The sequence below is a fragment of the Salmo trutta genome, chromosome 31, assembly GCF_901001165.1.
Source record: "Salmo trutta chromosome 31, fSalTru1.1, whole genome shotgun sequence".
Classification (NCBI taxonomy): Eukaryota; Metazoa; Chordata; class Actinopteri; order Salmoniformes; family Salmonidae; genus Salmo; species Salmo trutta.
Window position 1 is genome coordinate 3,293,987 of NC_042987.1, and position 122,749 is coordinate 3,416,735.

The 122,749-nt window shown below is 43.3% G+C and overlaps 9 protein-coding genes across 17 annotated transcripts; 4 read left to right on the plus strand and 5 right to left on the minus strand.

Annotated features, from left to right (window-relative positions):
- Nucleotides 1-4,859: 4,859 nt before the first annotated feature.
- Nucleotides 4,860-7,760, minus strand: LOC115169344 (calcium/calmodulin-dependent protein kinase II inhibitor 2). Its single transcript, XM_029724870.1, has 2 exons — nucleotides 7,239-7,760; nucleotides 4,860-6,648 (listed from the first exon to the last, which is right to left on the minus strand). Exons 1-2 carry the CDS (start codon nucleotides 7,402-7,404, stop codon nucleotides 6,578-6,580), a joined length of 237 nt encoding a protein of 78 aa, XP_029580730.1. The 5' UTR covers nucleotides 7,405-7,760; the 3' UTR covers nucleotides 4,860-6,577.
- Nucleotides 7,761-11,404: 3,644 nt separating this feature from the next.
- mul2 (mitochondrial E3 ubiquitin protein ligase 2) lies at nucleotides 11,405-22,438 on the minus strand. Of its 3 annotated transcripts, none has more exons than XM_029724871.1 (6): nucleotides 22,318-22,438; nucleotides 14,156-14,323; nucleotides 13,756-13,843; nucleotides 13,485-13,605; nucleotides 12,666-12,897; nucleotides 11,405-12,466 (listed from the first exon to the last, which is right to left on the minus strand). In XM_029724871.1, the coding sequence occupies exons 2-6, from the start codon at nucleotides 14,270-14,272 to the stop codon at nucleotides 11,963-11,965; spliced, it is 1,062 nt and encodes a 353-aa protein (XP_029580731.1). In that variant the 5' UTR covers nucleotides 14,273-14,323; nucleotides 22,318-22,438; the 3' UTR covers nucleotides 11,405-11,962. The 3 variants fall into 3 exon arrangements, with proteins under 3 accessions (XP_029580731.1, XP_029580732.1, XP_029580733.1); XM_029724872.1 differs by having other exon boundaries at nucleotides 14,156-15,079; XM_029724873.1 differs by lacking the exon at nucleotides 22,318-22,438 and adding an exon at nucleotides 15,487-15,501 and having other exon boundaries at nucleotides 14,156-15,079.
- Nucleotides 22,439-23,152: 714 nt separating this feature from the next.
- On the plus strand, nucleotides 23,153-33,036 carry LOC115169348 (dol-P-Man:Man(5)GlcNAc(2)-PP-Dol alpha-1,3-mannosyltransferase). 3 transcript variants are annotated; one of them, XM_029724875.1, is made up of 10 exons: nucleotides 23,153-23,393; nucleotides 26,505-26,543; nucleotides 26,642-26,741; nucleotides 27,322-27,469; nucleotides 27,657-27,817; nucleotides 28,046-28,166; nucleotides 28,342-28,547; nucleotides 28,763-28,839; nucleotides 31,016-31,160; nucleotides 31,384-33,036. In XM_029724875.1, the coding sequence occupies exons 1-10, from the start codon at nucleotides 23,210-23,212 to the stop codon at nucleotides 31,538-31,540; spliced, it is 1,338 nt and encodes a 445-aa protein (XP_029580735.1). In that variant the 5' UTR covers nucleotides 23,153-23,209; the 3' UTR covers nucleotides 31,541-33,036. The 3 variants fall into 3 exon arrangements, with proteins under 3 accessions (XP_029580735.1, XP_029580736.1, XP_029580737.1); XM_029724877.1 differs by lacking the exon at nucleotides 23,153-23,393 and adding an exon at nucleotides 26,333-26,372; XM_029724876.1 differs by lacking the exon at nucleotides 26,505-26,543 and having other exon boundaries at nucleotides 23,154-23,393.
- Nucleotides 32,952-51,631, minus strand: vwa5b2 (von Willebrand factor A domain containing 5B2). Its single transcript, XM_029724874.1, has 19 exons — nucleotides 51,572-51,631; nucleotides 47,479-47,704; nucleotides 47,161-47,318; nucleotides 46,065-46,196; nucleotides 45,812-45,936; nucleotides 45,418-45,594; nucleotides 43,742-43,852; nucleotides 42,024-42,226; nucleotides 41,061-41,175; nucleotides 40,657-40,842; nucleotides 40,319-40,535; nucleotides 39,846-40,165; nucleotides 39,360-39,597; nucleotides 38,897-39,238; nucleotides 37,663-37,800; nucleotides 37,192-37,320; nucleotides 36,836-36,886; nucleotides 36,442-36,677; nucleotides 32,952-34,285 (listed from the first exon to the last, which is right to left on the minus strand). The coding sequence occupies exons 1-19, from the start codon at nucleotides 51,585-51,587 to the stop codon at nucleotides 33,485-33,487; spliced, it is 3,921 nt and encodes a 1,306-aa protein (XP_029580734.1). The 5' UTR covers nucleotides 51,588-51,631; the 3' UTR covers nucleotides 32,952-33,484.
- On the minus strand, nucleotides 51,588-71,425 carry LOC115169154 (von Willebrand factor A domain-containing protein 5B2; the record flags this gene model as incomplete). The annotated part of the gene is made up of 3 exons (XM_029724657.1): nucleotides 71,396-71,425; nucleotides 51,977-52,120; nucleotides 51,588-51,781 (listed from the first exon to the last, which is right to left on the minus strand). Coding segments are annotated over exons 2-3 (333 nt in total), but the record flags the coding sequence as incomplete, so codon positions are not given.
- On the minus strand, nucleotides 63,961-70,328 carry LOC115169349 (uncharacterized). Of its 2 annotated transcripts, none has more exons than XM_029724879.1 (2): nucleotides 70,211-70,328; nucleotides 63,961-65,215 (listed from the first exon to the last, which is right to left on the minus strand). In XM_029724879.1, exon 2 carries the CDS (start codon nucleotides 65,210-65,212, stop codon nucleotides 64,232-64,234), a length of 981 nt encoding a protein of 326 aa, XP_029580739.1. In that variant the 5' UTR covers nucleotides 65,213-65,215; nucleotides 70,211-70,328; the 3' UTR covers nucleotides 63,961-64,231. The 2 variants fall into 2 exon arrangements, with proteins under 2 accessions (XP_029580739.1, XP_029580738.1); XM_029724878.1 differs by having other exon boundaries at nucleotides 63,961-65,233.
- Nucleotides 71,426-84,204: 12,779 nt separating the features above from the next.
- On the plus strand, nucleotides 84,205-88,982 carry LOC115169350 (COP9 signalosome complex subunit 7b). Of its 4 annotated transcripts, none has more exons than XM_029724881.1 (7): nucleotides 84,205-84,301; nucleotides 84,464-84,633; nucleotides 84,821-84,896; nucleotides 86,886-86,974; nucleotides 87,175-87,377; nucleotides 87,615-87,720; nucleotides 88,442-88,982. In XM_029724881.1, exons 2-7 carry the CDS (start codon nucleotides 84,475-84,477, stop codon nucleotides 88,613-88,615), a joined length of 807 nt encoding a protein of 268 aa, XP_029580741.1. In that variant the 5' UTR covers nucleotides 84,205-84,301; nucleotides 84,464-84,474; the 3' UTR covers nucleotides 88,616-88,982. The 4 variants fall into 4 exon arrangements, with proteins under 4 accessions (XP_029580741.1, XP_029580740.1, XP_029580743.1 ...); XM_029724880.1 differs by having other exon boundaries at nucleotides 84,206-84,301; nucleotides 84,444-84,633; XM_029724883.1 differs by having other exon boundaries at nucleotides 84,217-84,301; nucleotides 84,454-84,633.
- Nucleotides 88,983-95,727: 6,745 nt separating this feature from the next.
- prss56 (serine protease 56) lies at nucleotides 95,728-109,933 on the plus strand. Its single transcript, XM_029724884.1, has 14 exons — nucleotides 95,728-95,898; nucleotides 97,615-97,773; nucleotides 98,010-98,264; nucleotides 98,529-98,718; nucleotides 98,934-99,042; nucleotides 99,254-99,410; nucleotides 99,734-99,876; nucleotides 100,604-100,763; nucleotides 100,943-101,131; nucleotides 105,579-105,755; nucleotides 106,138-106,325; nucleotides 106,580-107,120; nucleotides 107,425-107,531; nucleotides 107,771-109,933. The coding sequence occupies exons 1-14, from the start codon at nucleotides 95,802-95,804 to the stop codon at nucleotides 107,942-107,944; spliced, it is 2,646 nt and encodes an 881-aa protein (XP_029580744.1). The 5' UTR covers nucleotides 95,728-95,801; the 3' UTR covers nucleotides 107,945-109,933.
- A 742-nt stretch (nucleotides 109,934-110,675) lies between these two features.
- On the plus strand, nucleotides 110,676-121,013 carry LOC115169155 (acetylcholine receptor subunit gamma). The gene is given in 12 exon segments (XM_075074265.1): nucleotides 110,676-110,683; nucleotides 111,079-111,141; nucleotides 111,802-111,948; nucleotides 111,950-112,057; nucleotides 112,180-112,228; nucleotides 112,881-112,919; nucleotides 113,080-113,118; nucleotides 113,162-113,208; nucleotides 113,210-113,349; nucleotides 120,602-120,667; nucleotides 120,670-120,734; nucleotides 120,795-121,013. Coding segments are annotated over 12 exon segments (990 nt in total).
- The last annotated feature ends 1,736 nt before the right edge of the window (nucleotides 121,014-122,749 follow it).

The window sequence follows — 122,749 nt, forward strand, 5'->3', positions numbered from 1 at the left end:
GGCTCCAGGATGGCAAAACTATTCGTTGTTTGTATCCTCTACAGTCCTCTCATTGGGAGTGTAGACTGCTATACTCCGCTATCAGATGGAGGAGCTCCGGGCAACACCGACCAGTCAGATAACGACAAGGCAGTGATGCATCCAACAAGCGCGAATGTCGTCAAGCCTTTTAATTGTTCTTTTTTTATTTACCCCTTTTTCATGGTATCCAATTGGTAATTACAGTCTTGTCCCATTGCTGCAACTCCCGTACAGACTCGGGAGAGGCGAAGGTCGAGAGCCGTGCATCCTCCGAAACAGAACCCAGCCAACCTCACTGCTGCTTGACACAATGCCCGCTTAACCCGGAAGCCAGCCGCACCAAGGTGTTGGAGGAAACACCGTACACCTGGCGACGTTGTCAGCGTGCACTATGCCCGGCCTGCCACAGGAGTCGCTAGTGCGCGATGGGACAAGAACATCCCTGCCAGCCAAACCCTCCTCTAACCCGGACCAATTGTGCGCCGCTCCAAGGGTCTCCCAGTCGCGGCCGGCTGCAACATAGCCTGGACTCGAACCAGGATCTCTACTGGCACAGCCTTAGACCACTGCGCCACTCGGGAGGCCACTCTGCGTTTTACCAAGTTTCTTATGTAGACAGGCAACTTGCGTGATCAAGGAAGTCACCTTAAGCCTCTAATCCTTGGCCAGCCAACAAGTGCCGTATTGGAACTCTGAGTAATCCGCTTTGTCCTGAATTAAAGTGTAGTAGATACAGATCTTACAGAGCTGGAACCGTTAACTTATCTCGGCTAGAGGTTTACCTCTGAACTATTCGTCCGTAACGGTGACCTCCACGGGAAGTCTGCATGTGTCTAAGTGGCAGGCGTCAGAGCTTTGGTGCCAAAATAAAGGAATTGTCCCCCAGAGCACTCTGAAAATGAATATTTTAACTTTGAGAACGACTATAGGTTTCTAAACCTATTGCGCCCACTTGGGATTTAGCTTTGGTTTTGGATGCTCTGAGTGACGCCCCCTTTAGAACCACTGAAGTCTGTGGCTCTGAAGATAATTTCGTCCCTGGCGACTCTATGGTGACTTTGTTCCCTAATGCGGCCATTACCCCAAAGGTCATGACTATGCCCTAGAGGTCTCTAGCTTTTAGCTACTTCCCTTTTCGCCTCCTTCATTTGCTTCTGAGAAGCAATGGAGGTTACATGCCCTGTGTCCAGTACGAGCTTTACGCGTGTACCTTGAGTGAACCCGGGATATCCGGTTATGTGATCAGCTTTTTGTCTGTTTTGCTATTCCAGCTCATGACAGGGCACTCTCTAAGCATCATCTCTCCCACTGGATTTGTGGAGGTTACAGCCTTATTCTAAAATTGATGAGGACAAACATTTATTTAATCAATCTACACACAATACCAAATTATGACAAAGCAAAAACAGGTTTTTAGAAATGTTTGCAAAAAAAAAAGTATTCATGCCCTTTGCTGTGAAACTCAAAACTGTGCTCAGGTGCATCCTGTTTCCATTGATTATCCTTGAGATTTTTCTACAACTTGATCGGAGTCCACCTGTGGTAAATTCAATTGATTGGACATGATTTGGAAAGGCACACACCTGTCTATATAAGGTCCCACAGTTGACAGTGCATGTTAGAGCAAAAACCAAGCCAAGAGGTCGAAGGAATTGTCCATAGAGCTCTGAGACAGGATTGTGTAAAATAATAGATCTGGGGAAGGGAGCCAAAACATTTCTGCAGCATTGAAGGACTCCAAGAAAACAGTGGCCTCCATCATTCTTAAATGTAAGAAGTTTGGAACCACCAAGACTCTTCCTAGAGCTGGCCGCCCGGCCAAATTGAGCAATAGGGGGAGAAGGGTCTTGGTCAGGGAGGGGACCATGAACCCGATGGTCACTCTGACAGAGCTCCAGAGTTCCTCTGGAGATGGTTGTCCTTCTGGAAGTTCTCCCATCTCTGCAGCACTCCACCAATCAGGCCTTTATGGTAGAATGACCAGACGGAAGCCATTCCTCAGTAAAAGGAAAATGACAGCTCACTTGGAGTTTGCCAAAAGGCACCTAATGGACTCTCAGACCATTGAGAAACAAGATGATCTGACCTGATGAAACCAAAATTGAACTCTTTGGCCTGAATGTCAATAGTTAAGTCTGGAAGAAACCTGGCACCATCCCTACGGTGAAGCATGGTGGTGGCAGCATCATGCTGTGGGGATGTTTTTCAGTGACTGGGACTGGGAGACTAGTCAGGATTAAGGGAAAGAGGAACAGAGCAAAGTACACAGAGATCCTTGATGAAAACCTGCTCCACAGCGCTCAGGACCTCAGACTGGGGAGAAGGTTCACCTTCCAACAGGACAACGACCCTAAGCACACAGCCAAGACAACATAGTAGTGACTTCGGGACAAGTCTCTGAATGTCCATGAGTGGCCCAGCCAGTGCCCAGACTTGAACCTGATTGAACACCTCTGGAGAGACCTGAAAATAGCTGCGCAGCGAGACTCCCCATCCAACCTGACAGAGCTTGTGAGGATCTGCAGAGAAGAATGGGAGAAACTCCCCAAATACATGTGTGCCAACTTGTAGCGTCATACCCAAGAAGACTCGAGGCTGTAATCACTGCCAAAGTACTGAGCAAAGGGTCTGAATATTTACGTAAATGTGATATTTCAGTTTTTTATTTTAATACATTTGAAAACATTTCTAAAAACCTGTTTTTGCTTTGTCATTATTGGGTATTGTGTGTAGATTGATGAGGATTTTTTGTTTGTTTATCAATTTTAGACTAAGGCTGTAACGTAACAAAATGTGGGAAAAGTCAAGGGGTCTGAATACTTTCCCAATGCTCTGTAGCAGCAAGTGGCAAGGGTTACCTAGTGGTGTATGCGCCCACTCCACCAGGGGTCTGGCAGCGTTTTGGCCGTTATATAAAAGGGGTTGACTGTAGGGGATATTTGTGCTGTGGCAAGTTGGGCATCACCACACAATTTTGTGAGGTTTTATTGCTTGGTTGTCACTGCTCCCAATGTAGCCCACAGTGTGATTTACAGCTGGTACAGGAGAGGGTTACTAAGCAGCGTGCAGTGTGCCCAATAACCAGACAACCGCATCTTGTGAGGTGGAGGACTGTGTGGTCTACCATGGGCCGTTTCATTTGATATCCATTGGGGTCGACTTGGGGCGTGATTTCCCCATAGTTGTGTTATACCGAGAGTACTGACTGAAAGGGAACGTAACGTTATGACTATAACTACTGTTCCTTGAAGGAGGGAAACAAGGTTCAACACCTCTTTGGCCCCACGCCGATCGGTTCTGGGCACGGTGAAGAGCGGTACTGGGTTGAAGGAATGAATCCGAGCCTGAGGCTTATCACCTGTGTAAGAAGGGGCTTCCAGTGAGGCGTGGATTTCATTGGCTCTTGTCAGGCGTGATTTTAGTTATTCAGTCAAAGTTTTGTGTGTGACTCTCCATAGTTGTGTTGTACCTTGTTTCCCATCCTTCAGAGAACAGTAGTTATAGTCATAACGTTACGTTTTCCCATGCATGCCAATAGTTTCAGTGGTAAAAAATCTATAGAAACAATGTGACAGAGTTCAAACACACACACACACTCACACACTCACAAAGTGGTCAGCGGTGATTGGTGGTCATGCCCATCCAACTTAGTACTGAACATCAAAGTTGAAAATGTATCTGGCTATGAACACACACACATTGCCCACAACACAACAAAGGTTGATGGTAATGTGTGTTCATTCAGTCCAGTGGAGACTGCAACAGAAGAGTCAATAACCAGTAGTGCGTGAGTACTGAGAGTGGAGAGGCTTGTTTTGTTATTGTCTGCAGCATTACAGAGTGATACTACACTGGGGTATACTACAAGCAGATTCAAATTCAAACCCATATCAAAGTTTAGCTTTCTTAATGAACCAGAAAATACAGAGTTATTTCTGTTCTTTTATCAAAGTTAGCTGACTAACTAAATGCACCTGGGGTGTATACTACATAGCAGGATCAATGAGTTAGCCAGCTAACTTTGATAAACAACCAGAAACAACTATTGATGTTCTGCTTAATTAACAAACCTAAACTTAGATATATGGTTTTGGTTTTTCAGTCAATTAGACCATGCCCATATCAAGCCTATGTTTCTAAAAAATGAAAAGATATCTTAGAATATTTGGTCAAGTTAGCTGGATAACTCATTGATCCTGCTTTGTAGTATACCCCTATGGTAAACAACAATTTGGGATTACGCCTTACTTGGCCCCTCCATTAGGATACTGTTAGGCAGATCTGATATGAATGGCTAGGTGTCAGCTATGTTGTGGAATCCTTGCTTTTACCTGTCCGACAGTGTTAGATGATGTTAGACTTAAAGGAAGGATTATTCAAGTATTCCCTCTGGGCCACTGTGTGTGGGGCACCATGTTAGTATGAATGGCCTGGGGCCTAGAACCATGTTCACATTCATACACCTTGTATCTCAGGTTATGATAGGGACTTTGATAGCTGATAGATTGGTGTTATATTCCAGAGGGCCCTTGTTCCAACAGAATCCCCAGCGTACTATTGTAGGAAAATCTCCACTTGCACTGTGTTGCCCACCATGTTGCGGTGCACTACATTTGACCAGAACCATCAGGTCATCAGGTATACAGTAACCTATAGTTGTGTCATCAAAGACTATGAGCTATAGCTTGGAGATCTACTGTAATCCATTTTATGTCCAACAATGTGGTTGTAATCCAAAGCCAAACCAGCTGTCATTATGTATTAACTGCCATGTGTTAATGTTTGTACTCTGTGATGACGGAGAGATCTTGGGAAATGAATACCATAGGACCACATTGGACATGTTCTTTCACCATTTATTTGTTCACCAAATACAGTGAAAATGGCATCGTAATGTACAATGACTCATTCTTAGAATGTCATGACACTGTTGCTTTTTTTGCTTCGTAAAACAATGTTTCATTAATGGAAATATTAAGGTTTCATGCACAACAAACCATATTGAGTTTCCTTAGAAGAATGGTACAAGATAAACGAAATAAAAAAAACAACTTTAATGTCCAAAATCTGTCCAAATTCAACGTGTTATTTGAGGATCCTCGTAAACAGTGCAATATACAAAGAAAATGGCTATTTTCTAACAAATTCATCAATGAAGCTCAAGTCACAGGATACAATTTCTCAATAATAGTTTAACATTGATGTGTGCAAAACCCCAAACACATTCAGTTAGTCTTTAAAAAATGATATAGAATGAGAAAAGTCAAATCCCAAATCTTGGATTCTCCGTTAGACTTATATGGTCTCAATCTGCATATCCTCTCTACAGTACACACATTTGTGTTGATGAATTGTAAGATGGTAGACGAGCACATAATTTCTCAATAACAATTGTTTAGATATAAAAATACAAATATGAATTTTGTTAAAAAGAAGCGTGCCAGGGTAAGAGTGGTGGCACCCGTGTTGGCACCAGAGCGAAAGTTCATGCAAATAGATGGAGAAAATAGTATGACTTTTTAATTATAGTAGACAAAAAAACACGAATAATTGCAAAATCGAAATAAATAAAACATTTCCCCATCAATTTCATGACTATTTTTCCAAACATAATTTGCCGATCTCGCCTCCTTCGATATTTCGAGTGTGTAAAAAGTGAAACAGCTATGTATAGGTGTCGGTAGGCTTCATGAAGGTGCCGACCTGCATCGTTAACCATGGGGGGTAATGTAACACCATGTATCATTTTAATTCAATTCAACCTGGGGACTATGCATTACTAGCTTATTCTTTACAGATGGAGCCAAAATGAATATAGGCCTACGAAAGGAAATATTAACATTGCACCATCCTGTGTGTGTGTGTGTGTGTGTGTGTGTGTGTGTGTGTGTGTGTGTGTGTGTGTGTGTGTGTGTGTGTGTGTGTGAGTATATTGATATATATATTATTATCTTTTTTTTTTTACATACAATGGGTCTCTACTAGTTACTGGACAGTGTTTGTTTGGTCAGTATTAAAAAGCTTTAGCAGCAATCGGAATGCATTCTCTACGTTCGACCAGTGCTGAAAAGGACAGCTCCCTTGAATGCGATGTCGCCGATTGTTATCAACAATGCAAAGCGTGTAAGGGGAATACGGTCTTTGAGCTTAGGAAGGCTATTGTATACAACTATAGAAATAGAGCTTGAAATGAGATTCAGACACCACTTGTAGTTTTGTGTTGCTTACGGCGCTTTTGGAAGATGGTTGTGAAGTAATGGCAAGTTCATCCATCAGAGCCAGGGTCCGCCATCTCAACATCACGCTGCGCAGCACAAGTTAAAATGGGTTTTCGTTTGGAGAATTGCCAGCAACCCCATGATAAATCTCTGTCTTTTCTGGAGTCTTGCTCTTCCTCTGCTTTCTCATCCAATCTTCACATATTTCTTTCCATTCCTTTCCTTCCCCTTGTCTTCGCTTCGTGCCATCGTTTCTCCTACAATCCTCGAACATGCACAACCGACAAGTGCTTTAAACCGTTGATCAAAATAAAAAGTCTGCAAGGCGTCGTTCATCTTTAAACACCAGGTGACGACTTGTCTGCCATCCCCTTTAGGACATCGTCTATTCGGTCATCTTCGATGACCACTGCGGAGGGAAGAAGAAATCATTTTGTTCATTACTGACATCATATAACTGTTTCATAAAGATGTTTTACAGACAACAAATCAAGTCGTTGCAAAGGCTTTGAGTGAATAGGATGGGGACTGGTGCAAGACAAAGGAATACAGTATGTTGTTGTGTCAAACCCCTGACCTTGGTCCTGAAATACTGCAAACAATGCCTTGTCCATAATGGCACATAGCCACGCATGCAATGAGGACACATTTGTTATTTAAAAAAGACAGAACATATCTAATGAATAAATATAGTAGCCTATAGCTACTGAAATACATTTTGATAGCACATCAGTAGTCTATTATTCTCATGCATCACTTTCAACTGGGCTCATTGTGATTGTGGTCAGCTGCTGACCTTTGTTATATCAACAAATGTTTGCCTCATAATTTAGAGGTCAGATGCATATCTGTGTTTTATCTTTTTGTTTAATAACAAGTAGGCTAGGTAACTGTAGCCTAGGTTAGAGTTAAAGTTCACACAAGCATGGCCAAGCCTTTGTTTTTGATGACCAAAACAAAACCTCTATTCAACCATCCATTCCAATAACCAGCTCTTACCTCTCTTGGCTCTGCCGATCTGTCCCAGCTTTGGGGGTCTTTTCGCTTGCGACGCCCCGAAGAACGAATTGGTGTCCTGTAGCCCGCAGCTAAAGGATATCTGACTGGCCTCGGTGTCCCCATAGCCGCTCATTTTCCCCTCGCTGTAAGGCAGTACCTCGGACATTATGGCACGGATGAGACGGACGGATCAACAGCGGTGAAAAAACTTTTGAAGTCGGCGGCTATAGTCGATATAGCCCAGAAATCCTTGTCTTGGTAATTGCACTTGTCAAGCTTTCCGGTGGAAATCCGTTTGGAAAATCACTCGATGACTTCGTCGTGCGTAGCCAGTCTGCGAAGGATGAAGGTGAAGAGTCCTGGTTGAGGTGTCGTGGTGCGGGGTGGTAGCAGGCTGCTGTGTCGATGGTAGAAAGGAGAGCAGAGGAGCGGTCTGTTCGCATGTGTTGCTAGATGAAGTCTGATGAGGAAAGTGGGAGATCCCGGGATCATAAAGGAAACCCAGGAGGAACGGCGAAGTTATCCATCTGCGTGTGTGTGTGTGTGCTGGGGGACTCCGAATGCTGGAGGAGTAGGCTAAGGGTGACATCAACAGGCGAAAGATATAATATGTACTGTGGAGGTAACAGAAATGGAGGCTATCAATTCATGACCACAGAGCTAGAGCTACTGGAGCGACGGTGAGGTAAACCTTTTATTTGGGGAGTAATCTTTTCTATGGTGAACAAATTTGTAGTCTAGATACGTTATTACAATGTGATGATATTTACGCATAGTCTATGCCTAAGTAGGCTAGTTATATTTAATCTGAGAATTATGAATATAACCTACTCGCGCTTTTGCGCGTATTGCTAGTTATTGGGAAAGCCTCATTTTTTGGTTTGCCTATTACGCTTGACATTGTAATGTGTTTCTCTCCTCGTATGCAGTATATTTCTTCCTGTAAACAAGCCTCCTTGGTGGCTCTTGCTTGACATTGGCTCTGGTGACACGAAGTTATCACAGGAAACCATTACCTGCTCATTTGAGAGTCTGTATGCGCACAGAAGTCGGAAGTGCCTTCCTCACGCACGTCTTTTCCCGTAGCTACAAAGCAAAATCACACAGCAGCAGCGGGTGAACGAGGTTCACAAATGCCACTTTTAAGCAAATGGGATAGTTACACTGTAGGCTTCATGGATAATTTACAAATTCATCGCTGACATGTTATTTTAGAAGGCAGGGAGTAGGCCTACCTCTTTTAGCAATTTTAAAAGCAGTTTACACACACCATCATACAATTGTATGCCTTTAACCAAGCCTGTTTCTATACAGTGATGAAGTATCCACTAATAATATCATGGCCTAGTTATTTCATATAGGGGTGTTTGAAAACATGCAGTTCAATATCGATGTAGGCATATGGTTTTTGCAGGATGCTCTCTTGTTAGGCGAGGTAGGGCGGTCTCTAAACGCACAAGATAAATCAACTTCAGCACGATGGACAGTACCCGCGTACATTTGCGTCTTTCGCGATTTCTGCTATGTTTTGTTTTGAACATAGAAATATAACCGAGGTAAAGTTGGTTTTATATTCAACAGACATTCGCCAAATAATATAACATGCATTTAATTCCCTTATCCACAATAACTTATTCCTGGATTGTCTTAGAAACATTAAATGAAATGCAAGTTATTCTAAAATGGCCTTCTCTTACAACCTTTTGATTTGCATAACAACTTGAAATACATCAAATCATTAACATTATATTTAACCCTTACTCTGTTTTTCCGCGCAATTGCATAGCCTATAGAAATGTTGTGCAACATGAGCTTATGGGTTCTCATGAAGTGTTTGATTAGATTTTCAATTACATTTGCATTTGCAGCTGTATAACTTTTTGAGGATCTGGGGACCCATGCCAAATATTTTCAGTTTACATCTTGGGCACTGTTCAAAAGCATCTTTCTCTTTACAAGATATTTGCGATGCGGCATGTTGGGCTACTTCTCATACGTTTTACTGACTGGATATTACTGCACCTTCGTTGGCGCAGACTGTCCTGTGTTGGAGCCTCTGAGGGATGAAACTGTTGGGACTGCCCTGGCTTCGGAGAGCATGGCTGCGTTATGGGAGTTGGCCACATCCCATTGTGAGACATCGAAACGAATATTTGAAAAAAACTCAAGGTTATTTTCATAACCCCAGTTCTGATACTATTAATGAGATGTCTCACCACGTGTGCCTGCTTGCAGAGCGCAAGGAAGAGAGACATGCTTTGGATTGACCAGAGGCCAGGACAAACGTTGTGCAATTGGTCCTTCCTCTAGTGATCTGCCTTCCAGCAAATCCCATTGTGAGAAATGTCACTCATATTATCAGAGCTTAGTGTTGATAGTGCACATACGTCGATTTGTGTCAATTATATATATTTTTCTGTATATTTTGTTTATTGTGGCAGCACAATTTCACCGAGTCAAATTCCTCTACTTGCAAATATATTTGGCAAATAAAGGTGTTTAGTTCTCCAAATGTCCCATAACTCATATCAGGAGCTCTGACCTGATGTTCCCTGCAGGTTAAACTTGTCATAGTTCAATAATTGTCATAGTTCAGGGGAAAATGTAATTATTATTATTATATTATATGAACAGCAATACAAATAATGAACAGCAATATCATAAACTCACAGCGGGTAACTTGTCATTGTTAGTATAATGAAACAGATGCAAGTAGGCCCCCTGGTGGCCACTTTACAAATCACATTTATCCTGGTAGAATGTGCATTGGTTTGAAACTGGTTTGGTGAGGGATCACTCTTGTAAGTTCAGCATGTACTGCAAACCTGAAGAAATTCCTGTCTTTAGTGTCATGAGATGTTGAGGCTTAAGTTACCCCGCAAGAGCCACAGCTGTTTTTCTGCCAGGGGAGCTCATGAAGGATTCTCTCAGACTGCCCTCCCCCCAGGAAGATTTACGACACCTAATCCCCCACCTGCTCCTCACTCACTCACCCACCCCTCACCCAACCCACGCATGCCAGTTAGTTTCTCAACTTTTCCATTTCCTTAGTGCCCCAAAACTCTGTAGGTGGCTTTCCATCTATTCCTTTCTGCTTGTTAGAGATGACAGAAATAGCAGGATAGTTGGCTCACGACAGCAAACTTTTCAGAGTACATTGGTGTTCCTGGAAAAAGAGCAGTGTTTCACTGGGGCGGGGGGAGGGATTTACTGACGGTTTAAGCATGTTAACCTTTGTTTTATGCAATTATACATTTTAGTTTGACAATATTCAACATTGGGTTATCACAAATTCAATGTGATCCGATGATTCATACAGTCAATGAGAAATTAGTGCCTTTTGCATCCCTTTTCTATATTTGTACTTAAAATACCACTTTTAAAGCCTGTTATGATAAATGAAGTGCCCTTTTAATATAGACCACATGGAGAATTCAATACGGAACATTTAGTAGTAATTTCATGGTGTAAAACCAGGTGAGCTGGTACTACTCTTTTTTAACCTTTTCTGGTGGAAAACTGAGCAGGTCGAGCATAAAACGTCAACCCTGTTACCCATAGGCTAGAAATGTTCTCAAGCTTGCATTCAATTGCCCCCCTCCCTGTTGGAAACAAGCTTCCATTCAATTGCCCCCCTCCCTGTTGGAAACAAGCTTCCATTCCCTGTCAAAGCATTTTGACAGGATTCTTTACTTTTACAACAAAAATATAATTGGTGGAACGACCCCCCCTCCTTACACCAGGAGTGAAAATAAGGCACAAAGCAAGCGATAGTACTACAAAAGTAAACACCTCTCTATCCATATGCACACTTATTTATGAGAGAACTGCATTCCCAGTATCTATACTGAACAAAAATATAAACTTAACATGGTAAGTGTTGCTCCCATGTTTCATGAGCTGAAATAAAAGATCCCAGAAATGTTCCATATGTACAAAAAACTTGTTTCTCAAATGCATACATCTGCTTTACATCCCTGTTAGAGAGAATTTCTCCTTTGCCAAGATAATCCATTACCCCTGCCCAGTCATGTGAAATCCATAGATTGGGGCCTAATGAATTTATTTCAATTGACTGATTTCCATATGAACTGTAACTCAGTAAAAAAAAAATATATATATATATATATATATATAAAATAAAATAAAAAATCGGTGTATTTATATTTTTGTTCAGTATATAAACATGTATTTACTATTCAAAACCAAACTCAACAGCTGTTAGCTTCATAATACATATGCATTTAAGTGCTTCAAAATGTTCACAAACCTCAGATTCACATTTTGTTGATACAGTAGCTGCACCTAGCCTATTTGTGTTGAGAATGCCAAGGACCATTCAGGTGATTATTACAGTGTAATAAGTACAGCGATGGTTTGCCTGGTCTATCAAGAGTTGGTCTCTCTCTGACATTGTGAGGGGTTTAAGGACTAGTGTGTGCACGTCCTGCTGTGTCTTGCTAGCTTAGGCCTCTCCTCGGCTCTCCAAAGCTGTATTTCCAGGGTGACATCATCACAGTAGAGTTCGGTCCTTCTGGTGCTCTTTCCTTCTGCCTCTATGTAGAGACTTATCTTCAAGGTTTTACAGCAAGTCAAAATGTCAATTATAAATTGTCTCCATTCCATCACCTTGTCTTTCTAGGAGTACAGGTAAAAACACCCCAGGGGATACATGCATATACCAACCATGAGAACACATATCTGTTCTACTCCAAGGCTGGGCATCAGGCCTGGTAGAGGGGCACCACCCTTTTGATGGCCTGCCGGCATATGGGGCAGGTGGGCTGGGGCAAGGCCTGGTAGCAGCTGTAGCAGCAGCACACGTGTCCACACTCCAGCAGCACACAGCTACGCGGCTGTGTCAGGCAGATCACACAGGCGTTTTCCAAGGGTGTCTCCTGCTCCCCAGACCCCTCTTGTGTAGACCCTTCCCCCGTCCCACCAGCAGCCAACCTCTCAAACTCCCTCCTCAGCCGTTCCTGGTCCCAGCGGACCCTCAGGCTGCGGTAGTAGCGGCAGCCCACCCAGAGGAGGATGGCGGACCCGGCAAGGGCGAACACAGAGGCCAGGACCTGCCAGACCACCGCTTGACCCTCCTGCTCCAGCCGCAGGGTCTCAAAGTCTGCCGTGGTGAGGAAGTACTCTGAGCCGTCAGTGGGCGGGCGGAGCTTCAGCACCCGGTCCGTGTCCAGGATGAGCTCGCCTACACCCGTCAGAGTAGCGCCAACCTAGAAATACAGAAAGACAAACTGGTCAGGATTATGGAGCAACACACTCACTATTTAGGGGCAATAGTAACCTCCCTCACCCTACACACAATAGAACATTTTGGGATCTTATTGTGGAATTTTGGGATTGAATATACTGTTTTTAACATAAGTAATCTATCAGTGATATTGCTACATAAAAAATGTACTCAAACCTCACCTTGAGCATCTCCTCAGTCTCCAGCTGGCCTTTGGGCTTCTCTCCACTGAGGTACTGCCCGATGATGTCGGTGAAACCATAGGTGGCCTGGTGGAACTTCTCATGGATGATCTCCATCTCCAGCCCCGAGGCCTCCAGGGGACACAGCACCCTCACGTTGGCCTGGTCCGACCCGACCAGGCTGAAGGGCACCGCGTTCACCCTCTGGTGCAGCACACGCTCACTGTCCGTCCTACACAGGAAAGGGAGGGGGGTGGGGGGGAACAAAGATTATTCATGATTATCCATAATCATGGTAGCATCCACATTAATGTAGAAGACTTCAGAAACATCTTATTTACAATAAAAGGGACTCCAAAATTACAAAATACATTGTTCCTATTGGGCAAAACAATCTTTTACACAATCAAAGCAAACTGCAAATGCATCCAACAAGTTTGTAGCCATTGCGTGCTAGGAATATGGGACCAATTACTAACCTTTTGACTATTTTAATACACTGTGAATTTGTCCAAATACTTATGGAACAAAAACTTATTCAAATGGGGGGGATATATACATCAAGTGGTTTCATTTCTAAATGGTAAAACAGATATGTATGAAAATACCTTCAAATACCGTTGCATCATATGAAACATTTAAACTCAAATCCAAAATACTGGAGTATAGAGCCAAACTTACAAATGTTAGCTTCACTGAGGAGTGTATATTTGATGTCAGACGGTCCTAGTCATATTAAAGTTTATCATTGAAAGTGGTAATACAGATGATACTAGTCTTTCACATTACATTTGGAGCGTCAATCAGGAGTGTTTCTACCAGGTGCGAGACAGGCTATTCCACACCAGCTTGTGTTCCCTCAGCATGAGTTTCTGCACCACCCCCATACTGCCATCCTGGAACTGACTCCTCAAAGGCTCCCCCAGAGGCTGCACTGCCCCTACACACACGCACCATGGAGAGACATTGATTATACTAAGAACTGCCCCATCACACCAATAAGTGAGAGAACAGGGTCTAGTCAATATCATAATAAAATGATCATAGTGACACTCAAATGTTTCCCATTGACACATAACTATATGCCTACCTTCAATGACAACATACTGCAGACACTTTCCCGGTGTCACGTTCAAAAGGTCTGCCAGTTTCCCATCCAAAGTCAACCGTGGTGCATCCTGAAACAACAAGCAAATCGAATGTCAGTAATTTCTATGAAAAAATCCCCATGTCTCAAAATTAGTCTTGTACTTTATCTACAACGTGTAAAGACTACGGCCTAGACTCAATTCGTGTAGCGGAAAACCCGCATTACAGCGCAATTTAAATTTAAAAGGTCATTTCATTTGAGACGACATATGGAGCATGCAGTCACTGAATGTGGGAACATTGCCTTAAATTTCAATCGCGCTATAATGTGGATCTTCAGCGATACGGATTGAATCTAGGCCGTAGCCTGAAGGAATAGATACAGGACAGGGCAGACTAACATTGAGCTTGTCCACTGTTTTCCTCTTTTTCCTGTAGACGTAGTAGAAGAAACCAGATATAGCCAAGCTGGTGCCTAGACAGAGCCCTTCCACCGTCCTCACTGGAAACTCCTCCATCCCCCCAACACACACTCCACACCGTCTCTTCTCACCTCCCTGGTAACAGGCCTACAGTACAGAGACAGACATACATACAGCCAAACATGTTATATGAAAGATGTTCTTCAGCATGAAAGCAAGGGGGCCATGCGTCACTCAGACAAGCTGCAATTAAATCTGCAGCTGCCCGATTCTCTTTGAAATGTCAGTGAAATGCTTGAAAATGTCTATCATTAGATTTTGACAGCAGTGTCAGAACGCTGGTTGCTATTTATTTTCAGCACTTTGACAAACTGGATTAGGCTATTCAGAATGCAAAGATGCACAAAAATATGTTGGGTATTCACATTTGATTGGGTTAGGCTATATAACGTTATAATCTAGGAAAATACATCATAATCCTATACTATAGTATTACACAGATAATGACTATTTACATATTCAGTGCCTTCACTCACAAGCACAACAAAGTTGGAAATGTGTTTCATTTCATTGATGACTTACAATCTGTGTTGGTGGCATTATAGCTACCTTTTTGAAATGGGGTACCTACATCAGTCTTTCTAGATGTCATATGATGACAGCGTTTGGGTTCAAATACCGTTTCTTGACTTTCAGGTGATTGACACGGTCTTTACATTCCTTGGCTAAATAGAACTGGTTTAGCTAGATAATACCAAATTAACGCCTATTGATGAAGCTATTTTCTTCCCATGGGACTTTCGTTAACATCAATACAGCCATATCTCTATATTACTGCGGAAGACAGACGGAAAACAGTGGCAACCACCTCTGCTAATTAGCCATCTAGCACGCTCCAAACACCTGTGTATAACAGAAGAAGGCCGACAGAAATGTGTTGTAACTAGGGTGGCACATTTTGGGGAATATTCAGAGGTGGAAACATTCCGTGGGGATTAACGGGAATATATACAAATTAATATTAATACCATTTAAATGTAGATGTTTTTTGCATTGGATATATTAACCATATCGTATGGAGACAAAAACAAACATTTTACCTTATAAGTAGACATAATTGCAAATGATTTAAATCCTTCCAAATGAAAAAATATATATAATTTTGGTATGAATTGAACTTTAATTAAATGAGTTGACTCTTCACATGGGATGATTTCACTGAACAACAAAAGGGAATATTGAATGATCCATCGCATCTCCCAAAAACGTTTTCAACATACATATGTAAAATTATAGTCTAGAAAATAAACCTTTGATTGTCTTCCTCTCAGGCTTCCATGTCTTCTCCCTGGACCTCCTCAATGTCCACCTCTTGAACATCAGACTGAGGCCTCATCTTCACTGTCACTTTCCAACCTTGTTGAGGATGGCTCGTTGTCAGGCTCAAAAAGCCTCAAATTTGCTCGGATGGCCACCAATTTTTCAACCCTTGTATTGGTCAGCCTGTTGCGTGCTTTGGTGCGTGTGTTCTCAAACAAGGACCAGTTGCACTCTGAGGCAGCTGATGTTGGTGGGATTTGGAGGATGATGGAGGCAACAGGGGAAAGAGCCTCAGATCCACAAAGTCCCTTCCACCAGGTGGCTGATTAGATATGTTGGCACGACTGCCATATTGCATCTCCATCCCAAAGCCCTTGCTTAGAAGTGTACTTCGTGAGGTAGATTGTTGCTATAACTTGATGACCCTTCAAATACCTAACCATTTCCTTGGCTTTCTTGTAGAGTGTATCCATTGTTTTCAGTGCCATTATGTCCTTGAGGAGCAGATTCAATGCATGAGCAGCACAGCCAATGGGTGTGATGTAAGGGTAGGACTCCTCCACTTCAGACCAAGCAGCCATCATGTTCACAGCATTGTCTGTCACCAGTGCAAATACCTTCTGTGGTCCAAGGTCATTGATTTCCTTCAGCTCATCGGCAATGTAGAGACCGGTGTGTCTGTTGTCCCTTGTGTCTGTGCTCTTGAAGAATACAGGTTGAGGTGTGGAGATGATGTAGTTAATTATTCCTTGCCCACGAACATTTGACCACCCATCAGAGATGATTGCAATACAGTCTGCTTTCTCTATGATTTGCTTGACCTTCACTTGAACTCTGCTGAACTCTGCATCCAGCAAATGAGTAGATAAAGCATGTCTGGTTGGAGGGGTGTATGCTGGGCGAAATCTCTTCCAATAAATCAAATGTTATTTGTCACATGCGCCGAATACAACAGGTGTAGACCTTACAGTGAAATGCTTACTTACAAGCCCTTAACCAACGATGCAGTTAAGAAAATACCTAAAAATGATGACAAAGTATGCGATAAGAAAAACTAATAATTAAAGAGCAGCAGTAAATAACAATAGCGGGGCTATATACAGGGGGTACCAGTACAATGTGTCAATGTGCGGGGGCAACGGTTTTGAGGTAATTGAGATAATTATGTACATGTAGGTAGGGTTGTTAGTGGCTATGCATAGATAATAACAGAGTAGTAGAAGCATGGGGGGGGGGTGCAAATAGTCTGGGTAGCCATTTGATTAGCTGTTCAGGAGTCTTATGGCTTGGGGGGGTAGAAGCTGTTTAGAAGCCTCTTGGACCTGGACTTGGCACTCCGGTACCGCTTGCCGTGCGGTAGCAGAGAGAACAATCTATGACTAGGGTGTCTGGAGTCTTTGACAATTTTTCGGCCCTTCCTCTGACACCGCCTGGTATAGAGGTCCTGGATGGCAGGGAGCTTGGCCTCAGTGATGTACTGGGCCGTATGCACTACCCTATGTAGTGCCTTGCGGTTGGAGGCCAAGCAGTTGCCATACCAGGCAGTGATGCAACCTGTCAGGATGGTGCAGCTGTAGAACCTTTTGAGGATCTGAGAACCCATGCCAAATCTTTTCAGTCTCCTGAGGGGGAATAGGTTTTGTCGTGCCCTCTTCACGACTGTCTTGGTGTGCTTGGACCATGTTAGTTTATTGTTGATGTACACATTGCCTGTGAGCATCAGAGGTGAACCAGTTGCTTCACTCATCAGCATTTCTCTGACTACGTTCCTCCATTGAGTCAAAAAACTTCTGATTCCAGGAAGACCATGAGCTGTTGCTATCGATAAGGTGTCTGATTCCTCATTTTCACCTTGAATAGAAGTAGAGGGACTTTTGTCAGAGGTTGCTTGTTGTGGGCGCTGAGGGAACTTTATGCACTTGGCCAGATGATTCTGCACTGCATTTGCAAATGTACACAGGTTTTCCTTTCAATATTAGCTGCAGTGAAATGTCTCCACACATCAGACAGTGCCCGTGGCATTTTCCTGTAAAGATTAGATTTTTTTTTAAAACAAAATACAATTCCATGTACAGAAATAGTTAAGCAGTTAGATTAAACAACTCCGTTGTAAGATAAATGTTTTAAAGTGAAACATGTATGGAAACAGGTGAATTAACACTCAGTTAGCAGGCTCAAGCAAGCTAAACTCCACATGGTACCAAAAACTAACTAGCAGAAATTGTTAACAAGTTAGAAATGATTTAAACACACTTTGCTGTAGGCTACTATTTACTAGTTAACAAAAAAATAAATGTATGTCATAAAATATTTTCATCCCACCCAGTATTGTAATCAAAACTTACCAGAAAGCATGTAGTCCTTGGCTCAAACAGTGTAGTAGTGTGGGCTCAATAGCATCTCATTAGTGTGCAAGATCTTGAGAATCAGCTGTACATGTGATGGAAGAGTGCACTGCACATGTCATGGAAGAATGCATTGTGCATGCAGAGGGTTGCAATTCCATTGACTTGGGAATAGTTTAAACAAAATATGCGACAACACCTAGAATTGCCTTGTGTATCCCACAAAACAGTACCAAGTCAATGTGCAGGGGTACGAGGTAATTGAGGTAGATATGTACATAGGTAGGGCTAAAGGAACTAGACAAACAGTAGCAGCAGCGTATGTGATGAGTCAAAAGAGTTCAATGCAGATAAATAGTTAGTCTGGGTAGCTATTTGGTTAACAGTCTTATGGCTTGGGGGTAAAAGCTGTTCAGGGTCCTGTTGGTTCCAGACTTGGTGCATCAGTACAGCTTGCCGTGAGGTAGCAGAGAGAACAGTCTATGACTTGGTGGCTGGAGTCTGAGCATTTCTAGGGCCTTACTCTGACACTGCCTGGTATAGAGGCCCTGGACGGCAGGGAGCTCAGCCCCAGTGACGTACCAGGCCTACGCACTACCCTCTGTAGTGACCTGCGGTCAGATGCCAAGCAGCTGCCACACAGCCAGTCAAGATGCTCTCAATGGTGCAGCTGTAGAACTGAGGATCTGAGGGCCCATGCCAAATGCACTATGGTATATTGAACACTGAGCTATAGTCAATTAACAGCATTCTCACGTAGGTGTTCCTCTTGTCCAGGTGGATCTTGTCCATAGTCAATTAACAGCATTCTCACATAGGTGTTCCTCTTGTCCAGGTGGAGGGCAGTGTGGAGCGCAATCTGTGGATCTGTTGGGGCGTATGCGAATTGGAGTGTGTCCAGGGTGTCTGGGATGATGGTGTTGATGTGAGCCATGCCTTTCAAAGCATTCCATGGCAACAGATGTGAGTGCTATGGGGCAATAGTCATAGACAGGTTACCTTTGTGTTCTTGGGCACAGGGACTATGGTGGTCTGCTTGAAACATGTAGGTATTGCAGCCTGGGTCAGGGAGTGGTTGAAAATGTCAGTGAAGACACTTGCCAGCTGGTCAGCGCATGCTCTGAGTACGCGTCATGGTAATCCGTCTGGCCCCGCGGCCTTGTGAATGTTAACCTGTTTAAAAGGTCTTACTCACATCGGCTACGGAGAGCGAGATTACACTGTTGCCTGGAACAGCTAGTGCTCTCATGCATGGTCCAGTGCTGTCTGTCTCGAAGGCAGCATAGAAGGAATTTGGCTCGTCTGGTAGGCTCGCATCACTGGGCAGCTCCCGGCTGGGTTTCCCCTTTAAAATCAGTGATAGTTTGCAAGCCTTGCCACGAGCATCAGAGCCGGCCTAATAGGATTCGATCTTAGTCCTGTATTGACATTTTGACTGTTTGATGGGTTGTCGGAGGTCATAGCTGGATTTCTTATAAGCGCCCGAATTAGTGTCCCGCTCCTTGAAAGCGGCAGCTCTTGCCTTAAACTCAGTGTGGATGTTGCCTGTAATCCATGGCTTCTGGTTGGAATATGTACGCATGGTCACTGTGGGGTCGACATTGTCAATGCACTTATTAATGAAGCCGGTGACTGATGTGGTAATTTTCTCACTGTTAAATCGGATGAATCCCAGAACATATTCCAGTCTGTGCTAGCGAAACAGTCCTGTAGCTTAGCATCCGCTTCATGGGACCACTTCCATATTGAGCGTGTCACTGGTACTTCCTGTTTGAGTTTTTGCTTGTAAGCAGGAATCAGAAGGATAGAGTTATGGTCACATTTGACAAATGGAGAGCAAGGGAGAGCTTTGTATGCGTCTCTGTGTGTGGAGTAAAGGTGATAGTTTTTTCACATCTAGTTGCACATGTGACATGCTGGTAAAAATTACGAGACGGATTTCAGTTTCCCTGCATTAAAATCACTGGCCACTATAAGCCTCTGGATGTGCATTTTCTTGTTTGCTTACGGCCCTATACAGTTCGTTGAGTGCAGTTTCAGTGGCAGCATCGGTTTGTGGCGGTAAATGGACAACTACGAAAAGTATAGATTAAAACTCTTTGTAAATAGTATGGTATACTAACTCAGGCGAGCAAAACCTTGAGACTTCCTTAACATTAGAGATCAGGCACCACCAGTTGTTAATAAAGACACACACACCTCCCCCCTTAACTTTACCCAAAGCTGCCGTTCGGTCTTGACGATGCATAGAAAAAAACAGCTAGATGTACAGTACCAGTCAAAAGTTTGGACACACCTACTCATTCAGGGTTTTTTCTTTATTTTACTATTTCTACATTATTGAATAATAGTGAAGACATTCCATATTTCATAGTTTTGATCATCTAGTAACCAAAAAAAGTGTTAAACAAATCAAAATATATTTCATATGAGATTCTTCAAAGTAGCCACCCTTAGCCTTGATGACAGCTTTGCTCAACCAGCTTCATGATGTAGTCACCTGGAATGTATTCCAATTAACAGGTGTGCCTTGGTAAAAGTTAAATTGTGGAATTTCTTTCCTTCTTAATGCGTTTGAGCCAATCAGTTGTGTTGTGACAAGGTTGGGGTGGTATACAGAAGATAGCCCTATTAGGTAAGACCATGTCCATATTATGCAAGAACAGCTCAAATAAGCAAAGAGAAACGACAGTCCACCATTACTTTAACACATGAAGGTCAGTCAATGCGGAACATTAAGAACATTGAACATTTCTTCAAGTGCAGTAGCAAAAACCATCAAGCGCTATGATGAAACTGGCCCTCATGAAGACCGCCACAAAGGAAGACCCAGAGCTACCTCTGCTGCAGAGGATAAGTTCATTAGAGTTAACTGCACCTCAGATTGCAGCCCAAATAAATGCTTCAGAGTTCAAGTAACAGATAGATACATCTCAACATCAACTGTTCAGAAGAGACTGCGTGAAATCAGGCCTTCATGCTCGAATTGCTGCAAAGAAACCACTACTAAAGGGCACCAATAAGAAGAAGAGACTTGCTTGGGCCAAGAAACACGAGCAATGGACATCTGTCCTTCGGTCTAATGAGTCCAAATTTGTCCAACCGCAGTGTCTTCCTGAGACGCAGAGTAGGTGAACGGATTATCTCTGCATATGTAGTTCCCACTGTGAAGCATGGATGTGTGATGGTGTGGGGGGTGCTTTGCTGGTGACACAATCAGTGATTTATTTAGAATTCAAGGTATACTTAACCAGCATGGCTACCACAGCATTCTGCAGCGATACGCCATCCCATCTGATTTGCGCTTAGTGGGACTATAATTTGTTTTTCAACAGGACAATGACCCAAAACACACCTCCAGTCTGTGTAAGGACTATTTTACCAAGGAGAGTGATGAAGTGCTGCATCAGATGACCTGGCCTCCACAATCACCCGACCTCAATCCAATTGAGATGGTTTGGGATGAGTTGGACCGCAGAGTGAGGGAAAAGCAGCCAACAAGTGCTCAGCATATGTGGGAACTCCTTCAAGACTGTTAGGAAAGCATTCCTCATGAAGCTGGTTGAGAGAATGTCAAGTGTGTGTAAAACTCATCTAGCCAAAGGTTGGCTACTTTGAAGAACTTCATAAAATATATTTGGATTTGATTAACACTGTTGTTTACTACATGATTCCAAATGTGTTATTTCATAGTTTTGATGTCTTCTATTATTCTACAATGTAGAAAACAATCAAAATAAAGAAAAACCCTTGAAGGTGTGTCCAAACTTTTGACTGGTGCTGTACATTATCCAATTCTTCCAGTTGATAGGATAGACTCCAATGGAGCTTGTCTAGTTTGTTCTCCAGTGATTGTAAGCTCGTTTGCCTCTCTTGTGCCGTCCCTTCCTTTTCGAGTCCGGGTGATTCGAGCCTGGTCCGGACTCTGATGAATAAATATTCATCTAAATCGAGGTTAGTGATTGCTGTTCCCGATCTCCAGAAGCGGTTTCAGTCATTGGTAACAATGCAGAAATATTATGTACAAAAAAAGTAGCATAATCGGTCAGGAGCCTGTAAAATGGCAGCTAGCCACTGCAGCGCCATCTCCCCCCATTGCACAACCATACATAACCAGTAAAGCCAGTTCTAAGATGTAGCCGGCCCAGAACACCATTTAACAAAATATCACGTTCAACATTGACATTATGCTATCTCAGATACCTACTTCGATAAAGTTGCTGGCCCACTGAGTGGATATAAACAATAACTACAGTTGGTTTGCTAGCAAGCAAATGTTTTGTTAGCTAGCTAATTTAAATATTTTGCTAGCTGGAAGACCTGCCATTGACCTCTAAAATATCGTCTTTGTTTAGTCTTAAATGTGGCCTATGTCCGCAAAGGTTAGACCATAACATCACAACAGTATTTGTGCACTCTTTTGCAACAGCCGAAGGGTCAAATCTGACTTAATCAATCAGTATTGTACATTTTTACCTTTCAAAAACTAGTTGTCTTCGCCGGAAGAACGGGCTTTTTGTTTTGATCACATGACACGTTCCCCTTCCTTGACGCTACGCATCTTCGGGTGAAGCCAATGGCCCGGTTCCCTGGGTATTTTGAGAATGTCACTTAAAGATGCACTATAAAGAAATTGCTCCGCCTTCCTGGACACAAAAATTCGAATCGTTTGTCTAATTTCAGTTTGTGACCAAACAAGCAAGTATATTTTCCATAACAAAATATTGCATTTTCAGCTGTATGAAGCTGGTGTACAAAACCAATAGTAAAATACGCAAAAACGAAATTTAAGGGAAGTTTAGAAATAGCGCACAGAGAACACATCTGCCGCGTCTTCGGCTTGCTTTCAGTGAGAATTGAAAGATCAATAACAAACATTTTTGTCGGTGGCATCTTTAATGACCAATGGAATGCACTAGCGGTTCGGGGGGGGGGGCAGTGCCCCTGTGACAACAATTTTGGACCCCCTTGTGGCCCCCCTAAATGTGGAGTATGAAATAATTTTTACATAACCTATTTTTGCTATCGTTCTTTTTTTACATCCGTTATTAGACAGTGGCAACGCGGAACATGGTTTTTTGACTGCTAATGCCTGCAATGCAGTGCAGAAAACGATATGACAACAATAACGTCTAATGTAACTGGCCCCTCTAACAGTACAACTGGCCCCTGTTTGCCCCCCCGTTGAAATGGTCTAGAACCGCCACTGATGGAATGGTGTAAAATGTACAAACTATTCCTCACCCGGGCCACCGGGTCATGCAAAACGAACTCCCCAAACGACAGGGTGACGCTATACTGAATCATGTGACGGGATACTAATCTGTACTGTTGCCGCCGCCGCGCCACGTAGCTAGCGTAAGCCGAAATGGCAGGAGGTGTGAAGAAAAAGTCATCACCTGGTCCACCGTCTCGAGTGAGGGCGACACTTGGAAAACTATGGCAGGAGAAACATTTGGTATTATTCAAGGCGGAGTACACAATACTGGTCGCCTCTGTTCTGTGGTTCCTGGAGATCGGAATTAACATATGGGTCATACAAAAAGTAGCATGTAAGTAGCTAGCGGTTTAGCTTGAGCATGCGGCTAGCCTTAAAAGGATACTTCGGGATTTTGGCAATGAGGTCCTTAATATTGAGGCCCTTTATCTACTTCCCCAGAGTCAGATGAACTCGTGGATACCATTTGTATGTCTATGTCCAGTTTGAAGGAAGGTAGTTTCAGAAGCCAAGGTTAACTGACGTTAGCACAACGACTGCAAGTCTATGGTATCTACTAGCATGCCTAATATTCAACTCTTGAAAACCCTTATTATTCGTATGGTTTTCAGTAGTTAGCTTCGCCCACGTTTGGCTGCACTTGAACTACAATTCCGAAGCTGTGTTGTAACGTTTAGAAACGTCAACAATCACTTGCGAACCCGTTTTTGAAATCTATGCCCCTTTCGTATCGGCAATAAACTCGTAAAAAATATACTTAGTGCAGCAGTTCTACGCTGATCCATAAACTGTGTGTGTCCCCAGTTGAACCACAGTACACTTTCTCCCTACCCCGTTACGGTTACACTGGTGTTCAGAGCATGCTAATTAGGACGGGTGGATTTCTATTTGTCTTGCTTAAACGAGCGATGTAACATGGAAATATAGCTGTGTGAGAACACTAACCCAAACTCTGTCGTGTAATAATTTAAAGGTTTGTTTTAAAAAATGTATATTTGTTGCTGATATGAAGATAGCAAACGTTCCTTGTTTCCAAAACCGTACCGCAAGCGATGCGTGTTAACCTTCAGAACGCGCATACAGGCCATTAATGCTCCCCCGACCAGAATATACCTTACTACACATGCTTCTGCTGGCAACAACACTTTAAACCTGTTTGGGATAGGGGGCGGTATTTTCACGTCCGGATGAAAAGTGTGCCCAAAGTAAACTGCCTGCTACTCAGGCCTAGAAGCTAGGATATGCATATCATTTGTAGATTTGGATAGAAAACACTCTAAAGTTTCTAAAACTGTTAAAATTATGTCTGTGAGTATAACATAACTTATTTGGCAGGCAAAACCCCGAGGACAAACCATCCAGGGATTTTTGTTGTTGTTGAGGTGACAGTGTTTTCAATGGGTTTTCTATGTGGATCAAGATTTCTAAGGCACTTGCTTGCAGTTCCTATCGCTTCCACTGGATGTCAACAGTCTTTAGAAATTGGTTGATGTTTTTCTTTTGAGTAATGAAGAAGTATTGCTGTTCAGAACGAGGGTCTAGTGTACTGTTGTGGTTGGGGCGCGCGACCTGAAAGCTCGCTCCACTTTGTTTTCGTCCTGTATTGAACACAGTTTATCCCTTCTTAAATTTTATAGATTATTTACGTAAAAAAATACCTAAAGTTGTATTAGGAAAGTTTTTGAAATGTTTGGATCAAGATTACAGGTAACTTATTAGATATTTTGTAGTCATGTTGCGTGAGTTGGAACCGGTGGTTTTTCTGAATAAAACGCGCCAAATAAATTGACATTTTGGAGATATAACGACGGAATTTATTGAACAAAAGGACCATTTATGATGTTTATGGGACATACTGGAGTGCCAACAGAAGAAGATCTTCAAAGTTAAGGCATGAATTATATCGTTATTTCTGAGTTTTGTGTCGCGCCTGGCGGGTTGAATTATGATTGTCATGTGTTTGTTTGATGGGGTGCTGTCCTCAGATAATAGCATGGTTTGCTTTTGCCGTAAAGCCTTTTCGAAATCTGACATGGTGGCTAGATGAACAAAAAGATAGGCTTTAATTTGGTGTATTGCACTTGTGAATGTATGAAAGTAAAATATTTCAAATAATTTAATTTGAATTTCGCGCTCTGCAGTTTCACCAGATGTTGTGGAAACGTTCCGCTAGTGGAACCCCTATCCCAAACAAGTTTTAAACTTGCCACAACTATTGAGCGGTAAATATTTCGTCCATACTAGGCAGCATCAGAAGGGACCGTGACTACGTCTGTAAATTCACTTTGACAGGTGGCACTAGAGAGGCTAACCCATTCATAGACACGCCTAACTGCTATTGACTAGTATCTTCTGCTGGGGGACTTTTGTTAAGATCCCAGACGCTCGTTCTGACGTTAAAATGCATCGCTTGTGGTATGGTTTTGGGAACATATCTGTTAAATTACTGCACACCTTAGCTTTATAGAGTTATGGTTTGTTTTCCCACATGTACATATCTCCATGTTACAGCGCTTATTACAGACCACCACCTGTGCTAATTAGCTATCTAGCGTGCTCAACACCTGTGTAAGTGTAACTGTGGAGGAAGTGTAGTTCGTTGGCTCGAGGTAAACAGCGGTATGGAACTGTGCAAACCTGCTACAGTAAGTGAATCTCATTTTATTCAAAATATTCTTTATTGCTGAAATGAAAGATAAGTTCCATATGTTTGGAAAACCGTATCAAAAGCAATTATTTATTATTAAGGTTTCAAAATGTTCAAACAGAGCGTCAGGATTGTAGTTCACATGGTCCCACCGGTGCTTATAGCTGAGAATCCTTGGTATAAAAATACCTTGGGTTCTTGAGAGCAAGAAGAAAGGGTCAGAAGCAATTGAATTAACTTGTTCTTGCAGATGCTTCGTTCTCTCGATTTGGAAGAAAAGTCTATCTTATGTGTCTGTGTTCAGCTGCAGGTGGTTCTCCACAAAAGAGAATATTCATTAAGATAGTAAAATCCACGTTTTTCACAGTGAGGCGTTCCATCGCCATTTTAGCTGCCAGACATCTTGCATTTCCCAACATCTTTGCAGGAACTAGTCATTTCTATGCGCCATCGCCACTTGTTGAAGCAGATGATAGTGCATCACACAGTGCGACCAAAACAAAGATCTACACCCAGTCAAGAGGCATTTCTCACTCGATACAAAATGTTGATTTTACTACCTTTCAAAATGTTCTCTGGTTTTTGGTGAACCACCTGTAACTCAACAGACATTTATAAGACACTTTTCTTCCGACTTGAGAATGAAGGAAGTATCTGCAAGAACGGGTAAGTTAAAAATTGCTTCCAACCCTTTCTACTAGCCAAGGTATAACCAAATATGGGAAAATTCGCATATTGCCGTTTTTAATGTATAGCTACAGTTTCCCTTTCTTGTTTGATTTTTGTTTTCTTTGGTAGTTGCTGCTGACCTGTTCTTACTGTCACCTGATTCTTTAGGTACCTTCATCCACATATTTGACCCCATTTGTTGAATGTATATGACAAGTTATTGCCAATGCAACTGGTCATTCATTGGTGAATGTCTTCTCCTGCAGACACAGAGATCGACTGGAAGGCGTATATGGATGAGGTAGAGGGAGTCATCAACGGCACCTACGACTACACCCAGCTCAAAGGAGACACAGGCCCTCTGGTGTAAGTTCCACTACCCTATACGTGGCACTCTACAAGTTAAGGAACCAGGTTCCAATATCAGTATTGGCAACACCAGGGATGTATTCATTAGTCGGATTCCATTGCAAAACGTGTCTGTTGCAAAACGTTTTGCAACAGAAGCCGTTTCACGTTTTCTCTAGGAAGCAAACGAAACGGAGGGACCTACCTGAATTTGTCCTATAGAAATGCTTGTTTTCGTTGTAAAACTTTTTCCTTTTGGAGTAAACGGTTTCTGTTGCAAAACATTATGCCACAGACCAAACATTTTGCATTGGAATCCGACTAATGAATACACCCTGGTTCCTCTCTAGGTTTCTTCCAAGTTACCGTGCTTCTACACCTGCATTGCTTGCTGTTTGGGGTTTTAGGCTGGGTGTCAGTATAACACTTTGTGACATCGGCTGACGTAAGAAGGGCTTTATAAATACATTTGAATCTTCACCAGACCCATCACATAGCATTGCACTTTTCCCTGTGTGTCTGTGCGTGCCTGCAGTCTGACATGTCTTGACGTGAACAAGATCAGTCTTGAAACTGATTTCTGAACCTACCTTTCCAGATACCCAGCAGGGTTTGTGTACATCTTCACAGCGTTGTATTACGTCACCAACCATGGGGTGAATATTCGCCTGGCCCAGTACCTGTTCGCTGTCTTCTACCTGCTCACTCTGCTACTCGTCTTCAGGATATACCACCGCACCAAGAAGGTCAGATGCAACACTTATTCCTTTCTAGGCTGTTTTCCAAGGTGACGTTATTCCTTTGGTACTTAGCTAGTTGTCATTACCCAACAAATATTTCATTTTTATTGCAACTTGGAATTTGTCATTTTATAATACTGTAATCTTTTCCATGATTTAAAAAAAGGGCAATTTTGACTCTCCTCCTCTCCAGGTTCCTCCCTATGTGTTCTTCTTTGTGTGCTGTGCCTCCTACCGGATCCACTCCATCTTTGTCCTGCGTCTTTTCAACGACCCCGTGGCCATGATGATGCTGTTTGGGGCCGTCAATTTTTTCCTGGACGGCCGCTGGACTTTGGGCTGCGGGCTCTACAGGCAAGTGTAAACCCTGGTTCTGCACAGCTGGAGCCTAGCTCAGTTAAACTGAAATGATCAAAGCTAAGTTGAACTTGATTCAGTGTGCGGGCCAATATGGGACACCTTTCATGATAATAACGCTCTAATTTAGATTGGCAGAACTGAGTTGCTGAACTCAACATCTGACTGTGGTAGCCCCTGTCACATGGTCTGAATGACAACTTCCTCTACCTCTGCTGTGGACAGTTTAGCAGTGTCCGTGAAGATGAACGTGCTCCTGTTTGCCCCGGGCCTCCTCTTCTTGCTGCTGTCTGAATTTGGCCTGATGAGAACCATATCCAAGCTTTCTCTCTGTGCTGCTATCCAGGTTTGGACCTCCTTCATCTGCTTTAACTGTTACATTTAGATTTTACTCACAGATGCTTCTTGTCCCCAGCGTTCCATCCAATTTCCACACTTTGTGTACAATTAGGATTTGCCTACTCTATTTCCATTCTGTTGATTGTCCATCTTTACTCCACCTCACCTCTCTCTCATCACAGTTGTTGCTGGGCCTACCCTTCCTGATGGAGAATCCTATTGGTTATATGACCCGGGCCTTTGACCTGGGTCGTCAGTTCATGTTCACGTGGACAGTGAACTGGCGCTTCCTGCCAGAGTGGCTGTTCCTGAGTCGCTACTTCCACCTGGTGCTCCTGGCCACCCACCTGCTAGCCCTGCTACTGTTTGCCCTGCGCCGCTGGAAGAGGTGAGAGAGGTGGCTTCCCAGGTCACTCCTGGGGTTACCTCTAGGACCAGCGTTTTTCATGGTCAGGCCAAAACTCTTGGCCCTAGTGAAGCCTAAAATTTGATACAGACTCAATTATATTTGTACACCAAAACTTGGGTGTGGCCATCTCTGCTTTTTTTTTGTTAACCAGATGTGCTGTCTGTTGAATTAAACCAACACATGTTACCTCTCAGGCCTGAAGAGAGCATCATCGAACTGCTGAAGGAGCCAGGCAAGAGAGTCCTCCTTGCACAGAAACTCACCTCAGATCATATCCTTTCCTCAGTCAGTCTCTGGAGCCATGACTAGAAACAGTACCATTGTGTTGTTCTGTATCTCTTAACACACACTGTTATCTTGTTTAAAAAAAAAATGTATTTAACCTTTATTTAATTAGGTCTGTCTCTATGTCCATGAAGTACCAGTGTCTAGTGTATATCTTAAGAGCTGTAACTAAAGAGTGCTATTAGTGGATATGGGTTAGAAAACCCAATTACTTTGTTTGTTTTTTCCATGTTTTTTTCACACCAAATACGAACATACAAACAACAACTGTGCCTGTTATATAGTTATTAGAAAGTTTTCACACCCCTTGACTTCTTCAAGATTTTGTTCTAAAGTGGGATTAAAATGTATTTAATTGTAAAAAAAAATTGTCAGTGATCTCTACGCGATACTCTAATGTCAAAGTGGAAGAAAAAGGTATTATGGAAAATAAGACGTTAATATATCTTCATTAGATAAGTATTCAACCCCTGAATCACCTTTGGCAGTGATTACAGCTGTGTCTTTCTGGGTAAGTCTTTTTAAGAGTTTTGCACACCTGGATTGTACAATATTTGCCTTTTTTAATTATTATTCAAGCTCTGTCAAGTTGGTTGTTGCTAGACAGCAATTTTGAAGTCTTGCCATAGATTTTCAAGCCAATTTTATTTTTTACATTTTTTTACATTATTTTTTTACATTTTTATTGAGTGGCGCGGCGATCTAAGGCACTGCATTGCAGTGCTTGAGGCTTCACTACAGCCCCGGGTTCGATCCCAGGCTGTTTCACAGCTGGCCGTGACCGGGAGACCCATGAGGCGGCGCACAATTGGCCCAGCGTCGTCCGGGTTAGGGAAAGGTTTGGCCGGCCGTGATTTCCTTGTCCCATCGCGCTCGAGAGACTCATTGTGGCGGGCCGGGCACCTGCAAGCTGACTTCAGTCGCCAGTTGGACGGTGTTTCCTCTGACACATTGGTGCGGCTGGCTTCCGGGTTAAGAGGGCAGTGTATCAAGAAGTAGTGCGGCTTGGCAGGGTCGTGTTTCAGAGGACGCATGGCTCTTGACTTTCGCCTCTCCCGAGTCCATAGGGGAGTTGCAGTGATGGGACAAGACTGTAATTGGATATCACGAAATTGGGGAGAAAAAGGGGTAGAAGGTCAAGAGCCATGCGTCCTCCGAAACACGACCCTGCTTCTTATTTAAAAAATATATATATATAAAGTTAATTCCTTTGCCACATTTTTTGCAGTATTACTTTCGTGCCTTAGTGCAATAAGTGTTTAACATGATTGTTGAATGACTACCCCATCTCGGTACACCACACATACAATTATCTCTGAGGTCCCTTAGTCGAGCAGTGAATTTCAAGCACAGATTCAACCAGAAAGACCAGGGAGGTTTTCCAATGACTCGCAAGAAAGGGCACCTATTGGTAGATGGGTAAAAATAAAAAACAGACACGTTCTTCCTAACTCAGTTGCCGGAGGGGAAGGAAACCGCTCAGGGATATCACCATGAGGCCAATGGTAATTTTAAAACAGACTTTAATGGCTCTGGAGACAATTGAGGATGAATCAACAACATTGTAGTTTCTCCGCAGTACTGTGAAAAGGAAGCCTGTACAGAATATTCCAAAACATGCACCCTGTTTGCACACAGAGTGAGTCCACGCAACTTATTTTGTGACTTGTTAAGCACATTTTTACTCCTGAACTTATTTAGGCTTTCCATAACCAAGGGGTTGAATACTTACTGACTCAAGACATTTCTGCTTTTCATTTTTTTATTAATTTGCAAAAAATTTAATAATCCACTTTGACAATATGGGGAAGATCAGTGACCCAAAATCTCAACTTAATCCATTTTAAATTTAGGCAGTAACACAACAAAATGTGGAAAAAGTCAAAGGGTGTGAATACTTTAGGAAGGCACTGTATATATATATATATATATATATTTTAATTTGACCTTTTATTTAACTAGGCAAGTCAGTTAAGAACAAATTCTTATTTTCAATGACAGCCTAGGAACAGTGGGTTATCTGCCTGTTCAGGGGCAGAACGACAGATTTGTACCTTGTCAGCTCGGGGATTTGAACTTGCAACCTTTCGGTTACTAGTCCAACGCTCTAACCACTAGGCTACCCTGCTGCCCCACAATATTAGACCTTAACAGCCGATCACAGATGGTGCTGATCCTTTTCACATCTAACTTCATCGGCATGTGCTTCAGCCGCTCGCTGCACTACCAGTTTTATGTCTGGTACTTCCACACCCTACCCTTCCTGCTCTGGAGTGGAGGGGTCAAGAAGCTGGCTCACCTACTCCGGTAAGGGGGGGGGACCTGTGTAGAAATGGAAAGGGTCCTAACTTCCGACGTACATTTTCACAAATCTTAATTGACATCCATGTAGAATTCAGGCATATGCAGAATTGGGAACATTTGCTAATTTTAGTCTACTATAAATTCAGAGCCTAGAGGTGTCAAAAGGCCTGTTATTGTCACTCATTGTGCTCTCACGTTATGTCTTACCTGGTCTTTCTGTGGACAGGGTTTTGATCCTTGGTCTGGTGGAGCTGTCATGGAACACCTACCCGTCTACCATATACAGCTCAGCAGCCCTCCACCTGTGTCACCTCATCATGCTGCTCTCCTTATGGATCGCCCAGCCCCCAGCCCGCCAGGGAGAGAAGGCCAAGAGCCAGTAAAGCTTAGCCCCTAGAGGACCCTCCCGTCCTTGGGGTCTGGTCGACCATCTCCATCCTGCTCTCACCCTAGGCTGGTTCTCACCCCTCGCCTCACCGTGTCGTGCCTATTTCCTCATGACGCACAGGGGGTTATTGAGGTGGAGGGGGGTCTGTCTTAAACGCATCGGTTTGTTGCTACCCACCTCGCTGTAGCTCTGCTAACGTATAGAGGTACATACAGGTGAGAGAAGGGACTGAGTGAGACTGCATGTGGGGTGTATTATGATTTGGCAGTCGCGCAGGTTTGTGGCGTGGGAGGAAGCTGAAAACAATTAGGATTCTCAGGTTAAAGAATGAAATAATATAAATCTAAGAGTGGGAGGCTAGTGGTGTGGAGAAACGCTGAATGTTTTGCTGCGTCGTCTAGAACATCTTAAGGAAGGATCTCTTGCTTACAGTATGTGTTTTATGTCAACTGCCTTTAGCCCATGATTTTTCTTAAGTATTATCTGGTCTTGGCGACAATCGAGAATAGTGAGAAACTCTTAGGTCCCCATCCTGGCAATCAGCCGTTCTGGACTTCTGATACCGGACCATTTGTTGTTGTAAAGATGGTTTCTATGTGCGTTTGTCTTAACTCCGTATCAGGGAATTTTTACTTTGCTACTACTTATTTGACGAAGCTTTGAATTGAACTGTCCTCTGCAATAGATTCCAGTCCTCTAACTCAGTTGGTAGAGCATGGCGCTTGCAACACCAGGATAGTGAGTTCGATTCCAGGGACCACCCATACGTTAAAAAAATTATGCACGCTTGACTGTAAGTTGTTCTGGTTAAAAGCTTCTGGTAAATGGCATGTATTATTATATTAAAGATGATTTCTGCTTGTCCTTAACTCCATACCTGGGAATTTTTACTTTACTACATATTAATGAAAGCTTTAAATTGAACTGTTCTCTGTGATAAGCTTTTGGCGCCGCCCATTTGGGCACAATAGGAATGACATTGCCTAGCTAGCACAAGGCTTATCATAGGCAAATACGTCATTTCATATAATAATATCCCCATGCAGAACTAAGCTGTTGACTGTCATGAATATCTGTCTATTGTTTTTTATTTTCTAATAGTTTCTTTCAGAGAATGTGGATCAGTGTGTGCACTAGACTAAATAGATGAGCCCCATTTCCCACACCCAGATTGAGCCTACCCCTGGACGAAACACTAACTAAAGTTATTTTAGTCCAAGAATAGGCTTAAATGGATAGTTCCGCGTGATAACATTTTCACGTAATTTTGCAGAACTTTCCTTTTAATCGGAGTAGGGAACCGTCCCTGTTTATTTTCTTTAATGAGCTGCCATAGGTGATATTTAGTGCTCATATTTGTTTGCTGATGTTTGTGTGTTTGTTTGATTTGCATAAGTGTTTGTGTTACACATGAAGACAGAGATTGATTCCAAAGGTGTTTTAATCTGTTGATAAAGATGAAAATAAAAGGCATATCTCTGTGTAAAGAAATTTGAATTAAATGTCATTCATTCACAAACATAAATTTGAGTAATTTAATTCTACACTAATGCAAGTTAGACATACTACCCAGTTAATAGGCCATTCAGCTAAGACAAAATATACTAAATCAAAGTAATGTAAGCTTTACATGATCAAGTCATTATTGTAGTTTCATATGGTATACTTAAAGGCCACTTGGGTTAGTCAAGTCTCAATTTACCTAAGTCAATGGCTTTTAAATGATCTTTGCACTGGGCAAAATGGAATCTGTTTCTTATGTAGACGGGGCACAGAAGCATTAGTATTAGCAACCAGAGGTGCAAATGCCATTTTTCAACTAATCCTGATTTTAAAAACAAATTATTTAAGGTAGGAGGCAACTGCACCAAAGTTCTAGTAGGACAAAACACTGGTAACCATCACATGTTGTGGTGGTTTTAACATGGTGGCTATGTGGTCACATGTTGTTGGGATTGTAGCAGAGCATGTTGAGCTGGATGTTCTCGTCCCAGTGGCGGAGCAGCAGAAACAGTTGCCTGGCAGCCCCCTTCAGCCCGGCCAGGTCCACCCCCTCCGGCAGCTCCTGGCTCCGCAGCCAGAAATCTGCCTTGGCTGCCACCAGCTCCCACTCCATGAAAAACCCTGCACAGCGGTGCTCCAGCCAGGCCAGAGCCACGGCCGTGGCCCAGCTCGAGCCCTCCAGGTCCCCCAGAGCTAGCTGATCGCTCCCCTGGGGGTCTGGAGCTGCTGGATCCAGCAGAGAACCCTCACAGACGTCAGTCTCTGAGCCGCGCCCGCTGTCTGCCTGGGTCTGGGTGGTCTGGGGGATAGGGCCACCTGTCATGTCAGGGGAGCCTTCCTCAGAGCTAGGGGGGTCGGGGAGGGTCGTCAGGGGCTCTTGGCACCGGTCGGAGAAGCGTCTCCTGCGGAGTCGGGGGTCCAGGATTAGGGGAGGGTCATCTGGGGTGTGGGGGCCACCCAAGGGCTTGGTACCAGTAGAGGTGTGGTGATGGGGGAGACTAGGAGGCTTGGTAGAGGTGGTGGTGTGGTGGAGGGGGGTACCAGTTGGGAGCTTGGCAGTGGTGGTGGAGGAGGGGATTGTTGGGACGTTGGGGGAGGTGCAGCGGAAGGGGGGACTGAGGCTGCTGCGGTGGAGGCTGTAGGGGGATGCCCTCTTCAGACGGTCCAGGGGGATCTGGATGCAGTCAGAGTAGACCTCTGTCAGGAGGAAGGCCCCAGAGGCCAACTGGAGACGCACCTGTGGGGGAGATACCAGATACTAACTCTTAAATCAGGTATACACCTCTAAATACTTCTTGTAGTACCACTTTTCAACCTCATATTCATTATATCTAGCACCATACCAGTGTCTACATATGTAAAATTGACACACTTCTATGTTTTGTAGTACAAATATCAAATTAGAAAGTGCAATTTTGTTGTCAAAAGTAAAAACATTCAACGGTGATTTTGAAACAGATCGAGCTCTCCCCCTGGCTAGAAACTCGTTGCAGGTTTTGAAAATAATTCTTTATCCTTCTCAAGGATGTCACAGAGTGGGACTTTTTAGGAACTTCTCTTTTTAATCACAGAACACGACTTTTTCCACTTTGTTACGATACAGTCTTAGAAAATTGATTAAGTCGTTTTCCCCCTCATCTACACACAATACCCCTTAATGACAACGCAAAACCAGGGTTTTATACATTTTTGCAAATGTATTAAAAATAAAAAAAACTTTGCACATTTACATAAGTATTCAGACTCTTTACTCAGTACTTAATGGAAGCACCTTTGGCAGCGATTACAGCCTCGAGTTTTCTTGGGTATGACGCTACAAGCTTGGCACACCTGTATTTGGGGAGTTTCTCCAACTCTTTGCAGATCCTCTCAAGCTCTGTCAGGTTGGATGGAGAGCGTTGCTGCACAGCTATTTTCAGGTCTCTCCAGAGATGTTCGATCGGGTTCAAGTCCGGGCTCTGGCTGGGCCACTCAAGGAGATTCAGAGACTTATCCCGAACCCACTCCTGCGTTGTCTTGGCTGTGTGCTTAGAGTCGTTGTCCTGTTGGAAGGTGAACCTTCGCCCCAGTCTGGAGCAGGTTTTCATCAAGGATCTCCGTGTACGCCTCCAACTCAATCATCAAGTTTGCAGATGATACAACTTTAGTGGGCTTGATTACCAACAATGACGAGACAGCCTACAGGGAGGAGGTGGGGGCACTCGGAGTGTGGTGTCAGGAAAATAACCTCTCACTCAACGTCAACAAAACAAAGGAGATGATCATGGACTTCAGGAAACAGCAGTGGGAGTACCCCCCTATCCACATCGAATGGACGGCAGTGGAGGTGGAAAGTTTTAAGTTCCTCGGCATACACATCACAGACAAACTGAAATGGTCCACCCACACAGACAGTGTGGTGAAGAAGGCGCAACAGTGCCTCTTCAACCTCAAGAGGCTGAAGAAATTTGGCTTGTCACCCAAAACCCTGACCAACATTTACAGATGCACAATCGAGAGCATCCTGTCGGGCTGACTACCTGCCCTCCATGACACCTACAGCACCCGATGTCACAGGAAGGCCAAAAAGATCATCAAGGACAACAACCACCGGAGCCACTGCCTGTTCACACCGCTACCATCCAGAAGGCGAGGTTTGATGCACCTGTACACTGAGAGATTGAAAAACAGCTTCTATCTCCAGGCCATCTGATTGCTAAACAGCAATCACTAACTCAGAGAGGCTGCTGCCTACATTAAGACCCAATCACTGGCCACTTTAACGAAGGGATCACTAGTCAGTTTAATAATGTTTACATATCTTACATTACTCATCCCATATGTATGTATATTCTATATTTTATACCATCTATTGCACCTTGCCTTTGCTGCTCGGCCGTCGCTCATCCATATATTTATATGTACATATTCTCATTCACCCCTTTAGATTTGTGTGTATTAGGTAGTGGTGGGGGAATTGTTAGATTACTTGTTAGATATTACTGCACTGTCAGAAACTAGAAGCACAAGTATTACCCTACACTCACATTAACATCTGCTAATCATGTGTATGTGACCAATCAAATTTGATTTGATTTATACCGACATTTCGCTTGTTTGACTGTCTTGCGGAGGGAATAACTACACTGTTTATACTGGTATGTGCCTACATGTAGATACTGGTATGATGCTGGAGAAAATGAATATTAGGTCGAAAGGGGTGGAATTGCCCTTTAATACAATTGCACTAAGGGCTTGATTAAGTCAGATCCACTTTAAATCCGCTATGCGGGTGTCTGTTATCGTCAGTTAAGGCTTGATCTGATTGAATCTAGGCCTAAGACCTTTTAGGCACAGCCTGGATCTATTGTAATGATCGTATGATCAAATGTAGTGAGAGGACAGTAGTCTCACCAGAGGTAGGTAGTCTGGGGTCTCAGTGTCTGTGTGTTTCTCTGCCTCAGCAGACAGACAGTGGCCCTTCAGAGGGGCCTGCTTCCCAGAGGAGTTAGATGACCTTAGTCTGCCCAGAGGGAATCTGGAGCCAAAGAAGCTCTCCACAGACTTGCTCTCCACTGAGCGTTGGGAGCGGGTGGAGGAGGTGCCGGACACGGCTGAGGGACTGGCAGGGTAGGGATTTCCCCCTGCACCTGAGAGAGAGGCACACAGATTTGATCAACAATATTGAAGGGCTTTATTACAACAGGTTGTAGAGAGGTTATAGTGAAACAAATCGTGAACTCGGATACTGAGTAATCGAATGGTCGAAGTGTTCGGTTTGAGATTCAGCCAATGTAATGGCACTTACTGCTGTCCCAAGACTTCAGGCTGCATGGGGAGGCAGGAGTATCATCCCTGTCTGGGAAACAACCAAACAAAATGTTGACTATAAGACGTGGAGTTCACTATTGTATGTAAATGTGTTACCTGTCAGGTATTTTAAATGTCTGTAATGTCTACTTATGTCTATTTAAAATATATATATATATATATATATATATAATGTCTTTAATGTAAATGTTAATTGTTTGTAATGTCTTTTTACTTCAGTATCAGAACCCAGGTAGAGTAGCTGACATGGCATTGGCTAATCGGGATCCTAATTAAAATGTAAATATACATACCATTTGACCTCTGCAGGTTTACTAATGACTGTAGTTTTACCTGTGGAGTTGCAGGTGTCCTCAAATTCCTCACTGTCTCTGCTGGAAGGGCGTCGGCCCAGTCCCACAGAGTAGGCCCTCTGTCTACGACTGCCTGACTGGGAGCTCCGCCTGTTCCCCAAACGCAACCCTACACATGACAGGACAACAGTCACCACACACACCACCGCTATCCAAACCATACTCATCTGAGCCTGCTTCCTGTCTCTCTTTCTTCCTAGGTTCCTGCCTTGTAGAGTTTTTCCTAGCCACTGTGCTTCTACGTCTGCATTGCTTGCTATTTGGGGTTTTAGGCTGGGTGTCTGTAAAACACTTTGGGACAACTGCTGATGTAAAAAGGGCTTTATAAAAAACATTTAGTTGTTTGAAATTTGATTGATACCGTTAACAGACATCAGTTCCCATGCATATTATAAAATTAGGGCATGTGTTTTCAGGTTTGCTGTGACTGTGGAACCGTCTGAAGTGTTACCGGTGTTTCTCACTTCCACAGTGTCTGATGGACCCTTGCTGGTGTTGGCGTCAGTGGCAGTAAAGGCTGTGTACGTACAGATGATGTTACAGCTCTTACTGGTCTGGATGGCTTTCATACGGTACCGCTTAGCAGGCCCTGCAAAACAAAGTATACAGCATACAATCAATCATACACATAGACAGGTGTACTACAAAGCAGGATAAATTAGTTAGCCATCTAACTTTGATAAGCAACAAGAACTATAGATTTTTTTGTTCATTAAAAAATCTAAACTTAGATACATTCAGGTCTAAAGATGAGCAAAAAGACTACAAAATAAATAATACAAATACTGAGCTATATTGGCTGTGTTTACACAGGCAGCCCAATTCTGATATTTTCCCCAATTATTGTGGAAAGAGCTGATCTTTATTTAACTAGGCAAGTCAGTTAACAAATTTGTATTTTCAATGACGGCCTATGAACAGTGGGTTAACTGTCTTGTTCAGGGGCAGAACAACAGATTTTTACCTTGTCAGCTCAGGGATTCAATCTTGCAACCTTTCGGTTACTAGTCCAACTCTCTAACCACTAGGCTACCTGCCGCCCCCGTGGCAGGTAGCCTAGTGGTAAAAGATCAGAATTCAGCTACCTGTGTAAACACAGCCATTGCATGCTCAAAAATCAGGAAAATTATATTATTTTATATTACAACAATTGCTCAGACAATTAGATTTTGTTTATCAAGTACAATTTTTGTTCTCTCAAAAAGATAGGGGTCAAAATTATTGGCACCCCTGTTTTCAATACCATTCAAATAGTGTTGCATCATCCGATAGAGTTCCAAACACTCCAGTTGCATTGAAGCTGTTCTGGCTCGTGGCGGCCCAATTCCCTATTAAGACACTTCGTGTTGGTGTTTCCTTTATTTTGGCAGTTACCTGGAGCTTACTATTTGTATTATTTATTTTATACAGTCTTTTTTGCTCATCTTTATCAAGTGTGCCAATAATTTCGGACCTGACTGTATGCGTTTTCATTTGTTGAATCAATTACACCATATCCATTTCAAGCTTATCTTTCAAAGAAATGAAGTTACATCAGAATATTTAGGCAAGTTAGCTGGCTAACTCTTTGATCCTGCTTTGTGGTATACCCCTCAATACTCAAAAAATCAAGGCTGAAACAAAACCCTGTACACCCTGTGACCTCCTCAATCCCAAAATTGAGGAACACTGGTGGAAACCCTCACCGTGCTCGATGTCACTCTCCTTCTCTGCCATCTTTTCAAAGTCCCTGATTGCAGAGCGAGCGGTCAGCTGGTGGATAATTTCCTCCCAGAGGTCTCCCCTTCCTCCCCCTTCTCCTCCTCCCCCGGATGTCCCTCCTGTCCCCTGGTCCTCAGGGGCCCAGAGTTGTGTCAGGTCCACGGTGACCTCCCAGGAAACAGGCCTGCTTCCTAGGAGGCCGTGGATGAGGGAGCGGCACTGGGCAGGGGGCGTGGGGGGGTCGTCCGGGGGGGCGGCGGTAAACAGGTACTCCGGGTCGGTGAAGCTGTCCCAGTCCAGAGGAGAGACAGGGAACAGCAGGCCGTCTAGGGGGAGAGAAAGAGGGGTAGAAGGAGAGGGTTAGTGGATGGATGGAAAAGAGAGAGAAAGAGAGTGTGAGGGAGTTTAGTTTGAGACATCAGTCTAGAGGTGAGGAAGTTAACCTACTGGAGTCAGTGAGGCTCCTGCGGGACAGCCCTCCTCTGGGTGTAGACTGGTTCTCCCCATCGCTTTCCTCAAGCCTCCCCCCCACCGCCTGATCAAAGGAGACTCTCTCTAGTGCCCTCCGCAGGCGGTGCATGTCCAGCTCACCCTGGGGGGAGGAGAAACTCCTTGCAGACATGGCTGAGCGGGCCAATGCCCTCTGTCTCCTTCGAGATTCCTCCCCTCCACACAGACGCCCTGCCTGGATTGTGACAAGGGAAAACGAGTACACTGGGTTAAAAACTATTTACAACAGTGTAGTCTAATGACTAAAGTATTGATGGTTCGAACTGCAGTTGTAAACATTTACATTTTACATTTTAGTCATTTAGCAGACGCTCTTATCCATACATTTGATACATTTTTTTTTACATACTGGTCCCCCGTGGGAATCGAACCCACAACCCTGGCGTTGCAAACACCATGCTCTACCAACTGAGCCAGTCCTACCTTTTTTGACACGGAATCCGTATTCTCGGAGGAGGGGGGCTGTTGCCATGGCGACTCGCCCCAGCGGGACAGGGTGCTTCTCTGTTCGGGTGGAGCCATCTTCTCGAGGCCCTGCGGCAGGGAGCCCGTGTCCAGGTACGGGATGGGGAGCAGATCAGGGGGGTAAGGGCCTCCCATAGAGTCGGAGGTGGAGGGGGTGTGGGTGTAGGGCAGCCCCCTCTCACTGCTCAGGGAGCAGCGGGTCAGAACATACTGCTCCTGGATGTAAGAACTCTCCTGGATCCTACGACGAACATCACTGGACCATTCCACCTCTCCACCTGTGGATGAGATATCAGAGGAGAGCTTGGAACACAGTTATAATCATTGTGCTTCAGGTGTAATATGCACAAAGCCAAAAGAACTTTACAGGTATTGGATTGAGGGAACTGTTTTTTGAGTGACCATGTCTTTTTTGAGTGTCAGTATTTCACCTGTACTAGTCCCAGTGTTGGTGTCTTTGGCACAGGAGAACTCTGAGGAGATTTCCCGGGAGATTTCCCTCAGCGCCTCCTCTAGGTCTGTGCCTTCTGATGATGTAACCAGAGGGAGGAGCTCAGACACGGAGGGAGGGGACAGCTCATCGTTGGATAGGCCGAACACAGAGCCCACCGAGCCCCGAGACAAGCCTTTATAGCCCCGACCACGCCCCTACAGAACACACGAGGTGAGAGAATGGACTGAGTTTACTTTTGTATTCTGCACAGTTTACATGTTGTCCACAAGACAGGACACTTGAAAGCCTTTACAGAGTGGATAGTTGGACACTCACCTCAGTCTTCTTGCCTCTGAAGCTAGACACATCGTACAGGGTACAGTAGCCAATCAGGCGATTCCCCGGGTAAAGCGGAGGGATCTCATTGGGTGACAGGAGAGCCTCCATGTTATCAGGCAGGTACCAGTCTATACGTACATCTGTGAGGACTGGCTCAAAGGCCTTCTTCAGGGACTTTATCAGCTGTGGGGTCAGTGATTAGTTCAACATTAGGGGTTAAAGGTTGATTCAAATATGTTTTCATTTTTAGGTTGAGGAGGGAAGCAATCATCTTTGAATGTTAGAGTAGAGTGTATGTCCCCAGTAGCCTACTACAGTATTTCCCCAAAGTGAAATTATTTAAATGATTTACTTTCCCCACTAGGAGTCAGTGATGTGACTACAGTGATGTCGCTTCTCACCTTGGGCTGCAGCCTCTCTTCATCACCCAAGAACTCTGTGGTTCCACCTGTCACCTTGGCAACGCCCTGTAGGAGCCTCCTGCAGGCTCTGGGGCCCAGGCCAAGACCAAAGCACCTTGGATAATAATAAAATAACCTCTTATTCAGTTGAGAGAGAATCTATCTACTGTAGCCAATTTAGACAGATTTATTAGTTAGGGACTTTAAAACCAGGTGATCTATGATGGACTTACTGTGTCTTTCGTATCTAAACCTGAGTTATTAGCTACACACAGCAGTGTTGAACACAACACTGAGAGCAATCAAATGGCATTTCACTAATTGAATGGCTGAAAGGGCCACAGGCCAGACTAATTGAAAAAGCCAAGTGACGGACAGCGTGTTGCTCTGCTCTGAATTCAGCTACGTCTGTCTGTCTGTCTGGCAGGGCAGACTCATTGTCCCACATGAATATCAATACGCACACACACACACACACACACACTCACACTCACACTCACACTCACAGACCCAGGCATGTACACACGGGCTAGGGTTAGAGGTTGAAATCACATTTGTAATTTGACTGCTCCCTACGTACCTCCATCTTCTCTAACATTACCAGTGTGCTGTCGGGGATAGCTGGGCTAACAGTAGAATACTAATGAAGGATAAATGGAGTTATTGTAGCACAATGCCCAGGGAGCTGGGAAGGGGGGGGGGGCAGACCAGACCAGACCAGAGTGGCGTGGCAGTAACTGCAGAGGGAAGCAATTAGTGGGATTAATGGGTGTGGCTTATATCTGATACTACATACTGCATCAGCCACTCTCTAACTCTCTCTTCTTCTTGCTCTCTCTCCTTCCAGACACACTTTATTACCACAATATTCAGGGTTGAACCTACAGTATCACTTTTGATCAATACAGTAGGTTTTAAATGATCCCATTTCTACTCATTCTACCAGCTGCCATCAGACAATACCTGGCGGCACAAGTGTTCCTGCGGACCAGCTCCAGCACCTTGCCCACACTGCTGACGCTGCCGTCTGTGATGATGAACACCTGGCGGGGGCAGGAGCGCTGCACAGGCTGCTGATACACCCAGGACAGCGCCCCCAGCAGGTTGGTTTCCCGCATGTCAGCCCTCATCTTCTGGATGTACTCACAGGACTGTGCCAAGGTCACCTGGGGAGAGAGGAGAGCGGAGCAGAGCGTGAGGGATAGGGTAGGGGAGGGACAGATAGGATTACAGCTTATTGGTTCATATTGATGGACACGTTAGATAAGCAGTGTACGATCACTAAACTATTCTTCTAATTCATTTAAGCAATGAGGGGGCATAAAAACGTACGGGTAGCATACATCTACTGTACACTAAACAATTGACAGAGGGATAGTATGATATGCATCAGATTGGGCGAGGAGAAATGAGGGGCACTTACGCGTTTCAATAAATCTCTTGTTATCTGTCTGGTAGAACAGGGTAAATACCTTCCTATTGTTTGATATGTAAACATTGGAAAAGCACAATTGATTTGAATTGGAATAAATCAAACAGACATAATCCTATATTACTATTGACGTTAGAATGTAATCAAGCCCTGTCCAAGCTGTAAGGGAATAGAAACGTAACAAAGCCCATAGTAGACTATCACTGAACAACATACACAGTGATGGTCACCCAACGTTAGCACCTGCACCTGCCTAAAGCCAAATCACAAAGGGGACACAAACACCCATGACAATCTGGGATTCATTCAACCAGACAGAGAGAGAGGGAGAGAAAATAGGTTAGGTGGCTATTGCTCATCCTCGTTTTTCTCATTGTAATATGCATGAAAGGTCACCATATGTTGTTTAACTACTGTTTGTCCTTGCACAGCCCTGGTCTGGCTAAAACCTGATACTCAGCTGCTAGGGCAACCCTGGTGTGAGCTGACCTGGACTCTGAATGAGGTGGAACAAAGAGGGGGACAGCACAGAAGGTCCACAAGTGTTTTTGTTTTTTTAAGTTCGTCAAGGTCCTGCTGAGAACACCTTGTCTGACTGAGCATGTTAAGCTCTTCACTTATCATGGTTTGTAGATCGTCATACATGTAAGGTTGCATGGAAGCTCATGGTTGCTCGGCAAATGGAGACCTATTGTCAAGGTTACACAGTATATTTCACATTCATTTGGCGATTGAGCCCTGCAGATTTCTCTTAATGCATGTATATGGATCTAGATAATGGATCTGCATAATGGGTCTTCATAATGGATCTTCATAATGGATCTGCATAATGGATCTGCATAAGGATCTGCATAATGGTCCTACATAATGGATCTATATAATGGATCTATATAATGGATCTATATAATGGATCTGCATAATGGATCTGCATAATGGATCTACATAATGGATCTATATAATGGATCTGCATAATGGATCTGCATAATGGACCTACATAATGGATCTACATAATGGATCTACATAATGGATCTATATAATGGATCTGCATAATGGATCTACATAATGGATCTGCATAATGGATCTATATAATGGATCTGCATAATGGATCTACATAATGGATCTGCATAACAGATGGTGGGGGATATCAGTGCAAGTCAATAATATATGACTTATTTGAGGTGTGAAAGTATCTGACAAGCTTTGACTTTATAGCGTGAACTATTCCTTTGTGCTCTGATGTAGTACTTACATCTGTGCAGAGCTTGCTGCTAGTGAACAGGGCTTTGATGGTGGTGCCGAAGCCTATGATGTTGAGCATGGTGCCTGGAGGAAGACTCTTCAGAGCTACCACCATTGGTTCCTTGGGACAGGAAGTAGACATGGGGTTAGTATACCATCTATTACACCTTGCCTATGTCGCTCGGCCATCGCTCATCCATATATTTATATGTACATGTTCTCATTCACCCTTTTAGATTTGTGTGTATTAGGTAGTTGTTGGGTAGTTGTTGTTCGATTACTTGTTAGATATTACTTCACTGTTGTAACCAGAAGCACAGCTTGGCACAGCTTGGAAAATTCCAGAAAATGATGTCATGGCTTTAGACACTTCTGATAGGCCAATTGACATAATTTGAGTCAATTGGAGGTGTACCTGTGGATGTATTTCAAGGCCTACCTTCAAACTCAGTGCCTCTTTGCTTGACATCATGGGAAAATCAAAAGAAATCAGCCAAGACCTCATAAAAAAAATTGTAGACATCCACAAGTCTGGTTCATCCTTGGGAGCAATTTCCAAACGCCTGAAGGTACCACGTTCATCTGTACAAACAATAGTACGCAAGTATAAACACCATGGGACCACGCAGCCGTCATACCGCTCAGGAAGGAGACGCGTTCTGTCTCCTAGAGATGAACGTACTTTGGTGCGAAAAGTGCAAATCAATCCCAGAACAACAGCAAAGAACCTTGTGAAGATGCTGGAGGAAGCAGGTACAAAAGTATCTATATCCACAGTAAAACGAGTCCTATATCGACATAACCTGAAAGGCCGCTCAGCAAGGAAGAAGCCACTGCTCCAAAACCGCCATAAAAAAAGCCAGACTACGGTTTGCAACTGCACATGGGGATAAAGATCATAGGCTTGCAAGGGGGAGGCTTTCAAGCCAAAGAACACCATCCCAACCGTGAAGCACGGGGGTGGCAGCATCATGTTGTGGGGTTGCTTTGCTGCAGGAGGGATTGGTGCACTTCACAAAATAGATGGCATCATGAGGGAGGAAAATTATGTGGATATATTGAAGCAACATCTCAAGACATCAGTCAGGAAGTTAAAGCTTGGTGGCAAATGGGTCTTCCAAATGGACAATGACCCCAAGCATACTTCAAAGTGGTGGCAAAATGGCTTAAGGACAACAAAGTCAAGGTATTGGAGTGGCCATCACAAAGCCCTGACCTCAATCCTATAGAACATTTGTGGGCAGAACTGAAAAAGTGTGTGCGAACAAGGAGGCCTACAAACCTGACTCAGTTACACGAGCTCTGTCAGGAGGAATGGGCCAAAATTCACCCAACTTATTGTGGGAAGCTTGTGGAAGGCTACCCAAAACGTTTGACCCAAGTTAAACAATTTAAAGGCAATGCTACCAAATACTAATTGAGTGTATGTAAACTTCTGACCCACTGGGAATGTGATGAAGGAAATAAAAGCTGAAATAAGTAATTTTCTCTACTATTATTCTCACATTTCACATTGTTAAAATAAAGTGGTGATCCTAACTGACCTAAGACAGGGCGTCATTACTACGACTAAATGAGTTGTGAAAACTGAGTTTAAATGTATTTGGCTAAGGTGTATGTTAACTTCAACTGTGGGTGTATTTTATCCCCTCCCCTTCACTATGTCTGTGTTTTCTCCATCATCACCTTGATGCGGTGAATGTTGATGCCGCTCATGCTGCCGCTGCGGTCTATGAGAAAGAGCAGTTCCCTGGTGGCACGGTGTAGCTCTGGAGGCTCAGACAGCAGGTCAGGACAGAAGTTGAGCATCAGGACTGGGCTGCTCAGGATGTCCTTGTGGTACCGCTTTCTCACAAACTCCAACTGTACAGGAGGATTGATTGATAGAATTTATTAGACAATTAAAAAAAATATATACAGCCAGAATATACTGTGTGTTCGTCCAAATAATGTATAGATGTATTATAAGGACATTAAAGACTATTTGCCGGGTACTGGGTAAATAGTTTAAAGGAAATAAAATGAAGCCCCACACTGTTGTTTGCGCCCAAGTGATTGTTTCGCTTTCAGTCCAGCTCACCTTCTTCTCTGGTTCCAGCTCTTTGCGAGCACAGCGAATGAAGTCGCGGCGGGAACAGATCTGCTGCTCGTATTGGCTGAAGGTGAGCCGACCCCTCTCCAGGATAACCAATGGGCTGTGAGGCTCTGGAGTAGACAGTTTAGGGACAGAACTCAAGATCAGTGAGATAAGGAAGGAGGCCATCAGAGACTATTGTGACACACGCACACACACACACACATGCACACCCACACACACAAACACTCTCTCTCACCGCTGAGGTGCAGAATGATCTCTATGTGTCTGTCATAGGGGTGTTCCTGTGCCAGGGTGATGTAGGTGGCGGAAGCACTCTGGGCACTGGGGTCTGCATCTGCCCTCAGGGCATGGGTAGGGCTTTCCAGACCTGGGCAGGAGAAAGGGACAAGAGAAGCCGAGTTCAACAACAACACTTAGGTGAAGGGGATGGGGTAGGGGCCAGCTAGAGGAAGAGGTTAAGGGAAGGGGCTATAGGGAAAGGGTACGCTCCCTCTCAGACAGGCCGGAGTGATTCCACTCCCATACAGGCCCTCCTAGTGCCCAATCGGATTGAGTAGCCTAATTTCCCCCACCTAATATCTTGACTGCTGCACAGTAGAGTTACAGTAGCCTGGCCCTGTTCCAAACACACCCACTACCGCCTTCATTTCTCAGCTCCCTTATTCTGTCCCTGTCCCTGGGCTGCCTCACTCTGAGCTCCTTGTCCTGCCTCCCCAGACACATTTCATATATCACTATGGGAGTGCCAGGGCCAATTGTATCTGTCACTATATCATTACAGGAGACAGGCTAAAGATAGAAAGAGCTGTTTCTCCCACCCACTCAAGTGTTTGCTGTACTCAAAGAGCTCTGCGTCACCAAACCAGGAGGAGATAGGGATGATATTGTAGTGATCCTCACTATATGAGCCAAGTGGCACGATGCATAGGGTGTTTGCCTTTCACACCAGCGACCCGGGTTTGCTTCCCTGCCCTTTCGTTTGCTACATTGGTGTCAAAAGTGGGATGGAGGCTGTAAGGCCATCGGAATTGCACGGCCCAGATGTGTGAGAGGGCTGAGTAGCCGAAGCACGGGGATGTGCTTTCCTGTTCTGAGGGGGCAGTGTATCAAGCCTATATGAACCAAGTTACAATTACCACCAATTGGGTTAACCCTATTTGCATGATGCGTAGGGTGTTTGCCTTTCATGCCAGTGACCCTGGTTCACTTCCCTGCCCCGCTGTTCGCTACAATTGCAAAGCTACTTCATGGGAAAGAGGTATTTTGACATCAATGGGACTTCCTGGGTAAATAAATGTGGGCCGATAGATGGGTATATAATATGGGTATACCAGCCAGCAGGCATGCCCCTCGGACCAGCAGCTGGAAGTTGAGCTCATAGGGTGCCAGGTTGGTGGCAGGGCTGGTGAAGATGGCATGGGCACACTGTTGCTCCGAACCCAAAACCCTCTCCTGTTTCCCTGAGGTGGCTCCAAAACAACTGGTGGGTCTGGGGGGGAAATATTAAGCACCAGAGTTTGAATTACACATGACCTTTTGGTCGTTCCAATAATATGGGATAATGTACTTTTTTCAACACTTGTGGGAATGAATTTAATCGACATCAAACTACCAAACATTTAGATTATTTTCAAGGGGGAGGGAAATACCCTGTTTCATCTGATTTCGCCCCATTTTCGCTTTTGCTTGCAGTCACCCGCCCTGTGGCGATGGGAGTGAGTACTGTGGGGTAGACCAGGCGGATCGCGCCACTCTTCAAGGTGGGGAGTTCCACGGTCGTACTTATGATGACAGATACTTTGTCCATCGAGCCAATGACCCCTGTGCCTACGATGAAGGTGGTTCGCTCCAAGTCTTCATCTAGGATGAGATGGCCTAAAAGACAGAGATTCAGATAAAAATCATCAGTGCATGGTTCCATGGACTGAATAGAGTCCTAACATTCACTTAAAGTCCATACATTCCTTACACTAAGTGAAAGCCATTTCACGAAAAGGCAAGACGCCAAATCCTTTTAGCTTTAGTCCTCTGCCCCATCCTACAAGATTATACCATTATGTTAAATGATTCAAGGGAATGAGGTAAAGGGTATTTCTATTCTGGTAGAGATTCTTTACTCTTCTAAAGTTCTAAGCATCTGAATGTATAGCCTACAAAGTTATTTATAAAGAGAGTTCCAGGATTCATAATACGAATACATGCCTCGGTGTTGTGATATGTTCAGAGATAGGTAGGAGGTCTCTCTGAATAAGAGGAAGACCAATGGCATGTCTCCGGGTGGGCGGTCTCACTAAATGGATTAGCTTGAGACTCTTCAATAAAAGCCTAACTGATTTTTTTAGCGGCTGGTTTGGATGAGCAGGGTATTAGGTACAATTTCACATTTCAGTCGTTTAGCAGACACTCTTATCCAGAGCCACTTACAGTTAGTGCACTCATCTGAAGATACAGTAGCTAGCCGAGACAACCACATGTCACAGTCTTAGTTAATACATTTTCCCTCAATAAAGAAGATATCGGTAAAGTTAGTGCTAGTGGGGAAAGATGAGTGCAGGGTCTTTGTTTTGGGGGGGGATAAGACAGCTTTATTATTTAAGATGCTGAAGAGTTAATGTTTCAGACACTTTCAGAAGATTGGCAGGGACTGCTGTCCTAACAGGCACACTGCTGTCCTAGCATCAAAAATGTTTACTGTCACACACCAGATAGGTGCAGTGTAATGTGTTGTTTTACAGGGTCAGCCATAGTAGTACGGCGCCCCTGGAGCAAATTAGGGTTAAGTGCATTGCTTAAGGGCAAATCTACAGATGTTTCACCTTATCGCCTTGAGTATTCAAACCAGCGACCTTTCGAATTTTATCCCAACACCCAAGCGCTACCTGCCGCCCAATAAAACTATCAATAAAACGATCACATAGAATGGCGGCTGAGAGAGAGTTGGGAGGCAGGGGGGAAGCAGAGGGGTGGGGAACAGGAATGATGACTGATGTGGTATTTGAAAACTCCCAATCAGGTCAGACACAGAGAGGAGACCTGGTGTGCCTTAGTCCCTGTGTTGTCTCTCTACTGATTAACGATTACTTCGTGAAAGTTAGAGAAAGGAAAACATGAAATAGGACCAAACAGAATCTGTGGGCAGTGGTGAAAAGTACTTAAGTAAAAATACTTTAAAGTACTACTTAAGTACTTTTATGGGGTAGCTGTACTTTACTATTTATATATTTTTGACATTTACTTTTACTCCACTACATTGCTTAAGAAAATAATTGTCACGTCCTGACCAGTAAAGGGGTCATTTTGTTATTGTAGTTGGTCAGGATGTGGCAGGGGTGTGTTTGTTTTGTGTTGTTGGGTTTTGTGGGCACTGTTCTATTTCTATGTGGTTATCTTGTTGTTCTATTTCTATGTTCAGGGTTTTGGTTTGGCCTTCAATTGGAGGCAGCTGTTCTTCGTTGCCTCTAATTGGAGGCCATATTTAAGTAGGGGTTTTCAGCTTGTGTTTTGTGGGTGGTTTTCTCTGTGTATAGTCAGTGTACCTTACAGGACTGTTTTCGTCGGTCTTTTGTTCAGTGTTCATTTTCTTTCAATAAAACAAGAAGATGATTCACATACCCTCTGCATTTTGGTCCGCTCCCTACAACGACGCTTTTGACAGAACCACCCACCAAAAAAGGACCAAGCAGCGGAGGAAGGAGCAACAGGAGAGCTATCTCGAGTCCTGGACATGGGAGGAGATACTAGCTGGAGAAGGACCATGGAGGAAGGCTTGAGAGGACCAGGAGTGTTATGTGGGAACACGGCTGGCAAGGAAGCCTGAGAGGCAGCCCCCAAATTTTTTTGGGGGGGCACACGGGGAGATTGGCTAAGTCAGGCAATAGACCTGAGCCAACTCCCCGTGCTTATTACGGGAAGCGACGGATCAAGAAAGCACCGAGCTATGCGGAAATGCGCACTGTATTGCCCAGACGCATTCAAAGGCCGGTGCGATCGGTAAAAGCTCTTCAGTATGGCCAGGCTATGTTGAGCACTCAGCCAGGAAGGGTTGTGCAGGCCGTATGCTCCAGATCTCCAGTGCATCTCCAGGGTCCAGTTTACCCTGTTCCTGCTCCTCGCACTAGCCCTGAGGTGCGTGTTACTAGGCTGGTGCCTCCAAAACCAGCCCCACGCATCAGACCTCTAGTGCGCCTGCCCAGTCCAGTACGTCCTATTCCTGCTCCTCGCACTAGCCTTGAGGTGTGTGTCACTAGTCTGGTGCCTCCAAAGCCAGCCCCACGCATCAGGCCTTCAGTGCGCAGTCCCCGTCCAGAGCTTCCGGCGACAGTGCCCCGTCTAGAGCTTTCGGTGACGGCCCGCCTGTCCGGCGCAGCCAGAGTCGCCCGCCTGTCCGGCGCAGCCAGAGTTGCCCACTGCGAGGGTCCCCAATCCGGGGTCGGCGGCGAGGGACCTCGCTCTAGAGGCGCCACCAAAGTGGGGGGAGCCAGTGGTGGAGCGGGGTCTGCGTCCCGCTCCTGAGCCACCTCCGTAGGGGGGAGGATTGGGAAGGGGGGGGGTGTTGCACAAGAACCGCCGGTGACAGTGGCCACCCTCCCTTCTCTCCCTTTAGTTTGGGGTTATTGTTTTTTTGAGTTTTGTCTCAGGTGCATTCGGGGTCTGCACCTTTGGGGGGGGGGGGGGGGGGGGGGGTACTGTCACGTCCTGACAAGTAAAGGGGTCATTTTGTTATTGTAGTTGGTCAGGACGTGGCAGGGGTGTGTTTGTTTTGTGGGCACTGTTCTATGTCATCTCTTTCTATGTGGTTATCTTGTTGTTCTATTTCTATGTTCAGGGTTTTGGTTTGGCCTTCAATTGGAGGCAGCTGTTCTTCGTTGCCTCTAATTGGAGGCCATATTTAAGTAGGGGTTTTCAGCTTGTGTTTTGTGGGTGGTTGTCTCTGTGTATAGTCAGTGTACCTTACAGGACTGTTTTCGTCGTTCTTTTGTTCAGTATTCATTTTCTTTCAATAAAACAAGAAGATGATTCACATACCCGCTGCAGTTTGGTCCGCTCCCTACAACGACGCTTGTGACAATAATGTACTTTTACTCCTTACATTTCCCTGATACACAAGTACTAGCTACATTTTGAATGCTTAGCCGGACAGGAAAATGGTCTCATTCACTCACTTATCAAGAGAACATCCCCAGTCATCCATACTGCCTCTGATCTGGCAGATTCACTAAACACAAATGCTTTGTTTGTAAATGATGTGTTGTGTGCCCCTGGCTATCCATAAATAAAAAAATCAAGAAAATCATGCCGTCTGGTTTTTTTAATATGAGGAATTTGAAATGATTTATACTTTGATACTTAAGTATATTTTAACGATTACATTTACTTTTGATACTAAAGTACATATAAAACCAAATACTTTTACTCAAGTAGTATTTTACTGGGTGATTTTCACTTGAGTCATTATCTTTTAAGTTATCTTTACTTTTACTCAAGTATGACAAATAGGTACTTTTTCCACCACTGTCTGTGGGTTATGCCCTAAGCTTTTAGAAATGAAAAATACCTTCTCATACACTCTTCCCTCCTATCCATCCAGCCCTATCTCTACCTCTCTCCTTCCATCCCTACCTTCCTTCCTCCTTCCCTCCCTCTCACCATCCTTTCCCTCCATCCTTTCACTCCTTCCTTCCTTCCTCCATCCTTTCCCTCCCTCCCTTCTGCCTTACATCTCTCCTTCCCCCCTTTGTTTACCGTTGGTACACTGCATGTCCAGGCTGGATCCCCCGCAGCAGCCCCACTCCCGTCCGTTGCCACATTCAAGCCCCGATCCTGGGCAACAGTCCAGACAGCAATCCTCCAGCTTCCCCCGACTCTGGATCTGAACTCCCACCATGCGGCCAGCGATGACCGCCTCAAAGCCTACCACCACCTCCTTCTCCCCCAGCGGGTACACAAACACACCTTGGGGGAGAGGGGTGGGGGGAAGGTGCAAGGGGCATTGAATAAAGGACAACAGACAACAGTTGAAGAACTACATTACAGAAAGACTAGACCAAGACTAGATCTTGCTATAGATGTTATGGCTTGATATGTGACTAACCGATTGCTAAGGCCCAAAATCCCCCCTCCCCCCATGACATCAGTGTGTGACCTCACCCTCCACAGGTTCGGTGTCTGTGTTGGCGTAGGTGAGATGTGCGGTGATGCCCAGGGAGCAGCCGTTGGCACAGGACTTGATGCAGGAGGCCTTGAGGAGCAGCGGGGCCCACGTGGACCGGTTTCTCAGGCCAACCATCGTCTCTGGATGTGAGGAAGAGAGAAAATCCTTGAGTTCAATGTGTGTGTGTAAGATAGTGTGTGCATGTGGTGTGTGTGTGTGTGTGTGTGTGTGTGTGTGTGTGTGTGTGTGTGTGTGTGTGTGTGTGTGTGTGTGTGTGTGTGTGTGTGTGTGTGTGTGTGTGTGTGTGTGTGTGTGTGTGTGTGTGCGCACGCATTCAAATGGCCTCAATTTCTAGCCTTATCAAGGGGAAGGATCAGAAGCACAGTATGGAAAGTTCTTCAACCAATTATGTGCTTCTAAATTAGGCCTTCTCTCAATTGATAGAAAAAGATTGCCCTGGAATCAGCTCTGATAATTATTTCAAAATGTCAGCTAAAGGTCCCCACATTTAATGAACCTTGCTGCAGGGCAATTGTGTCAGGTTGGTATAATAAACAAAAGGTAAACATGTACTGTTTTCACATGAATTACCTGTGTAATTGTGAGATATTTTTTTACAGCAGCCCCATCTTGCCTTGGGCTTCTACTCTGGTAACCGAGCCACCCCCTCTCTCCACCTGCATAGCAACCGGTTGCAGCAGTGTTGAAGGCCAGCTCAATCATTAACAGACTGGTCAACACTCCATGGTCTCCAGGGCAGCATCTCCTCAACGGCTACCTGATGCAAATCCATACTATACAGCTTCACAAGTCTTACCTGACCACAGAGGAGATAAGAGTGGGTTGTATGACGTATCTTTAGGTTGTGTTAGTGGCACAATACGGGAAAGAGATCAGGTAAGCTTGTTGGGTTACTGGAACCTCTTAGTAAACCTACCAAACAGGTGCTCCTCAAGAGAATGTTAGTGTAAATAAGAGATGTAGTAACAAATAGAAACTATTCTCATCTTGAAAAGGCTTACATCTTGTTGTTTAGGACTTTAAACTCACAGGGACGTCCTTCCAGTTTAACATCACCTTGTTGCTTGCACTAACCCTGTTGCTTGCATCAGCACCAAACGTAACACAACATGAAATAGATGAATCAAACTAGGCAGCCATGTTCTTTACGAAAGAAACGCAGATGCTGCAAATAAGCCCAGCAGGTCAAAGAAGAACATAAAACACACTTGTTAGTGATTGACCTTTTTACTGCTCCTTGAATAAAACAATGTTCTGGGAATCTGGGCTATAACGTGCAGGTTTAATGGTTTCTAATGGTTTAGTGTTAGCGGACTCACAGCTCAGTGAGCAGTAAATTGCGGAGTGCAGACTGTGACTGTTTGCTTTGGTCTGGGTAATGGTCTCTACATCCACCTCTGACTAAGTAGATCAACAGCTTCCATCTGGCTACTGTGCTCTGGAGGGATGGAGGTGGAGCAGCAAATACATGTCTGTTTGGGAGAAGGGGAGGGCAGAAATAAGCCAAACCAGCATTCAACAACAGACACTCGATAAGAGTAAAACACACAGCAGAAAAGGTTACTTGTTAAATGTAAATGTCTAGATCTTTCAATTAAAAGGTCTCGTCATCTTCCATAAAGTACTACTGAATAAATCTGTTTAATATACGTTTTGGCTGATATGAAAGGGCACTGGTATGTAGATGGCAAACCCATACTGTGCCTTACCTATTTTCTCTCATAAAAAAATGTCCATGGGAGATCTGATACAACAGGCTGCTTCTTCTGCTGTTTGGGTTCAGGGTTGTTCTATATGAATTTAATCACTTCTGACTTCACCCCTTCTGATTTAAACAAAACCTTCCATACTTGTTTGCCCATGGAAGAACAGTTTAGAAATTGAGGTGCTCAAAATTGACCAATTTTGCATACCCCACCCTACCATGAGTCATCCATGTCTTCAACACTGAAAAATATAAAAGTTGAGTTAGATATTATTTACAAAATTCGGTCATTTTTTAACCTTTAACGTAAATGATCTAAAAACATTTTCACATTTTCGCATATGTTGTAGCTCAGACCCTATTTTACATCATATGAGGTATTTTATGTTGTGCCCGTCATCGGTTGAGACACAGCATACCCTTGAATACAGGGTGGGTGTCATTTCAATCATAGAAGTAGAATTCATAGAATGGACATTTCCATTCAGACCACTACAATTTACCTGGTACACCATGAAATTTAAATTGAGTAGAAACTTTAACTTCCAATTACCAGAAAGATGGCCACCAGTCCACCCACCATCGAATGTCAACTTGAATGGAAATCTATATTCTATTATCTATATTTCAATAAAGGGAATGGGGGATACCTAGTCAGTTGTACAACTGAAATGTGTCTTCTGCATTTAACCCAACCCTTATGAATCAGAGGTGCAAGGGGCTGCCTTAATCGACATCCACGTAATCGGTGCCCGGGAAGCTTAACTGCCCGGCTCAATTACAAACCGGTAGGTTTTTTCCCACCTTGCCATCTCGGGGATACGAACCAGTAACCTTTTGATTACTGCCCAACACTCTACAAGGTAGCCAAATAATCTTCCATAGGAAACCTAACAGTTTAATTTAAATCAATGAATATTCTCACAACTCAATCTCTAACATTCTCCAACCATAATCTTTTTTTGGGGGGGGGGGGTAGATCAGCTTTAATATTGCAGATAGATTGTAGCTTCCATCAATGTAATTGTCTGCATCACTTCCAACCCCCCATATATTTAAAAAATATATATACATATACATACAGTGCCTTTGGAAAGTATTCAGACCCCTTCACTTTTTCCACATTTTGTTACGTTACAGCCTTATTCTAGAATTGATTAAAGTTTTTCTCCCTTATCAATCGACACACAAAACCCAATAATGACAAAGCAAAAACTGATTTTTAGAAATGTTTGCAAATGTATAAAAATGTACATAAGTATTCAGATTCTTTACTCAGTCCTTCGTTGAAGCACCTTTGGCAGCGATTACAGTCGACTCTTCTTGGGTATGACGCTACAAGATTGGCACACCTATATTAGGGCAGTTTCCTCCATTCTTCTCTGCAGATCCTCTCAAGCTCTGTCTGGTTGGATGGGGAGCATTGCTGCACGGCTATTTTCAGGTCTCTCCAGAGATGTTCGATCGGGTTCAAGTCCAAGCTATGGCTGGGCCACTCAAGGACATTCAGAGACTTGTCCCGAAGCCACTCTTGCGTTGTCTTGGCTGTGTGTTTAGGGTTGTTGTCCTGTTGGAAGGTGAACCTTTGTGCCAGACTGAGGTCCTGAGCACTCTGGAGCAGGTTTTCATCAAGGATCTCTCTGTACTTTGCTCCGTTCGTCTTTCCCTCGATCCTGACTAGTCTCCCAGTCCCTGCCACTGAAAACATCCCCACAGCATGATGCTGGCACCACCCCGCTTCGCCGTAGGGATGGTGCCAGGTTTCCTCTAGACGTCGCACTTGGCATTCAGGACAAAGAGTTCTTGGTTTCATCAGACCAGAGAATCTTGTTTCTCATGGTCTGAGAGTCTTAAGGTGCCTTTTGATAAACTCCAAGCGGGCTGTCATGTGTCTTTTAGTGAGGAGTGGCTTCCGTCTGGCCACTCTACCATAAAGGCTTGATTGGTGGAGTGATGAAGAGATGGTTGTCCTTCTGGAAGGTTCTTCCATCTCCACAGATTGCTCAATTTGGCCGGGCGGCCAGCTCTAGGAAGAGTCTTGGTGGTTCCAAACTTCGTTCATTTAAGAATGATGGAGGCCACTGTGTTCGTGGGTACCTTAAATGCTGCAGAAATGTTTTGATACCCTTCCCCAGATCTGTGCCTCGACACAATCCTGTTTCGGAGCTCTACGGACAATTCCTTTGATCTCTTGGCTTGGTTTTTGCTCTGAAATGCACTGTCAACTGTGGGACCTTATATAGCCAGGTGTGTGCCTTTCTAAATAATGCACAATCAATTGAATTTACCACAGGTAGACTCCAATCAAGTTGTAGAAACATCTCAAGGATGATCAATGGAAACAGGATGCACCAGAGCAAAATTCTGAATTTCATAACGAAGGGTCTGAATACTTCTGTAAATAAGGTATTTTTTTATTTTATTCTAAAAACCTGTTTTCGCTTTGTCAGTATGGTTTATTGTGTGTAGATTGATGAGGGGAAAAAATTATTTCCTTCATTTTAGAATAAGGCTGTATCGTAACAAAATGTGGGAAACGTGAAGGGGTCTGAATACTTTCCGAATGCACTGTACATACATATATATACACACATATATATTCCAGTTGGTCAGAAGTTTGCATACACTAAGTTGACTGTGCCTTTAAACAGCTTGGAAAATTCCAGAAAATGATGTCATGGCTTTAGAAGCTTCTGATAGGCTAATTGACATCATTTGAGTCAATTGGAGGTGTACCTGTGGATGTATTTCAAGGCCTACCTCAAACTCAGTGCCTCTTTGCTTGACATCATGGGAAAATCAAAAGAAATCAGCCAAGACCTCAGAAAAATAATTGTAGACCACCACAAGTTTGGTTCATCCTTGGGAGCAATTTCCAAACGCCAGAAGGTACCACGTTCATCTGTACAAACAATAGTATGCAAGTATAAACACCATGGGACCACGCAGCCGTCATACCGCTCAGGAAGGAGACGCGTTCTGTCTCCTAGAGATTAATGTACTTTGGTGCAAAAAGTGCAAATCAATCCCAGAACAACAGCAAAGGACCTTGTGAAGATGCTGGAGGAAACAGTTCCAAAAGTATCTATATCCACAATAAAACGAGTCCTATATCGACATAACCTGAAAGGCCGCTCAGCAAGGAAGAAGCCACTGCTCCAAAACCACCATAAAAAAGCCAGACTACGGTTTGCAACTGCACATGGGGACAAAGATCATACTTTTTGGCTACCAAATACTAATTGAGTGTATGTAAACTTCTGACCCACTGGGAATGTGATGAAAGATCTTCCCTGTGGCTCAGTTGGTAGAGCATGGTGTTTGCAACGCCAGCATGGTGTGTGCAACGCCAGGGTTGTGGGTTTGTTTCCCACGGGGGGCCAGTACAAAAAAAAATGTATGAAATTAAATGTATGTATTCACTACTGTAAGTCGCTCTGGATAAGAGTGTCTGCTAAATGACTAAAATGTAAAATGAAAGAAATAAAAGCTGAAATTAATCATTCTCTCCACTATTATTCTGGCATTTCACATTCTTTAAATAAAGTGGTGATCCTAACTGACCTAAGACAGGGCATTTTTACTAGGATTAAATGTCAGGAATTGTTTAAATGTATTTGGCTAAGGTGTATGTAAACTTCCGACTTCAACTGTACATATATATATACAGTACCAGTCAAAAGTTTGGACACACCTACTCATTCTAGGGTTTTTATTTATTTTTACTATTTTCTACATTGTATAATAATAGTGAAGACATCAAAACTATGAAATAACACATATGGAATCATGTAGTAACAAATAGATTTTAGATTTTAGATTCTTCAAAGTAGCCACCTTTGCCTTGATGACAGCTTTGCACACTCTTGGCATTCTCTCAACCAGCTTCACCTGAAATGCTTTTCCAACCGTCTTGAAGGAGCTCCCACATATGCTGAGCACTTGTTGGCTGTATTTCCTTCACTCTGCGGTCCGAATCATCCCAAACCATCTTAATTTGGTTGAGGTTGGGGGATTGCGGAGGCCAGGTCATCTGATGCAGCACTACCTCACTCTCCTTCTTGGTCAAATAGCCCTTACACAGCCTGGAGGTGTGTTTTGGGTCATTGTCCTGTTGAAAAACAAATGATAATCCCACTAAGCGCAAACCTGTATCGCTGCAGAATGCTGTGGTTGTCATGCTGGTTAAGTGTGCCTTGAATTCTAAATAAATCACTGACAGTGTCACCAGCAAAGCACCCCCACACCATCACACCTCCTCCTCCATGCTTCACAGTGGGAACCACACATGCGGAGATAATCCGTTCACCTACTCTGCGTCTCACAAAGACAAAGCAGCTGGAACCAAAAATCTCAAATTTGGACTCATCAGACCAAAGGACAGATTTCCACCGGTCTAATGTCCATTGCTCGTGTTTCTTAGCCCAAGCAAGTCTCCTTCTTATTGGTGTCCATTAGTAGTGGTTTCTTTGCAGCAATTCGAGCATGAATGCCTGATTCAAGCAGTCTCCCCAGAACAGTTGATGTTGAGATGTGTCTTACTTGAACTCTGTGAAGCATTTATTTAGACTGAAATTTCTGAGGCTGGTAACTCTAATGAACTTATCCTCTGCAGCAGAGGTAACTCTGGGTCTTCCTTTCCTGTGGTGGTCCTCATGAGAGCCAGTTTCATCATAGCGCTTGATGGTTTTTGCGACTGCACTTGAAGAAACGTTCAAAGTTCTTGAAATGTTCCACATTGACTGACCTTCATGTCTTAAAGTAATGGACTGTCGCTTCTCTTTGCTTATTTGAGCTGTTCTTGCCATAATATGGACTTGGTCTTTTACCTAATAGGTCTATCTTCTGTATACCACCCATACCTTGTCACAACACAACTGATTGGCTCAAACGCATTAAGAAGGAAAGAAATTCCATAAATTAACTTTTACCAAGGCACACCTGTTAATTGAAATGCATTCAAAGTGACTACCTTATGAAGCTCGTTGAGAGAATGCCAAGAGTGCGCATCTTTTTAAAATATATTTTACCACCCCTCCCCTAATTGGAGTAAACTAATGAACAACAACACTTTGGCTTCTACTTTCAGCTTATACATTCTGTATACATTTTATGGATACTATCTTTTGTTTGTTTTTACTCCTGTCCTTCCTCTACCCTCTAATTCTCCCATCTATTTCTGAAGACCATCCAGTTTAATTTCTATTTGCCATGTATTTTTAACTGTGCTGTTTCACAATAGTTCTGAACCTATATACATTTTACATACACAGTATATTTGACATGAGTTATCTTGTTGTTATTTGTCCCACCCTTCAGCTACACTCAACCCCTCCCATCTATCTCTTAACGCCATCCATATTGGATTTCTATTTGCCATATCTTTTCAATCTGTGCTGTGATGTTTTACAACAGTTCTGAACCTTTCTATTCTCATAGTTTCTACAGATTGTAAATTAAAGATAACATTTTTTGCTAAAAGTATTATTATATTATTGCTCGAATGACTATGACTTTTCAAATCACCCAGTAGTGCTATCTGCAGTTAGCTTCAGGTAAATGTTGCAATTCTTCAGCCATTCCTGGACCTACAACCAAAAACAAGCTACTGTACATGTCTAATGATTCTGTCTCTGCAGCAAAATCTGCAGAGCTGGGATGATTGTATCCCCCATATATATAACATTCAATTAGTTACAATAATTTTGTATAATAATTTAAATTGAAAAATTCAAAGTTTTGAATCTGGCATCGTTTTGCGTGTATGTTCTCCAACCATCTTTGTGTTACCAAATGAAAGTAAAAATGTCCATTATATTCACATTTTAGTACATTTATCAGTGGTGTAAAGTACTTGAGTAAAAATAACTACTTAAGTCGTTTTTTGGGGTATCTGTTCTTTATTTTACTATTTATGTTTTTGCCAACTTTTACTTTAACTTCACTACATTCCTAAAGAAAATAATGTACTTTTTACTTGATACATTTTCCCTGATACCCAAGAGTACTTGTTACAGTATATTTTAGCAATTCCATACACTTTTGATACTTAAGTATATTTAAAAACAAATTCTTTTAGACTTTTACTCAAGTAGTATTTTACTGGGTGACTCACTTTTACTTGAGTCATTTTCTATTAAGGTATCTTTACTTTTACTCAAGTATGACAATTGAGTACTGTTTCTACCACTGGCATTTATCAGCCAATACATGACACCCACCTGTATTCAAAAGTATGCTGTGTCTGAAGACAGGCACAACACAAACACCTCAGATGATGTCAAATAGGGTCTGAACTACAACATATATGAAATCATTTTTTGTTGAATTTGTGTTTTTTATATTGACTGAAAGGTAAAAATATTACACAATTTTTATTTAAACATTTTTCAATACATTTTTTAATAGTTTGATAATCCGGTTTGCAAGCTTTGAAATTATGTCAAACGTAATTATTTATATGTTTAATTGATAAAGACATTGATTTTTTTATTTATTTAACTAGGCAAGTCAGTTAAGAACAAATTGTTATTTACAATGACAGCCTACCCTAACCCGGACGGCACTGGGCCAATTGTGCACCGCCCTGTGGGACTCCCAATCACAGCCGGTTGTGATACAGCCTGGAATCAAACCAGGGTCTGTAATGACACCTCTAGAACTGAGATGCAGTGCCTTAGACCACTGCGCCACTCAGGAGGATGGGGTATGCTCATAGTAGGAGGGGGTATGCAAAAACTTTGAGCATCTCTATCTCCTCAGTGGTGTAAGGCACTTAAGTAAGAATACTTTTAAGTACTACTTACATTTACGTCATTTAGCAGACGCTCTTATCCAGAGCAACTTACAGTAGTGAATGCATACATTTCATACATTTTTTTTGTTTTTGTACTGGCCCCCCGTGGGAATCAAACCCCCAACCCTGGCATTGCACACACCATACTGGCGTTGCAAACACCATGCTCTAACAACTGAGCTACAGGGAAGACTACTTAAGTAGTTGTTTGGGGTATCTGTATGTTACTTTACTATTTATATTTTTGACAACTTTTACTCCACTACATTTCTAAATAAAATAATGTACTTTTTACTCCATACATTTTCCCTGACACCTCAAAGTACTTGTTACATTCCGAATGCTTAGCAGGACAGGAAAATCGTCCAAATCACACACTTATCAAGATAACATCCCTGGTCCTCCCTACTGCCTTTGATCTGAAGGACTCACTAAACACAAATGCTTCATTTGTAAATTATTGTCTAAGTGTTGGAGTGTGCCTCTGGCTCTCCATAAATAAACAAAAATCAAGAAAATCAATTACATTTACTTTTGATACTTAAGTATACTTAAAAAACAAATACTTTTAGACTTTTACTCAAGTAGTATTTTTAATGTACATTTTATTCAAGTATGACAATTGGATACTGTTTAACACCACTGTATCACCTGAATGTTTTGGCATTTAGGTAAAAAATAATCACTTTCTGACCACTACAATGGGCAAACATGTATGGAAGGTTTCGTTCAAATCAAAAGGGGTACAGTCAGAAAGTGGTTGAAATCATATGGAATGACAGGAGTGTGTGTGTGGGGGGTGGGGGGGTTGCTGTATCATCATCAAATTATTTTTGCTAATGCAAATACCTTAAATTGAAGATCATTGTAAGCCTACATAAGAATGCATAAGTGCATAAGCTCCTAACAAAACTCAGTGCAGACAGGCTAAACATGACACAGCATTGAGCTGCCCATTATTTTTACTGTTGAAAGTGGCTGCAAGAGACATACACAGTGAGTATAGCCCTACTGCAGGCTATTTGCGTTAATAAAACCCCTTTGATAAAATGCTAAATCAATACATTGCCATGCATTTACTTACCGGTCTTTCTGCTTCTCTGTGGTCACCGCGGTCCCGTTGTTTCTCTCCGGTTCCTCTTGCTGGTCAGCATCACTCCATCCCACTTCTGTCTCCTTCCGTTTTTAACCCCGCTCGGGTTTTTACCGTTAAAGGACGGACCCTGTTCTCCTCAGTGCCTATTTACCCACGCGCACACGCGCAATACGGACGGTGCAGAGCGTGCGCGTGCGTTGACACACACACACACACACACACACACACACACACACACACACACACACACACACACACACACACACACACACACACACACACACACACACACTGTTCCTCATCTCTGAGTGAGTCACTCCCCTTTACTGTAAGGAGAACTATAATGATTGACGAGGATTCATTGACAGGGAAGACATTGTTATGACAATAAATAATACTATTCTTATTCATTCAGAACAATGCTTATTCATTCAGTATTAGTGTATTATATGGATTACATTGTGGCTTTGAAGTTATACAGGTATAGTCCTTAGTAAATTACGCAAAGATAAAAATACTGTATGTGTCTGTTACTGATCTACAATCAATCCTACATATCCCATCCCTACATGTCACCATTGTAAACCATACTGCCCCTGGACCAGTTGCTGTGGTGGACATAATTCGCTGTCTGTTCTGTGTCCAGGCAATTGGCTCTGACCATAGCCCATAAGTCAAGATAATGGCTGATTGAGCCAGGAGAGAACAGATCATCTGAGTCTGTCTGCCTGCCTCTCCTCAACAGGTCAGAGTCAGACACAAGAGGAGAATATTCATTTAATTTCCTTGATTTCTCATGTCCTCTCTCCTTGCCTCCTCAAATCCCATTAGATGAGAAGGTTAGAGGGAAGGGAGCTTTGACCTTCTCATCCAATGGTTTTTGAGAGGGAGGCGAGGAGAGAAGTTTTGAGGAATCAATTAAATGCTATTCTCCCATGTACATTCTCATCAGTTTCAACACTGGCAAAAGGAAAACAGTGGCTACATCACAGTCTGAAACGGCTCCCTCTTGTTTAACTGCACTGGCCAACAGGTCTATTCGGTATGGAACATGCTCTCACTGACCTTTACTAAGTCTGGATAGTCTGAGTTACTGTGAAGGAACCATGGTAACAGGTACAGTATGTAGTTATATTGGCACTGGCAGGTGTTGCACCTGTTATGATTGTTAGGGTCGTGGGGCTGCAGGTGTTGCACCTGTTATGATCGTTAGGGTCGTGGGGCTGCAGGTGTTGCACCTGTTATGATTGTTAGGGTCGTGGGGCTGCAGGTGTTGCACCTGTTATGATCGTTAGGGTCGTGGGGCTGCAGGTGTTGCACCTGTTATGATCGTTAGGGTCGTGGGGCTGCAGGTGTTGCACCTGTTATGATTGTTAGGGTCGTGGGGCTGCAGGTGTTGCACCTGTTATGATCGTTAGGGTCGTGGGGCTGCAGGTGTTGCACCTGTTATGATCGTTAGGGTCGTGGGGCTGCAGGTGTTGCACCTGTTATGATTGTTAGGGTCGTGGGGCTGCAGGTGTTGCACCTGTTATGATTGTTAGGGTCGTGGGGCTGCAGGTGTTGCACCTGTTATGATCGTTAGGGTCGTGGGGCTGCAGGTATTGCACCTGTTATGATCGTTAGGGTCGTGGGGCTGCAGGTGTTGCACCTGTTATGATCATTAGGGTCGTGGGGCTGCAGGTGTTGCACCTGTTATTATTGTTAGGGTCGTGGGGCTGCAGGTGTTGCACCTGTTATGATCGTTAGGGTCGTGGGGCTGCAGGTGTTGCACCTGTTATGATTGTTAGGGTCGTGGGGCTGCAGGTGTTGCACCTGTTATGATTGTTAGGGTCGTGGGGCTGCAGGTGCGGTGATGTAACTTTGAGTATTAACCTAGCCTCGTGATATTTCGTTGGATTTGGGACGTACATTTGTATCCCTCCGTTTAGTCTCGTATTTTAGATTACATTACGCTACCTTACGAATGGAATAGCGGTTGTAGATTAATGTGGTCAGGCTGTGAGTATAGATCATGTGTATAAGACATTATTCATCATTTAGTAACAGATAATAACACACAGGCAACAGGTCACTTCAAATATAGCACATTGAGTCCAAGTTTATACACAAACTGATTAATGTGAGCAAAATACATATTATGGCTAAGATAATTGATTTTATCTTCTGTTTACATTGATTATAGATTTCTATCCCCATTGATTGGGTTTGTCTTGAAGGAAAAAATATTGATTGCAGAATTGAGGACAGCATGCTTGTACCTTGATACAAACAAGACAAAGCCTTTTGCCAAATAATCAGAAACAACTTATTTGTTTGTCCTGACTTTCCTCTACTTGTTGAATTCAAAAATGCAAAATGTAGGTCTACTTCACTTTTTATTCATCTTTGTCACCATCTAGAGACAAAGTCAGGTATTGCTGAGGTGTTCTCACTACCGACTACAGCACGACAGACTGTTTTATGACCAACAAGAGAGATCAAGTTCACCTTTATTTCATTTACTATAATTAAATTCCCCACACAAATAAGCAGTATCATTCAATAACTCAGTTCCCTCCTATACACATAGCATACAACAACACAAATATTTGTTTGTTGAAAATAAAGGTTTATAAATCCATGTTAAGGTGAGGCTACGGGTCCACATTCTTAGGAAGACTCTTAGCATCTCTTTTTCTGATGGAGGGCAAGACACAGTACTTGTTGAGGGAGCTGCAGGATAGTCGAGGTACAAGGAGGGGATGTGTAGACGAGTAGTATGAGTGCATCGTATTTGTATTGGACTCCACCATATCCACAACATCTGTGGCTGCTTGATTATGACCGGGATAAACATGACTGCCTGGCCGCTCTATACTCTTTGCGTCTGGAGCATGGTGCTCTTGACTTTGAGTTAGTACTGGGTACCGATGGTGTCCCTGTCCTTGAGTGTTGTGTGTGTTCCAAGGTTGGTCCTCCTGACTTTGAGGTTGTGGTTGTACTGGGTATCGCTGCCGTCCCTTAGATGACTTGGGCCTGATTCTCGGACCTTTCACCTCTGGGTCATCTTGGTCAAAGGAACCGCTACTCTTCCCTCTGTTCAGGTCATCCTGAGACACATAGGGGGTCTCAGTCCCCTCTCCAGACCAGTTGACAGAAGCTATCTTCAATGCCTGGTTCAGGCGAGGTTGACTCGGAGTCAGGTCATGTGAACGATGGGTTTCCACTTGAGATTGGTTCCTCTCTGCATCTGGTGTGTGATGGGAGGGTTGCTGTTGTCGTCGGCACCCCCTGGCGGACATGGGCCTACCTACAGGGGAGGCCATGACACCTAGGTCCCTCAGTGGAGCAAAGCTGTCTCTCTGCTGGTCCCTCTGGTGATGCCTAGATGGCACCACAGCACCAGTAGCAGCTGCGATAGTAAAGGTATTAAAGTTTCCACCATACAAGCCTTGTGGAGTCTGAGAGCGGTGCTGGCGCATTGACACTGACACCACCTCTGCATGTTGTTGGGTATTTACAGACGGGTCTGGGTCAGCTGGAGGATACCGTTGTCTGGCGTTGGCTGATTTGGGCCTCCTGGTCAGAGCCCTGCTGACTGCCTCCTCCAAGCTATCTCTGGGACCCCGCTTCATGAGCTACAGGTAGAGGTAGTACTTAAGAGAGGAGACACGTGGTCAGGTTTATCACATGCTCAAACAAAGCGCTGATAAGATACCTATCACAAGCCTCTCACGTCACGCTGCATTCTCACTCCATAGAGGTGTGGCTCAAAGCCTTAATGCAAACCTCTCTGTGTGCATATGATATAAAACTGAGCATTTTTATTTCACAGCTCAGAAAATATTATGAAAGTTTATTCTTATTGAAATGTTGTGCATATCTCTATTCAAAACATAGACCATTATTGCTGTTGCATGTAGTATTACAATAACAACAGAATTTCAAATACTGTGTAGTATAGACTTCATGTGTCTGTGAATGACCCTATGCCAGTTATGGGAATGAGCTGAATACCCCGTCTGACTTTTAATCTTGTAAGGGGCTTGGGCTAATGCACCTACATTTGCAAAGTATGATTTAAAAAATGGACACAATTGACATTTGGGTACAGGACTCATGTCCAGACATTCTGGTTTTCTCAGAAACATGGTTAGATGATTCTGTATATGATAAAGACATTGAAGTAAATTATTATAATGAATGAAGATGTGACAGATTACAGAAAGGGGGAGGAGTGGCCATATACTGCATGTAAAATCACATTTCAGGGCGTCCCAATCTTTAAATATTTCTGTTTCTGAAATTTGAGCTCCTGGTTGTAGATACAGTGGGCTCCAAAATTACTGGCACCCCTGACTGGCAACAAATATAAACAATATAATTATAGAGAAACTCAAAATACCAACATGTGAAAAATACTGTACTTTATTAATGTTTCAATGGAACCCACCAAAATCATACAGTTATTTAATACAAAATACATTTCCCCAAAATCAAGGTTTCATAATTTTTGCCACTCCTCATTTAGTACTTAGGGCCGCCACCTCTGGCAAGGATAACAGCATGGTCTCTTCCTGTAATGTTTGACAAGGTTAAGGAACACATTTGGAGGGATTTTGGACCATTCCTCTATGCAGATCCTTTCAAGATCCTTCACATTCTTGGGTTTGCGCTTATCAACTACCCTCTTCCACTCAGTGCACATTGGATGGAGGCCCGGCGTCTGAAATGGCCATGGCAGAACATTGATTTTGTTGTCACAGAACCATTTCTGTGTGGAACTTGAGGTCTGTTTTGGGTCATTGTCTTGTTGGAAAGTCCACATACGGCCAAGTCCCAGCCTTCTGGCAGAGGCAACCAGACTGTCAGCCAAAATTGCCTGGTACTTGGTGGAATTCATTATGCCATCAATCTTAACCAGTACCTCTGGACCTCTGGAATTAAAAGAGCCCCAAAACATCACTGACCCACCACCATATTTCAACGTGAGTATGAGGTGCCTCTCCTTGTATGCATCTCTGTTTCGACGCCAAACATGCCGATGCTGTATCTGACCAAAACGTTCAATTTTGGTCTCATCTGACCAGAGCACCTTCTTCCAATTATAATTTAAATGACGTTTGGCAAACTCCAAGCGCTTGCGTCTTTGTCAAGGGGTCATTAAGGGCTTTCTTCTGGCAACCCTTCCAAAGAGCCTGTCGTTGTGGAGGTGGCGTCTGATGGTGCTTTTTTAAACCTGGTGACTCCAAGACGCCACCAAGGCCTGCAATTCTTTCACAGTGATTTTGGGGGATTTTGTTGCTTCTCTCACCATCCTCCTCCCTATCCTGGGGGGCAAAATGCATTTGCGTCCTCTACCCGTGAGGTTTTCAACTGTTCCATATCTTTAGAATTTTTTAATAATTGCCATGACAGTGCTCAGTGATATATTCAATCCTTTGTGGATCTTCTTGTAGCCATCACCAGATTTATGAAGGTCTACGACCATCTGTCCCTTTTGAACTGCCAGTTCTTTTCTTTTCTTCATGGTGTTGGATGACAAAGGGCTATTGCATGCATGTTACCTCATTTTTATACCCTAGTGAAAAAGGAAGTGATGTAATGGCTCAATATACAGTAGTTTCTTAACACTTAGATACACTTAAATAAGTGGAATTTAATTCCTGATTTAATTTTGGTAGATTTTATTTACAATAATATTTAAGGGTGCCATTAATTGTGAAGCCTTGATTTGGAGGACATTGATTTTTAATTAGATCAATAAATTATTTTGTTGGGATCCATTGAAACATTAATAAAGTACAGAATTTTTCACATGTTGGTATTTTGAGTTTCTCTCTATAATTATTTTGTTTATATTTTTTAAGTACTGTTTGTGCGTTGCCAGTCAGGGGTGCCAGTAATTTTGGAGCCCACTGTATGTCCATAAACCAGAATACACATTTATTTGTTGCTGGGATTTACCGATGATATTGGTGCTATATCAGAGTGTTTAACACCTTTTTTGTCCTTGGTGTTGGTCATTTTAGGGAATTTTCATCTGGGTTGGATATCCCCGGCCTCAGCTCAATGTAAGAGTATATGCAATGATTTTAATCTGGCTCAATTGATCTCAAAACCCACATGGCTAAATGTGAAAAACCCTGTTAACTCTTCATTGATTGATTTAATTCTTACTAATAACCCCCATAAATATTTCTCTAGTGTAGTATTTGCATATGATCTCAGTTATCATTGTCCCATAGTATGTATTAGAGATATGAAACACCAAAATACTAATCCTTGTTTAATTAAGAAGAGACATTTTAAAAAGTTTTATCCTCAAGGGTTTTTACATGACATGTTCTACTCTGATTTAACCACTATCTCCTGAATTCCTGACCCTGAGTTAGCTCTAGAACATTTCTCCTCCATATTTATTCCTCTGGCAGATAAACACACCCCTTTTAAACAATTCAGAGTCAAAGATAAATCTAGCGCTTGGTTTTCTTCAGAGCTATCTGAGCTCATTCAGATGAGAAATCAGGCCTGGGCCAGAGCAAGGAAAACGGACTCTGTAGAGGACTGGCAATCTTTCAGACAATTGAAAAACAGATGTACTATCTCAATTAAGAAAGCTAGATCATTTAGGAAAACAGTCACTGAAGCGTACAAATTCCTCTTCTTCCCTGCCTAAGCAAGTTCTGTCTGATTCTGGCATCAAAACTGAGAAGAATGGAATAAATTATGCTCTTAATCATAATTTTATCTCAGCAGGCTTTTTATTTGAGAGAAAAGGTGGTTTAATTGACCCTGCTCTTCCCTCTGCCAGCCTCTAGCTGACTCTACGGTTAACCCGTTAACTTCTGGTGAATCTGTTTTCATTTCAACAATTTCCTGTCTGTGATGTGCTAGACGCCTTGCTTAAGATTGATGTAAAAAAAAAAATCCACTGGGGCTGATATGCTTTATCCGTTTTTGCTGCACTCTCTGCCCCACTGATTGCTGAATCATTAACATTTATTTTAAGCCTGACGATTATATCTGGTACTATCCCCAAGGTTTGGAAAGTGGCCCATGTACTCCCCCTTCACAAAAGTGGTGACCCTTGTGACCTAAATAACTTTCGCCCTATTTCTAAACTTTCTTGCCTAGCTAAAATATTAGAATCCTCGATTAAGATAAAAAATAAAAGAAATGATCAGCTAACATCATTCTTATCTTTGAAATGTATTCTAAATGTAGACCAGGTAATAGCACTATCTCTGCTGATGAAAAGCAACGTGCTGCCCTCTTCATTGACCTGTCAAAGGCTTTCGATACGGTTGATCACTCACTTCCAATTCAGAGGATTTCCTCAATTGGCCTAAACCAGGCTGCATGTAACTGGTTTAAAAATTACTTGACATATTTACTGATGGTGTTAAATCAGGTTTCCTGGATATTACGGCAGGTCTCCTGCACGGGTCGATTCTGGGTCCGGTTACCATGAACAATATCGACTCGTCTGTAAACAACTGTAACCTGCACTTGATGATTCTGTTTTGTATGCTATTGCCCCCATGGTTGACAGGCTCTATCTGAACTACAGTCTGCCTTTATGTTATTACAGAAAAACGTTATTGACCTGAAATTAGTACTGAATGCAGATAAAACTAAGTATATGTTGTTCTCTAGAGCGTAAAAAAAATAACTGATTTAAGCATATGTACTTTGGATGGTGTCCATATTAAACATGTCCCGCTTACAAATATCTGGACAGATGAAAAGCTGTCTCTTAAAAAGCATATTGATAAGTTAGTGAAAATGGGCTTCTTCTATAGAAATTGGTCCTGCCTCTCGCTAAATAGTAGATAGCAGATTATACAGTCGACGTTCCAATTGGTCCTAGGCTATGGTGACATCATTTCCTGTATATGAGCACAACTGCCACTTCATTAAAGCCGTTAGATGCAGTTGATCATGACACACTGTGGTTGACTATGTAACCTTTATTTAACTAGGCAGGTCAGTTAAGCACACATTCTTATTTACAATGACGGCCTATTCCGGCAAAACCTGGATGACGCTGGGCTCATTGTTCGCCGCCCTATGAGACTCCCAATCACGGCCGGTTGTGATACAGCCTCGAATCAAACCAGGGTCTGTAGTGACACCTCTAGCACTGAGATGCAGTGGCCTAGACCACTGCGCCACTCAGGATATATTTTAAATTTGAGATTCTTCAAAGTAGCCACTTTATAGGAGACCATTTTAGTACTCATCACTGCATTCTCCTGCAGAAAGTTGCTTGACCCTCTTTGATGTCACGTAAGTTGATGCATTGCTATGTTTTCATTTATAAAGCCCTTTTACAAAAAAGTCCCACTGTACCTAACACATTTAGGTACAAGAGTGTGCAAAGCTGTCATCAAGGCAAAAAGTGGCTACTTTAAAGAATCTCAACTATAAAATATACACTTTTTTGGTTACTACATGATTCCATATGTCTTATTTCATAGTTTTGATGTCTTCATTACTTTTCTACAATGTAGAAAATAATAAAAAATAAAGAAAAACCCTGGAATGAGTAGGTGTCCAAAGTTTTGACTGGTACTGTATATATATTTTGAATGAATTGTATTGTAACTAAACAAAATGAATGTTATTACCTGCTGTGTTGTCTTTCCTTTATGCTCCTATGTTATCTTCATTATTTAGCAGGAGAGAGTATGAAAGCTTCTCTCTACTCTAGTGCACCCTCTCTTTGTATTCACATTACAACTGCCTTGGAGACAATGTTTGTCTTCACTGCACCCAAGTATGTCAATAATACCTGAGAGAGAGAGAGAGAGAGAGAGAGAGAGAGTGTGTGTGTGTGTGTGTGTGTGTGTGTGTGTGTGTGTGTGTGTGTGTGTGTGTGCCCACATGTAGTGCATCAAGGTGTGCATTAATTTTATGCACCTAAGGATGAGTAGTAGTCCATTACACGTGTAACTAGAGGAGAATTGAGACCCAGTTTATGCTCATCATACACACATTATTTAGCATAGAATAACAGAAGTTAAATAGCCCTGCATTCTAATTTGTTTGGCAGTCACATATCGTTTACCTACTGTATATCAGGCAAGATAAGATGCTTTCCATATAAACTGCATAGCCAACTGTTTCCCACTAACGTAGGCTACCTCAGAACAACATGGATCCAATTAACAGGTTTTTGATCATACTCATACTCTCACCTTTCTAGTAAACCAGTATACAACTCAAACAGACAAGGAGGCTGAATAGAGGCAAGCAAAATAGATTATATATTTAGAACAGGGCTCTCCAACCCTGTTCCTACAGAGCTACCCTCCTGTAGGTTTTCAATCCAATCCCAATTGTAACTAACCTGATTCAGCTGATCAACAGGCTAAGTATTAGAATCAGGTGCGCTAGATTAGGGTTGAAGTGAAAACCTACAGGGACAGTAGCTCTCCAGGAACAGGGTTGGAGAGCCCTGATTTAGAACATGCAAAAGAAATAGGAATTTAATGAACGCGTATGCATTAGAAACACACCAAACAAGGAATGGCTGGCTCCCCTCTCTACAAGCTGGAGGGTCACCCACCTAACAAAGCAAAGGAACATAACAGGGTAGGTGACAGGGTCCCCAGCTCTGGTTAACAGCACAAATTCAGATATACAAAACGCATCAATGGAAAGACACTCAGAACAGCATAGTCTTCACACAGGTCATGTTATATGTAATCCCAACAGTCATAACTCAGAACTGTCAGTCAAAAGAGACTATTGATGCTACATTACTGTACTAGGTTTTCTTTTGTAAGAGCAAATGCAGGCCAGCCACTCACCTTGGCAGTTGGGGCTGCCCCCATCTACACCGTCTGGTGGTATGTCCCACTTGGTTGCTGGTCATTCCCTGAAATGAGTGCCTTTTGCGTCCTTTTGATATTTTAAAGGGGCACTGCAGTCAAACACGTGATTGCCTGTATGTCATGATATTTTCACACTATGAGGTTGAAATAACACTCTGAAATTGTGAAAACTATGATAATGTCCTTTTAGTGTAAGAGCTTTTTGAAAACAACTCCTGGAATTTCAGTCTGTTCAGGTCGATGGAGTTTTTGGCCCAGAGCATGACATCACAGTATTCAATGACGAGCAAAAGGTGGCTCAGGGAAATAAATTGTAAAAATATATTTTGAGTTACTTTCATGAAATAAACACACAGTGATTTATTAGGCATAGAGTTTTTAGGTGCAAACATTCGTCTAGTACAAATTAAATAAATCTGGGCCGAAGAGAAGTTATTCTTTGGGTCGTTTCACGAAATTAGCACCTTCTGCGTCCCTTTGATATTTTAAGTAGAAATTGTGCACAAATAGGCTATTGAATTTTAGAAGCTTGTTGTATTAAATGAAGTTCCCTTTATTATAGACCACATGGACAATTTAATAAATCTGACTTTCAATAGGAATAAAGACTTGCTAAAGTGCCAATATTCTGCATTTTGACATGTCTCTTTGTACATCTATGACTTCTAGGAAGATTTTAACCCACTTAACCCCAACATGTCTCCACGTTTTCCCCGTCATTGTAAAGTCCTAGTTATTTTGTCCCTCATTTTAAGGTCAACCCTGTTATGTGAACTGAACTCTTGTGGTGAAACTATACCTTTTCCAATAATAATAATGGCAATTTTCTGGTGTTTTGTGGTGGAAAACTGAGCAGGTTGAGCATAACACACATGTTACCCATAGATAGACAATACCTTTTATTTTGTATCCAGTTAACCCTCCCTGTTGCACATTCCCCTATCACAAGGGGATTTGTGTCTGATTTAAGAGGAAGTCGTCAACCCTGTTATGGTCAACCATGTTACTTTATTTGGCACTTAATAGGCACTTACTATAATATTTTTTATTTTTACCTCTTGAGATGGGAAAGTGATGTTTTATTAAGTTGAACATGTGCTCTTTATGACAGAATGTTAAAATAAGGTGAAATAAAACATTGGCAGTCAGGCAAGAGAGTCTGATGTCAAGGCCATCTTGGGGGGCCTGTAAGAGCTTTAGATGTCAGCATCCAGCCGGAAGGCTTTGTCTGTGGTGCCAGACATCATGCCCATGGTGCCAGACAACATGCCAATGGTGCCAGACATCATGCCCATTCTCTGGAACTCCCCTACACGCTTCACAAAGTAGTTAGCCTTGCCCTCCAGTGAGATGTTCTCCATCAAGACCAAAAATGTAAAAGTTGGTCAACAAAGAAGTTGACAAAAAAATGTCCAATCCGCATTAAAATGCAACGGCTGTTTAGAGTATCAAATAGGCTGGCTTTAGGAACATGCGGAGCATCGCTTGGAGAGAAGCTGCCAGCCTGTATCTTTCTCGCACTTTAAGAAAGCAGAGACAGAGCCAGGCAGCTTGCTTTGCCGGTCAGCGGTTTAGGCGGTGAGCCAATTGCTTTGTGCCTCCAATAGGCTAGGGGAAGACAAGCTTTAGTAAATTGAAAAGTACATGGAAATTAGCTATAGCCTATAACTACTTGTGTCTATACAGAAATAAATCATTCAGCATACGTCACAAGAGAGCATGATTTGGCCACAGACGATAATTAGCTTCTTTTTAAAATGAGCTACGGATTGTTTTCAGCACGCAATTTGGGCAGCGCATGGCTAATAGCCTACCAAATAGCTGATTGTTCTGTTGCAGCAGTCAGTGAAAATCAGTTAAATAGGCCTATCTCAATAAACATTTTAAAATTGTAGAAAAACATAGTTTAGAAAGCAAATGGCTATTGCTGAAAAGAGAAGACAAAGAAAATACTCAAATCTGTCTCAAGTTATCAAAATTCTCATCCCCCAATTGAGCGACCAGTAGCCTATCTTATTGGCCATATCGTGGATGAGTGTGCGCATATTCACTCTTTATCATTGGATCAGTACCACCGTAAAGTTTTTCTGGGGACAATCATTTCCTCCTCCAGGCTAGATGGATGTCATATTGTACACAACTCCCCTTTTCGCAGGCCTAAATTAGATGGTTGCAGACAAGGTCGTTTTTACTGATCTGTTTGTCAGTGTCAGCGGAGAAGGCTACTAATTTGTGTCGCATTTAAAAATATGTTGCTTATGTCTTCAGTCATATAAAGTGTACTGGAATTGCATGAAATGTGTTTATAAATGGCCACATTTGTCCCATGCAAAGAAAAGAGAAGAAATGTCTCTGATTAGGCCTACTTTATGTCCCTACGCGATGTCATGCATTGTTCAGAACTGTCTGTTTTGCTAACAGTGATTGAGTTATATTATCAGCCTAAATTATGACTATGCAATCTACTCATCACAATAGGAATAGTAGCCCAGCTAAAAAGAAACGTCCCCCAAACTTTACAGAACTTTCCCTTAAGACTCCCATTAGGGTGATGTGCAAGAGACCATTCCCTTAATGTCAAATAGAAGTTACCCAGAACCTGGTTAACATGTTCTCAGAACATGTTAATATTCTAAACACGTTTCATGGAAACGTTGCAAGAACATTCATGTGTCCAGTTTTCTGAGGGTTTGGAAACTTTTCCATCAACGTCCTTCCAAACATACACAGAACATGGTTGCCATATTCTTAGAACATACAATATTTATGTTGTAGACATGTTTAATGGGAACGCTGCAAGAACATTTCTGTGTGTCAGTTATCAGGACATTTCCTGATGGTCTTAAAGAAACATCCCCCCCCCCCCCAAAAAAAAAGTATTCATTACACCTTGTTACTGTTGCCATCTCACACCGACTAGCGCAAGCGGCCGCCCTCCCAAAGCATCTTACGAGTCGGTGCCACGAAAAGTTAAAGACGTCGTCCAGCAATTTTTGAACAATTCCTGTTGAAAAGCGATATCCCAAATATACAAATACAGTAAAGAACACATACTGTTTTGATCACATGGACTGGAATATGTTCCGGGCGCCTCTGGGGAAAACATCAATGAATACACTGATTCAGTCACCGGATTCCATTTTTTTTTTATAGATGACGTTATAGCGATGGTGTCTTTCAAAACATACCCAAATCAAAAACTGTGGAATGATGGCAGCATGGTTGGGAAACTGAAGGCGAGAGATGCTGCTTATGAACATGGCATGGTGACCGGGGAAAATTGTATGGATAAACACTGCGAATACGACCTACGCAGATCCATCAAGATGGTGAGACACAAGTATAGAGACAAAGTGGAGGAGCAATTCAGCGGGTCGGACACGAGGCGTATGTGGAAGGGGCTTCTAACGATCACGGATTACAAAAAGAAGCCAATCACGTTGCAGACTTCAACGCCTCCCTACCAGACGACACAATTCGAGCATAGCGACTCTGAGTTGCCGAGGTGAGCCCCTGAGGACAACGAGGGCTAGATGCTTATGGTCTCCACGGAGGACGTATGGAAGTCATTCAAGGGTGTTAACCCTCGCAAGGCTGCCGGCTCAGACGGCATCCCTAGCCGCGCCCTCGCAGCATGTGCAGACCAGCTAGCTGTTGTATTTTCAGACATTTTCATATCCCCACCTGCTTCAAGATGTCCACTATCATCCCCGTGCCCAAGAAAGGGAAAGTAACTGAACTGAATTACTACCGACCCGTAGCACTCACTTCCATCATCATCAAGTGCTTCGAGAGGCTAGTCAAAGACCACATCACCTCCTCCCTCTCCGACACACTCGACCCTCTCCAATTCGCCTACCGCCCCGACACATCCATGGACGAGGCCATTACACACTGCCTTCACCAACCTGGAGAAAAGGAATGGCCTCATCTTCACTAGAGGCTGTTCGCTTACTAATCTCACTGCAACCCCCTCTCCGTGTCTCTGTTCTTTTACTAATCTCACTGCAACCTCCCTCCAGGTCTCTGTTCTCTTACTAATCTCACTACAAACCCCTCTCCGTGTCTCTGTTCTCTTACTAATCTCACTGAAACCTCCCTCCAGGTCTCTGTTATTTTACTAATCTCACTGAAACCTCCCTCCAGGTCTCTGTTCTCTTACTAATCTCACTGCAACCCCCTCTCCGTGTCTCTGTTCTCTTACTAATCTCACTACAAACCCCTCTCCGTGTCTCTGTTCTCCTACTAATCTCACTGCAACCCCCTCTCCGTGTCTCTGATCACTACTTTGTTTCCCTTTCTATCCATCTTCAATACCCTGGTGCTTGTCTACAGAGCAGTAAGGGGAATCGCACCTCCCTATCTTATTATCTTCTCATCACTAAAGGGTAAAAAAAATATGTTTTGAGCAAAATAGTGTTTTTTAGACACAACTGCAAACTTCAAGGAGTATAGGGCATTCAAGGAGTTCTGAGGAAGTTTGAAGGTCAGAAGTGATGTCATCAGCTTCCTCCCTTGCTTGAGGAACAGTAGAGGACCAATAGAGAACAAAAAAGGAAAGTTCCACCCTTCCACTTGTGCCATGTCATGTCATGTCATGCCTGGACAACCTATTGAGATGTGCCTTTTGCTAAGTAAATAATTTGTTAAATGAGGTGAAAAGGAGGCTGGAGGAGGACTTTAACAATTCGGTGGCGTAAGGGCGACACTTCAGGCTACATTGTGATAATGTGCTACATTCACCCTTTAAACTTGCTCAACAGTTGAGCTGAGCGCAACTGTAGATCCAAGTCACTAGGTAAAACGGAGTCTGGTACTCTTTAATGTGTGGATAGGCCACTGGGAGTAAACTGATACCGGACTGCACTCTGGTCAAAGAGCGATGACAGACACAGAAGACCAGTCTGAGTTCAATGATGAACCAGAGTATACATGTGTTACTTGGTCAAAAACGCACAAATATCTCTGCAAATGAAAATGGTCTGATCTCCACGAAAGCCAACCAAACTGAGAAATAAGTTTTGTTTTTATACTAACAAATGTTTGCCATGGTGAATAATCCAATAATAATTGGTAGGATGAATGAAAGGAAACATCAAAGAGTTGACCAGAATCTCTAAATGGAAATACTGGCAGATCAATAAAACGGCCCTGTAGATCTAATTGTAAATTAATATCTAAGGGACTTTCACACACTAGGCACCATTATTCATCTCACCCCAAGGCTCAAACCCAGGACCTCTGCATCTTACCAGTCGGGTCATTCCTACAATGCTGTTGGCTCATTCAATTGGCTCATTCATCCACCCTCCTATCCCCTGTAACTACTCCACAGGTCGTTGCAGTAAATGAGAATGTGTTCTCAGTCAACTTACCTTGTAAAGTAAGGGAATAATTTAAATAAAAATATCTGGTGCCTTTTCTGTCCCGAGGAAATATCATCTCATATTTAATGTAAAATGTGGATTCAAAAGGGCTTTAAATATAAAGTTAGGTGTCCCTTTACCATAAAAACTCAAAGATATGGATCTCAAAGTTAATTTTAGGCATTTTGTTTTCAGTGGATGTAGGCGTTTTTGCCATGTACCCCGGGTTATATTCATCAAATATAAGCCATTAAGACGTCTTGACTTTTTCCACATTTTGTTACGTTACAGCCTTATTCTAAAATTGATTAAATCGTTTTTTCCCCCTCATTAATCTGCACACAATACCCCATAATGACAAAGCAAAAACAGATTTTTGAAATTTATTTTGCAAATGTATACGTATATAAAAAGAATAAACTGAAATATTACATTTACATAAGTGTTAAGACTCTTTACTCAGAATTTGTTGAAGCACCTTTGGCAGTGATTACAGCCTTGAGTCTTCTTGGGTATGACGCTACAAGCTTGGCACACCTGTATTTGGGGAGTTTCTCCCATTCTTCTCTGCAGATCCTCTTAAGCTCTGTCCGGTTGGATGGGGAGTGTCACTGATACTGCCACCCCCATGCTTTATCGTAGGGATGGTGCCAGGTTTCCTCCAGATGTGACGCTTGTCACAGATCTGGGGAAGGGTACCAAAACATTTCTGCAGCATTGAAGGTCCCCAAGAACACAGTGGCCTCCATCATTCTTAAATGGAAGAAGTTTGGAACCACCAAGACTCTTCCTAGAGCTGGCTGCCCAGCCAAACTGAGCAATCAAGGGAGGAGGGCCTTGGTCAGGGAGGTGACCAAGAACCCAATGGTCACTCTGACAGAGCTTCAGAGTTCCTCTGTGGAGATGGAAGAACCTTCCAGAAGGACAACCATCTCTGCAGCACTCCACCAATCAGGCCTTTATGGTAGAGTGGCCACTCCTCAGTAAAAGGCACATGACAGCCCGCTTGGAGTTTTCCAAAAGGCACCTACAGACTCTCAGACCACGAGAAACAAGATTCTCTGGTCTGATGAAACCAAGATTGAATTCTTTGGCCTGAATGCCAAGCGTCACGTCTGGAGGAAACCTGGCACCATCCCTACGGTGAAGCATGGTGGGGGAAGCATCATGCTGTGGGTACATTTCTCAGCGGCAGGGGCTGGGAGACTAGTCAGGATCAAGGGAAAGATGAACGGAGCAAAGTACAGAGAGGTCCCTGTTGTAAACCTGCTCCAGAGCGCTCAGGACCTCAGACTGGTGTGAAGGTTTGTCTTCCAACAGGACAACAACCCCTGAAAATAACATACGTTTCACTCAATAATCATTGTTTTATAATTATTTGAATAAATTAATTAACCTTTGTCTTAGAAAATCTAAATCTAGCTGTGTACATGCATTGTTAACACTTTGAGATAGTTATGTGTATGTCTCTAACAGGGTGGAAATATCTCATGGTCCATGTGTGAATAATCTGCCTATAATTATTAGCATTTAAGTCAGGGCCGGCTCCAGGCAGAGGTGACATAAGCGGTTACTTAGGACCCCCGGCCGCTAGGGTCTCAACTTACTGTTGAGAGTTAGAATAGTAGAATACACAAGGTGCAATTTCAAAATGTGGTTGGGCATCAGCAGTTTTTCTCTTGTTATGTCAGTCACTGACAGTCACTCAATTAGCCATGTCAGCTAACAATTTTTTGATTGGAAAATTAGTCAAGCCAGCTATCTAAACTTGTCTGGCCGAATACCGACCAGGCACGCAGGGCACGTGGCCAGGGGCACTGACCTCCAGGAAGCCCCCATTGATTTTGTAATTCACTCTCACTCAGATATCTTTAACCCCCTTTAGAGTCGATTGACGCACCGGTGTGTCAATCTACAATAAATTATATAACAAAAAATCCCCATCAAAATGTATCAATTTAAGCTAGAAGTACTGTATCTTTGTTTTGTAATGATAATGGTGTTTAATCAGCTTCTTGATATGCCACACCTGTCAGGTGGATGTATCATCTTGGCAAAGGAGAAATGCTCACTAACGGGGATGAAAATACATTTCTGCACAAAATTGTCTAGAAATAAGATTTGTGTGTGTATGGAACATTTCTGGGATTTTATATTTTAGTTCATGAAACATGGGACCAACACTTTACATGTTGCATTCATATTTTTGTTCAGTATGTGTGTGTGTATGTATATATATATATATATATATCAGTCGTGGCCAAAAATTTTGAGAATGACACAAATATAAATTTTCACAAAGTCTGCTGCCTCAGTTTGTATGATGGCAATTTGCAGAATGTTATGAAGAGTGATCAGATGAATTGCAATTAATTGCAAAGTCCCTCTTTGCCATACAAATGAACTGAATCCCCAAAAACATTTCCACTGCATTTCAGCCCTGCCACAAAAGGACCAGCTGACATCATGTCAGTGATTCTCTCATTAACACAGGTGTGAGTGTTGACAAGGACAAGGCTGAAGATCACTCTGTCATGCTGATTGAGTTCAAATAACAGACTGGAAGCTTCAAAAGGAGGGTGGTGCTTAGAATCATTGTTTTTCCTCTGTAAGCCATTGTTACCTGCAAGGAGACACGTGCTGTCATCATTGCTTTGCACAAAAAGGGACTTCACAGGCAAGGATATTGCTGCCCGTAAGATTGCACCTAAATCAACCATTTATCGGATCATCAAGAACTTCCAACGAGAGCGGTTCAATTGTTGTAAAGAAGGCTTCAGGGCGCCCAAGAAAGTCCAGCAAGCGCCAGGACTGTCTCCTAAAGTTGATTCAGCTGCGGGATCGGGGCACCACCAGTACAGAACTTGCTCAGGAATGGCAGCAGGCAGGTGTGAGTGCATCTGCACGCACAGTGAGGCGAAGACTTTTGGAGGATGTTCTGGTGTCAAGAAGGGCAGCAAAGAAGCCACTTCTCTCCAGGAAAAACATCAGGGACAGACTGATATTCTGCAAAAGGTACAGGGATTGGACTGCTGAAGACTGGGGAAAAGTCATTTTCTCTGATGAATCCCCTTTCCGATTGTTTGGGGCATCCGGAAAAAAGCTTGTCCGGAGAAGACAAGGTGAGCGCTACCATCAGTCCTGTGTCATGCCAACAGTAAAGCATCCTGAGACCATTCATGTGTGGAATTGCATCTCAGCCAAGGGAGTGGGCTCACTCACAATTTTGCCTAAGAACACAGCCATGAATAAAGAATGGTACCAACACATCCTCCGAGAGCAACTTCTCCCAACCATCCAGGAACAGTTTGGTGATGAACAATGCCTTTTCCAGCATTATGGAGCACCTTGCCATAAGGCAAAAGTGATAACTAAGTCGCTTGGGGAACAAAACATCAATATTTTGGGTCTATGGCCAGGAAACTCCCCAGACCTTAATCCCATTGAGAACTTGTGGTCAATCCTCAAGAGACGGGTGGACAAACAAAAACCCACAAATTCTGACAAACTCCAAGCATTGATTATGCAAGAATGGGCTGCCATCAGTCAGGATGTGAACCAGAAGTTAATTGACAGCATACCAGGGCGGATTGCAGAGGTCTTGAAAAAGAAGGGTCAACACTGCAAATATTGACTCTGCATCAACTTCATGTAATTGTCAATAAAAGCCTTTGACACTCATGAAATGCTTGTAATTATACTTCAGTATTCCATAGTAACATCTGACAAAAATATCTAAAGATACTGAAGCAGCAAAGTTTGTGGAAATTAATATGTGTCATTCTCAAAACCTTTGGCCACGACTGTATATATTCAGGGTTTTTTTATCCCCTAGATTTACTACAGACACTTAAAAACCTTGTTTCTTATGATGTTTTTTTTTACTGTCCTTTTTTCCATGTATGAATGTGCTATTCAATGCATTTCTATAGGTTTAGTAGTAAAGGCCCCCTCCCCCAATGTCTTAGACTCTAAAGAATTAACATGGCATAAGTCATGGCAAACTGTGTAGAATTTAGGGCTGTCCCCGACTAAAAACAATCTTGGTCATCCGAAAGTCGTCTGTTCTTTCGATCAATCTTGAAATGTCAAACGTGTATTTTTCCATATATAGACACACCCTATGTGTTTTAATAAAATTAACTATATGCATTGAGCTTGTCTGATTCTTAAAGCTTATGGTTTGATGAAATAAGACAATTGCCTCAGGATGGCGCCAGAGTATAGATAACCAGAAGAAAAAAACCTTCAGCTGACCCAACTATTCTCCTCCCGCTCCTGTCCTCGTGTAACATATTACCGGCAACTTCAGGAGCGTAATGGCAGAATGGCTGCTCTCAATGAACTGCTCATAGTTGATACAATGTTTCAAGTTCGTTAAGAGCTGGCTTTCGCAGATTCTGCCATTACTCTCCTGAAGTTGCCGGTAATATGTTACAAGAGGAGTCAGCAATCTTTCTCATGTTGAATGCCAATGTATCTTACCATTTCTACCGATTTGAGTGCCAGTAATGGTTTTCATATGCACATTTTCGTGAAACAGTTTCATTTCATTTATAATAACGTATTCATATCTGAAAATCACTGTCATGTGGTTAGTCAAAATTCTATCCAAATCTAAAATGAAAACGATAGAAACCTAAAAATGAACTTCTATTGCCATTACCAACTATGTAAAAATAGCCTACATAAAGACAACACATCAAAACATTGCAGTTTGCATGTATAAAATATCCGGATAAAAATAAATATCCTATAAATCACATTGGCAACACATAGCCTGTCTGCAACGAACTTGAAACATTGTATCAACTTTTAAATTGGGTCCAGCCCCGAGTTTGCGCTAGCGAACTTCCAACATTGCATAAAATGTTCTGGACACAGAGTTTCCACGCCAGTGAGGACCGGACAGACACAGCTGTAGCCTATTTGTGCAAGGGATAAGGAGCAGTGTTCGATTTGGGCAGGAGCTCACCGGAGCTGAGTGCCGGTCCTTCAAATGTCCTACTGCTTGAGTTCCTGTTCCTCCTCAGTGCTGGAAAGATTTTTCAGGTAGCCTATTATATAGGCCTACTTCTATGCGTGCGCGTCCTTACTCAACATTGACAGGAGCACTCCACACAAAAGACAATGACTAAATTAACAAAAGTCATAAATTGAATTAAATAAACCAACACTTGTTTCTCACAAGTGTAGCATAGGTTGTGCACTCTGCCAACAATGTGTCCACTCAGACAATGAGTACGGGAAGACAGGAATAATAATATTGAATGCATTAAAACAATTACCACAACTAAACGTTAGAGTATAGAAATTATAGGAATTAACGGTTATTGTAGCCTACTACTGGTGATATAAGTAATGGGAAATTGATATACACTAACAATTCACACAATGAAGTTATGAAACAATGAATGTGCACACATTGGCGGGAGAGAGCATATTCTGGAGAGAGAAGTGCATTCTGCATCTGGGCCTCTGGAGGCTCCGCAATTGCTTCACCCCTTCATATGGAGCCTCCGACTACATTTTCGGATCAAACATAAATTATCTTTTGGTCTAGGCCTCCGCAATGGATGAATTAGTTCACTGAGATGGGCGCAAATATATACAGTACCAGTCAAAAGTTTGGACACGCCTACTCATTCAAGGATTTTTTTTTTTTGTACAATTTTCTACATTGTAGAATAATAGTGAAGACATCAAAACTATGAAATAACACATATGGAATCATTTGAGCAAGGAGAGTGGTGGAGTGCTGCATAATTTGACCTGGTCTCCACAATCACCTGACCTCAACCCAATTGAGATGGTTTGGGATGAGAGAGATGGACCGCAGAGTGAAGGAAATGCATCCAACAAGTGTTCACCATATGTGGGAACTCCTTCAAGACTGTAGGAAAAGCATTCCAGGTGAAGCTGGGTGAGAGAATGCCAAGAATATGCAAATCTGTCATCAAGGCAAAGGGTGGCTACTTTGAAGAATCTCAAATATAAAATATATGATTCCATATGTGTTATTTCATAGTGTTGATGTCTTCACTATTATTCTACAATGTAGAAAATAGTAAAAACAAATTGAATGAGTTTTGACTGGTACTGTATATATATTTGTAACTGCTTGACTAAAACAATCTTGGTCGACCAACAGCCTAACGACCAAACAATCCACCAGTCGACTAATTGGGGTCTGTTTCTCAAACTAGACTAATGTCTAATGTACTTGTCCTCTTGCTCAGTTGTGCACCAGGACCTCCCACTCCTCTTTCTATTCTGGTTCGAGACAGTTTGCGCTGTTCTGTGAAGGGAGTAGTACACAGCGTTTACGAGATCTTCAGTTTCTTGGCAATTTCTCGCATGGAATAGCCTTCATTTCTCAGAACAAGAATAGACTGACGAGTTTCAGAAGAAAGTTCTTTGTTTCTAGCCATTTTGAGCCTGTAATCGAAACCCACAAATGCTGATGCTCCAGATACTCAACTAGTCTAAAGAAGGCCAGTTGTATGGCTTCGTTAAGCAGGACAACAGTTTTCAGCTGTGCTAATATAATTGCAAAAGGGTTTTCTAATGATTAATTAGCCTTTTAAAATGATAAACTTGGATTAGCTAACACAATGTGCCATTGGTGCACAGGAGGGATGGTTGCTGATAATGGGCCTCTGTACGTGTATGTAGATATTCCATAAATCATTTCCCATTTCCAGCTACAATAGTCATTTACAACATTAACAATGTCTACACTGTATTTCGGATCAATTTCATGTTATTTTAATGGACAAAAAAATGTTATTTTTTTTTTGTTTCTTTCAAAAACAAGGACATTTTCAAGTCACCCCAAACTTTTGAACGGTAGTGTATATATATATCTCTGCCCCATGGCAATATGAGTAGAATTCCATGAAATGTGTTAGAAAATTGCTATATTTTCTCTCCACCCATGGCAAAGTGTGTAGATTTGCAGAAAACGGCTTTAAAACTGCAACATTTTCTCTAAGCCTCATGGCAAAATGTGTAGAATTGCAGGAAATGTACTTAAAAACTCTCCACCATCAAGAGGGGGACCACAAAAATGTTTTGCCTGCGAGGTGCTTAGGGCCCCCAAAAGGCTAGGACCGGCCCTGATTTAAGTGCCTGAACTTGACCAATATGTTCTTCTGAAAGTCAATAATGTCCTTTTTCTGATAGAATACAAAAAAAATATATACTTTTCCTCAAAAAAGTTATGAGGTCCAAAAGGCACCACATTGTAGGCATGACCCAGTTGTTCGGCCAACGGTGCAAGTGCGACACTTCAGGCTGAGGAGTAAATTGCACACTTCCCGATGACCATAGACTGCTTACTGAGTAAGGAAACCAACACAACATTCTGTAATGTTGATTAAATATCCCTTTAATGTATCCTGTAAAAGCGTGTCATTTGCCTAGACACGCCCCCCACATCTTTCTCCTGAAAACAAGTTGGCATTAAGTCAAGCAGCTCGAAAAAATATTTATTGACAAGATAAACAAAAACGATGTGAGTACTTACAGTAGCAAACTTCGGTAACTGCCTGTGGGCAAAATAAACTTGCTAGTCAACTTTATTGCCTTGCTGTGGTTTATAATATAAGCCAGGTTGCTAGCCAGCTAAAATTACATCGCTAACGTTAGCTAGCTAGCTCTGGCTAGCTCCTCTCAGTTTTTCCTCAGATGGCTGGAGAGCCGAAACACAGCAACCAGCTCGAGCAGTTCATGTTGCTGGCCAAAACTACTAAAGGACCCGCTTTGATTGCCCTCATAAAACAATTACTGGAAGCTCCGGGGGTATATCTCTTCGGAGAATTCCTAGGACTTCCCTGCATTCAAGAGGTAACTTAGCTAGCTAACCAGCATTTATTTTCCTCTAAAGTGGAGTGACTTGTGTATGAATGTGGAGTGCATTCATTTTTCACTCAAATGTAATGGCTAACCCCACCACTAGATGTCACTGTTTTCAAGGTATGCGATTGCGTACAATGTTGTCAATTTTTCCTAACTCACTGCCCTCCCTTTGTAGATGTCAAAAGGTCCCAATGAAGGCTACAGTCAACTGCTCAACATGTTTGCCTATGGCACATACCATGATTATAAAGGTAGTTGATTCTTTCATGCTTTTTTCTGTTTGTGTTATTCATGTTACACGGTAATGGTACTATAGTATCCACGTGTTGATTTACATTTTTACATTTTAGTCAATTTAGCAGACACTTATCCAGAGGGAATAACAATTAGATAGCGCATTCATCTTAAAATCCTTAAAGCTGCAATATGTGACTTTTTGGCCGACTGACCAAATTCACTTAGAAATGTTTTGAATAGTCTATAGATCTGTTATTCTCATTGAAATCAAGTCAAAGAAGAGGTAGATCTGTATAATGTGAGCTATTTCTATGCTTCCTGTTCATAAGTTTGGTTTTTGCATCTTTTTAATTTCTGTTTTGTGTGCCAGCTTAAAACAGCTTAAAATGAAATATTTTTGCTTATGAAAAATATTTCACAGCCGTTTAGATGGTACAATTATTATCTACACCAGAGGTCTCCAACCTTTTCTAGCATGAGAGCTACATTTTTAAGCTGCTCATTTTTGAGCTACTCATTTTTTTTCTAGCTTTCAAATAGACACAATCTTCTCTCCCTGCGACTCTTCCCCAGGTCCTTAGTGTACAATAGAAAGGAGTGCACAATATTTTCTGGAATATATTATACCAGGTTGTTTTCTCAGTAAAAAAAATCCTGGTTTTAGATTTTTTGTTTTTCAGTCTCAATCACAATTGTTCATAGAGAAACAACAAAATTGGATGTTCTGAGTACATGTTTTTTAAATATTTTTTATTAGGTCTGGTAGAAAACATTTTGTTGTGTAATTCCCCTTTAGTTGTGCATCTGGCCCTTTAATTATGCATCTAGCAAGCAAGGAATATGCCATCAAATGTGGGTGTCTAGTGATGGTTCTGTACTGCTGTTGCTCATTTCACAGCAAAGTTTGCAGTAACAAATAATAGATACAAATGACATACTTATTCATTATATACTTCTGCCAGGTAAGCCTTCTCAGTTACCATTTAATTGAGAAGATTTTGGGGAAAGTATTTCTGTCAACCCACAAGATGGTTATTGCATCAACTGGCTACACACGGAGTGATAGAAAAACGCATGCACCACACAGACAGACGGGCAATATTGCTGGAAGTTAATTGGCAGATATTGTGTTAGGTTTGGCTTTTTGAGCCAATAGTGGCTAACCAGGGGTGGGATAATGTCAATGTTGCATTGATTAGATAGTATCTTGGAGCTTGCGGTATCTAATACTTGTCAAATTGCATGTACATTCAGAATTGTTTAGAGATTTACTCGTATGTGAACCTACGAGCTACTGGTAGCTCGCGATCAACCTGCTGAAGACCCCTGCTCTACACTATACTTGCTTGTTTTACCGCATAAACTGAAATGATGCGAACTATTAGAATTTTAGCAAGCAGGAAATGGCAGAGCGATTTCTGCATAGTGCATCTTTAAGTCTATTGCTTCAATCTAAGTAACATTATTTAAAAAATCCCCATCAAAATCCATCAGTTTAACCTCTACAGGATCGGTGCCAATTAGGCACATTTGGGCAGTCTTGATACAGATATCTTGCATTTCAAAGATGATGGTACAAAACAAACACAAAAAACACATGTTTTTTTTCTTTGTATTATCTTTTACCAGATCTCATGTATTATATTCTCCTACATTAATTTCACATTTCCACAAACTTCAGTGTTTCCTTTCAAATGGTACCAAGAATATGCATATCCTCGCTTCAGGTCCTGAGCTACAGGCAGTTAGATTTGGGTATTGAAAAAAGGAGCAGATCCTTATTAAGCTAGTTGACAGTCATTTTTGCCATTTCTATGGGCTATAGTAGTAAAGGCCAAATTCAATATTTTATCTTTTTTTTTTTATATTTGCTTTTTTTTATTACTAAAGGGGTGCTACAATTCACAGTTGTAGCAAGTACATCGTCCCTCAATAATTAGTTATCAGCTAAATCTATGCTAGTAGGAAAATACAATTATTTTTGGTCCTATTTGTCCTTTCAGCATTCAAGGATACTCTTCCCCCCTTGACTGAGACCCAGAAGAACAAACTAAGGCATCTGACCATTGTCAACCTGGCTGCAAACATGCAGGTCCGTACAGGACTGTCTACTGCAACAGACCCGAAGCAGCCCTAAATATTGTTTGTGTATTGTGGTGCAGTCAGTTTGATCAAAGAAACCGAGAGCAGTAGGCTTTCTTCCTATTCATTATTGGTCCAGCACCAGTTTGCAAATGTGTAATGTGCAGCATCACCCTCACACACTTCTGTTCATTATTATGGTGACTGCAGGTGATCCCGTACTCAGTGCTGCTGAAGGACCTGGAGGTGGGCAGTGTGCGTGAGCTAGAGGACTTGGTGATAGAGGCTGTGTATGCTGACGTGATCCGGGGGAAGCTGGACCAGTGCAGGCAGCAACTGGAGGTGGACGCCTGCATCGGCCGGGACATCCGCTCCCAGGACATGGGCCGCATCGCCAGCATACTGGCACAGTGGTGAGGGGGGTGGGGGGTCTACGTATAGAACAGTTATGCATATTAATGTTTGAGATTATAGACCCGGTTATGTGTCTTTTTTTTCCCAACAAAAGTCATGTTAGAATGTCATTGTCTGTATCTGATGAATCATTAATCATTGTATCATTAGTCCTGCTTTTCTACTGTATGTTTTATGCCTGTTTCTCTGTCCACATATAGATTCTGCTGATCTTTCTATTGTATGCGTGTCCACAGGTGTAGTGACTGTGAAAGCATCTCTGCGTCCGTAGAGCAGGAGGTGGGCAGGGTGAGCCATTGCAGAGAGAGCCACCTCAAAGCTCTGCAGCACATTGAGACCGAGGTGAGGGAAACATTCAGAGAGGGTTGAGGTGGGTGGTAAGAAAGATGAGGGAAACATTCAGAGAGGGTTGAGGTGGGTGGTAAGAAAGATGAGGGAAACATTCAGAGAGGGTTGAGGTGGGTGGTAAGAAAGATGAGGGAAACATTCAGAGAGGTTTGAGGTGGGTGGTAAGAAAGATGAGGGAAACATTCAGAGAGGTTTGAGGTGGGTGGTAAGAAAGATGAGGGAAACATTCAGAGAGGGTTGAGGTGGGTGGTAAGAAAGAATAAGTGCTCCATTTTCAAGTGTGCTCTTTGGTGCATGCTTTTTAGTGTTGTCTCCCTGTCACTTTTCTGTCCTTCATCCTCTCTCTTTCAATTTCAATTTAAGGGGCTTTATTGGCATGGGAAACATGTTTACATTGCCAAAGCAAGTGAAATAGATTTAAAAATAAAATAAAAATCACAAATGTTATGTTATTATGTCTATATACAGTGTTGTAACTATGTGAAAATAGTTCAAATACAAAAGGGAAAATAAATATTGGTTGTATTTACAATGGTTGCCCTTTTCTTGTGGCAACAGGTCACAAATCTTGCTGCTGTGATTGTACACTGGTGTTTCACCCAATAGATATGGAAGTTCATCAAAATTGGGTTTGTTTTTCGAATTCTTTGTGGGTCTGTGTAATCTGAGGAAAATATGTGTATAATATGGTCTCTGTCTCTCCTGTCTCGGTCAGGTGGGTAACATCCGCAGGATGATGTCAGCAACCACGTCTATGTCCACTCAGGACATGGACCCTCTGGGGGAGCAGGAGGGGGAAGGGGCCATGGCAGGCTCCGGGGCCGAGCGCAGGCAGACCCCCCTACAGATGATCTCCAAGGCCAAGAGCCTCAACAACCAGAGACACTGACCACTGTAGCCTGAGACGGGCATGCACTGTTTTATCAAGACATAGGCTGCTCAATGGTCTGAAGGGGCTTCCACGCCTTGTCTCCTTCCCTCAGTCTGCACTGCCTTTAAACAACTGAAAGGGAGGAGACAAGGAGAGTAAGACACTTTTGAGATTTATTCCATGGGTTTGTGGCCTGGACTAGGAATCTTTTGTTTAAGGCACTATCCTTTCCCCTGTTTATAAAAAGGAGATGTAAAAGGTTGTTTCTAATTTGTCTTTAAAAAAATTGGGATAAAGAGAGAATGTATTTCCTGTTAAATGTGCCGATTTTTGTCATTTTATTTGCTAATAACAAATATTAAAAGCTATGTTTTCAGATTTTGAACTGAACTTCATTATCACAAATCACTTGAATAAGCAAACAACTTTCATCAGCATACTGCTATGTAGTTTAGGAAATGTTGCTGATCTTTTCAGTTGTATCCTGTCCCCCATCTAAATCTGTGATTATTCAAATGGAAACATTTTCCGCTTAAGTTTAAGCGTTCTACTAAATGTTCAAGAATGAAAGACCAGCTCCAGCCCTACACAGACCAGATGCTTTTGCTTGAGTTATTGTCTGGGGGCTGAAGTGTGTGTTTTTAGGTCTGTCTGTGCTGCCATGTTGGGAACCCCTTCTCTTCTCTCCCCTGCCCAGCCCTGCGTACCCCGCTGACCTAGTTTTCAATTGTTTTCTGCCTGAGACAATGGGAGAAAATGGTTTCATAACCACACACAATACCTGGGTGTTATTCAACACGATTGTTGTTAAGGGTTCTCGTTGTGGCGTGATTGTGTGTAGAGCGTTGTGCGCTTTCTTTATGTAACCAACTTTATGCAGCCCCCCCCCCCAGCGAGGAGTTTCAGTACCCAACGCCCTTTCCACACACACACTTTGTCCTCACCCTAGGGTCTCAAAGTAATTCTTATAGAGAGATCTCAAATGTCCCCGTTGACAGCCTTTACAAAACCGTGCCTTTCTCACGCCACTTACGAACTCATTCACGTTGTTGGTCTTTTTTCCAAAATCCAGCATGCGTTGTTTAGCAGAAAGGTTATGACCATTATTAGACCCTTGCCAACTGTAGTGTCTTTGTAGGGCTTGTGTGTTATGTCAGCACCATGTGTAACCTCCGCTGACCCCTAGGGCAGGAACCACCAAACCCAATTCTCCAAACACTGGGTTTCTTGTCTCAATGGAGATATGAACTGGCAAAAGCAAATCCTGTTTAGGCTTCTGCAATGCACTTCTTGTGGCAGTGAGATGTAACCCTTGATTGAGACTGCTGAAGTGGCCGGCTAGAGGAGATGGCTCTGGTAAGTGCGCCTCCAAAACCTCTCCATACGATGTCAGTCATGCCATGATTTAACAGTACATTAATGCACTTTCAAGTTAAGCTTTCTATGGATTTGTGTGTTTTTAAATTTTAAGCGTATGGCTTTGGCTTGATTTAATGTTCTCTGATGTATTTCAGGTCTAGAGCAGCGGGTGTGCTGTCACAGCAAGAAGAGGCGAGAGAGGTGAGATGCCTGAAAACCACTTGTTTGTCTAGCTGTCCTCTCATTTTCCATTTAGTATCTCTCACTTTCCCTTCTAAGACTGCTGACCTCTCCCTTCTTCAACCTTGCTTGCTGGTCTAGCTCTGTGTGGTCAGTGCCACTGACACTGGTAAAAGAGGTGTAATACTGAGCGATAGACTGGCAAAAAGAAAGGGGGGGAAGAGGAGGAGAAGGCTACAGTACAGTATGCCCACTCTAGCTAGCTGAGGGGGAGGGATGGGAGGAGCGAGTGAGCGGAGGCCAGATTAATCAAAGGACATCAAAGGGGGATGTAGGGATAGGATGAAAGCGTGCCGACCGTTTGTCCCATGCCATCCCGCTCTGCCTGAGCTGGCTTACAGATCTCGGGGCCATTGTGCCGCGCGGGTACATGGAGGGGGCTGGGACACGACAACACACATACGCACTACCAACACAACACTACAAACTTAGAAGCAACACAGACTCACACCATACCAGGACTGCTAATTAGCAGGGACCTCACGACACGATGTTAGATTTGTGTATGTTGGGAAATTGTTAGATAGAAACAAGCATCTCGCTACTCCCGCAATAACATCTGCTTAACACGTGTATGTGACCAATATCGTTTGATTTGATTTATCACGATACTTAGGTGCCAATACTATATTTATAGCGATTCTCACTATTCTATTTGATATTGCGATTTGATGTTCCAAACATATTGCTCACTATATGTCTGCTGCAGAGAGGGAGATGAGAGAGAATGAGTTTTGATCAGTCATAATATCGTCCAAAATAATATTGCAATATGTAACTGTTTCGATTTCCCCTCCAATCACTACACACACACACACACACACACACAAAGTACTCAGAGAGCGGAAATTAGCGCTTTCCCCTCTTACACTTACTTACTGTCTCTCCTTTTTTCCTCCTGTTTCTCTTTCCACCCCCCAATGTGTGTCTCTCTCACACACCCATTCTCTCTGTTATGCCGCAACTTCAAAGCACAGCCCTCTGATGTTGCCAAAGTCGGCCACTCACTCAAACTGCGGCACAGCCACTCATACACACAGTCACACACACTTCACACATAACGAAATCCACAAATGTGTATATACAGTCTATTTCGGATACACCTGTTGCTGACAGGTGTAAAATCGACCACACTGCCATGCAATCTCCATAGACAAACATTGGCAGTAGAATGGCCTCACTGAAAAGCTCAATGACTTTCAACGTGGCACCGTCATAGGATGCCACCTTTCCAACAAGTCCGTTTGTCAAATGTCTGCCCTGCTAGAGCTGCCCCGGTCAACTGTAAGGGCTGTTATTGTCAAGTGGGAAAGTCTAGGAGCAACAATGGCTCAGCCGCGAAGTGGTAGGCCACACAAGCTCACAGAACAGGACCGCTGAAGCTGGTAGCGCATAAAAATCACCTGTCCTCTGTTGCAACACTCACTACCAAGTTCCAAACTGCCTCTGGAAGCAACATCAGCACAAGAACTGTTCGTCAGGAGCTTCATGAAATGGGTTTCTATGGCCAAGCAGCCACACACAAGCCTAAGATCACCATGCGCAATGCCAAACATCGGCTGGAGTAGTGTAAAACTTGCCGCCATTGGACTGGAGCAGTGGAAACGTATTCTCTGGTGTGATGAATCACTCTTCGCCATCTGGCAGTCTGACGGACGAATCTGGGGTTGGCGGATGCCAGGAGAATGCTACCTGCCCGATTAAATAGTGCCAACTGTAAAGTTTGGTGTATAAGGAATAATGGTCTGGGGCTGTTTTTCATGGTTCGGGCTAGGCCCCTTAGTTCCAGTGAAGGGAAATCTTAATGCTACAGCATACAATGACATTCTAGAGGATTCTGTGCTTCCAACGTTGTGGCAACAGTTTGGGGAAGGCCCTTCCCTTCATCATGACAATGCTCCGTGCACAAATGGAGGTCCATACAGAAATGGTTTGTCGAGATCGGTGTGGAAGAACTTGACTGGCCTACACAGAGCCCTGACGGTATCCGCATTGAACACCTTTGGGATGAATTGGAACGCCGACTGCGAGCCAGACCTAATTGCCCAACATCAGTGCCGACCTCACTAATGCTCTTGTGGCTGAATTGGAAGCAAGTTCCAACATCTTGTGGAACGCCTTCCCAGAAGAGTGGAGGCTGTTATAGAAACAAAGGGGAACCAACTCCATATTAATGCCCATGATTTTGGAATTAGATGTTCGATGAGCAGGTGTCCACATACGGTTCATTTGGAAAATATTCAGACCCCTTGACATTTTCCATATTTTGTTTACGTTACAAAATGACAAATAAGACTGAAATATCACATTTATATAAGTTTTCAGACCCTTTACTCAGTACTTTGTTGAAGCACCTTTGGCAGCGATTACAGGCTCGGGTCTTCTTGGGTATGACGCTGCAAGCTTTGCACATATGTATTTGTGGAGTTTCTCCCATTCTTCTCTGCAGATCCTCTCACGCTCTGGCAGGTCTTCAGAGATGTTTGATCGGGTTCAAGTCCGGGCTCTGACTGGGCCACTCAAGGACATTCAGAGACTTGTCCCGAAGCCACTCCTGCGTTGTCTTGGCTGTGTGCTTAGGGTCGTGGTCCTGTTGGAAGGTGAACCGTCGCCCCAGTCTGAGGTCCTGAGTGCTCTGGAGAAGATTTTTATCAATGATCTCTCTGTACTTTGCGCCGTTTATCTTTCCCTCGATCCTGACTAGTCTCCCAGTCCTTGCTGCAGAAAAACATCCCCACAGCATGATGCTGCCACCACCATGCTTCACTGTAGGGATGGTGCCAAGTTTCCTCCAGATGTGACGCTTGGCATTCAGGCCAAAGAGTTCAATGTTGGTTTAATAAGACCAGAGAATCTTGTTTCTCGTGTTCTGAGTCCTTTAGGTGCCTATTGGCAAACTCCAAGCTGGCTGTCATGTGCCTTTTTACTGAGGAGTGACTTCCGTCTGGCCTCTGTACTATAAAGGCCTGATTGGTGGAGGGTTGCAGAGATGGTTGTCCTTCTGGAAGTTTCTCCCATCTCCACAGAGGAACTCTGGAGTTCTGTCAGAGTGACCATTGTGTTTTTGGTCACCTCCCTGACCAAGGCCCTTCTCCCCCGATTGCTCAGTTTGGCCAGGCGGCCAGCTCTAGGAAGAGTCTTGGTGGTTCCAAACTTCTTCCATTTTAAGAATGATGGAGAGGCCACTGTGTTCTTGAACCTTCAATGCTGCAGACATTTTTGGTTCTTGTCTGCAGATCTGTGCCTCGACACAATCCTGTCTCGAAGTTATATTCTAACCAAATTCAATTGCTAACATTTCGAAAAACCTGTTTTCGCTTTGTCGTTATGGGGTATTGTGTTTAGATCGATGAGGAAGAAAATACATTTTATCCATATTAGAATAAGGCTGTAACGTAACAATGTGGATAAAGGGAAGGGTTTTGGTCATGTAGTGTATGTTGTTGGCAGTGTGAACCCTGCCGTCAGCATTGGCCTGTGGGGAGGGTTGCAGCGGCACCCTTTGATGCTGTCCTGCTACTGTAGGAGCCGCGCTGCGTTTCATCGTTCAGCCGCTCACTTGGCTTAAAGATGACTCCAATTTGCGTCCCTCTTTTGGCTTACTGGTGCTTTGTATCTAGACCTCGTTTTATGTGGGTGTCTAGCTAGTGTGTGACCATAGACCACGTTCTCTCCACTAACAGTCTGTGTATGGGCGTACAGAACATTGTGTCTGTGTCGGTGGTATGGTCTTCTGTGGTTGCCGTTAGTGTCACATTTTGCTGTCGGTTCTAAAGAAGTCTCAAGGAACTGGGTGATGGGTGTCTGAACAACTTGTGATTTTCAGAGGAAAATTAAAACTTAACACTAAGTTCCAACTTGGAAGTCACTTTGTTTAGAATCAAGGTCTGTGTTCTACTCTTGACCTTTATTTGACTTATTTGTTAAACCTTATAGATTGGGTTAGGAGTCTTTCCTGGCCATGTGACCTGCGCAGGAAAAGCCCATGGTCCTTCTGTTACAATATGCGTTAGTTCCTCTAGAAAATAACAGGTGCAAACATTTTGTCTAGTACGAATTAAGTCAGTCTGGCCAAACGAGACGTTATTCTTCCTTTTTCCACATATCCATTCCCCTTTGTGGTTCGTAACAGCTTCGCACTACAGTGGAACACACAAGTCTACATATGCTACCCCCCAATACAGGCAACTTATGTTCCACATTTTGCCCTGAAGTTGGGGTTCAATTCAAACCCACATTGCATTAAAAATGAAGATGCATACACCTTTTCCTGTTCCCAAATAAAATAGCAGAACGATTCACAGTACAGTAAAAATATCCGTAATCTGCCCTCACAGATATTGGCCTACTAGTTTTTAGAATAAGACGTGTGTGTGTGTGTGTGTGTGTGTGTGTGTGTGTGTATACACAGGGAGTAGTTATGTTAACAACAAAGATAAAGTACAAGATTTGGTTTGATTTAAATCTGGTCTTAATTACATTAATTACATACCGATAACAATTAATGCTGTTTTGGCTACTCATGCTAGAGCTGCAATGCATAGACATGCAGCAAAAAGTTACCAAGATTGAAACTTTTTCAATTGAAACCTACTGGTTTGCTACTATAAGACAACTTATGATGCCCACCATTCTTATAATGTATCTTTATATAACGATTGGTGAGTTCATCTGAGAAAGACAAAAGTGATGTGAACTGACAATATTTTAATGGGGGGGATAAAGGGCTGTAAGTGATCAATGGGGGCGGTGTCCGAGTGATTCCCGGGGGACGGCTTTGAAGTGGGCATCCTCTGAGAGACATCGAGCACAATGCCCTCTTTGACGGGCAGGGAGAATGGCAGACGCTCCTCTCTCTTCTCACTGTCCCTCCCCCATCTCTCTGTCCTCTGCTCTGTCCCTCCCCCTCTCTCTTTCTCTCATCTCTCTGCCCATGTTCTCTCTCTCTCTCTTTCTTCCTCTCATCTCCCCGTCTCCCTGTCTTCCCTATCTCTCTGTCACTGATACCCCGCTTTGCTCAGCCCTTTCACAACATTAACTCTCTCACACAGCCATAGCTCCACAACTAACTCTCTCCCTCCAATGTTAATGAATTCAAACACCCCCCATCACTCCACCCCCTCCCTCCTGCCTCCCTCCTGCCTCCCTCTCCCCCCTTTTCACAGAACCAAACCTCTTTGTAATTTCCAGCCTTGGCAAGTTGCACTCGATTTGCTGTCACAGTTTTAATGAATTCAGCTGTTTGTGCATTGGCCATGGGAGCATCTCTCCTCCCTCCCCCTCCCTCACTCTCGCCCCTCCTCCACCTCTCTGGTGTTTCCCGAGGGACTCTATATATACCGCAGACCACTCTACTCCTTCCTATTGTTCCTCTAAGGAAACTTGCAGACAGATGCCCCGCGGCAGCAGAGTGTGTGTGGGTGAATTCAGAGAGACAGCCACGACAGAGACAAGACTCAAGACAATAGCTGGTGCTGCTGGACAGAGACTTTTACTACTACTACTACTACTACTACTAGCCCATTTCTTCTTCTGCGTTTTTGTTAGTTTTTTTGTTGTGATTTTTTTCCTCCACCGCTGAGTGGTGATCTGATGATCTGACGGCATGTTGCTGGTGTCACTGCTGCTGATGGCGATGGATTGCTGCCTTGGAGCTCCAGCCGGGAGAGAGGTGTACAGGATGCCTCAGAGTGCTCTGAAAGGTAAAAGGCCTGGTCTGCGTGTCATTTAAACAGTGTCTCTTCGTGCCATGCCTTTGCACACTGCGAGGGTTAAGTTTCTCATGTCAATTTCTTGGCTATTCACTGAACAACATGCCACCTAGTGTGGATGATATAGAGAAGGGTTTCTCAAACTTGGTCCTAGGGTCCCTCCTGGGTGCCCGTTTTGGTTTTTGCCCTAGCACTACACAGCTGACTCAAGTAATCAACTAATCATCAAGCTTTGATCATTTCAATCAGCTGGACCGATTTTGGGAAACACTGGTGTAGAGAGTACATGTACTGTATACGCATATGCTGTGGGAGACTAGCATTAGTGGTAGTGATGACTTTTTCACTTTAATGATGCTTGGTTTTGCCATTCACACTACACATTGAGTCTGCTGCAGTATCCAAGTCTACTGTTGCCACAAGTTGGTGTCACCACAGTTCAGAGGAGCTCGCTTTTATCTATCTGATCTTGAGCTTGCCACATGAAATAAAGCAAGATTTTCTTGGTCGTGCGAGGGTGATCTATTCTATTTTGTGTTTTGATCAGAAATTCTCTCTGTCCTGTGAAGGCACGGTAAACTATAGACCTATGCAGCAATGATCTGAGGTCAAAAGCCTAACCGATACAGATTAGTAAACTGGGTTCACACAGTGAACAGACACTGCTGTATAACACGTTAGTGACAGTAGTAAGTCGTTTGGTGTCGGTGTCTTAAAATAATAAATAACATATGCCATTTAGCAGACACGTTTATCCAAAGTGACTTAGTCATGTGTGCATACATTTCACGTATGGGTGGTCAGACACTGGAGCCGTGCGGCATTGGAAAGCACAAGCGTCACAATTACCAGGATCAGTAAGCATTTGATAGCAGAATAAGCATAGGATAGATAAAACAGTTTGTCGAAAGCAGGCTTCTCTAATCCTGTTCACTGCAAGGGTTCCAAGAGTGCAGGGTATCTGCCGCCCCTGTCCTGCCAGCCCGTGTCCCCTTTCCTCCATGCTTCGGGCCGTCTCTGCCATCTAATTAAGTCTTCTAATCAGCATTGTCGTTGTTAGCTAGCGGCCTGCCCTGTGATGTGGCGCGCACAGAGGAGGGGCGCGAGGGCGGGCGGCACAATTGAAGTGCGTCCGCACGGCCCTCACCAGCGTGTTTGTGCGTGAGCTCGCTCCACTAACGCGCTGCCAAAGGGCTCAAAAGAGCATCATGAGAAAAATGGGGCTCCGCACAGTGACACACACACACACACATAAACGCACACTGTACTCGCTCTTACAAGCACACACACAAACACAGAGTGCGGTCAACTACTCCGACTTTCCCACACTCAAGGAATGTGTCAGTCATGTGGATGTCCTCCGAATGTGCGTCTTATAATTATGTCTCCTCCGAGAGTGCCATGCAAACTTGCCTGAACGTTGTCTGAATTAAATGCAAACCTGTCATAATGCCCTAACAGTATAAGACCATGTAAATGCAGTCTCAACTGTTCTGAATAGTCTAAAGATGTGCATTTATGTGTCCTAGTGCTGAGAGTCACATTGCTGACTTTCTACTGTTCATTTCAGCACTGACCGTTTGCTGTTGGTCGTACTGTTCTTCAAGTTTACCCAGCTTACAGATCCCTTTCTTGCTCCATCTCTCTTCTTTTGTCTCCATCTCTCTCTCTCTCTCTCTCTCTCTCTCTCTCTCTCTCTCTCTGTAGCTCTATCGGACCGGGGTACTGTGGTTCTGGAGGCGGCGTTGACCAGTGCTCTGTCGGCTCTGGAGCTGGCAACGTCGGAGCGGAGTCAGGCCGAGGCAGTCTGTAGAGACTGTGTACCCTGTCTCTTTCAGGACTGCGGACAGCGCACCGGACCTTGCTGTAAGGAAACATCCATAGCTTTTATCTCTCTTCTCATCACCCATGTGACATGAGGCTAGGTCTTAAGTGTTTTAATGTCTTGTACTGATTTTGTGTAAGTGGATACAGAACGTTTGATGGAGTTAAAGAAGTTCATAACAATCACAGAAGATGAGAATAAGTGTTCATACATGGTGCCATTTAATCATTGTGGTTATAATCGTGGCCTCATCTCTACTTCCTCTTCCTCTTTACAGCCTCTCTGGACGGCACATTGGCTGAGCCCAGCTGTGACGTCATTACCAAGGCTCAGAAAGTTCCGGAGGAGGGCGAGCGGAGCTGGGCGCTGAGCCAGGCATGTGGATACTACCGGCGGCGGTGCCCGCCAGGCGAAACAGAGAAGGAGGCTTGTGTGAGGATCATGGGCGAGAGCTGCAGTGCCCGCGTGCTCCAGTGTAGCCTCCTGAACACCATGCAGAACCTGGAGCCTGCCACACAGACACGCACACAGGGTGGGTGAGCAACACACACAATTTGCACTATAGTGGGTTGTATTCATTAGGGCACACCGTAGCAAAACGTTTTGCAATGTAAAATGAAAAATAAGTGTTTCTTATTGGACAAGTTCCAGTAGTAGTATATCTTTTTTTCAGTGGGTTTTCTTCGGTTTGGTGCCTAATGAATATGAACCTGAGTTCTGTATTACTTTCTGCTGATTGAAAATGTGGAACTCTTCGGAACCCCCCCCTGACTCTCCCCCCTCTCTTTCCCAGCAGCAGTGTGTGGCCAGAGGCTGTCTGCGGTGCAGAATGTGACCCAGCCCCGCTCCCGTATTGTGGGGGGTTCCCCGGCCTCCCCTGGCAGCTGGCCCTGGCTGGTCAACCTGCAGCTGGACGGAGGGCTGATGTGTGGAGGGGTGCTGGTGGACAGCTCCTGGGTGGTGACCGCCGCTCACTGCTTCGCTGGGTAAGTGTGTAAGTGTGGGTCCTTTTGTACTGGTTGTTTGGTACTGGTTGTTAAACGGAGAGTGTGTGACACTTCTCTTCTAATTTTGTCTCTCTGAATGTTTTCCCTCAGAGTAAAAAGTTCAGCATAATTGACCTTATCTCTCTCTCTCTCTCTCTCTCTCTCTCTCTCTCTCTCTCTCTCTCTCTCTGTCTGTGTGTGTTTCTCTACTGTAGCAGTCGCAGTGATAGCTACTGGACGGCCGTGGTGGGAGAGTTTGATATCACCAAGACCGACCCTGACGAGCAGGTGCTCAAGGTCAACCGCATCATCTCCCATCCCAAGGTGTGTTTCTCATACGCGTTTTCTTACTGTGCATCCTGCCTTCAGAGCTGCGTCTACACTACAGTTTGAGTGTTGTAGCACAGTCTGTCCTCTGAAGATCACATGTTCCCGCCTAGAGCAATGCAATTGAATGAGTCAATTAACTGCTGAATCAGTCAAACACGTTAGTCAATCAACTTAATCAACCCTCCCTCCCTCCCTCTCTGTGCAGTTCAACCCCAAGACGTTTAACAACGACATAGCGCTGGTGGAGCTGACGTCTCCGGTGGTCCTGTCGGACCGTGTGACCCCTGTGTGTCTGCCATCAGGTCTGGAACCGCCTACTGGCAGCCCCTGTCTGGTGGCCGGCTGGGGCTCCCTCTACGAAGGTATTTTACCCATCATTAATATATGATTCATTCACCAAAGACGTGTGGCGCTATCTTAAGATGAATGCACTAACTGTAAGTCCCTCTGGATAAGTAAATGTGAGCTACAATACAACTGTATATATCATACAGTCTTACAAAGTGTTCTGTTTCTCAAGTAACTTATTTGGGCCAGGTTATTTACATGCATAGGGTTATAGACCTCATTTGTATAGAAAAGCAAATGCATTGACTTAAGGAAGTGACTAAAGGGAACTTTGTTTGAAGCCATCACACACAGTATGAGATGTACTCATTAAACTACTTCCTGTCTATCACCTCAGATGGTCCTTCAGCTGACGTGGTGATGGAGGCTAAGGTTCCTCTGCTGCCCCAGAGCACCTGTAAGAGCTCCCTGGGCAAGGAGCTGGTCACCAACACAATGCTGTGTGCCGGATACCTCTCTGGGGGCATCGACTCCTGCCAGGTGGGTGGTACTGCCATATCAATGGACTGAGATTAAGATAATGTCATTCCCAGGCCCCTTCCTAACATTGGAGGTCCTCTTGTGTTCAGTTGGTAGAGAACATAGCGCTTACAATGACAGGATAGTGGGTTCGATTCCCGGGACCACCCATACGTAAAAAATGTATGCACCGCATGCATGACTGTTAAGGTGTCAGCATGCTTCAGTTCGGCTGGCACCTAATGGAACTCGGCTATGTGAACCAAACGAGTGTGCTCGCATACTCCCTTAAAGTCTGACTATTTTGGGGAAGTGTATTATCTAAGAAATCTATCATTCATGTTTACTGATGAGATCTGTGTTGTGCAATTTTACATCTAACTAAGATGTTTGGTGCAAAATAACATTTTTGCATGAAAACGAGGCGTCTCTCGTTGAATGACAACAACGACTTATTGAAGAATTCCTACTGTTGACCAATCACTGACGAAGGGGCGTAGACTTCGGCTACTGTCTCCGGCTTGCCTCCAAAAATACATTTTGTGTGCTCAGGCATCCGGAATAGTCCAAAACGAACAAAAACATCACAAAATGTCATCATAATATATGCACAAACTCTTCCGAACTGTTTCGTCTGGGAAGCATGCGGACGCCTTAAGTTGCTTTGGATAAAAGTACCTGCTGAATGGCATATTTATGAGTTAATAGCAGAGTACTTCATAGCTGTAATACTGTCTGTGTCCTGTAGGGGGATTCTGGAGGCCCTCTGATTTACCAGGACCGTATGTCAGGTCGCTTCCAGCTGCACGGCATCACGTCCTGGGGAGACGGCTGTGGGGAAAAGGGCAAACCTGGGGTCTACACACGGGTCAGCGCCTTCTCCGATTGGATACTCGCTGAGATACAGAGTAACTCTTTTTTTTTTGAAGCACCATCATTTTTTGAAGCCGCTATGCTTTGCCATGCATTTAAATGATTGGTTCTAAAGCTTTTGAAGTGAAACATTTAAAACATATTACGTATCCTGATGTGAATCATGATACAGTACTGTACCAGCATTCTAACATTCACTCCCTGGTTTACCCAGAGTCCTTTGGGAGTCGGGAGCCGACGTGTCCTGAGCTGCTGAAGACATCGGAGCTGTCGGAGGAGCAGCAGAGGTCGGAGTTCGTCTCTCTGTGTCGCTTCTACGCCCACACCTGCCCCCCCAGCCAGGGGGCCGCCGCCTGCAACCGCCTCGTAGAGGAGAAATGTCGCAGCCGCTTCAAGAAGTGCCGTAAGTGTTTGACTTGTGACGTTGCTGTGAAGTGAGCATGAGGACCATGAACTCTCAACTGCCCTATGTTTAGTGCATTAAAAATGAACCAACCCCTATATTGCAGGGTTATTCAACTGGGGATCTGTGTCAATGTATGTGTATGTATATATACAGTACTGAGTAAAAGTTTTAGGCAGGTGTGAAAAAATGCTGTGAAGTAAAAATGCTTTCAAAAATATATTATATTTATCAAAAAAACTACATGTAAAGTGAGTGAAGAGAAGAAACATCTATATCAAATCAATATTTGGTGTGACCACCCTTTGCCTTCAAAACAGCTTCAATTCTTCTAGGTACAGTTTTTGAAGGAACTCGGCAGGTAAGTTGGCCCAAACATCTTGGAGAACTGACCACAGTTATTCTGTGGATTTAGGCAGCCTCAGGTGCTTCTCTCTTTTCATGTAATCCCAGACAGACTCGATGATGTTGAGATCAGGGCTCTGTGGGGGCCAAACCATCACTTCCAGCACTCTTTGTTGTTCTTTACGCTGAAGATAGTTCTTAATGACTTTCGCTGTATGTTTGGAGTCGTTGTCATGCTGCAGAATACATTTGGGGCCAATCAGATGCCTCCCTGATGGTATTGCATGATGGATAAGTATCTGCCTGTACTTCTCAGCATTGAATTGATGATCATTTCTTAATTCTGACCAAATCTCCAACTCCATTTGCAGAAATGCAGCCCCAAACTTGCAAAGAACCTCCACCATGCTTCACTGTTGCCTGCAGACACTCATTTGTGTTCCGCTTTCCAGCCCTTCGGTGAACAAACTGCCTTCTGCTACAGCCAAAAATTTCACATTTTGAGCACCTGCTGCCATTTTTCTGCACCCCAGTTCCTGTGTTTTCGTGCATATTTGAGTCGCTTGGCCTTGTTTCCACGTCAGAGGTATGGCTATTTGGCCGCAAGTCTTCCATGAAGGCCACTTCTGACCAGGCTTCTCAGGACAGTAGATGGGTGTACCAGGGTCCCACTGGGCTGATGACACTGCTGGACATCTTCCGATTGCGAAGGGAAGTAAGCATGATGTGTCTTTCATCTGCTGCAGTAAGTTTCCTTGGCCGAACACTGAGTCTACAGTCCTCAACGTTGCCCGTTTCTTTGTGCTTCTTCAAAAGAGCTTGGACAGCACATCTGGAAACCCCTGTCTGCCTTGAAATGTCTGCCTGGAAGAGACCTTGCTAATGCAGTATAACTACCTTGTCTTGCTCAGTCTTGCCATAGTTTACTGTCAAAAGTCATACACCGTCTTCAGCAACCTCACTTTGGTAGCGGAGTTTGGCTGTTCCTCACCCAGTTGTATTCCTCCTACACAGCTGTTTCTGTTTCAGTTAATGATTTGTGTTTCAACCTACATATTGAATTGATCAGTAGCACCTGTTTGGTGTAATTGTTTAATCATACACCTGACTATATGCCTACAAAATCCCTGACTTTGTGCAAGTTTACCTACAAGAATTGATGCTGTTTTGAAGGCCAACCGTGGTCACAAAATATGGATTTTATTTAGATTTTTCTTCTGTTCACTCATTTTGCATTTAGTTCATTGATAAATATAATCTATGAACATGTCTATTTTTGAAAGCATTCTTACTTTACAGCATTTTTTCACACCTGCCTAAAACTTTTGCACGGTATTGTGTGTATACAGTGCATTCGGAAAGTATTCAGACCCCTTGACTATGGTAGAGAGTCTGGCCACTCTACCATAGAGGCCTGATTGGTGGAGTGCTGCGGAGATGGTTGTCCTTCTGGAAGGTTCTTCCATCCCCACAGAGGAACATTGGAGCTTTGTCAGTGAGAATCGGGTTCTTGGTCACCTCCCTGACCAAGGCCCTTCTCCCCCGATTGCTGAGTTTGGCCGGGTGGACAGCTCTAAGAAGAGTCTTGGTGGTGCCAAACTTCTTCCATTGAAGAATGATGGAGGCCACTGTGTTCTTGCGGACCTTCAATGCTGCAGACATTTTTTGGTACCTTTCCCCAGATCTGTGCCTCAATACAATTCTGTCCTTCGATCTCTACGGAAAATTCCTTCAAACTCAAGGCTTGGTTTTTGCTTGGTTTTTGCTCTGACATGCACTGTCCAATTGTGGGACCTTATATAGACAGGTGTGTGCCTTTCCAATCATATCCAATCAATTGAATTTGGACTCCAAACAAGTTGTAGAAACTTCTCAAGGATGATGAATGGGAACAGGATGCACCTGAGCTCAATAGCAAAACCTGTTTTTGCTTTGTCATCATGGAGTATTGTGGGTATTTTAGTTTTTTTTTAAATCAATTTTAGAATTAGGCTGTAACGTAACAAAATGTGGAAAAGGGAAACGAGTCTGAATACTTTCCGAATGCACTGTATGTACAGTACCAGTCAAGTTTGGACACACCTACTCATTCAAGGGTTTTTCTTTATTTTTACTAATTTCAACATTGTAGAATAATAGTGAAGACATCAAAACTATGAAATAACACATATGGAATCATGTAGTAACCAAAGTGTTTAAATTTGAGATTCTTCAAAGTAGCCACCCTTTGCACACTAGGCATTCTCTCAACCAGCTTCACCTGGAATGCTTTTCCAACAGTCTTGAAGGAGTTCCCACATATGCTGAGCACATGTTGGCTGCTTTTTCTTTACTCTGCGGTCAAACTCATCACAAACCATCTCAAATTGGTTTGTGGTCGGGTGATTGTGGAGGCCAGGTCATCTGATGCAGCACCATCACTCTCCTTCTTGGTCTAATAGCCCTTACACAGCCTGGAGGTGTGTTGGGTCATTGTCCTGTTGAAAAACAAATGATAGTCCCACTAAGCGCAAACCAGATGGGATGACGTATCGCTGCAGAATGCTGTGATAGCCATGCTGGTTAAGTGTGCCTTGAATTCTAAATAAATCACTGACAGTGTCACCAGCAAAGCACCTCCAAACCATCACACCTCCTCCTCCATGCTTCATGGTGGGAACCACACATGCGGAGATCATCTGGTCACCTACTCTGCGTCTCACAAAGATGTGGCAGGTTGGAACAAAAAATCTCAAATTTGGACTCATCAGACCAAAGGACAGATTTCCACCGGTTTAAAGTCCATTGCTCGTGTTTCTTGACCCAAGCAAGTCTCCTCCTTATTGGTGTCCTTTAGTAGTGGTTTCTTTGCAGCGGTCTCTTCTGAACAGTTGATGTTGAGATGTGCCTGTTACTTGAACTCTTTGAAGCATTTATTTGGGCTGCAATTTCTGAGGCTGGTAACTCTAATGAACTTATCCTCTGCAGCAGAGGTAACTCTGGGTCTTCCTTTCCTGTGGTAGTCCTCATGAGAGCCAGTTTCATCATAGCGCTTGATGGTTTTTGAGACTGCACTTGAAGAAACTTTCAAAGTTCTTGAAATGTTCCGCATTGACTGACCTTCATGTCTTAAAGTAATGATGGACTGTCATTTCTATTTGCCTATGTGAGCTGTTCTTGCCATAATATATGGACTTGGTATTTTACCAAATAGGGGTATTTTACCAAATAGGGCTATTTTCTGTATACCACCCCTACCTTGTCACAACACAACTGACTGGCTCAAACACATTAAGAAGGAAAGAAATTCCACAAATGTAACTTTTAACAAGACACACCTGTTATTTGAAATGCATTCAAAGTGACTACCTCCATGAAGCTAGTTGAGAGAATGCCAAGAGTGTGCAAAGCTGCCATCAAGGCAAAGGGTGGCTACTTTGAAGAACCTCAAATATAAAATGTATTTTAATTTAACTATTTTTTGGTTACTACATGATTCCATATGTGTTATTTCATAGTTTTGATGTCTTCACTATTATTCTACAATGTAGAAAATAGTTTCTGACATAAGACTTTGAAAAGCACCCGCAAATAGGCTACCAGTGCAGCAAGTGCTGAAAAGCTTTGAAAATAATTTGAATTTCAGTATACATCCTTAATTGACTGGAATTTAAATGGAGTTGACCCCAACCCTGTGGCTAACCTTTGTGTAAACAGCCGCTCTTAGCGATACAATTTAGAGTTACCTTTCTAGCTAATAGGCTATGTTAGAGTTTACTCTTCCTCTTTCAATTGTAATGTTGGGATATCAAAATAAGGAACTATCTACCAAATCTATTAATTTGTAAATGTTGCTTCTTCTTGCCATTATCATTCCCCTGATAAAACAAGATGTGAGATTTTTAATTTTTTGCTAACGTATGATGGTGGGTTGCCAGTTTGCCTGGGATTTGAAGGGATTTCAACAGTTTGAAGACTATTGTATAAAGCAATAATGGTGATACTATTGTTGTAGTGGAGATGGATATTGGATCTTGTAATGCGCTAATCCTCTGCATATTACTCAGATTAATCATGTCTCTCTCTGGTCTTTATATAATGCATCCTTGATTTCTCTCTTCAGAGTTGCGTTCATTCCTGCAGACCCTGCTGGACTTGCTCCAGAGAGCAGAGGACTATATCAGAGACAAGGTAGACCTGACCTTCTTCACCCAGACCCTGCCTCAACTGGTGGAACACATCTACAGTACAGCCTTCACCGCCAAGGAGAGGGAGAGGAGGGAGATCCCACAGGAAACAGGTACAACACATGCAGCCCACTACTGTACCCTTTCTAGCCCCCTCCTACTCTCCATTCTGTTAATCACCTACATTCATCTTATCCCCTACCTCCACACACCCTACTACTCCACATCACAGCCCCTACACCCCAGCTATCCCCACAACAACCCCATTCCTCCTCAAAACCATGTCCAAAAACACAATCTTACCCACACAGCCTACCTTTGCTTGTTTCTTTAGGTAGTAATGCTATTTATTAATAGTATGTATGTATTGTATTATATTATAGTATGTATGTATTATATATTCATGTATGTATTATATATTCATACATGTATTATATTATTCATGTGTGTCACATGGCCATTGTATGTGTGTAACAGGGGTATTATTTATTAAAGAACAGGTATGGGGTGCTGTCCGGTCAGGGTCAGAGGAAACTGGTCCTGGGTTGTTCCAGAAGGTAGGCCCCCTGGTGGCTGACTGGGAGAACTACCTCAGGGGCATCGCTGTGGAGTTGGACACACAGACACACGGACAGACAGACGGCTCCAAACCCCTAAGCCAAGAAGAGAGTCTTTTCCTCCAGGTAGGCCATAGTGAACTCAACTCTTCAACACTTTGTAAAGGTAATTTTCAGTCACTTTGTCTATCTTGGGAACTATCTTTATGATCCTCTCCCATGTTGACCACTGGCTTATGAGACTGTGTTGTACTCTTACTTTATATTCAGTAGCTATATCAACACTACTGTTTGCTTTACTGGTGTACTATGCTATACTGTTGCTGTACGTTATTGTTAGTCTGTGCTTTACTATACCCTCTTTATGATGTCATTTCCAGGCAGAGGACCCTTCTCTGCATCAGCTAGAGGGGAAGTACCAGACCATCATCTCAGCCTTACACTCCAAACTGGACTCCAGACCTGCTCCTCCAATCCTGCACCTGAATACAGCCCTCCTCCAGGAAAACTCTCCCAACATTCATGCTGTTCCCACTGAAGAGTCGCCCACCTCATTCCCCCTTCAGGGGTCAGAGTCGCTCACAGCCCTCATCAGTGAAATCCGGAAATTTGGGACACAGAATGAAATGGCGACAGAAGATGCAGAAATTAGTGTAACATCTTTTGAAGAGGACACATTTTCTGATCCAACACCAGTCAGTTCAATAGAGACTACAGATTGGCTTAACGAAGCTGTGACCGAACAGACAACCTTACAGCGCCTGTTCCCGTCTCTGTCCACCATCGGCAGCACCATGTCTCCCATAGCAACGACCTTTGACTCCAGACAGACTCTACTTCCTGGTTCTCCTTCCCTCCAGCTATCCCTCGACCACCGGAGACGCAGGAGTCTCCGCAAAAGGCAGATCCCTGGGGTTAAAGGTACGTGTCACAGCTAGTACTGTATGTCTGTACTGTATGTGTCTGTGATGGTAAGATGGAACAGCTCTGTAATCAACAGTGTCACATTATTACGACCCTGATTTTGTTTTACATTTTTCTGGCCATGTGACATGACTAGGAAACACTCTGGGCCCTAGATAGACTAAACATAAGGCTTGGAGTTTTTCCTGGTCAGGTCACGTGGTCAGGAGAAACCCCTAGCCCCACTCATAGCGTCTGTATATGTTAACATTATCAGTATTGGATATTAGCAACATAATAATAGGTTGTGGGTGTTTGACAGCTTGTCCAGGAGTAGCAGAGTCCACCCAGCAAGTGAGTGGTATCAGAGACACATACAAGTGGATCCTGGGCATCCCCACCAAGAACCTCCACATGAACTTCCAGGAGGTGAGTTATTCTCTGCACAGGAATATTTACAAGGTCTATTTATAAGGGATATAATTATGTGGATATAGGGATTGTGCCTGTTATGTCAGACAAGTCAACTCAAACCAATCAGACTTGTTCCATCACTTTTTCTCTATTCAAGTAATGTGTTACTGTCACTGAATAACGGTGTCATCATGTCCTGTGTTGTTGACCAACGTCCCTATCTCTCGCACTCTCTTTCTTCACCTCCTCCTCAGTTGCTGGTGGACCTGAGCTCTAAGAACGATCGGGGTCTGTACGAGGCTCGGGTCAGGGCGGTGGTTGGGGGTCGACCTCTGACTTTCTACAGCCTGGTGGGTCTGGAGAATGAGTCCTTCTACCGTAGCATGCCGCGCATCATCGCTCTGGCCCTGGACGCTCTCAAAACGTAAACAATATCAACTTCAACAAAACGAACACATGTCAAAGACTCAGTGGTTCAGCGAAGGCATGGTCTAGTCAGCTTGTGGTGCCAGAGACCAGAGAGGGGGAACAAACCCAGTGTGACCTAAAAACTGGCGACTACTCATTCAGATGGGAGGCGAGAGGACTGGGCGTTCTAGGAGACCTAAACATTAGGAATGTAACACCTCACCAATACACATCAGGTCATGTTCAAATGTTTAAGATGCGAGAGCATCAAGTTTATCGGTGGGCGGGAGCCCAAACTGATCCAAATTACGTATGCATCGGTCAGAAAACCCATTTAAAAGGTTCCAAATTGACATTTAACCGTTTTTTTACTTTATATAGTGTTATTCCGGGAAAAAACCCACTGATGCGTCCTCCTTCAGTTCAGTAGCCTATCAAACTTTAATGACGTAACTGCGTATGAGTGTGAGATAGCAACTGTGCGTACAGTGCTGGAGACAGCTGCTCGCGCCAACAAGAGGTTGTTCTAGTTGTTCTAATGGGCTATTCGTACATCTGCATTCAGATGCTTGTAATGGCTTTCACAATGTCAAATCATAGGCTTTATTAGTTGAGTGACAACAAATGTAATTTGGGTCATTGTTACCAAATGAGCTGTAGAAAGTGTTTTTTTTAACTCGAGTTGTGTAGCCTACCGGAATGGATGCAACTCACATCCAACTGTTGAGTTTTGGGTTTTCAATCATTCAGATTTCATTTAGATTGTTCAGGTTCACTATAAGAAGTAGTTTTGGTAGTTTTGCTTTAAACAGTCAGTGTATTTGGTCACTTCAACATGAACAGGGTATGTTCGTTAAGGACAGCAATAAGTTTTGCCAGCTGCGCATGGTTGCGTTCATTCATTTGTTAAAGTGGGAGAAGCTCTCCATAGAACTCCAAACGGTCTGAACCATTCCCCTTTGAGACGGGGTAAAATCCAAAGCTGCATTATATTAATTGGCTAAATGCCATGCTAATTTCTAAAGATAAATATTGACATAGTACTAGCTCGAAACATGTTTAATCTGCAAAAATGACAAGTTAATCAGTGGGCGATGGTGATGTCAGAGAAAAAGTGGTGGGAGAAAAAGCATACATTTCCCCACTCCTAATCTGATAGTGGGGTGGTAGATTCTCAGTCTGCTCTATGGCTCAACTCGGGTGCCTACACACACACACACACACACACACACACACACACTGAGGGCCACTCAGCTTAGAGAAGTCATCTCAGACAGATCCAGCTCAGAGAGGCCCAGCTTCTGAGCTCCCATCAGCAGCAGTTATTAATTAAAAATGGAAAATGAATGTGTTCAATGCAACAACAAAAAAGTGCATTGAACCGAATTGCATCAATTCGTTTCCCTAATCAAACCAAATCGCACCGACTCGTTTCAAATTAAAACGTATCGTTCCTGTATTGTACTGGAGCCAATGTGTCCAAATGCGTATCAAATCGTCCGTGCAAATGGGCGCAAGTACACACGTGCACACACACACACACAATGTGTGAGACTGCTGGCAAACACTGAAGAACAGAGACAGGAGAGTGACATTACAATATGACATCATGTCAACCCACCTGAGAGCCTGACCTCTATATGTACACACAGCCCTGAATGTATTGGACCATTCTGCCTAGCAACCATTCATGGAGATGAGTTATTTTTTTACATGGCTGGCGTATCGCAGTGAGACAGCCATAGAAATAGATAGAGAACTAATTTTTGTATCTGTGCCATTAAAATGGTGGAATCCCTCAATGGCGATGGCCATGCTAAAACGGGTTATATCCATGTGTCTATCTCTATGGACGCAACCCATTCTAATTTTTGAGCCTGTATAAATAAATAAGTTATTCAAAATGTCGGTTTTTCTGCAAAAGGTTGAGCCTCTTGTGAAGCAAGCAAACTGTAGGCCCCTTCATACTGTACATTGGTATATCATTTTTCGTTGCTATATTTATTTGTATAGAGAACTGCTTTGTATTTTTCTAATAAAATATCAATAAAATTGTTATTATTCTATGTCTGGTGAAGTGCACAGAGAATCCTTGTCCTCATTTCAACTCGGATTCATTCATTTGTAAAAAAAAAAAGTTTTTATGAAAGTCCTATTGGTCTGATAATATGTTGAATTATATTATGTGAACACACTCACTTATTTTGTCCATCTACACTAAAGCAGAATAAGTAATGACCCTTGACCCCAATCTTCTCTGTTGAACTCCGACTCATTAACAGTAGCTTTCCTGTCAACACAGCAGCTGCTCTGGTCCATGATGGGGGGGTTGGGTCTCAGGGTGACAATCAATCCCACTCCTCTCCACTCTGAGTCTCCTAATTCCTCACCTCTCTCTCTCTCACACACATCCCAGACACTGGTCATAGAGCTGAGATTGTCTTTCAGGTCTGACATGATGATTTGAGGATTTTGTATACACACTATCTACAAGCAATTGTTTTGAATTACCAGAAGACAAACGATAACTGTGTTTCCAGACTAACTTTACAGATTAGATGTTACCCTGATGGGAGACATTTGGGTAATGATGGTGGTTGGGGAAAGGAATGGCTCAGACTCGCTTTACATACTGTAGGCCTATAGCTCTGTACCACCACATGAAGGTATAAACGCTGGTAAGAATGTTAGTCTAATTTTCCTGTTAGCATGGCTGTTAATTGGAGGAAATTCAGTTGGTATTTGGGAGGAATGTCAAGGTGTGGATCAGTAGCCTATAGATTTTCTGAGAGTGTGGCAGACGCGTTATGTAATAATGAGTTAAACGAAGCTTCAGAAATATGTGTTCTCCTCAGGGAATCTGTATTTTGAGATGAATAATGTTTTTGTTTTTCATGGGGGAGGGGGGTAGCTGTTTTGGGGGGGGATACAGTATACATTAATAGATCATTTTAGATCTGTGTATATTTCTATACCATTGGGGAAAGTATCAAAAGTATTTTTGCTTTAGCTGACAAAGCAAAGCCAGTGTGTTTACCTATTGGAAGTGTGAAAGGTCCAATGCAGCTATTTTTATTTCAATATCAAATCATTTCCGGGTAACAATTAAGTCTCTTACTGTGATTGTTTTCAATTAAAATGCCATCTACCGAAGAGCCCGCTCCATCATCGTCAACTGCTTCCTCTTCGACTGGCAGAACTTCACCATGTTCTTCCGGTGTGGGCAGCATACACACTCCCAATCAGAAAAACATCCCCTTAGCCAAGACATACCCCCAACCTCTTCAGTGATTTGAGCCTCTGGGTCGATCACCACCCACTCCACAAGCTGGTTGTCCTCCTCTGTTGTCCTCCTCTCCTCTAGTTCTATCTCGTTAACGTTGTAGGTCTGGGAACTGAACACAGGGGAGACACAGACATCCATAGACACAGTCACAGTCATCCATTACTGTTTCCAAGACAGCACGCTGAAAGGAGACATCAGCATGTTTGTTAGGAGTATTGTCCCTGGCCTGGCTGACAGGGAGAGATTGAAGAAAGACAGTGAATAAATCTGAATATTAAAGTACCTTCCTTTCTTAAAAAAAATCAGGAGGATGAATGCAAAAACACAGACCTTTCATATCAGTAAGCTGTCTATCATGTTGACCAACTTGGTCTTCCTCATATTTGTTGTTTAAATTACTGTGTGCTTATTGGCAGACCAGGTTTAGGCATTACCCGTATCCTCTATATATTCCCTAAAAACAAATACAAAGTTCTCTCAACATCCATCGCTCTCTCGTTCTCTCTATTTTTCTCTCTTTTTCTAGCCAGAATTGGATATTGTTCTAAGCAGCATATCTGGAAGTCATGACACTATTCATATTAACTCTAGCTCTCTACTGTTGCCTGAGAATGGGGTGTGGATCATCAAGTACAGGCCCGCTAAGAAGCTGATCAACCAGCTCTACACTAAAGATAAGTTAGAGTACCAGGAAGGGGTGTTCTTCCTGATCATCCATCAACTGACTGACTCTCTCTGTGGTTGTGGGGTTCCAGAAGTGCACCGTGTCCATCATGATCCTCCTGGCCCAGACTGTCTTCCTCATAGCCAAGAATGTTCCAGAAACCTCCCAGGCTCTTATAGGAAAGTAAGACCAATTTAACCACAGAGATCCTATTAAATTAGTTATTATGTGTAGTATTATTGATGTTGTGAACCTGTATTGTTTCAATGGCTTCTGATAATATAAAGGTGAATATGTCTTTGCAGGTACCTGCTGTTTGTGATGTCTGTCACCACCATCGTAGAAATTAACTGAGTCATAGTGTGCAAAAATGTCTCTATGGACCCCCAATACCAACCTAGTCTCAGAGCATTTCGTATCATCCTGTACGTAAATCGGAGACAAGCAATTTAGTATGATATGACACGTTTCGTATGGTATGTATCAATTAGTGGATGTCCATCAGGCATTCATATGATATATTACGAATTACAACTCATATTGTATGTTACGAATTTACAAAACGTACAATATGTTACAAATTCAGGACAGATGGCTAACATTAGCTAGCTGGCTAACGTTAGCTAGGTTAGGGGTTAAGGTTAATGTCAGGATTAAGTTTAGGAGTTAGGTTAAAGGGTTAGGGTTAGGGGAAAGGTTAGCTAAAAGGGTTATAATTAGGGTTAGGGAAAAGGGAAGCTAACATGCTAAGTAGTTGCAAAGTAGCTAAAAAGTATTAAGTAGTTGAAAAGTTGCTAATCATCTAAAAAGCTTCAGTTGTCCGTGATGAAATTCGAACTCGCAACCTTTGGGTTGCTAGACATTCACGTTGTACGCACACCACTCACCCCGACCAACCACCTTAGGTAACCATCTGTCTTATGTTATCATACTAAACGTAACATATCATACTAATTAGAGTGCCACGAATTTACTTTACTATGTTATGTCTAGTCTATGAGACCAGGCTGCCAATACATACATCATGACCAATAAAGTCAGGAAGGTAAGACTGTAAGACTGTGATCAGCAAGTTTGTCAAAAGCTTTCATGCCTCAAATGCCTCAAATACATGGGCCTCTGCATTATGAGATGGCTTGTTGTTAGGCCATAAAGGAACGTTTGGCTGCTCTGGTGGTGTTGACCTTTGACCTTGTTGACTTAATGTCCTGCTGAACATCCTACCTCGGCTGCTGAGGATGCAGATCTGACTGGATGCAGATCTGACCATAGTCTGAGGACTATGACTTCAGTGATGGAACCAGTAATGGTCACAGTACCAATGGAGGGCGTAACAGTCCCCTGCTGGCGCTACAGCTCCCTGGGACTCATCCCCAAGGCGGAGGAATACGCCATGAATACAGCCCGGTTGGAACTCATGTTCTACAGGCTCAGAGAGAGGGACAGCCTGATGAAATCTGCACTGGAGAAGATCTGTGAGTAGGGTTACTAGGATACTTTCCAGGGGAATATGGGGAATTGATGGGAATTTTTGGTTACACTGTACCTACCCTGCACTGAACCAGGATGTTGACATGAAGCTAAGGTTAGGGTTAAGGTTAGAGCTAAGGTTTTCTTTCTTTCTTTTTTATTTTACCTTTATTTAACTAGGCAAGTCAGTTAAGAACACATTCTTATTTTCAATGACGGCCAAGGAACAGTGGGTTAACTGCCTTGTTCAGGGTTACTGCTGTCAGTTGGGAGCACCGGAGGGGAGCACTGGCCTGGGGGTCGTTTTTGCCTGCCATGAATAGTCAACTTGACCAGCGATAATATATCAAGCAGGAATGAGTTGACAGAGAATCCACGCATCAGGCGCGACTCTCACTCTCTCGCTGCAGAGTCCCCGCGCCAAAAATGACATCAGGTCTTCGTGGAGGAATTATATCATATATCATAGTGCAACGTAGCGATCATAATATGACATTGAAGGCAATATGTTTCAACTAGTAAAAAATAGTAAACCTAGACTATGGACTTGCCAGCATTCGGTCATGACTCATGCCACATAAGCTAGGGAAAGTGCACATACACTGTACAGCGAAACAGGCTACAGTAACGTAACCATAATACACCCTTGAACGTAACACAGTAGCCTGTGTGACACAACACAGGAAATGACAAAGATAATTAGCGCCATTAGTACCACCATTACAAGTTACAATAATATACAGCTCTGGGAAAGATTAAGAGACCACTCTTATTTTTTTTACAGAGCTGTATTAATGTAGCCTACTGATACACTAATGATAGTATGATAATAGTGTATTTTCTTTGTAAAGGTGGAGAAGGAAGCAGCAGCAGCACTAGAGCTTCAGGTGCTCCTGCAGAACTGGAGATGGTGGTCAGTTCAGAGTCAGACTCAGAGCAGGAACCTTCAGGTACAACTTCAGAGCACAAACCTAAACATGTAGGCTATGATTTTAGATTAATATGTACTTTATTTATGAGATTATCAGTAGGACTGTAATCGGGGGCATACAATCGATGACTGCACAAGTAATACAAGTTTAAGTTTAGGTTATTTACAATGTTAATCTCATTCTGCAGAGCAACCAGAGGTGCAGAGAGAGAGAGAGAGAGGTTCAGCGCCCAGTACAGGGAAAAAATAAAGGGACAGCGAAAGCACTGAAAATCAATTTTATTATTTTGCCCATTCTCAGTCCAAGGATTTTGACTTCTTTTTTCAGTACCACCCAAAACAAACCCCCCAAAGAGTCATTCCCAATGTATTCCACTCCAAAGATGGCACAAACAGAAAATGGCTGACATACAATGAAGTAACTCACTCCTTGTTCTGCTCAGTATGTCTTGCCTTCGCAAAACCTTCAGCCAGTGATAGTGCATCTGTCAAAGGAGGCATGCAGACCTGGAAACATGCCCATCAGAGAGTACAGGAACATGAACACTTTAAAAGTGCCTTCCTCACCATCTTAAATAAGCATGCCCCACTCAAAAAATGTATAACTAGGAATAGCTATAGTCCTTGGTTCACTCCAGACCTGTCTGCCCTTGACCAGCACAAAAACATCCTGTGGTGTTCTGCATTAGCATCGAATAGCCCCCGTGATATGCAACTTTTCAGGGAAGTTAGGAACAAATATACACAGGCAGTTAGAAAAGCTAAGGCTATCTTTTTCAAACAGAAATTTGCGTCCTGTAGTACTAACTCCAAAAGGTTCTGGGACACTGTAAAGTCCATGGAGAATAAGAGCACCTCCTCCCAGCTTCCCACTGCTCTGAGGCTAGGAAACACTGTTACCACTGATAAATCCACTATAATTGAGAATTTCAATAAGCATTTCTCTACGGCTGGCCATGCTTTCCACCTGGCTACCCCTACCCCGGTCAACTGCCCGGCACCCTCCACAGCAACCCGCCAAAGCCCCCACCATTTCTCCTTCACCCAAATCCAGATAGCTGATGTTCTGAAAGAGCTGCAAAATCTGGACCTATACAAATCAGCCGGGCTAGACAATCTGGAGCCTCTCTTTCTAAAATGATCTGCCGAAATTGTTGCAACCCCTATTACTAGCCTGTTCAACCTCTCTTTCGTATCGTCTGAGATTCCCAAAGATTGGAAAGCTGCCGCGGTCATCCCCCTCTTCAAAGGGGGTGACACTCTAGACCTAAACTGCTACAGACCTATATCTATCCTAACCTGTCTTTCTAAGGTCTTCGAAAGCCAAGTTAACAAACAGATTACCGACCATTTCGAATCCCACTGTACCTTCTCCGCTATGCAATCTGGTTTCAGAGCTGGTCATGGGTGCACCTCAGCCACGCTCAAGGTCCTAAATGACATCATAACCGCCATCGATAAGAGACATTACTGTGCAGCCGTATTCATCGACCTGGCCAAGGCTTTCGACTCTGTCAATCACCACATTCTTATTGGCAGACTCGACAGCCTTAGTTTCTCAAATGATTGCCTCGCCTGGTTTACCAACTACTTCTCTGATAGAGTTCAGTGTGTCAAATCGGAGGGCGTGTTGTCTGGACCTCTGGCAGTCTCTATGGGGGTGCCACAGGGTTCAATTCTCGGGCCGACTCTCTTCTCTGTATACATCAATGATGTTGCTCTTGCTGCTGGTGATTCTCTGATCCACCACTACGCAGATGACACCATTCTGTATACTTCTGGCCCCTCTTTGGACACTGTGTTAACTAACCTCCAGACGAGCTTCAATGCCATACAACTCTCCTTCCGTGGCCTCCAACTGCTCTTAAACGCAAGTAAAACTAAATGCATGCTATTCAATCGATCACTGCCCGCACCTGCTCGCCCGTCCAGCATCACTACTCTGTACGGTTCTGACTTAGAATGCGTGGACAACTACAAATACCTGGGTGTCTGGTTAGACTGTAAACTCTCCTTCCAGACTCACATTAAGCATCTCCAATCCAAAGTTAAATCTAGAATTGGCTTCCTATATCGCAACAAAGCATCCTTCACTCATGCTGCCAAACATAACCTCGTAAAACTGACCATCCTACCGATCCTCGACTTCGGTGATGTCATCTATAAAATAGCCTCCAACACTACTCAACAAACTGGATGCAGTCTATCACAGTGCCATCCGTTTTGTCACCAAAGCCCCATACACTACCCACCATTGCGACCTGTACGCTCTCGTTGGTTGGCCCTCGCTTCATACTCGTCGCCAAACCCACCGGCTCCAGGTTATCTACAAGTCTCTGCTAGGTAAAGCCCAGCCTTATCTCAGCTCACTGGTCACCATAGCAGCACCCACTCGTAGCACGCGCTCCAGCAGGTATATCTCACTGGTCACCCCCAAAGCCAATTCCTGCTTTGGTCGTCTTTCTTTCCAGTTCTCTGCTGCCAATGTCTGGAATGAACTGCAAAAATCTCTGAAGCTGGAGACTCATATCTCCCTCACTAGCTTTAAGCACCAGCTGTCAGAGCAGCTCACAGATCACTGCACCTGTACATAGGCCATCTGTAAACAACCCATCTATCTACCTACCTCATCCCCATACTGTATTTATTTATTTATCTTGCTCCTTTGCACCCCAGTATCTCTACTTGCACATTCATCTTCTGCACATCTACTATTCCAGTGTTTAATTGCTATATTGTAATTACTTTGCCAACATGGCCTATTTATTGCTTTAACTTACCTCATTTGCACTCACTGTATATAGTCTTTTTGTTTTCTTTTGTTCTACTGTATTATTGACTGTTTATTCCATGTGTAACTCTGTGTTATTGTATGTGTCGAATTGCTATGCTCTATCTTGGCCAGGTCGCAGTTGCAAATTAGAACTTGTTCTCAACTAGCCTACCTGGTTAAATAAAGGTGAAATAAACAGAAGCAAGACCCATAGAGAAAGTGCAGAAGCCTTTTTTCTCAGAGTCAGCGAAGCAGACATCCGTACCCTTCTGAGTGATACGCAAATGTCAGCTCAACGAGACCAGGTCAGAAAGAGGAGGCAGGTCATGGAACGTGTGATTGATGTAGTTAAAGTTATTGGTAAATGTGGGCTTAGCTACACAGACACGAAGCCGCATATAACTTGGAAAACATGGCCGTCAATCATGGCAAGTTTCTTGAGCTTATATTGTTGCCAAGCAAATATGATGTCTGCCTACAAGAGCATGTTTGTAACGACTCTCGTTGGTGGTAGGAAGAGTAGACCAAAGCGCAGCGTGGAAAGTGTTCATGATTCCTTTATTCACAAAACACTTAAACAAAATACCGAAAGGCAAAAACGAAAGCGCACAGTTCTGTCAGGCATGGACACTAAACAGAAAACAAGATCCCACAAAAACCCAAAAGGAAAATGACAACTTATATATATGATCCCCAATCAGAGACAACGATAGACAGCTGCCTCTGATTGGGAACCACACTCGGCCAAAAACAAAGAAATAGAAAACATAGACTTTCCCACCCGAGTCACCCCCCTGACCTAACCAAACATAGACAATAATAAGGATCTCTAAGGTCAGGGCATGACAATGTTAGTGATTGCATTGAGAAGAGCAAAAAGCAGATGGGAAGTAAAGGAAGCGGGTCCTTCGTAACTTTGATGTCAGAAACAACAGCAAATAATGTAATTGAAGTCATCAGAATGTTGATTCAGCAGACAATTGCTGTTGAAATGAGAAAGACAGGGATGTTCTCAGTACAAATGGACACAACACAGGATTTAACATCCAAAGACCAGTGTGCAGTAGTTCTGCGATATGTTACTGATGTTGTCCACGAGAGACTCATTGCGGTCATTGACTGTGAGTCATCGACTGGACAGTACTTTGTGGACCTTGTGAAACAGACCATTGCGAAGATTGACATAGATATCAAACAGGTGTTGGTAATGCAACAGACGGAGCAGCTAATATGCAGGGATAGTACAGGGGCTTCTCTGCATTGCTCACAGGAGAGTCTCCTAACCAAGTACACATATGGTGTTACTCACATGTCCTCAACCTTGTGCTAACTGACACCACTGAGGTTGTTGTGGCAAGTGAATCCCTTTTCTTACTACTGAATGACATTGCAGTGTTCGTTCGAGAGTCCTACAAGCGCATGAAGCTATGGGAGGAAACCAGTGAGGACAGGAAACACAAACGGCTTGATGTAATTGGTGAAACACGCTGGTGGGCCAAAGACAAGGCCATGAGGAAAGTATTTGGAGCTTTGCAAAGCCTGACTGTGCACTTTACACGGATCTGGTCATCACTATGGAAAGAATTTAAAAGGATGTGACCATAAAACCTGCATTCTGAAGCAAGTCCCAAGGGTACAAGGATGCTCTCCTAAATTATGAAACCATACTTACAGCTGAGGTTTTTCTCTGGATTTTTGAGCAGACGTCCCCTCTCTCCTAAATACTTGCGAACAAGTGGCATGGATATCGTAACAGCACAGCACTTGGTGACGGGAACAGAGGATAACCTGAGAAAGTGTGCCCGAGACTTTGAGGGTGTGAAGAGGGCAGCAGACGACTTTGTTGAGTGGGCCAATGGGATTCTGGAGGAGCAGAAGGACTGTGATGCCGAAGCTCAGACTGCTCTCCCAGAGAAGAGAACAAAAAAAGAAGAGAAAACCAGGTGAGTTGGCAGAAGACGAGCCCATTGCTAATGCAAACATGGATTACAAAATCAAGATCCACAATGTGGTACTGGACACTGCTGTTATGCAGCAAATGCAGTGCTGTGAGCAGATGTCTCCTGCATGAGGGGCCTTCCAAAGACAGCCATGAAGGAGCTCAGCAAATGCTTCCTGGAATTTGATGAACATTCCACTGTTGAGGCATTGCAGGCTGAACTGATCAGCCATGCACAACAGTGAGAAAGACTGAAACAGTCAGCATTGGAGGAGTACAACCAGGGCCGCCGCCGCCAGTGATAAATCAGGGGAAGGCTTTGAGGATCCTGATGAAAGTGTGGAGTTGGTGAGCAGAAGTTGTTCCACATGTTAAAACTGCCCGATATGCTGCTATCTTCTCCTGTCTCAGTACAATCTGCTCACGGATGCGTATCACATCATTGGTTTGGGCTACAAGTTCCTCCTCACCCTATCCATCACTTAGGTGGCTTGTGAGAGGACCTTCTCCACCCTGAAATTCGTGAAGAACCGCCTAAGAACCTCCCTCATTCAAGAGAACCTTGACGCGTTCCTTTTGATGGCAACAGAGAAGGAGATTCTTATGGGACTTGACAAAGATGACATCATTGGCAAGATGGCAGAGAGCAGTGAGTTACTGCGCTGCCTACTGGTTTACTAGTGATAATTACTTACTGGTTACTCGTAGCTATGATATGACGCTTCCTTATTAACAGGCTGACAAGGGTGAAAGAAAATTTGCTGTGCGTTAAAGCTTTTGTACAGAGGCATGTTTTTTGGACGTTCGTATTGTACTTGCAGTTATGTGCCAATGTTCAATTTCATTGACTTGGTGTATAGATGGGTTTATTTTGTGCTGTTTGCTTCATGGACACCAGTGAGGGAACTTTGTAATCTAAAAAAAATTGTAGAGGAGTGCTTTTTCGACTTTTGTATTATACTTACTTACATTGTTGTAGCTTATGTTCAAGTTCAGTGAATGTGTGTGAAGTTTTTTGATGCTTTTGATATGCTTGAATATGAAGATAATCATTTGAACATTTGAGCTAACTCTGTATATCTAATTATCTTTTAAAAAGTGTAGGCTAATTGTGCATCTAGCCTTGTACATCTGTATGTGCTATGATTAGTGTATTCCTAGTGAGTTTTTGAGGGTGCACCCATAGCCATAGCATACCTTGAAAACGCAGTGTTCAGATAGGCTACATGTTGGTCAGTCCCAAATGTTTGTATTTTGTAATGTGGATAACTTTCTTCCCAGATGAACATAGTGGCCACATTTATAACTAGTTTTGTACCCGTTACATCAACAAATAGGGTTAGCCTACAAAATTAGCGGTCTGGTGGTTTGCGTGAACAGGGTGGCTTGTGATGGAGTCAAATTCCGGGCCTGAATTATTGTTTCGGTCCGCCCCTGACAATGAGTACTTACAATACTTGTTGCACTGTACTGACAGGAATAATTACACATTAATAAGGACAGTGTAATGTTAAATGTTACCAAATTTTCAATTTTAGCTGCAAGAAAATTGCAAAAAATGTGTATCGGTTGATTCCTTTTCACTATAGCTCTCTGTGTGACATTTGACCCTAGATATCGGTCTGGAGGGGGGTATGGCCCAAGAATTGGGGGCCAGCCTGGCCTAGGCTTCAGCGGAGGTGCCCAGTGTTTGGCATCCTACAAACATATCGCTGAGAGTGCCCAGCAACAAAATTACTTAGAGAGTGTGAGTCTCCCCAAACTGTTGCACCTACCTGGGTGATGCACGGCTACTATTTTGTGCCAGAAGATGTGGTTCCTGGTTGGACGGGTGATTGACAGGGTGTGCTTCATCACCATGGCGCTGTCGTTCCTCATGGGTACCATTGGAATCTTCCTGACGGGACATTTCAACCAGCCGCCCTCCGTGTCTTTCCCTGGTGATACCAGGGAGTGCCTTCCTCCGTTAGGGAATAACATCACCAATCCCTCTAGGAATGAAACTGGAGCAAATCTACTGGGGTAACACTATATGAAAGGGCATGACATATCCATAAACAAGGAGGCATATAATGAATGGGGTTTAGCACAGGTTTTTGTGGCTAGAGAATGCTTTGAAATATCTATGGTTATGTATGCACTGGGGGTCTGAGACTGAAACTAAACCATGTGGGTCTGTCACAGGTTTTGCAGTCTATGAGTTTGCTCATTCACTGAGATGAGAAGGGTTTTGGCAGTAGATATCCGTGCTGTATACAGAGGGCTTGACAATAGGCACTGATGCCTTATATGCTACAAGCATGATATGTGTGATTCAGAGCAATGGTTGAAGGTGTTTTTTAACAGAGATATTACCACTGAGTAATATGCAAAAATGGTATCACACTGTTAACAATTCCAAGATGGCGTAGCAGTCGGAGATGTGTTTGTCTTGTCCCATGTAAATAGTCTGTTTCTTCTGGGGTTTTTTTCGTATATATTTTAATCTCACTTTCCATCTACGAACTAAATATACTTTCCTGTAACCCGCCTCACCCATTGTGGTACGGATCTTCTATTTTATACCTTATAACTGGAACCTCCATCAGCAGCTAGCCAGCTAACTAGCTTCTAGCTAGTAGTCATTGTTAGCCACTGCTAGCAGTCTTCACTTTTAGTTTGGACACCAGCCAGCCTCAGCTCGGTCAAGACCTGCCAGTCTACACAGCGAGATATCAACCCAGAGCATATCGGACTGCTTTTCTCTACCACATCACCGGATTCCTGCCGCAAGCTCTGGACCATTATCGCGGCTAGCTAGCTGCAACCGAGTGGCTATTGTTGGCTAACGCCTCTGTCCCTAAGCAAGCACCAGTTAGCCTTGAGCTAGCCTCGAGCTAGGCCCATCTCCCGGCTAGCCGACGAAGTATACCAGCTAAAATACCTCTTTTGCCAATTGGCCTGGACCCTTTATTGTCGACACGGAGCCCCGCCGATCCATCACGACTCGTCTGCCGACGTAATCATCATATGTGGTTTCAACAGGCTTTTCAGTTGCGATGTCGCCGAAGACCCATCTGCTAGCCCCGGCCCGCTAGCTTTCTGAACACCGTGTCTCCCGCTTGCCTAGCATAGTAGCGACTACCGAACGGCTCCCTGACTCACCTATTGCTGCTCATTGGACCCTATGATCACTCAGCTACACAGTTGATGGCTGCTGGACTGTTCACTAACAAGGTACATCACTTTGTTTATCAGCCTCGAACTCAGGTCCTGTGTGTACCTAACTGACCCTCTCTGCCCATTCATCGCCATTTACCCATTGTTGTCTTAGCTCTCCTGATCAACTCCTGTGATTGCTTTATGCCTCTCTCTAATGTCAATATGCCTTGTCTACTGCTGTTTCAGTTAGTTCTTATTGTTTTATTTCAGTGTAAAGCACTGCTTTGCTTTATCTTGGCCAGGTTGCAGTTGTAAATGAGAAATTGTTCTCAACTGGCCTACCTGGTTAAATAAAGGTGAAATAAAAAATAAATGTACTAACTTTAAGGCAACCATCATTCTTCATGTTTTTTGTAAAATGGTTGACTTTATGATTTTTACTTTATTTGAAATCTAGTGTGTTGAACATGCAGTGTTTTTTGTTCAAATATGAACTTTTTCTCATTAAAAGTAATGGTATAACAACTTTTTGTGATAGGAGCCATGTTCACACTTTCAACAACATCATTTCTAGAAATCAGCCAAACCTCCATGTAAGGATCAATGCCGTTCATCATAACC

Excerpts from the sequence above, each read along its gene's own strand:
- LOC115169349 (XM_029724879.1), bottom strand. The coding sequence starts at position 65,212 with ATGAAGCGGGGTCCCAGAGATAGCTTGGAGGAGGCAGTCAGCAGGGCT.
- prss56 (XM_029724884.1), top strand. The coding sequence starts at position 95,802 with ATGTTGCTGGTGTCACTGCTGCTGATGGCGATGGATTGCTGCCTTGGA. Across the intron at positions 97,774-98,009 it reads ACAGCGCACCGGACCTTGCT|CCTCTCTGGACGGCACATTG; the intron begins GTAAGGAAACAT and ends TCCTCTTTACAG. Across the intron at positions 100,764-100,942 it reads GATACTCGCTGAGATACAGA|AGTCCTTTGGGAGTCGGGAG; the intron begins GTAACTCTTTTT and ends TGGTTTACCCAG.
- LOC115169348 (XM_029724875.1), top strand. The coding sequence starts at position 23,210 with ATGGCAGGAGGTGTGAAGAAAAAGTCATCACCTGGTCCACCGTCTCGA. Across the intron at positions 27,818-28,045 it reads TTGGGCTGCGGGCTCTACAG|TTTAGCAGTGTCCGTGAAGA; the intron begins GCAAGTGTAAAC and ends TGCTGTGGACAG. Across the intron at positions 28,548-28,762 it reads GCCCTGCGCCGCTGGAAGAG|GCCTGAAGAGAGCATCATCG; the intron begins GTGAGAGAGGTG and ends GTTACCTCTCAG.
- LOC115169344 (XM_029724870.1), bottom strand. The coding sequence starts at position 7,404 with ATGTCCGAGGTACTGCCTTACAGCGAGGGGAAAATGAGCGGCTATGGG. Across the intron at positions 6,649-7,238 it reads GATCGGCAGAGCCAAGAGAG|TGGTCATCGAAGATGACCGA; the intron begins GTAAGAGCTGGT and ends TTCCCTCCGCAG.
- LOC115169350 (XM_029724881.1), top strand. The coding sequence starts at position 84,475 with ATGGCTGGAGAGCCGAAACACAGCAACCAGCTCGAGCAGTTCATGTTG. Across the intron at positions 84,634-84,820 it reads GACTTCCCTGCATTCAAGAG|ATGTCAAAAGGTCCCAATGA; the intron begins GTAACTTAGCTA and ends CTCCCTTTGTAG. Across the intron at positions 87,378-87,614 it reads GCCAGCATACTGGCACAGTG|GTGTAGTGACTGTGAAAGCA; the intron begins GTGAGGGGGGTG and ends GCGTGTCCACAG.
- vwa5b2 (XM_029724874.1), bottom strand. Across the intron at positions 42,227-43,741 it reads GCAGCAAGCTCTGCACAGAT|GTGACCTTGGCACAGTCCTG; the intron begins GTAAGTACTACA and ends CTCTCTCCCCAG. Across the intron at positions 40,843-41,060 it reads AAGAGAGGCTGCAGCCCAAG|CTGATAAAGTCCCTGAAGAA; the intron begins GTGAGAAGCGAC and ends CTGACCCCACAG.
- mul2 (XM_029724871.1), bottom strand. The coding sequence starts at position 14,272 with ATGGAGGAGTTTCCAGTGAGGACGGTGGAAGGGCTCTGTCTAGGCACC. Across the intron at positions 13,606-13,755 it reads GCAGTATGTTGTCATTGAAG|GGGCAGTGCAGCCTCTGGGG; the intron begins GTAGGCATATAG and ends GCGTGTGTGTAG. Across the intron at positions 12,898-13,484 it reads AATAGCCTGTCTCGCACCTG|GACGGACAGTGAGCGTGTGC; the intron begins GTAGAAACACTC and ends TTTCCTGTGTAG.